This window comes from Alligator mississippiensis, chromosome 4 (genome assembly GCF_030867095.1).
Source record: "Alligator mississippiensis isolate rAllMis1 chromosome 4, rAllMis1, whole genome shotgun sequence".
NCBI classification, from domain to species: Eukaryota; Metazoa; Chordata; order Crocodylia; family Alligatoridae; genus Alligator; species Alligator mississippiensis.
Window position 1 is genome coordinate 99,980,621 of NC_081827.1, and position 138,964 is coordinate 100,119,584.

The 138,964-nt window shown below is 50.1% G+C and overlaps 9 protein-coding genes across 12 annotated transcripts; 3 read left to right on the forward strand and 6 right to left on the reverse strand.

Moving 5' to 3' along the window:
- Nucleotides 1-7,046: 7,046 nt before the first annotated feature.
- Nucleotides 7,047-20,398, reverse strand: GALR3 (galanin receptor 3). 2 transcript variants are annotated; one of them, XM_006258968.3, is made up of 3 exons: nucleotides 20,100-20,398; nucleotides 16,928-17,302; nucleotides 7,047-16,070 (listed from the first exon to the last, which is right to left on the reverse strand). In XM_006258968.3, exons 2-3 carry the CDS (start codon nucleotides 17,296-17,298, stop codon nucleotides 15,179-15,181), a joined length of 1,263 nt encoding a protein of 420 aa, XP_006259030.3. In that variant the 5' UTR covers nucleotides 17,299-17,302; nucleotides 20,100-20,398; the 3' UTR covers nucleotides 7,047-15,178. The 2 variants fall into 2 exon arrangements, with proteins under 2 accessions (XP_006259030.3, XP_019344764.2); XM_019489219.2 differs by lacking the exon at nucleotides 20,100-20,398 and adding an exon at nucleotides 19,688-20,073.
- A 1,001-nt stretch (nucleotides 20,399-21,399) lies between these two features.
- On the forward strand, nucleotides 21,400-23,740 carry LOC102573079 (noggin). Its single transcript, XM_019489220.2, has one exon. It carries the CDS (start codon nucleotides 22,386-22,388, stop codon nucleotides 23,190-23,192), a length of 807 nt encoding a protein of 268 aa, XP_019344765.1. The 5' UTR covers nucleotides 21,400-22,385; the 3' UTR covers nucleotides 23,193-23,740.
- Nucleotides 23,741-29,603: 5,863 nt separating this feature from the next.
- Nucleotides 29,604-40,586, reverse strand: GCAT (glycine C-acetyltransferase). Its single transcript, XM_006258961.4, has 9 exons — nucleotides 40,372-40,586; nucleotides 35,488-35,618; nucleotides 34,031-34,132; nucleotides 32,812-32,958; nucleotides 32,297-32,451; nucleotides 31,447-31,529; nucleotides 31,046-31,217; nucleotides 30,392-30,513; nucleotides 29,604-29,987 (listed from the first exon to the last, which is right to left on the reverse strand). The coding sequence occupies exons 1-9, from the start codon at nucleotides 40,568-40,570 to the stop codon at nucleotides 29,836-29,838; spliced, it is 1,263 nt and encodes a 420-aa protein (XP_006259023.1). The 5' UTR covers nucleotides 40,571-40,586; the 3' UTR covers nucleotides 29,604-29,835.
- Nucleotides 40,587-43,731: 3,145 nt separating this feature from the next.
- LOC102573544 (histone H1.0) lies at nucleotides 43,732-45,165 on the reverse strand. The gene has a single exon (XM_006258962.4). The coding sequence runs from the start codon at nucleotides 44,616-44,618 to the stop codon at nucleotides 44,055-44,057; it is 564 nt and encodes a 187-aa protein (XP_006259024.1). The 5' UTR covers nucleotides 44,619-45,165; the 3' UTR covers nucleotides 43,732-44,054.
- A 6,758-nt stretch (nucleotides 45,166-51,923) lies between these two features.
- TRIOBP (TRIO and F-actin binding protein) lies at nucleotides 51,924-92,525 on the reverse strand. Of its 3 annotated transcripts, none has more exons than XM_019489528.2 (23): nucleotides 92,446-92,525; nucleotides 91,384-91,540; nucleotides 91,104-91,271; nucleotides 88,677-88,819; nucleotides 88,083-88,206; nucleotides 87,179-87,377; nucleotides 86,114-86,510; nucleotides 84,689-84,821; nucleotides 82,868-84,046; nucleotides 82,368-82,466; nucleotides 71,071-71,127; nucleotides 70,632-70,700; nucleotides 70,189-70,278; nucleotides 69,242-69,351; nucleotides 67,104-67,659; nucleotides 66,211-66,321; nucleotides 62,437-62,584; nucleotides 61,007-61,118; nucleotides 60,135-60,294; nucleotides 59,756-59,869; nucleotides 59,277-59,363; nucleotides 58,174-58,337; nucleotides 51,924-57,440 (listed from the first exon to the last, which is right to left on the reverse strand). In XM_019489528.2, the coding sequence occupies exons 3-22, from the start codon at nucleotides 91,215-91,217 to the stop codon at nucleotides 58,176-58,178; spliced, it is 4,164 nt and encodes a 1,387-aa protein (XP_019345073.1). In that variant the 5' UTR covers nucleotides 91,218-91,271; nucleotides 91,384-91,540; nucleotides 92,446-92,525; the 3' UTR covers nucleotides 51,924-57,440; nucleotides 58,174-58,175. The 3 variants fall into 3 exon arrangements, with proteins under 3 accessions (XP_019345073.1, XP_059582396.1, XP_059582397.1); XM_059726413.1 differs by having other exon boundaries at nucleotides 60,114-60,294; nucleotides 92,446-92,521; XM_059726414.1 differs by lacking the exon at nucleotides 66,211-66,321 and having other exon boundaries at nucleotides 60,114-60,294; nucleotides 92,446-92,524.
- Nucleotides 92,526-97,193: 4,668 nt separating this feature from the next.
- NOL12 (nucleolar protein 12) lies at nucleotides 97,194-103,666 on the reverse strand. Its single transcript, XM_006258969.4, has 6 exons — nucleotides 103,557-103,666; nucleotides 102,023-102,128; nucleotides 101,463-101,511; nucleotides 100,692-100,834; nucleotides 99,132-99,220; nucleotides 97,194-98,021 (listed from the first exon to the last, which is right to left on the reverse strand). The coding sequence occupies exons 1-6, from the start codon at nucleotides 103,625-103,627 to the stop codon at nucleotides 97,850-97,852; spliced, it is 630 nt and encodes a 209-aa protein (XP_006259031.1). The 5' UTR covers nucleotides 103,628-103,666; the 3' UTR covers nucleotides 97,194-97,849.
- Nucleotides 103,667-108,588: 4,922 nt separating this feature from the next.
- LOC106736775 (arf-GAP with dual PH domain-containing protein 1) lies at nucleotides 108,589-118,595 on the forward strand. Its single transcript, XM_006270234.4, has 11 exons — nucleotides 108,589-108,905; nucleotides 110,358-110,488; nucleotides 111,556-111,647; nucleotides 111,736-111,818; nucleotides 113,053-113,165; nucleotides 113,451-113,597; nucleotides 114,037-114,120; nucleotides 114,536-114,598; nucleotides 116,440-116,511; nucleotides 116,944-117,175; nucleotides 117,300-118,595. The coding sequence occupies exons 1-11, from the start codon at nucleotides 108,815-108,817 to the stop codon at nucleotides 117,326-117,328; spliced, it is 1,137 nt and encodes a 378-aa protein (XP_006270296.1). The 5' UTR covers nucleotides 108,589-108,814; the 3' UTR covers nucleotides 117,329-118,595.
- Nucleotides 118,596-121,175: 2,580 nt separating this feature from the next.
- LOC102570803 (urotensin-2 receptor) lies at nucleotides 121,176-124,636 on the forward strand. Its single transcript, XM_019489241.2, has one exon. It carries the CDS (start codon nucleotides 123,440-123,442, stop codon nucleotides 124,538-124,540), a length of 1,101 nt encoding a protein of 366 aa, XP_019344786.1. The 5' UTR covers nucleotides 121,176-123,439; the 3' UTR covers nucleotides 124,541-124,636.
- A 2,468-nt stretch (nucleotides 124,637-127,104) lies between these two features.
- On the reverse strand, nucleotides 127,105-130,776 carry LGALS1 (galectin 1). The gene is made up of 4 exons (XM_006270235.4): nucleotides 130,642-130,776; nucleotides 129,061-129,140; nucleotides 127,664-127,835; nucleotides 127,105-127,330 (listed from the first exon to the last, which is right to left on the reverse strand). Exons 1-4 carry the CDS (start codon nucleotides 130,648-130,650, stop codon nucleotides 127,187-127,189), a joined length of 405 nt encoding a protein of 134 aa, XP_006270297.1. The 5' UTR covers nucleotides 130,651-130,776; the 3' UTR covers nucleotides 127,105-127,186.
- Nucleotides 130,777-138,964: the final 8,188 nt, after the last annotated feature.

Sequence of the window (138,964 nt, forward strand, 5' to 3'; positions counted from 1 at the left end):
TGGATTTGTATGCCGCCACAAGGTCCCCTCTCAGCCTTCTCTTGGAGAGGCTGAAGAGGTTAAGGTCCCTTAGCCTTTCCTCATAGGGCCTTCCCTGCAGGCCTCCAATCAGATGAGTGGCTCTTCTTTGCACCCTCTCCAGGTTGTCCGCATCCCGCTTGAACTGCGGCATCCAGAACTGGACACAGTATTCCAGCTGCAGCCTGACCAGTGCCGCGTAGAGAGGGAGAATCACCTCCCTGGACCTATTTGTGAAGCACCTATGGATGCACGACAAGGTGCGATTGGCTCTGCTGACTACATCATCACATTGATGACTCATGTTCATCCTGGAGTCAACAGTGACTCCAAGATCTCTTTCAGCCTCAGTGGTGCTGAGAAGGTCATCCCCCCAGCCTGTAGGTCTGATGGCAGTTTTTTCTCCCTAGATGCAGCACTTTGCACTTGTCCTTATTGAATTGCATCCTGTTGCTCTGCCCACTTCTCCAACCTGTTGAGGTCAGCCTGGATCTGGTTCCTCCTCTCCAGGATGTTAATCCACCTCATATTTTTTTGTCATCCGCAAATTTGGACAGGGTGCTTCCCACACCCTCGTCCAGATCACTGATGAAGATGTTGAACAGCACCGGCCCCAGAACTGAGCCCTGACGGACTCCACTGCACACATCTTTCCAGGTTGACACTGACCCATCCACCACCGCCCTCTGAGTGTGACCCCCTGAGCCAGTTTGCTACCCATTCTACTGTAAAATCATCCAAGGCAAATCCCCTCAGTTTATTAATAAGGGTGGTATGGGATACCGTGTCAAAGGCCTTTTTGAAGTCCAGATAGATAACATCCACCTTGACTCCTGCATCTAAACACTTGGTGGCCTTGTTGTAAAAAGAAACTAGGTTAGACAGGCAGGATCTGCCTGCTATAAACCCATGTTGGTTACCCCTCCACATCACATTAGCCAGCGGGCTCCCACAGATGTGTTCCTTGATAATTTTTTCAAGGATTTTCCCTGGGATAGAGGTGAGGCTGATCAGTCTATAGTTCCCCAGATCCTCCTTCCTCCCCTTCTTAAAGATTGGGATGGCATTGGCCCTCTTCCAATCCTCTGGGACCTGACCCGAGCACCATGAGTGCTCATATATCCTTGCTAGTAGTTCAGCTATGGCACTCACAAATTCCTTCAATACCCATAGGTGGAGTCCCTCTGGTCCCAGTTATTTGACTGGCATCACAAAGAATGTTGGAAAACCCAACCTTGCCCTCCAGGCAACAGCTAGGGTCTCCCAGGCCAACAAGATCATCATATGACAGGCTCATTAAATCAGAAACATGACTCATATGCAAATCTGGCCTTATGCACACAGACAAGAACAAACAGTGTTATACCATAAGAGAGGTGGTGGGTTATACCCTCCTCTGTTCACATAGGTCATTTGGCCTGTGACATTAGTCCTTAGCTCCAGAATTCATTCAGGTTACCTTAAAGGCAAGAATGGTCATTTAGGGTGCTTGTACACATGATGGGGGTTAATCCCCAAGGTTTTATTCTATGCCCCCTAAATTGAAATGGCAGGGCATAGAATAAAACCCTGAGGACTAATCTTTCAATTTTTCCATCACGTTATGGTGAGCAGCCCGATCCTTTTTTTTTTTCTCCTTTTTTTTTGTCAAAGCCAGAGCCGCCAGCAGAGCAAACAGCCCCTGAGCTGCGGAGGGGCCTTGGTCCTTCCCTTTGTGGTGGCAGTGCCCCACTGGGCCACCCAGGTGAGCTGTTAGCAGGCTAGGTGCTGCCCCAGCTCAGAAGCAGCACCTTGCCCAATCCAACACTTCCCCAACCCCGAGCTGGGGCAGCATCTGGCTCGCTAGCAGCCTTTTTTTTTTTTAACATTTTATTAGAAAAACAGACAAAAGCAGACAGTCTAAAATGACCCCAACAGAGGCCTCAGAGGCAAATACAACATAAAATTTCGAAGGATTACATAATACCAACGTGATAACTGACATCATATTCATTTTCACTCAGACTGTAGCCAGTATTGGCCAACTTGACACAGCGATATCTATCAAAAACAAATTACACATTGCTCCTTACATGCATACAGGTTCAGTCACCCGGTACATAAACCAGAAAAACAAAGAGTGCATTGCAAACCGCCTCTCCCCTCCTTATCCCTTACATAAACCCTCACCCACCCATTCTGGCACAAAGTGCCTGACCTTAAACTTAACCTATACCTATGCGAGGCTGGAACAACCCCCTGAAGTCCAGCCCTTGCCACAACTTTTCATCCCCTCCTTCTGTCTTATCCCTTTCCCTACCTCTATAAAACTCCAGCTCGTGCATCCCTAACTGTAAACACTCTACAGTGGAAAAACATGACCCCTTTAGCGCCAACAGTGAGCATACTTTCCATAGTGCTACTTTGGTGCATGTGATCAAAACTGTCACCCCCCATGTCCCATCCGTCCCCTCTGATAACCCATATAAAACATTTTTGAGGGTGATCCCCGTTCCCCTTTCCATATCCTTCAAGTAGCTGGCTACCCGTCCTCACACCCGTTGCGCATAGAAACAGTCCCACAACATGTGTGGCACCGACTCGGGCTCATCACAGAGCTCCCTTGGGCACTTGGGGGACTGCGACAGCCCCCAGCAATAGAGCACCTGTCGCATTTTGCATGGGCCTCAACACCAGCTCCTCATGCTCCCCTTTCCATTCCTTCCCCACCAGCCCTTTCCACACCCTACTGACTTGCTCCAACCTCAGCTCCCCCACATCTGTCATCCTGTGCCTCCCCCTCATGAAATTAAAGACTCTTTTGGCATCCCCCAACCCTTCGAGCCCTAACCCCTCCAAGCCTGCCCTCGTAACAAAAATTCCAAGTCGCGCATAAGGGAGCAACATCTGCCAAGCCCATGCCCCTCTCCACCCGCTCCCAAACAGCCTCAACCTTCGTAGTAGTCTTCCCCCCACAGAACCTGCAGAAGTTGGAAACCATCCCCGGTGCTCCCCTCGCTTCCCTCACCACCATCTTCAACAAGTGCACATAAACAAAAACCTCTGCCTGGGTGGCTCTGGGGGGTGCCGCTGCCATGGAGGGAAGGACCAGGGCCCCCCTATAGCTCAGAGGGCCACTTGGCCCACTTGCCCCCTGGTTGTGGAAGAGGCAGGCAGGCTGTGCTGAAAAAAAAGGATTGGGCCCCTCACCACTTCTGTCTTCAGCAGGCGCCTGCTGAAGGGAGAAGTGGTGAGGGGCCCTATCCTTTTTTTCTACAAAGCCTGTCTGCCTCTCTCGGGGTGGGGGGAGCTGACAGCTGCATCGTTGCAATTTGCAAACTAAGCTACATCTAGATGTAATGATGCAAAATCAATGATGATTTTGCATCATTGATTTTGCAATGATGCAAAATCATTTAAACCCCCCAAAAGTCTTGCACATGTACACTGTGATACTATTAAGCCACACAAAGTGACATTTTTGCCATGTGTACATGTTAATGGTGTCACGTGTACAAGTGTCCATGGAGTGAGTATCAACTAAGAAGCCATAAAGAAAAGACCATGGGAAACAACTAGAGATATTCAGGTGGCTGAGATGAGGTTCTATGTTCAATTTTGATCTGAAGAAAAGGAAGGTACAAGAAGCAGATGGTTAACCATAGGCAGATCTAGGATTTGGAAAAGGGGGATGCAGATAGCATGGTGCCTCATCATATATTAAACTACAATCTTTTTTACAGTTAAAAAGCAACTAGAAGCATTACAAATAGACTAGGGGCCTAGAGCTGTATTATTCAATTTAAGATGGGAGCAAAAACAAATGTATATTTATTGGAATATGCATTAATTTACTATATCATATATAAAAACCACAATACACTAGGCAAAAAAATAATCAAAATATGTTGTTTCATTAATCCTGCAGTTATTAGAATTCAAAGGACATCTCTTTTTCAGATTCATAAAACAAAATCAAGCCTTCTTGAGCATCTTGTCAGTGCAACAAATGCTTAACTGAAAGCTATTTTCACACCTGAATTAATGTTTTTAGCTAGAGTTAAAAACAGAATGCAGGGCTGTGAAAGAGGAGCTACATTACCAGGAACAGCTATCAGACAGTAGAATTGCAGAAGGAAGGATGGTCTGATTAGCTGAACATCAAGACCATTAAAAAGGAGAGGGGGCCATTAAAACCCGTGGACTGAAAAGTTTAGAAGGAATCAAGTAGATTATAATGAGCTATGAAGTCAAGTGACTCTCTCCTTGTTGCCTGGATAGAAATGCTACTGCCACTGCCAGGAAGTTGGTTTTAAGCTTTGGGTAGAGAAGGAATCAAAGGAGGGTGCACCACTGCACCCCTAGATCTGCCCCTGCGTATGACATTTATGGAAGGTACTAAGACAGGATAAGATACAGAAAACAGAAATAATGCAAAGGGACCTAGTGGGAACAGAAGGTAGGCAGGAGGTAAGGCAAGCTCAGCTCAGGAAAGAGCATCATAAAACACCTGAGAGAAGCAGGAAAGAAATCCCAGGCAGTGATTTGACTGGCTGAACACATGGCAGAGAGTTTCTCCAGTACTGGGCTATTGAAGGCCTTGGAACAGTCTCACCAGAGCTTGCAGATGCCCTGCAGTTTGGGAGCTCCAAGATCAAGTGTAATGAAGCATTAGTAAATGTACAATAGGAACAACACTGTCCAAGTCAGGAACAAGAGATGGCCTTTATGACCTAGAGTTCCTTCTCTATCAGCAGGAAGAGAGATTGAGCCTCAGATCTTCTCCCTATCAGCACCCACAGAGCAACAGACCATATATTCCCAGCACGCTCTTCAGTACTTTACACTTAAGCCTCAGGGATGAAGGACAGCTGTGGCAGGTCATCAGTTCTCCTTCCTTCTATTGGAAGGACAGCAGCACATTTTAATCACTTGGGATAATTTCCCCAGCAACTCCTTCCTCACTCCCTCCTTTCCAGAATGTAATGGGCAGTCTAGCTAACAAACTCTCAGCTTGAGAAGTGGGAGCTGGTACCATAGGTCCACTGGCCACTTCCCCCCTTTCAACTCCACTTGGGAGGGACTGGAAAGGGCTCCCTCCCCACTGCCAGCTGCTGCTATCTTCCTCCCAGTCTGCTAAGCTGTTTCTCCACAGAGAGGACAGAGGCATTGATGGGATGTTTCTAAGATAGGCGAGGGCCATTTTGGGAGCAGCGTATGAGCTATCACATCCTAAACAATTCCTAGTGACAAAGGGAAACCAGAGCTATCAGTGGTCTTTCCTATCCTAGCTTCACAACCACCTGCTGTCTTCATCAGGACCCTGCTGCTTCTCTTGAAATGATGTGGGGATTCAAGATGTTTCTTTTGGGTGTAGCTCCAGCAAGAAGGGCCCAAATCCCACTTGGTTGTTCTCCTGGACCAAACCACAGAAGTCCTCCCCGCCACAGAGGAGGCAGTAGCATGGCTTAATGGACAGGCTATGGTGTTCAGCACCAGAAAAACTAGATTTTCACTTCATCTCTAATCTTCTCTCAGTGTGTGGCCTAAGGGAAAGCAAAGCACAGCGTGTTCTCTCTGTTAGAGGGGGATATTAGTCCTTACAGCAGCCCAGAGGCACGCAGAGCAGAGCACTTTGCAGAGTTGAGAGAAGGACCCAGGTCCCTGTATTCTCTTGAGAAAAGCTGGATACAGCCTCTAGGCCAAGTCTCAGCTGTTCTCAGCAGTGGCAGATGACAGAACAAGGAGCAGCGGTCTCAAGTTGCAGCAAGGGAAATTTAGGTTAGATAGTAGGAAAAACTCTCTCACTGGGAGGGTAGTAAAACACTGGAACAGGTTACCCAGAGAAGTTGTGGACCCTCAGAGGTTTTTAAGACCTGGCTAGACAAAGCCTTGGTTAGGATGATCTAGTTGGGGCTGATCCTGCTGTGAGCAGGGGGTTGGACTAGACGATCTCCTGAGGTCCGTGCCAACCCTCATTTTCTATGATTTTATGACCCTGAAGGGCTGACAAGGGGGTGTTGTTGCTCTACCCTGAAGGGAAAAAAGATTGCCAGGCCCTCAGGGGAGGCTTTTGAGCCAGGGAAAAAGCTAGACCAAGGATTTTCCTTCTGTTTGGACCCCTTTTGTTTGTGCTTTCATTTGTCCCACATGAGGGTGAGGGAAACTGAGGAAACGGTCATCTCACAGCACAAGGTAAGCAAGCTCCTGCAGCTGGCAAAACACTGGGCTGTGGCATTTTAACTGAGAGCTGTTGCTGCACATTAACACTTCCAAGACTGGTGTTCTCCAAGGAGCATCTGGCTGCTTTGGAGAAAGCAAAGTCCTAGAGTGAAAAAAAAAGGAAAATTCAGGTGACCCTGTGAAATCTGGTACCATTCTATCGACTTTGATGAAGCCGTGACTTCTTATGCCACACTTAATTTGGCCCAGAGGGAGCCAAAGGCTACTATCAAGAAGGCAGAGGGAGGTGTCTGTCTGAGGGTAAGTGCTGAACTCCAACTCTGAACTTGTCTGGTTTTGTATTTGGCTTAAATTCTCAGGTCTGCCTTAGAGTCCCAGTGTGGACTTGACTAAGATCTACCCTTAGGGATCTGCTGTGCTCTGCAGTTCACCATATGTTAACAAAGAGTGACAGTATGTCCTTTTCTCTAGCTTCTGTCTTGTCTGTTCAGACTCTGAGCCTGGGAGCTCTTACGCACATTGCTAACTTCCCTTTTTTCACTGAAGCCAATGGTACTCTTCTATTCCTGTAAACACATGCAGGGCTGGGGGCTTACTGTGTAAGCTCTTTGGAAATCTAACGGTCTGATTAAACAGGGCTTAGTACACTGAAGGCTGATGTCACTTGGGGCCTCTGAGCATTATAGCAGATGGCCACTGGCCTAAATGACATTTGAGTTACAGTGACTCTCAAGTCAAAGGGTCTGGTGTCCAATACAACTTGTTTTTCAGCAGCACCAGAGAGAACTTTTTGGTCACATCTCTGCCATAACAAATCCCCCTTCCTCTGACTCCCCCCTTGTTGGCTACAAATGTCCAACTCAGGATCCTTAAAATTCTAGTTTATTAGGCAGATTGAAACACTGTAATCATAAACCTTGGGGCTGGTCCCCACATACACACACATGCACACACATACACACACACAGTAGCAGACTACAGAGTCAGGTATACCTATCCTACAAGCGCTGGAGTCTGTCGTTGAGGCTTCTTTCAGTGTGGTGTTATCTTCCAGAAGGGGGTCGCCGGCTGGTCCTTCTGGCTGGACAGGTCTGGTCGAGTTGGAGATCAAGAGGGCACCGCTGAGGGTCACTTTTCACTGCCTTTTATCTGTCCCTGGCAGACTTTGGTAACTCCCCAGTTTTCAGGTTTGCCCAATCCAGGGGTCATTGACCCTCGTGGGACTTCCCCCCCCTCGGTGGCTACTGGATGGCATCTGTCAGACCCAGGGGTCGTCCGCATGTACGTGCAGGTTTGGGAGTCCGTTGATGAATTTTGAATAGGGCTCTGGGAGCAGTTGATCTGGAGATATTCAGCCCAAAAGTTGGTCTCTGGCGTTGATTAACTCAGGCCAGGGCTTCTAGCCCTTGATTAGTGACGTTTAGAGATTTCCGGTTGTTACATTGTCTTCTATTGAGTTCTTCCCTTGGTTGATCTGCAGCTTCCCAGGTGTTAATTGCTGTGTGCTACCTTGTTACACATTCAATCACTGATTCACTCACTCTTTCAGGGGCCAGCCTGATACAGAGAAGGACAGTTTGATTCCTGCCCTTGTTAACATTGTTACAATGTATAACTTACTAAAACACATTTAGTTGAAAGTTGAAAGGTGAGGAGTATAAAATATAAGCTACAAATGCCATGGCACACAAATAGATAAAAATACCAAACTACAAGGGGAGATACAAAATGCACACATACAAATTTTAAAACACAATTCCTTATCTTAAAGTGAAAGAGAGAGGAAGGAAGAAAAGGTAGAAAAAGAGAAACATATCCAAAGAGGGGAGAGCAAATGCAGGCAAGAGGAAAAGGGGGCTTTCTGCTACACCCTGACTCTCACAAATCCCAGGGCCTATGTGGTCCATAATAAGTGTGTCCTAAAGGCTGTAGCCAAGCCCCTGGATTCTGCAGCAGTTCAGCTGCAGCAAATTGGAGGTTCTGCTTCAATTCCAGACACATGCTTGAATTATTTTTAATATGGACATGATTATTGCACTCAGCACTATATTCTCCTAGTACTTACTTTGATATTAAACTTCATTAGCTTACCATGTCCTCAAATGTTTGGTCTTAAGCATGCCAAAGTTTTTGATATTGACAGTGCATCAATGAAGTCCAGTTGTCAGGCAGGCCTATTTGATGCATATAGAGACATGGGCAGGGGCCCACAAAGGAACTGTTAGCCCCCTCTTTTATTAAAGAGGGGGCTAACCACAGGGTGGTTGTGTGCAGCCACAGAGGTCTTGGGACAACTAATGCAAACAACAGGGACAGGAGTGAGGGTCAGAAGTTAATGACGAGTGCTGTAAGAGGGACACTGAGCAGAGCACACCGTCCAGTGCCCACTGGCTCTCAAATAAATCCAAGGAGCAAGTGAACACTGCCAAGTGAAACTCTGCCTGGATGTGTGAACAGATGAGGGATTGTCAGGCAGGAAATAGGGGCTTTGGAAATGACATAGAGAGCAATTAGGACTTCTGGTTCCTGGTAGTCACAGGAAGTGGTCCAGTGTTGTGAGAGGTACAAGGATGTCTAGCTGATCAGCAGGGAATTAGTGAATGTAAACCTTGCTGTGGTCATCCTTAGCATTCAGAGTTAACACCCCATTAGCAATGAGTAAGGCAATACACGGCACCTTTAGGGAGATTTTGGGAGCTGACTGCAGCAATGATTGTGCTATTTTGCAGTTTGTCTGCATTTCAAAGGTATTCTTTCCTTCCTAAAAACTAGAGATTGCATTTGTTTGCAATGAGCATTTAGATTATGGAACACGAGTTGAATTCTCCAGGGCTCACTGTCTCACCCAGATCTAAGGGACAGCTGTGTTCTCCTTGGTGGAGAGAAGCATCAGTCTCTTGTATTGGGAGGGGTACAACAGACTAGGCAAAACAGACCTCAGGCTGAGACCTAGAAAATACAGCCTGTGCTCCAAGCTCTGCATGGAGTCACTCAGCTGGACCTTTTTTATGCCTCTGTTTTCCCCATCCAGAAAACAGGGTTGCTGATACCTCCCCATTTTCCACAGGTCTTTTAAGCCCTTTGGAAAAGAAGTACTTTGCAAGTGATAAATGTTGCTGGTCTTGTCAGTTCTGGGGAGTGATCAGGAGGACGAGAGATCCCAGGGCTGTCAAAAAGAGAAAAACTGTCAAAACAAATGGCTCAGGGATAATTCCAGCTTACGTTATCATGTGTCAGAGTGAACCAGGAAAAAGAGGAAGTGGAAAGAGAGGGACAAAGAAGATTCATATAGATATATAGATTCATATAGATGTTAGGGTCGGAAGGGACCTCAATAGATCATCGAGTCCAACCCCCAGGAGGAAGTTGGAAGATGCCAGGAGGAAGTTGGAAGGGGCAGGGCAGAAGGCTTTCTGTGAAGAGAGGGAAGAGGGAATTGGTCATCTCGGTCCATAAAGGAAATAAATGGGCCTGGGGTGAAGTCTGGGTGTCATAGCAGGGCCATAACTCCTCAGCTGGCCCAGGCAGTGGGCCTTAGGGTCCTGCTGAAACTCTAGTGATGGCTGGGGCAGATGCAGCTGTTCAAGCCATCCAGGATATAAGTGAGGGGGGCATGGCTCACCAGCTGCTGCTCTGTTTGGGCTTGTGCTGGCTTTGAGTTGCCAAGATGAAGTCAAATTCCAGAGAGGGGGTGTTTAGATGCTAGTTCTGGTAGGGGTGGGGTAGAATGGAGTCCATTCCCTTTATCAGAGTAGTTGAAGGCTGCTATTAAATCCCGCCTCAGTCTTCTCTTCTCCAGACTAAATAAACCCAGTTTCCTCAGCCTCTCCTCACAAGTCACATGCCTCAGCTGCCTAACCATTTTCATTGCCCTCCACTGAACTCTCTCCAATTTGTCCACATCCTTTCTGTACATAGGGGAGCTCACTAGCTGTCAGCATAGCTGAGGTGTCAGAGTAGCTGAGACTCTTCCTGACTTTATCAGATGAAGAAGTGAGCTTAGGCTCCTAAAAGCTTATACATTTAATAGCTTTCATAGACATTAGGGCTGGAAGGGACCTCGTAAGATCATCAGGTCCAGGCCCTGCCCAAAGGACAGGAAGTCAGCTGGGGTCAAAGAATCCCAGCAAGATAAACGTCCAAATGTTTCTTAAAAGTGTCCAAAGTAGGTGCTTGCACCACCTCTGTGAGGAGTCTATTCCAGGCCTTGGGGATTCAGACAGTAAAGCAGTTTTTCCTTATGTCCAGCCTAAAACGATCTTGCAGGAGTTTGTAACTGTTGGACCTTGTCTTCCCTTGGGGTGCTCTGGTGAACAGACATTCCCCCAGATCCTGATGTCATTTCCTCTTGGGTCTGGTGTTCCTCATTTCCTGGCTGAGTGCATAGTGTTCTTGTGTGCTTGCAAATGCTCTTTTCCCCAGAAATCATGAATGACTGGTGCCTCCTGTAACTGTGGGGGGCACCATGGTGGTGATTGGGGACTGCCTGCAGCCGCCTCCTGCCCACGGTGTCAGCGGTGGTGAGTGGCAAGTGCGGACTGCCAGATATGCTACCGGCCTCATCAGTGATGAGGGGGTGGTGGATGCAAGTGGTGACCATCTGCAGAAGCCAGTGGTGACTTTGGCAGCGGCCAATCTTGGGGGGGGGGCACATGCCCCCCGGTGACCCCCCATGCATTGCCTATGACAGAAATGGCTGCATTTTGAGACTCTGCAAAGTGTTTCCTGAACATTTTGGTTGTGCAAAGCCGGCAGAGAGTGCTGGGATCCTTGGCCAGCAGGCGCTGCAGCTATGTGAGAAAGTGTGTGTTCCCTTCTGCTGCTGTCCGCCCTCCCACCATGAAGTTTTCTCTGCAGGAAGAGACCCCCCCTGCTGCTAGAGGAGCAGGCTGACTGATCTCATCTCCAACCCCTTGATCAAAGACACCGCCTTTGGAAAGTTTCTGGCTTCAGAGCTCTCTGCTGATCTAGAATGCCAATTAGGCTGGCCCAGAGCCTGGAACATCAAAGAAAGCTGGCATGGGGCAAGGTGGCCCTGGGGACTTAGCAATTAGAAATACCAGCCTCAGCAGGGCCCCTCCAATCTCTCTGCCCTTCTCCTCCTCCCAGTTGCCCTCTCTGCCCTCTCAGTTCACCCTCTCGCCCCTCTCCACTGTTCCTGGCTCTCTGAGCTAGACTCCCCCATCCTCTATTCTCTTTGTTGCTTTGTCCACAAACTACATCAATGATTTATTTCTCCCTCTCTCCTTCCCCTCTATCCATTCTCCTCCTCCTCTTTTTGCATCTTGCATCTTTCTTCCTCCTGCCTCCCTATTGAATTGCAGTAATGCTCTGGCTTTCTCCTGAAATACTCGCACCTGCCCTCTCCCCATAGTTCTGTGGCACATGTGGGGTCTGTTTCTTCATATACACTCCTTGGTTGCCTGCAAGCCCACCAGGGAGATCCCTGCTGTGTGCAGTGAGTATGCCTGGAACACAGCACACAGGCAAAAGCACAAACCAGGCAGAGAAACCCAGCAGCATTTATTCATATTGCACAAGGGAGAAATCCCAGCCTCACTTCCTGAGCCATAGCCTTGTGCCCCAAGCCCTGGAGATCACATCTGACCCTCCACAGGCACAGCACTGTGGGATGCCCAGCCCCTCACATGTCAGCTGGGACAGAAACTGCCTTTTAACTGGGAGTGGAGTCGGGAGCATAAGTGTATAGCTGTCATGATGATGAGATTGTGCCACTTTGACTGCATGGGGGAGGGAGCAGCAGCCAGAACAATGGTGATTCTGTGGAGGAGAGGGACCTTAGGCTGAGGGTACAGAGATACTGGGGCAGAGATTATCAAACTAGGAGTATCATGTTTTGAGCCTGGTTTTCCCAATGGTTCCATCCCACCCACCAACCCCATTCCAATGCTCTCCTTCCAGGCACTTGCAAACCCCATCATGCAAAAGAAGTCTGATGACAGCATTGAGGAAACAAGATTAAAGTAACCACACTTGGATATGGCAGGCTCATCTGCATGGTTGGATTTGCCTTTTCCTTGGGGTGCATGTCAGGACCAACTTGTGCCTTGATTCTTATAGACTTGCCTCTCTCTCTCACTGGCTGCTGGGTTCTGCTGGCCGGTCTGCCATCCCTTCTATTTTAGTGTCATCCACAACTTGGATCAGGACTGTAGTCAGACCAGGGAAGCCTCTGACAAGGCCATTAGGCAGCACACAAAGGCAGGGTGGCTTGGAGAAGGTCACCTGGACAGCACTAAAACTAGCCAATATCATCGCTAGAAGATGCTTCACCTGTGGGACAGAAGCAGTCAGGAACCCCTTCGGCCTCTGCCTTGACAGGGGCGGAAAAGAGATGGAGCCTCCCCACAAAGATTCTTCTAGTTCTTTGTGGAGCCGTTACTTCATTGGGCGGGGAGTGATCAACCTTCTCTCATGGGACACCACCAACACTGACCCAGCCATGCTGGCACTGAGTACTAGGAACTGCTGAGCCAAGGAGATACTACTGGACACAGTTCAGAGAAGGGCCAGAGGGAGTGATTTACGAGAGGAGATAAATGACACTGAGCTTGGTTAAATGTTGATTGAAGGAATAGAAATACAGTGGTTCCAGAGACATTTTAATAGTGCAAACAAGCAGGGAGAGGGATTATTTAGGGTGGAAAAAGGTGGGGCAGCTGGAAGCTCCATGGTTTGGGACATTTACTGCTGAGCTGTATAAAGCACTAGAATGTGCCCTCTGGGTGACCAGGGTGGAGGGAAGAGACTTGATGATCTTAATAGATTTTTCCATTTCAAGTTCCCATTATTCTATCCACAAGCAGGGGGGAGGAGAGACGGAAATGTAATAAAATCAAGCTTTGCATTTTTGATGTGCTGTCTAAGAAATCATTTTAATAACAGGGTCTGTGATAAAATTAATCTAAACAGCTCTTGGTGTGAGTTGTGCGTTTCCTTGCAGTTGGGGTTTTGGAGTGAAGAGGCAAACAAGGCTCTGTCTGGTAAAGAGCAGAGAATCTGTGGAAGGAAGATTTAACTTCAGAGCATGAGCTAAACTTCCTTTGAAACACTGGGAAAGACAGACCCCCAGACAGAAACCAGAATTCCTGGCAGGGATAGTAGAGACACACTGCTTCAGTTCTGCCAGTGAAGGAAGCTTTGAATTGCTTTATTTTCTCTCTCTGTCTCTCTAGGTGTGTCTACACATGATGTTAATGCTATAAAGGCTTACTGCACAGTAAAATATTGCGCAGTAAGCCTTCCTTGGGAGCACATCTACTTGTGCTCCCTTTTGGGAGCAAATGTGCTCACAACAGGAGCAGCCTGGTACAGGATGGCTCCTACCCTGCTCCCCCCTCCCCCCCCCCCCATAAGCCAGAGGGAGCTCCAGGCTCCCCCGGGATGCTAGCCTGGGGGCTAGAAGGCAGGGAAGTGCAATGCACACAGGGTGAGAAGAGTTCTGCTGGCTGCAGCAGTAGCTGTCTCCTGGCCCTGTGCACCTCTGGAAGGGTCCTGATGTTCAGGGGGCCAGGGAACAGCTGCCACTGCAGAGCTCTCCCGGCTCCATGCACATGGGGACAAGCCTTCTGCCCACTGGGGCTTCCTCCCACAGCCAGGGGCTGGCCAGGAGCTGTCCTGCTTCTGGGGCAGCTCCCAGCTAGCCCCTAGCTGCTCAAGGATTTCCCTGCCTAGCTGGGGCTGGTTGGGAGCTGCCCCAGAAGTGGGACAGCTCCTGGCTAGCCCCCAGCTGGGCAGGGAAGCAGAGAGCTCCTCATTCCTGGTGGTGCTTGGCTCCAGCTCCTGTGGGGAGCTGGGTAGCACTGGGGCAGGGGTGAGGCAGAGAGCTACCCAGTCCTGGTGCTTCTTGGCTCCTGGAGGGAGCTGGGAGATGAGCAACGCCAGGACTGGGGGAATTACCCGTTCCCTGTAGCCCCCTGGTGTTGGGGCTGACCAGGAGCAAATTTGTCAATCTTAAACAAGATCAGCATCTTCACATGTGCTACTGTGCAGTTAGTTTACTAGTTGGTATCTACTGCACAGTTAGTTTACTACTAAACTACATGTAGACAGTGATGCTTTACTGCACAGTAGAATAATCTACTGCGCAGTAAAGTGTCTTGTGTAGGCATGCCCTCTGTGTCTCTCTCTCTCTCATGCACACACACACACACACACACACACACACACACACACACACACACACACGTATCCCATCCCCCTCCCTATCCCAAACAAAAGCACTAACCTTCTTTGCACATACAACCAGTGCTCCTCGTCAGAGCACTCACACTAGTGCTCTGATGTATGCACAAGAGGCTATATTTTCTAGCAGCATGTGCTAATTTTGATCACCTCAGTTTGGGGATTCCTAAGGCACCAGGGTCACACTCGACATGAGTGGGCAAGTTTGAAAATGTAGACCTAAATGTGTACAGCAAGAATAACACCTAGGTACCTGTGAGTACTGAAAACATGCACATGAGGATTATAGAGGGGTTGTTGAGGATCCAGTTAATCTGAGCTGGGAAACTCAGATCCATTGAGGTCCAGTATGCATGCAGGGATTTGCACTATATCATATCATATATCATATCTCAAATATATACTAGAGTGTCTTACATGGTGGCAAACTTCTTGCTTTCTGTTCTCCCTGCCTCATATGGTCAATGCAGTATCCATGGGTAGCACCAGTCATCCAGGTGGGCCTTGTTCTATCATATCCTTTATTATTCTATCTGTAGGCACTGATGCTTTGAGTTTTCATTGGCAGATTCCACTTCTCCCACAGAAATGGTGTGGGTAGACAGATGGGAGTGCAACATTCATAAGGGAGCCACAACAGACCTTGGTAAGATTGACAGACACTCTTGGCAGTTTGGTTGTATTCAGGATCACAGATAGGAGTTCAGTTCCCACTGACATATGTCATCTCATCTTTTCAAGACCAAAGTGGGGGTTCATTCACTGGACAAAGAGCTTCTCTCTTTCATTCATATCATCTGCAGTGGACAGTCAGAAGATCCTGAGTTCCCTCTGGCGGAGTTGTGGGCAACGGGTTGCTAGTTGTTGTAGAGCTTTTTTCATCCAGCAGTCTTCTCTGCACAGTGTTTGGTAAATGATGCGTCCAGGCCTCAGGGAGTTGGGTGCCTTCAGCATCTCTCTGCAGCAGGCCTTGGCAGTATCTAGCATTCTCCTCCTGGATCTGGGTGACCTCTGTGTTCCTTCCAGAGAAACCTGCAACGTGGTTGGGTAAACCACTGGCCACACTGGCCACATGGACTTTGTTGCTGGCTCTCTTCTTCTTCCTGTTCTTCTTCTGAAAGAGAAGGCAGGTGAAGACTTGCTTGAACCTCTTTCGGAAATGCTTGGAGATGAGGGCATAGACGATGGGGTTGAGGCAGGAGTTGGCATATGACAGGCAGTGGGAGGCCAGGCGGCAGGCATAGGTAGCTCGGTTGAAGGGGAAGTGGCCAAACCAAAAGCACAGGATGACTAGATGGTGAGGCATCCAGCAGAGGCAGAAGAGGATGGCCACTGCCACAATCATCTTTGTGACTTTGCGCTTGGCTTTACGAGACTCTGAGATCCTCTCAATGGGATCTACAGAGGTCCACAGGAACTTGATAGTCCTGGCATAGGCCAGGCTCACAACCACCACAGGCAGGAGGTACCCAAACACAAAGGTGAGGATGTCCAAGATCTTACGGCGCTGGTCCTCCCAGATGGGGACACAGAGAGGCAGGCCCTGGTAATGGACTATCTGGTAGTAGCTGAGGTAGGGCCCCGCAAAAAATACCGATAGGGTCCAGATCACCACAATGGCAACTCCTGCATTCCTGGAGGTGCGGAGGTCCCGGGATTTCAGTGGGTAGCGGATGGCTAAGTACCTGTGGGGCAGGGGTGACATTTACATGAAACTAAGAGAAAGCAAATGAGCAAGCTGCTACTTCCATGCTGTTCTGTGCATCCCCCTTCTGAGAATGCCAACTCCATCAGGGCCTCCTGCTGTCTCCCCTCCTCTGCCTTAGAAAAGGAGGATTACGACTAATTTACCCAATACTCAGGACCACCTAAACCATCTGATCGTCCTTCCTTCCTAAGCACTCTTCATCCCTGTACTTCCATCCCCCATTGGACACCTGGATCTTCCTCTATCCAGCCCCTGGAGGGTTTCTTGTTTCCTGACTGTTGCCCTGTGACATCAGGCCCTGACTGAGTATTGCATGCCCCTTGAAGAGCACAAAATCCAATCTCAGATCATTTCTGTTTGGAAGGACAAACCACCCTGTCCCCAGGGAGGTAGGAAAAGGCTTGGGTTACCAGACAGAGGGAAAGCTTGTTGGGATGTATGTATATGGGGTGGAGGTGAGACAAGGAATAGCAGAGAATGGAGGAGGAAAGAAAAGAAAATTGGGGGGGGGGAGGAAGATAAAGACAGATATCCATTTGGAACTAAGGAAGGGAGGGGATATCTGCCACTTGGCAGAGAAGTGAATGAGTGGAGGGAGATGGAGGCCTGTGGAACTGATCATGGTGGATCTGCTGAGGTAGGTGTGGAGGGTAAGGGAAGATGTATGGTGCTGCACAGTCCCTGTCATTAGATCAGGAAAGGACAGGAATGATAGATAGACCCAGTGGATGAACACAAGGTGGGTGTCCTAGGTGGCTTGTGTTAAGAAAGTCCCTCAAATTCAATGAAGAAGCTTCCAGGCAGGGTGAGTGGGGACACAGTGAGGACACTTGCCTGTCGACAGAGACAGCAGCTAAGGTGAAGCTGCTAGCATACATGGTGAAGTAGATGAGGAAGTGCACAGCTTTGCAGGCAAAAGGGCCAAAGAGCCACCCGTCCAGTGTGTAGATGGTGGCTTGGAAGGGGACGCAGCAGATGATGAAACACAGGTCTGCCATGGCCAAGTTGAGGATGAAGAGATTGGTGGTGTTGTACTTCACCTGGCCATTGCGCAGCAGTACAGCTAGCACTAGCCCATTCCCCACGGTGCCCAGGATGAAGATGAGGGAAAAGACCACAGGCACGATGATGCCTGCAGCACGCACCTCCAGGCTGTCAGAGGAGGAGGTGTTCCAGCTGCCAGGCATCTCCTCGTCAGAGAGCATGAGCCTGGCAAGACATTGAAAAGAGACAAATGGCAGGTTCCCTGTATCCATGGTACATCTCAGGCATGCCCATCAAAGGTACGAGATACAAGAACTCCTCTCAAAGAAAGCCAGTGGGCCTAGGGTCAGCTTGGTTCCTACTGGGGGGTGGCTCTTTTAATGCCTCACTGAGTAGGGTACTGTCTATAGGCCTCTGGGTGTGAGAGAACCCAGTGTGAGTCTTACCTATGTTACACTATGGGCAGTAATGACTTTAGACCTATGCAGCTGCAAAATCCCTTCTGTTCCAAGAGTCCAACATCCTACTTCCATTGAGCCATCCTCCAGAGCCCTGTTTCTGATTCCCTCTGCATGGTCCTGTTTGACTCCAGTGACCATGGCCTATGGCAGGGTTGAATTTCATAGCAGTTTGTCTGCTCCCCACTTGGAAAGCTGTGCTTTGGCTCCATCTCCTGGCTCCTGCTCCATATAAAGGAGTGTCCTGAGAAGCAAGGGATTTACCACTGCCTGACAGAAGGTGGAGGGACATTTGGGGGTATTGTAGATACTGGGTGGTGGTGAGACCTGGATCAGAAGTGGAGAGGAAGCTGGGTGAGGTGCTCTTCTACATGGTTTCACATTGATACTACAACAGCTGGGATCAGCACAATGACACCCTAAGGGAGGTGCCTGAGGTGGAGTGGTATTTGGGCATCTAGACTTTGGGTCGGGGGGAGACCACAAAAGGTTGGACACTATCCCACTGGAGCCCAGCAATGGGTGCTAAGCTGCTATACCAAAAATGAGAGGTCACATAAGGTCTCTGACTGATGCCCTTCCCTCTCCCTGGTCCAATTTTCCCTTGGATATCAGTAATGACGGCATCTAGAGGTGCAGAACTCCTCCATCCACTGTGACGTAGTTGGCAGGAGAGGTGCTAGGATCAGCCAGTCAGGATTTGCTTGGCTCTTGGTCCCTGGCAGCCCCTGAATGTGCAGAGTCCCTCTTTCCCCACCAGTTAAAGCTGCAGGGTGTCAGTACCGGCTCTGGCGCCAGCCCCCAGAGGGAGCCTCTGCCAGGCACCACTTGACCCTCTTTGTTTCACTGCATTCCCAAAGCCATTAACCCTCTTGGGATTTCTTGTTTGGGTGAGTTTTAATCTCTGCTTTTGCTTGCCTGAGCACAGTGGAGACTGGAGGGAAGGTTGGGGTGGGGGGAGAGGAGTCCAACTCCTAATCAAGGCCAATGGCTGGGAGGTCTGTTGGCCTAGGGGCTATACTACCCCAGAGGGGAAGGCTTTTACACTGATAATCTAGCACAGCGTTTCTCAGCCTGTGGGTCACAGCCCAGAAGTGGGTCCCAAGAATATATGAAATGGTCGCGAACAAACTTTAAAAATGGATTCTCCATTAAAGGAAAAAAAGTGGGAAGCTGTGGCTGTTCCCTTGCAGGCTGGCGAAGTTCCAGCCTGGGGGGGGGGGGGAGGGGGGGGGCTGCTTGGGCCCCCCCCCCCCGGCCACACACCCATGCCTTGCTCCACACACTAGGGCCTGGGGCAGCGGGTCAGGAGTGAGGGGCACTGGGCCGGGACTGGCCATTGATGTTTACAAATGGGTCCTGGTACAAAAAAGACTGAGAACCACTGATCTAGTACACACGGCTACCAACGTCAGAAGTAACACCCGGCAGTCCTGGCTCCCTCCGCCCTGTCCCACCCTGAGACAGTCCTCCCCATTTCCTCAGCCCCAAACCCTAGCTATTTTTTTCCAGGCAGAAGCCACATCCTTGAGGTCATTCTGTCCCATGCCAGGGAGCGGCTGCCTCTGGCTGGGTTTGAAGTAATAATCACATGACCCCATAGAGATGAACCAGAGAAAAAGAGCCCAGTTCTTGTGCCCATGGGGAAGGCAGCGGGAATGCTTTTCGTGCCTTGGGTTCTACCTTGTGTGAGTCACTTCATTGCTCTGTGCCTCTGTTTCCCTTCCCTCCCCTCTCCCCCTCTCCCCTCTTCTAGTTCACTTGTGAGATCTCTGGGGCAAGGCCTGCCTTTCACTACGTGTATACATGAAGTGCCCAGACCTCTGAGCAGTACAGGAATGCAAAGCATTAACCATTAAGAAACTTAATTAAGCTGCACGAGCAGTGAGTATGCTGTAGTATTCTGATGGCTTCCAGAGCCTCACCTAGACCCCTGTCTCAAACAGGACATTGAGTGACAGAGCACTTAGCCACTGATGCATGGGCATCATCTCTTGTAACAGCAGTTCTCATTATTATTATATCCTTGGAGCAAAGTGCCAGTGAAATAATCCTGAGAGAAGGATGCTGTTACCTAGCAACAGCTGAGACCCGATTAACTCCCTTACGGGTATCACAAGCCCCTCAGTCCCAAGTCCTCTCCTGACCTTACCTTGAAGGGAACATGTCTTTCATCCTCCTTCCCAGAATCCTCATTGGGACATGCCAGGAGACTGTCTCTGTGCTGCTGGCTCTGATGTCCCTCTTGCCCCAGAGCGAGAGGGGGCTGTTGCTGCACCTCTTACCCACAGGGTCCCCTCTGCCCCATGTGGGATGGGTCTAGCTCTCCTGCCTAACACCCCCAGAGGCCATCTCTGCACTGCTGACTCTGGGTGCCCCATCCCACACCAAGGGGACGTCCGTGGAGGTCTCACCCACCGAGTCTCCTTTGCATGACAGTGAGAGAGGGCTGGCTGTCTCTCCTGGGCAGGGGAAAGGGAGGCTTCTGCCCTTCTTCAGCCACTGCCTCCCCACCCTGCCAGTAGAGCCTGGCCCTCCCCTCCCTTCAGAAAGGCTGGACTCACCTTAGCGAGGAAGATTGCTCAGGGCTGTGTGCCTCACTCCAGAGAAACCCTCAGCCCAACCTGGGCAGCACCAGCGAGAAGACAAGAGCATGGAAGAAATCCTAGATTGCTGCTGTGCTGTGCCCCTCTCCCTCCCTGCCTGTCCCTCAGTCAGGGATGCAGAAAACTCTGAGAGTTTGAAGGAGTAGTGTTTCTCCCGCTGCCTCTCTGGCTCTTGCCTCTTCTCAGCACATTGCTCTACTCTGGTCTCTGCTTTCCTTTCTTCTCTCTCTCTCCGCTCTTGCTTTCTGAGCCCATTGATCTTTTTTTTTTTTTCCTTGAGGTTGGATTTGGAGTTAACCCCTCTCTACCCAGTCTCTCTCCCTGGGTCCATCAGCTCCCCTTCCTTGTAGAAGATGCCTGACAGGATGGGGAGTGGGAGCTGCAGAGAAGAATGGCTTTGATAGCTTGGTAAGAGCACAAGGAAGGAATGGGACACAAATTCCTATAGACCCTGCTGAGCTCCATGAAGACCTGTTTCCAACATAGCACTGATAGGAAATACAAGTGCACCAGCAACCCTAATCAGCCTTCTGACCCATTCCCACTCATGACCACTGTGAAGCAGAGACTGAGCTCCCCAGACAACAGAGTTGTAAGCTGTTTTCATTCCTGCCATGTGTAGAAGCCCAGGTCACAGACCAGCTTTCTGTCCCTCACATGATGGCAGCTGACACTTGGGAAAGATGGAGATGCAGAAAATTTTCAACTAGAGGAGGTGTTCCCCACCCCTGGCTGTTCAGCTTTGCTGTCCCCAGAAGAAGGAGCTGTGGCACCATGATAGGGGGATCCTGGGAGGCAGGGGCTCCTCCATGTAGGAGATCACACTGCCTGGGGACAACCAGACACACAGGCTGGGCTCTAGAGTTGGTCATTGGGTGACCATGAGGTTGGAAGAGCCAAAGGGAGGCCGCGACTGTGCCTTCCCCAGCAAGAGTTGCTGTGCCCTTTGGGAGGGGAGATGTACGGGGCTTGAGAGGGTGGTGGGGTGGGTGTGAAAACACAGGCCAGCGTGCCATGAACAATATGATCCCAGACACACTACAGCTCTATGCAGGTAGGGAGGGCAATGGCTGTGTAGAGGCCAGTTAAACGCATATAGTTAAACTCTACTGCAGCAAGAGAGAGAGATAAAGGGACCCACAGGCTGGCTCCTTTGTCTCTGTGAACCCAGTACTCATGTTGCCATGGGAATGGGATTGCTTGCAGGCTGGTGGCCTTGTCAAGGAACAGCTCAGGTGAGGTGTACCTGGCGGCTGGCTCTCCAGCAGGGCTTCAGAGGAAAGGGAACCCATGTCTCTTTCAGGCACGGCTTCTCCCACCCCACAGCCTGAAACACTGGGCTGACAGACTGAAGTTTGGAGAAGGAGAAAAAGCACATGCAAGTATCTCCCCCACCTCCACTCACCACCCCTGTCCCTTCCCCACAGGCTGTAATCTGGGTTGTGTTGCCAAGCTGATGCACCCCATAAAGATTCAGAAGGGAAGGAGCTACCCCAGATGGCAGGATCAGTGCTGCATGGAGGCAACAGCCAGCTATTCAAACACATGACATGTGGCTCCTGGCTTTGAAGTCTCTCCCTCACATACCCCTCACTGCTTTCTGTTCTGCCAGCTCCAAGAGCAATGGTACCCCGACCCTCAGCAACAGTGGCTACATCCTGCATCATGCCTAACACTGGACATTACACTCCAGTAGCAGCCCCTGCATCTCCTGTTGGATCTAGCAACACCTCCCTTCCTTGCCTAATGGCAACCACTGCTCCCTACAATCTCCACAGCCCCTGCAGTCCTTTGTGCACCAAATGGGAATCATTGTACCTCAGTGTTCATTACTTCCCCAATGGCACCTTCCCTTGCAGGGCCTACCAGCACCCACAACGCCAAGAAACCCCAGCAGCACCAGCTACACCTCTACAGCCAGCAAAAAATATCTTTACTCCTGACACCCAGCAAACACTGCCCTTGCACCCCCAGCTACAATTGCTGCAGTCAGCAGCTCCTGCTGCCCACACAATACTGAGCTATGCCCCCCCACCCCGGGGGATGGGGGTTTCCCTCTGAATAGTTGGTTGATGGTTGTGTCTCTGTGGGCTGCAGCAGCATCTAGTATCAGTCTGTAACTAGGGTAAAGGGGAAGGATTTCTCTCGGCCAAAGGGATCCAGTGATAACCAGAGGGAGGGGACTACAAATGTGAGCCTGCAGCACAAGACACTCAAGAGGAGACCTGCGGAGCTGCGCCTAACATGGAGGTCAGAGCATGGCTCCTCTGCCTCCTGCTGCCAGGGACAGTGGCCCAAGGGTCTCTGTCCTCTGGAGCATCCTTCCTTTCCCAGGAGGGAGAGCTCTTCCTTAGCGAGAACCCCGTGCCACCAGAGAAGACCAGTGAGACATCCTCCCACAACCCTGATGTCTACCTCATCCGAAGCAAGCCGTCTGCCCATGTGAGGCCATATAGCCTGTCCCTCACCCCTGATGACTACCACTACACCCCCAAGCCCAAGCATCTCAGGGCCCCCCGCCTGCTGAAGCTACTGGGCTCCTCCTACGACCCCTTCTGGATGTCCCTGGAAGACCCACAAGGCCGCAACACCAGCCTGGAGGAGCTGGGCACCCTTAGCCAGGACCTGGCCGATGGTACCAGCCGCTACCGGAGAAAGTTGCTGCGGGCAGCAGAGGATTTGGAGTTCCCCCTTCTGCCAGTCTCAGAGGAGGGGCTGCCAGGCAACCTGAGCCAAACCATCACCCACCACCTCCGCCAGTGGCTGGTGGACAGTGCCACTTGTCACCTGACCTCATCCTGGGTGGACCTGGGGCCTGTCTTCTGGCCACGGTGGGTGCGTCGCACAGAGTGCGATGCCTCCCATACTCACTGCTCCTGGCCGCCAGGCATGACCTGCCACCCTGCCCAGTTCACCCACATCAAGCTTCTGGTCTGGCATTGCTGGGCGAGCAGGGACCCAGGCATGAGCACATCCAGAGTTACCCAGCAGTGCACCTGGAGACAGATCCCTTACCCAGTGGTAGCTGCATGCAAGTGCTCCTGTCGATAGCCGACGCAGGAGGAAGAGGAGGAGGGCACTCCTTCCTCCTTGGAAGCTCGGCTCATGGGTGCGTTGCTGCCTCTGGGCTCCTTGAAGGGCTTGCTGCCATGTATCACTCACTGGAAATGGCCTGTGCAGCTGGCTGGAGAGGCTGATTCCACCATGCAGAAACAACAGACAGAAGTTTTCATGGACCAGCAAGATGCTGAGAGCGATACCCCTGAGACCCCGCTGACCACAGCCCTTGAAAGCCAGCACCCTCTGCGAGGAGGTTGAGAAGGTGGAATGTGGGTGGATCATCAGGACTTGATTGTTGGGGGAGCTGGGACTTGGAAAGCCCTGCCGCGGCCAAGGGAACGAAGCCGAGACCGGAAGGAGGTGGAAGTCAGAGGCGCCACCCTTTCTCCTGTGTTTCCACCCATTACGGCTAAGTAGGATCTAGAGGTGAAGTAGATAGGTGCGCTGGGCTTTGCAGGATCTAGGGAAATGGCAGGGATCACTGTCATTGTCCTTGAGCCCTGCTGCTAGCATGGGGAAATAAAACTACAACAGGTGAATGTGGGGGTGTCTGTGGTGATCATTAGTTACCTGGAGCCCAAATGCTGTATCTGCTGTGAGAAACCAGCTGGGTTATTAGTCTGTGTGGCATAGGGGGCCGTGCCTTTGCCCATTGACTGGCATATCATGGGTACAAGCCCCCACTTCTGCCTACTGGCTTGTCCCCAGTACACACATGGCAAGGCCAGTGCAGTGGGGAGTGGGTGCTGTGCTGTCCTATCCAGCCAAGCTCCCTGGTTCTGTTGGCTACTCCTGTGGACAGGGCAGGGCAGCAGCCTGGTGAGAGGAGATGGTTTCTTTTTACCCAGCAGGGCTGATCCGTAGCTCACTGAAATCACAGGATCTTTTCCATTGATTTTGGTGGGCACTGGGCTGGGGTCTCTTTCAGGTGATACCCCACATGGTGAGATGCCAGGGAGGTAACTTTTCCTTTGTTTCCAGAACAGTTTCCACTGTTTTCCATAGCGGTGCCAAGGAGAGAGGGGAAGGCCCCAGTCTTGGAGGCCACAATGCATTGTTTACCCAGGGAGTCCTTGTGTGAGCCTGTTGTTCCCACTGGTTTATCTGCTGTGAAGGACTTGGGATAGGGGTCGGCTCAGTATCCCGACACAGCCCAAACAAACCAATTCAGTGCAGCCCTGTGCCTGGGCCTGCCGCAGCATCAAACCCTTCGGTTCCTCCTGCCTCTCTTGTGTGAACCCTCGAGTGCAGGGTTGGTCTGCTCTCCATGGGCAGAGTGGGATCAGTGGGATGTGAGAGAGCCAGGCACAGCTCTTGTCGTGGCGAAGATAGTGCCCTGAGCTCAAGAGGCAGGAGCTTGATCAAACCCATGCTGAATGAGGTACAGGTGTCTGTCTGTCTGTCTCTGCTCTCAGGAACCCCAGCACTGGAAGAGCAGAGGGTGCTGAGAGAGACTGGCAGAGCTGCGCATGCTGGAAATAGAGGCAGAGCTGTAGGTTAGGACTGACATGCACTGGTGCAGCAATGGGCTTGAGAGGAACTGATTGGGCTGTATCAGCAGAGGGAGAATTTAGGTGCTTTGGAGAGGCCATGGGGGAACCAGGACTGGAGCAGCGTGCTGCATGCATGTGTGCATGATGTTGGGACTTGTGCAGGTTCTGCTTCAGGGCTGAGGTGCACAGGGGATTTATGGCATGAGGTAGGACTGGAGTGGTGGAGTGGGCTGCAGTGCAGGACAGAAGTGTATAGGCTGAGCTGTGGGGAAGTCTTGGAGCACAGCACGGGAGGGGTATGTCATGCCACACAGAAGTGCCTCAGTAGAGCCAGGACTAGACTAACAGGGTACATTGGCCTAGGCCCAGGTATTCTCCTGAGCTGTCCAATTTCTACAGTCCTGCAGGGTGGAGGCTGCAGGAAAACTGCATTGCCTGCAGCCATGTGATACATCCCCAGCAAACTGGGGGGTTGCTGCAAATGCAACATAAACATGAATCCTGCAATCAGTAGCGACTGCATTATTCATGGGCCTTATTTCAAGCTGAACTCAATGTGCCCAGACCTCCCCATTGGCTGTAGGCCTGGGTCTCAAACTGTCAGCTGCAATCAGGGAGGCAGTGGAGGGAGACACAGAGGCTAGCAGACAGAAGGCAAGGCAGAGCAAGGCCTTAGCAGCAGGGGTGGGGAGTGTTGGTGTGGGCAGCCAGGAGAGAGGTCAGAACCCTCCTCCCTGGCAGCTGGGCAGCGGGGAGTTTTGAGGTGAAGCATATGGGATTGGTTGGGAAGGGGTTTGGCAGCTGGAGAAGAGGCACAGGGGTCTTGTTACTAAGGGAGTTTGCCCAATGGCACTGTTGGCAGCCAGCAGGCACTGCCTCTGTCCTTCCCAGGAGTCCCACCTCAGGGCTTTCTTCCTCTTTTCACCTTCTGTTCCTCATCTCCCATGCAGCCAGCAGCACTGGCCTCAACCCCTGCCTCTGCCTGGGCAGCACTGCAAAGGGGCTGAATCAGCACAGCAGAGCTGTGTGCCTGGTTGAGGGTTGTCCTGGGCTGGAATAGCTAGGGAGGAGAAATGCAAATCAAGGACAAAGCTGTAGAGAAGCCCAACTGGGAAAGAACCAGTGACTAAAGGTGAAGAGGAGTGCATCAAAGGCAAAGGCTAGGAGACTTTCTCACCCAAGGCTCTGAGACCTGATCGTTTTCTCCTAGCTCTTCTAGCAGAGACAAACTGGGCCAGTGCTGCCTATCTATCCCTGGCACTTGTATACCAGTGAGGCACTTTGGCAAATTCATAAAGAGGCGGTAGTCATGGGGGACCTAAACTACCCGGACATCTGCTGGGAGACGCAGACAGCAAAGTCCCACCGCTCACGCAGGTTTCTAACCTGTGTACAGGACCTCCACCTGACACAGGAGGTGCATGGTCCCACTAGGAGGAATGCCATACTGGATCTGGTATTGGCAACAGGGGATGACATGATAGGGGACCTCCAGATCGGTAGCCATTTGGGAGACAGTGATCACCTAATAATAGAATTCAACATAAGACGTCGAGTGGGTAAGGTAACTAGTAGGGTGAAAGTGCTAGACTTTAGGAAAGCTGATCTCAATGCACTCAGGTGATTAGTCAAGGACGCACTGCAGAGTAGGAGCTTTGAAGGGATGGGAGCCCAAGAAGGGTGGCTGTGCCTTAAGGAAACAATCCTTCAGGCACAAAGCAAGACGATCCCCGGGCGAGGCAAAAAAGGGAAAGGGGCCAGGAGGCTTCCATGGCTGACCAGAGAAATCCAGGGCAGCCTAAGGGCCAAAAGGGGAGCACATAAAAAGTGGAAACAGGGTGAGATCACTAAAGATGAATATACCTCCTCTGCTCGTGCTTGTAGGAAGGCAGTTAGGCGGGCCAAAGCTACCATGGAGCTGAGGATGGCAACCCAAGTAAAAGACAACAAGAAACTGTTTTTTAGATATATTGGGAGTAAAAGGAAGGCCCAGGGAGGAATAGGACCCCTGCTAAATGGGCAGAAACAATTGGTGATGGACAGGGGGGACAAGGCTGAACTCCTCAACGAGTTCTTTGCCTCAGTGTTCCTAAGTGAGGGGCATGACAAGTCTCTCACTGGGGTTGTAGAGAGGCAGCAGCAAGGCGCCAGACTTCCATACGTAGATCCTGAGGTGGTGCAGAGTCACTTGGAAGAACTGGATGCCTTTAAGTCGGCAGGCCCGGATGAGCTCCATCCGAGGGTGCTGAAGGCACTGGCCGACATCATTGCAGAGCCACTGGCGGGAATATTCGAACGCTCGTGGCGCACGGGACAAGTCCCGGAGGACTGGAAAAGGGCTCGTGGTCCCCATTTTCAAGAAGGGGAGGAAGGAGGACCCGGGCAACTATAGGCCAGTCAGTCTCACCTCCATCCTTGGTAAAGTCTTTGAAAAAATTATCAAGGCTCACATTTGTGAGAGCCCGGCAGGGCAAATTATGCTGAGGGGAAACCAGCATGGGTTTGTGGCGGGCAGATCGTGCCTGACCACTCTAGTCTCTTTCTATGACCAGGTTACGAAACGCCTGGACACAGGAGGAGGGGTGGATGTTGTATACTTAGACTTCAGGAAGGCCTTCGATACGGTATCCCACCCCATACTGGCGAACAAGTTAAGAGGCTGTGATGTGGATGACTACACAGTCCGGTGGGTGGCGAATTGGCTAGAGGGTCGCACATAAAGAGTCGTGGTGGATGGGTCGGTCTCGACCTGGAAGGGTGTGGGCAGTGGGGTCCCGCAGGGCTCGGTCCTTGGACCGATACTCTTTAATGTCTTCATCAGTGACTTGGACGAGGGAGTCAAATGTACTCTGTCCAAGTTTGCAGATGACACAAAGCTATGGGGAGAAGTGGACACACCGGAGGGCAGGGAACAGCTGCAGGCAGACCTGGATAGGTTGGACAAGTGGGCAGAAAACAACAGGATGCAGTTCAACAAGGAGAAATGCAAAGTGCTGCACCTAGGGAGGAAAAATGTCCAGCATACCTACTGCCTAGGAAATGACCTGCTGGGTGGCACAGAGGTGGAAAGGGATCTTGGAGTCCTGGTGGACTCCAAGATGAACATGAGCCGGCAGTGTGACGAAGCCATCAGAAAAGCCAATGGCACTTTATCGTGCATCAGCAGATGCAAGACGAATAGATCCAAGGAGGTGATACTTCCCCTCTATAGGGCGCTGGTCAGACCGCAGTTGGAGTACTGCGTGCAATTCTGGGCACCGCAATTCAAGAGGGATGCGGATAACCTGGAGAGGGTCCAGAGAAGCGCAACTCGTATGGTCAAGGGCCTGCAGACCAAGCCCTACAAGGAGAGACTAGAGAAACTGGACCTTTTCAGCCTCCGCAAGAGAAGGTTGAGAGGCGACCTTGTGGCTGCCTTTAAGTTCATCACGGGGGCACAGAAGGGAATTGGTGAGTATTTATTCACCAAGGCGCCCCCGGGGGTTACAAGAAACAATGGCCACAAGCTAGCAGAGAGCAGATTTAGATTGGACATTAGGAAGAACTTCTTCACAGTTCAAGTGGCCAAGGTCTGGAACGGGCTCCCAAGGGAGGTGGTGCTCTCCCCTACGCTGGGGGTCTTCAAGAGGAGGTTAGATGAGTATCTAGCTGGGGTCATCTAGACCCAGCACTCTTTCCTGCTTATGCAGGGGGTCGGACTCGATGATTTATTGAGGTCCCTTCCGACCCTAACATCTATGAATCTATGAATCCTAGCTTGGACACTCCTTCTCGCTGCTCAGCCATCCTCTATGGATATGAACACACATGTATAGAACTGGTGCCCTCTACTGGCTGGCCGTCCCAACCTGAAAGCTCTCTCCTTAGTCCTGTGGTTCTCAACCTTTTTCTACTCAAGGCACCCCTTGGGAAATACTAGCTCTTAACTTTCACTCATTTTTTGGCCACAGAAAAATCCTAGAGCAATCTTTCTGTTGCAAAGAACTCAAAAAGCCCACAGCAGGGCAGAATGTGTTGGACACTGTAGATCCTCTTTGAAAGCTCTGGGTTTGTCTTAGGAATCACGTTTATACTCTTAACAGTGCTAATAATGCAAGGCAGCCTGCAACACCCTTAAAAGGATCTCAAGGCTCCTTCAGGGTGCCATGTCATCCCAGCTGAGAATCACAGCCTTAGTCCAACTTATTTTACTGAGACCTTGCTTTGACTTGTTGAAGGCACAAGGTACAAGGCTGTTTTAATTCCTGAGCATTTGGTCTCCCTCCTAGAGCAGGTGAATGGGAAACATTGCTGCAAGACAGGCAGGCTGCAGAAGGTTGTACAATGTGGCACAGGCATTCATGTGGAAGGTTTTGGCATATACCACACAGGTCTGACACCAATAACACTGGCGTAGAATAACACGGCTCCCTCCCTGTGTTGGCTCCACAATCAGTCTGAGAGAGAGGGGCCTTCAAGGAGCCTGGAGAGCAATGACGCTCCAGCCAGATGCCTATCTTCCTTCCCAAGCCAACACAGAGAAGGGCTGGGGACTCTGGTGTTGAGCAGTCACTCCAGCTCCACATGACACAGGAAACCCTCCACACTTTGGGGAGTAGGGGGTGGAAATTATTGACCAGCCAGACCTGCTGGTGTAAGAGCCCTTTTGTGCTGCTGGAGGCACTTAACAGGGGGCCACAAAAGCGAGAACCAAGTCCTTTACAAATATGGTGATTGCCACCTGCAAGCTCTACCTTTCCTGTGGCAGGGAGCTGCAAGATGCTAAGGGCATTTTGTCTCCTGTTCCAGACTGTCTCCAGGGGGAGTTCCAGCAACTATTGCCTTTACGCTCCGCAGTAGGGAGGTGGGAAAGGAGAACCCGCAGGCACTGCACTGAAGGGCAAGAAGGAGAGGTCTGTCCTGGGCCTGATGCAATTTGGCCAAACCTTTAATGTGCATTAGAACTTGAAGAACCTAAAGAAAGGAAACTCCATTAAGCCATCGCTTGTATACTCTGTGGTGGCAAAGGCCTCCCAGAGGCCAGGGTCTCTTTCTTGTCATTATTTTGATCTCTTCCAGTGGTGATGGATCCTTTCCCAATGCAGGCACTGCCTTGGCCATGGGCCAGAAGGGCAGGGTGGTGGTAGGCGGGAGCTGGCAGTTCAGGGCAGTGCTCTGTGTTTGTGCCCCACCTCAGTAAAGGCATCCACACAACGGTCGATGTCGTCTTCACTGTGGACAGCTGAGATCTGCACTCGAATGCGTGCCTTCCCTTTGGGGACCACGGGGAAGCTGAAGCCAATGACATAAATGCCTGGGGATAGGAAACATGTGAAGAGCCAGGCTGAAAATTGCTTGGGATGAACAGGGTAGGAGTGTGGGGGGTAGGGGAGTCAGAGAGATTTTAGCTCCATCTTCCTCCCTCCTCACAACCTACACATTGCAGACTCATCCCACAGCAGCAAAGACATCTGTGTGAGATTGCTCCCCTCACAGTCCCAGAGCAGTGCAATGGTAGGGGGAACGTGGTAGGGGGCATCTTTGGCAACACTCCATAGCAAGGCAGAGTGCAGTTAGGTTAGAGAGGGGCAGAGAAACGACTGGGACTGGGGATGGAAGCTGCCCATTGCTGAAGTCACTGAGGAAATACTGAGGACTGCCCATGGTTAGCAGATATGGAGGGAAGAAAGGATCAGTCGCCAGCCCCACTGGGCTCACCTCTCTCTAACATGTCATCGGCCATCACCGAAGCGAGCCGCGCATCTCCCAGCATGATGGGGCAGATGGGGTGATCTTGCCCTGAGATGGTGAATCCAGCTGCAGTCATCATGCTACGGAATCTGTTGCGGGGGGGGGGGGGGGGAAGGGAGAACACATCATCCCTGCTCTTGGGGCCCCTTTCCCACCACTTATTGCACCCCATCACTGCAGCAACCAGGTGGTGCAGGCTGGACCTGGTTCTTCAACGTCCAAGATCAAAGCCCATCCCTCACCCTTCACTCCAGTGTGTGTGTGGAAGGGAGGGTTCCCAAGGGATCGCATCCCATCCTCTGCCCACCTCAAGCACTCTGGCCAGGGTCTCCCTGCCACTTGAGCAATTATGGCACCTGGAACATCCAGACCAAGCTGTAGCATTTGTATAGACATGGCTACTCTGGAGTGCTAAGCAACATTGCCCATTTGTGACATCTGAGCCATCTCCAGGGACCCCAGCTGTGATGTGATAGGCAAAGGCAGGGCAACAGCCAGGGGCTTCCCTATTTAAAACAGGCGTCCTGGGCAAGGGGGCGAGATGGGGAGGCTAGGAAGACGTACAGAAAAGGAGCTTGGCTGGGTCTTCTGTGAGAAAAGAGTCTTAACCCCATCCCTCACCGTTTGGTCTTGGCTGCCATAGACTGTGCAATAGCATTGCTCTCCATAAGCAGGTCCAGAGCCTTGGAGGCACAACCCACAACAGCAGGAGGCAGGCTGTTGGAGAAAAGGTATGGGCGGGAACGCTGGCGGAGCAGGTCGATAAGGGCTTTGGGGCCAGTGGTGTACCCACCTGAGGAGGGAAGAGAGAGGAAAACAGATGGTCACTGGGAGCATGGGAGGGAATTCTCATGCAGGACCCATGGGGAAGGCCATCCCATTAACACAGAGGGATTGGAAAACACCAAGATCCAGCAGTTATCTTGGTTTAGAGGGAGGGGGCAAACTGGTAGGGATTATGGTAGCTCTTGGCTACAGAGCCATGTCTAAGCAGAAGACTCTGGAAAGGGGAACATCTGCACCTGCTGCTCCTCCAAGCGCCTTGCCCAGTGTTGAGTTGACGATGGTGACTTGGTCCATCACGCCCAGGAGCTCGTCAGTACCCCTGCAATGAGAGACCGCCACCCTGTCAGAGCTTGCTCAGTGCTAGATGTTTCTGTAAAGGCAGCTGTAGCTCAGTACCAACATGGTGCACCTTCTTCTTCCCAACAAGCTGCAGGTGCTACTCCCCAGATCCAGTGAAGAAGGAATGCACCCAGTGCCAGTTTCACCTCTTGGACACGGCCATCCAGTCACATCTGCATGGAAAGCTTCATGCTGGATACAATGGTACTTCAAAAAGTGATGCTGGCAGTGAGTGCAGGTCATGGCAGTCTGATGCACAAGACCACAGGAGCAGAGGATAGTGCCCAGGCCAGGGTCAGTCTAAAGCAGCAGGGAACATGCCAGCAGAGGGCAACCAGCTAGCCTTAAAGGTCTGAAAACAAACCTCCCCTCTTCAAGTGGAGGAAGGCCAACAAAAAGCTGCTCTGGAGAAAGGAATTACTAAAACCCTCCACCCACAGGAAGGTGCTTCCACTTGATAAACCAGAGCAGAGTCATGGGACCTTCTACAACACTGCTAACAAGAGTCTCCGCTCAACTACCCTGGGCCAACACATGCCTCAGAGGAAGCATGTATGTGCACAGCCACTTGGAAGAAGAGGGGGCCACCACCACTGCATAGAAAGTGAGTGTCAGATATGAGGTGGGGCTCCTTTCAAAGACTGGTGACTCCAAGCACCCTCCCTCAAAAGAGAGCATTGTTCAAATCTGTACATGATGTGGATTTGGAAGTTGAGATGTGGGGCTGAGGAAGGAGTAATTTCTTACCGTCCATTGGGCCCCAGGAAGCCAGTAGCATGGCATTCATCAATGAAGACAAGGGCCTGATATTTCTGGGCCAGCTGGCAGATCTCTTTCAAGGGGGCAATGTCACCATCCATAGAAAAGGCACCATCAGTGGCTATGAGTCGCAGGCGATGTTTCTAGGGAAGAGTGTGGCAGGTTGCAAGAGACTGTGGATAAAGACACACCCTGAGCAGTTGGGTTTGGTGAGAGGAGGAGGATGGTAGTACCAACAAGGGATAATCCTCAGTCTGCTTCTCACTGAAAATAGGTATTTCTCCTTCACCTCCAACTATTTTCTCTCCATCGTGCCTTTGAACTCATATTCTGACCAGCCACCCTCCAGCCATGCACAGGATTCTCCCCAGAGGCTGGCAGTGCTGCTTCAAGTGCTGGCCAGGAGGTAAAGGCCAGGTCATCTTCAGGGAGAGGTGTCTATTGCTCCTAACCTGTCCCAAGCCACAGCCTGACTGCACTCTTAGCACAGCACATCTCCGTACCTGCGCATCCTGCAGCTTGGCCTCCAGGTCCTGCATGTCCATGTGTTTGTAGCGGTATTTATTGGCTTTACACAGTCGGATCCCATCAATGATGGAAGCATGATTCAGCTCATCTGAGAGCACAGAATCTTCTGGGGTCAGCAGTGCCTGTGGATGCCAGAACAAAGGGGTTGGGGTGGACAACACTGGAAACACTAACAGCCATGCGGGTAGGTGTCACCACACCAGATGATTCTGCCTCTCACCACCCAATCAAAAGAACTCTCTGCATCCTGGACTGCATCCAGTCTCTGCTGATAGCCACAAGTCAGGGCACTGGGCCTCTCCTTATCTCACTTCCACACTGAGGTTTCTATTTCCTCTCCCTGGCCTCCCTCTCACCCTGTATTTGTGGTGTTGTCATTCCTATCAGTGGCCCTGCTGTCCATTCATTCCACAAACTATGTCTCTACCCCACCAGGATGTGCTGACCTCTTCTATCAGGGCCAGACTCAAGCTGAACCCCATTTCCCCGACCCCATCCTCTTGAGGGTTCTCACTGTCATCGTGCTCCCATGACAGGCTGCCTAGCCCCACCTACAGGCCTTGGCAAGCCCCCCACACACTATGCATGAGCCTTCTCCTTTCCTTTGCAGGCCTTGCCTGTGTTACAAAGTTCTACCAACAAGAGTTTCTGCCATGTGGGGAGCTGACCTGGCCCTGAGACAGAAAAAACTCCTTCTGCCAGCAGAATTGCTTCCACAGCAGAGGGCTCAGCCGCTATAGTTAGACCTGTAGTCCTGAGGAACCATATCCATTCTGAATTCTCACAAAACAAGGGGATCACTAGAGCTTCAGGTAGGGGCTGGCAGAAAGTGGCTGAGGATGGTTGGTCCCACTGGAGGTACAGCTCAGCAGGTTCCACCGAAGAGGCCCACACAAAAGCAAGGGCTAGTTGTGAGGACAACCCCATTTGGAAGGGGGATATGAAAGCTGACCAGACAGCTCCATGGCAGCTACTTGCCTTCTGCATCTGAGAGTGCCACCTGTGACGCACTCAGCCTCAACCTTCACTGGCACACAGAGCCCTGGGCCCCCTATCTTTTACCTCATCCCTCTCCTCACTTTCAATCAGGCTTGAGGTGAAGCAGCTGCTTTGGAAGGGTGACTTTTCAATTACATGGCCCTTCCCCCCCCCCTCATTCCCCAATACACAAAGCACAATTCAAGGACTATGAACCTCAAAGATACCAGCGTTGGCATCGAAGCAGCTGGCATAAAGGATGGCATCCTCTCTCTGGTGGAAATGGGAGATCTTCTCCTCCAGGCTCTTGTGTATACTCTAGAGAAGACAGACCAGAGAGCCGGAGGCTCGTAATATCATTCATGGTACAGTGACAGTTTCTGCTTTCCAGCATTTACAGTCTGTATGGATTGGGTATTCTTTTCCCCAGAAGTAAAAGAAAGAAATATCTTCCCTTTCCCTTTCCCCATTCCCCTAAACCCCCAAATCACCCATGTTAACAATTCTTTCACTAATGGGACTTAAACACACTTAACATTTTTGTTCCCCCAAACTCATGACTGTAGCAATGAGACACAAACAAGTAACTTGCTTGGAGTGGCTTTCTGTTTGCCAAGAAGTGCTACACAAAGCAGCCAGAGCCCCAGCCCACACACACTGGAATAGCTTCAATAAAGCTACCTCCCATTATGGTGGTTCTGTCCCTTGAAAAGTTTATTTTCTGGGAAAATGTTGGCTTTTTTTTGTCAATTCAGACTTTCTTTCTAAGTCATTTGGGGGTTTAGTGGCTTTACTCAAAATGGAAAAGCTTGTTTTCAAACCTTTAAATAGCCAATGCATATAGGAGACATTTCTGCGTGGCCATGTGTGGCAATAAACATATATGGGGTGTCCATGTAGACACATGATAGAGACAGGGGAGCACAAAGAACCTCAGAGAAGGTAGATCACATACAGAGATGTGTGGCCAGGAAGAAGTAGTCCATGCTGGGGATGCCTGTAGATTACTACAGGGGACAACAGAGGCAAAGCTGAAGGCTTCTTTTCTGTGGCAGCTCTGGGATTGGCGAGCAGTGTGTGTGTGTGGATTAAGGCCCTGGGGAGAGGCAGCTTAGTCATTTATGAGAAAATGGGAACAAGGGCAGTGTAGAGGTAACTATGATGAACTATATGCACATGACTTCATCTGATTTTGGAAGCTAAGCTGTCCTGGGCCTTCCTGCCACTTGGATGGAAGACTACCTCGGAATCCCAAACATCATAAGCAACAGCCAAGAAGTCTTGGTTGAATGCATGGAGAATGCTAGATCAAAAAAGCCGGATGAGTAGCAAGACTGAATTGGGTCCCACTGTTAGTGCTAAACTGATAAACAGGAAAGAAAAAAAGGTGGGTTCAGTTTCAGCAAGAAGAGGGCTAGGGGAGATGGATCAGAGGGGAGGAGAAATGGAAAAGAGAAGTAAGAGGAGAGAAAGAGGGACTCCCAGGACAGAAAAGCCAGCCAGGCAGGATTGGTTCCTGGGAAGACCAGCCTAACTATGGAAATGAGCAACAGGTCTTTGCTTTCACCTGGGAGCAGCATTGCTCTGTGGCAGGCATACAAAGGCTGACTATGTTTCAGCCTGAGGGTAAGGCAATGACCATACCTGGCCCAGGTCCCAGGCCTTGTCCATACCTGAGTGCCACAGATGAAACGGACAGAGCTGAGGCCAGCTCCAAACTTCTCTAGGGCCTCATGTCCAGAACGGATCACCTCAGGATGGCTGGATAGGCCCAGGTAGTTATTGGCACAAAAATTCAAGATTCCTGCAAGGAAGAGGTGGACAGGCAGGAGTGAGCAACACATCCCCAGAGACAGCCTGACAATAAAGCAAATCTCAGACAACTCCTCTGCTACATTTACAGTAAGCCCCCAGGGGTTTATTGCAAGGCAGAAGTACATGAGTCCCATTGCTTCAAACAAAACCATCACCGTAATAGCTTAGGCACATCCCTCAGCTTCTCCCCTCAATGGAGTATAAACACAGTAACTCCAGATCAGACTACTGGTCCAGTTATTGTATCTTGCCCCCAGCAGCAGCCACTGTTTGATAAAGCACAAGAAGTCAACTGAAATACCCTAACAGCAAGCCATGCAGGTATTGTTTTTAACTGAAAGATGTGATAATTGTGCTAAAACAGTGGGTTTGTTTTCTGATGAAAATTTGAAACCTGGTTTCTCCCCTACTGTGTTGGCATAAGGAACCAATCTCAGAAGATAACATGAACAGTTATCACCCCCTCCAGGCCTCAAAAGAAAGTGGGGTCCCATCCACAATGGGTTAGGAATGGATAATCAACATTAATAATTGCCATTCATTAAAGTGCATATTACAGTAATTCTAAGCCGGATTTTCAACCAGGGGTACGCATACCCCTGGGGGTACTTCTGATGGCCTCAGGGGGTACTCAGCACTTCCCCCCCAGTTGGCTGCTGAGGTGACCCCCCCCAGCTGCTGGGGGACCCCCCCCCCCACTTGTCTGGCTGCCGGGGGACTCCTGGTTTGTCGACCAGCTGCCAGGGGTACAATGCCCAAAAGGGTTGAAAACCCCTGTTATAAGCCAACCAGGAACAGGTCCTATTATACCAGGTACTGTGTGTTCACACACAGTGTTAAAACTATTTTTGCCTTGAAGAACTTAGGCAACCCATAATTATAGCTGGTCATTGTTGTTAAGGTAAAACCATTTCTTTCTAAACCATCTTCTGTGCTTAGCACGCTAGAGCAAAGGTTTACTGAACTAGAGAACTACCAAACATTGATCTTGATCACACTGACTTGCTGAACTGAGTCCCTTGATGCTGAAAACACTTATGCACATGCTCAGTCTTACTCGAGTAGTCCTTTTGGACTCAATGACACCACCAATATGCTTAGATTAAAGCAAAGCTGCCCAACGGGCAGTCTATGGGCTGCATGCAACCTCTAAGGGGTTCTCACCTGGCTGCAACTCCCTCTGTCACTGGCTGAAAGGGTAGCCAGAGTCCCAGGGCTTCCCCTTCCTCTGGCTTCTGTATTCTGCACTGGCTCCAGGGGATGGTGTAGTGCAGCACAGGACAGAGTGGGATGCTCAGAACAAGGGAGAGGGGGTGTCCATGCAGGCATGTACTGTAGCAAATGGAGGCAGAGGGAAGCATCCCCATGGGGATGTTACACTGGTCAGGGGAGATCTACACAGGCGCATGCTGCAGTGGGGTGTGAGCATGTGGTGCAACAGGAGGGTGGGCATCCATGTGGCATGCAGTGCAGGGACCCGTGACCCCCACTGGTGTAGCCCCCAGCCATTTATAGCTTCAACAGCCATCTATTAAAGTATCAGCATTTGCAAGATCAGGAAACATGATAAAAAAACAGAATAGCAAGACCCACATTTTCAGCATGACTTCCTTAGTTTTCTTTGAAGATCAGTGCTGGCAGGGCCTAGCATAGATTTGGCTGCCTGCACTCCAAAAGCCACTGTATTGGTGGAAAATGAGCTGCAATCCATCAGTGGTTTGAACCATGTCAGGGAGCAAATGGAAATCAGATTCTCAGTCAGTTTGTTTATTTTTCTTTTGCACGGTAGTATCACGGCCTACCTATACTACTGCAGATAGATGTTTCTCTGGGAAGGCAAGGTCTGAATATGAAGTCAAAAGCTATCACTAGAAAGGTGTGGGTTAAGTGTTGTTTCTTTTAATATGAATGTAGATAGGCACAGAGTGATATGGTTAAGCAACTCGAGCGAGAAAGTAGCTGGCACACAAGGACATAAAATTTATATTCAAGGGATTAGACATTCTGCGTTTGCTCATTGGATTTGATCCAAAAATACGGTTACTACTCATACTGTACATAAGGTTGGTCTGGTACACTTTTACTGTTCTTTGTTATGTGTAAATACAGCAAACAACTAGTGGACCCAGAAGTGACTGAGGCTTCATTGTGTTGAACCCTGGAATAAAAATATAGCAAGAGAAAAGGTGGGGGGAAAATAAAGTACAGTACTGTTCTGATAAGCCTATCTTCTTCACAGCCATTCCAAAATGCACCTAAAACCCCCCACCTGACTCCACTTATATGCTGGGTCTACCCATAATCAGCCCCTGCCAGCCTGGACTTTTATACCTATATTATTGTGCATGCAACACAGATCCGTATCTTTTTGGTGCAGTTTTTATTTGACTATTTTAGTACATTTAGCTATTGGAGTGCTTCCCTTGGATATTATACTCTCCAGCAAGATTCTGTATGAGTAAGAGCAGTTTAAAGTTTAACTGTAGTTATTGGCATGAATTCAGGGAGAAAAGCTATTTTACCTAAAATTGAACCTGAAAATTCACTTGTATATAGGATCAATTTATAATTTGAACAATATGGTATTATTATTCCCATTTTACAGATGAGATGGTAAGGCATGGTGAAAGTAAGTGACTTGCAGAGGCTTGCACAAGATCCAGGAACTCATCTTAGTTCCACTCCAGTGCTCAGAAATAATCCTACTGCTTTACACTGTCAGCAAAAATAAACCTCAAAATGAAGGAGCAAATTCCTTTCTAACCTTTACAGTGACTACTTGTTTAAGCATGAGTTGTTTGCCAGATTTTAGATTTTTATCCAATATGACTACAAATGTAGTAGTCTCATAGCAGCCTTGTATTTCCTAAACCATAACTATGATAGTTCAAGAAATATGCAAAAAACAAGATTTGTTTGACAATACCTTTTACTGGAGCAGGTATTTAGCTGCATCTGCTTCCTTCCCAGAGCTGCGGAAGGACATTTGATGCCCTACAACTTGTCCAACACATCTTTCTACTATATAGTTGGTTCAAAATATTATCACACAAATTTTGTTTCTTGGTAACTACAAACGTTGTATTGGGCAGAAAATTATTCATCTTTTATAAGGCACCTACAGTACTGGATTTTGTAATTGCATAACAGGGATTCCATGAGCTCTGCTCTGTATGGTAGGAAGTAGTATTTTGAACTAGTTTAAGTTAACTTTGCATTAACATCATCAAGTCCCAACATGCTCCCCTGTTATGGGGCTGTTAAAGGGACAGAAGAATATACATTTTGGCCCAGAATTAGATGTCTTTCTTTCTTAAGCAAACAAAGAACAAATGAGACTGGAGTGGTTTTTGTTTTCCTTCAGTAGTAGAAACTTTAAAAAAAATAGAGTACTGGCAACTTTAACCTGGCTGCACTATACTTGTACAGACCCTGAAAGAGAAACGAGATAGAAACAAAACATGAAGTAAACTAGTCTTAATTGAATTGCTTAGACCAGTTGTTCTCAACCTTTTCAGACTCAACCAACCCCTTGGAAAATGCCAGCTCTTAGTTTTCACTTGGCTTTTTTTTACTATAGAAAAATAAGAGCAATTCTTTTGTTGCAAAGAACTCAAAGACCACAACAGGTCAGAATGTTTTTTAACACTGTGGATTCCTGTTTGAAATCTCTGGGTTTATCTTGTGAATCACATGTATGCATCTTACAGTGCTAACATTGTGTGGCACCCCAAGGCATCCTTGATTTCAAGCCACCCCAGGTTTTCAAGGTTGCAAACCACTGGCTTAGACAAAACACTAACCAAAGTGCAAAGAGTGTCAGTTAAATTAGACCCCCTGGCCTTCTTTGGTTTAGAGTTCTTGAGGTATTGTTTTAACTACTGCAGCAGTTTGAAGTCTTCCTTAACTCTCCCCCCCCATCAAAGGTTAAATGAACTGTGGTTCAGTAATTTCTTCACGTGTGTAAACATTGGTACTGAAACTTATGGGTCATGGGGAAATCTCAAATTCCCTCTTACTGTGAAAACATGGTGGTTTAGAAAGAGGAAGCCTGTTTCCTGAAGAAGCATTGTGAGCTCTGTATTTTCTTCTGAGTTTTTTTTTCAGTATACACAACAACAGCTGTTAGAATCGTAGAACATGAGGGCTGGAAGGGACCTCAGGAGGTCGTCTAGTCCAACCTCCTACTCACAGCAGGACCAGCCCCAACTATCTCAGTCCATCCAAGGCTTTATTGAGCCAGGCCTTAAAAACCTCCAAGGATGGACATTGCACTACCTCTAGGTAACCTGTTCCAGTGCTTCACCACCTTCCTAGTGAGAATGTTTTTTCCTAATATCTAACCTAAACTTCCCTTGGTAAAACCATAGAAGCAGGGCTGGAAGGAGCCTCCAGAGCCCATCTAGTCCAGCCCTCTGCTTGTGGCAGGATCATCGCCAGGATCAACTGCACATCCATGTGGGCAGCTCACTCTTCAGATCTGGCATGCCCAGGGGTGTTTCCCTCTCTCACAGATGTCTGCCGGGTCCAGAGACTGGGAGCAAGACTCTTTTGAGCCACGTACATAACTTGGCTCTTATGCGAGATGGATTTCATCCACTACAGGGCTTCAATCCCCCCCCAACCTGCCTGGACCGTAGCCTCACACTGATCTGGTTTTGCTGCCCGCCCTGGGCATCTTGCCACTGTGGGAAACTCCCCGAGCAAAGCCATCTCTGATGCAACAGCCTGCCAGCACGCACCTCCTCGGCTGCCTTCCACGTGGATGTGGGGCCCCTGCGGGGACGTGATGATCCTCTCGCTCTTCCAGGTGCCTGCCCCGCGGATGCTCTCCAGTTCCCCCTCCAGGATGCGAGTCATGCGGGCCAGGGCGCTGTGCGGCCGGACGGGGCCGCATGGCGCCGGGGCCGGGCAGGCTCTCAGCAGCCGCCAGCACCACATTGCACCAAGTAGATGCAGCACGCCGCTGCGGGGCGGACACGGGGGCCGGAGGTGTGGCCCGCGCCAGCCAATCACAGTCGCAAGCCTGCTTGCGGATGTGCCAATTGGAAGCGGCTTTCATTTAAAGGGGCAGAAACAACGCGGTTTAAACCACCCCAGGTTAGGAGAGGGGGCGGTCGGGTGCAGCGGGGCGCAGGCTGCTTGCTGGGCCTGCAGGAGGGGACCGATGCGGCTTGGCAGCCCCGGGGGAGGCCCGGGCAGCGAGCCTGCTGCAGGGCAGGGGCAGGCACAGCAGAGCTGAGCCCTCAGACACATCTATGGGACCCCCGGGCTAGGGGACACCCCAGGGTGCCACAAGATGCTTTTGAAGGGTGCCTCGCACTATTAGCACCTTTAGGGGCCAGAAAGGCCTGCACGTGACTGGCAAGAGCCAGGTGGACGTGCGCCTTGCTGGGCATTTTGCAGCAGACGAGGCTGAAGTTGGTTGCTTAGTCTCAGTTCTTTATTTCAAAGCGAATCTAGACCAGGGGCGGGCAATTATTTCGGGCGGAGGGCCGCTTACCCAGTTTTGGCAGGCTGTCTAGGGCCGCATGGGTAGCCCCGCCCCGCCCCGCCCCTTGCCAGGTGCCCGCCTCCTGGTCACCACCTTGGAACCAATGTCCCAATGTCTTGGGACCAGTGTCCCAGGGCCAGCACCAGTGGGCCCAAAGCAGGGCGAGGCTGGCAGGGGTCTGTGGAGCCGGGCTGGGCTGCACCAGCAGGGAGGGGAGAGCTGGACCGGCTCCATAGAGCCCCTGCCAGCCGGGACCCCATGCTCCTGCCACCCTGCTCTGGGCCCCACCGACACTGACCCCGGGGCACCGGTGCGGGCCCCGTGCTCCCGCTGGCTCCCCGCCCACTTACTCCCAGTGCCCCCTGCCCCGCGGGCCAGGCAGGGGGCAGCGCACAGCCCGACCCCCTGCTTGCCGGCAGGGAAGAAGCTGGTGCTGAGCGCCGGGAAGAGCGGCCCCTCGCCTGCCCCATGGCCGACGCTCCCTGCTGCAGGCGCTCGCAGCCCGCGCGGGGCTGTCCGGAGCGGAGCAGGCACAGGCAGTCCCAGGCGGGCTGCGAGCGGCTGCAGCGCGGGGCACCGGCCACACGGCGAGCGAGGGGCCGCTCTTCCCGGCGCTCAGCACCAGCTTGTAACCCGGCCCCGCTGCCACCCCTGCTCTAGACCCAATATAAGCTGAATTGCACATCCTAGAGAGAGAGAATTTCATTCGTTCGGCATATAATAAGGACCTGGGAACAAGCAACCAACTTCACCCTCATTGGCAGCAGGAGGGCTCCCGCAGGTTCCCAGGGGCAGCTCCGACCTGGCGTTTGGGGAGTGCCTTGAGCCTGAAGCAAGACGGGTGCAGAAGCACCGCTCGGCCGGGCCCACAGCCCTAGTGTGTGGGAGCCACTCGATCGCTTCGTCCCCCGCCCCCGGGCCGTAAGGGGCGATGGGCCCCGGGCTCTGCGCTCGCTGCTGGAGCGGACCCCGCCCGCGGCTCCCAGCCAAGCCGAGCGGCTCCTCGGGTTGCAGGCAGCCGCAGCAGCATGACTCGGTGTCAGCTTTCCCCTCTGCCATCCACCTCCCTACCCGGGCAGCACGCACACACGCGCTTCCAGCAGCGCCCACCCCAGCCTCGCTCTGCCACCCGGTGCCACATCAGCTCCCCGTTATCAGGCTCCCCCAGCCCAGCAGCCACCCGCGTTTTAACAGGGAAGAATAGAAACCCTCGCCCCCCCCCCCCGGCAATACCCCAGCTCCTTATCATGCCCATCCAACTGCTCGTGCCTGGGCACCTACGCATGCGTATCCCTTTCCTCCAGTCACTTCCACCTCCTCCCCTCCCCTCCCCTCCCCCCCAACCTCTAGTCCCCCCACTAGTATTAAAAAAAACAAAAAACATGGAGGATCCGAAAGGGGACAGGGTGGGACCCGGGAAACTCCAGCTTTTGGGGGCTGCCTGGCTCGGAAGTTTTATTTTTAAACTTTTAAAATTACAAAGACAAGCAAATTCCTCCCTGGACATATGACACTTGGAAATGAAATGGACAAGCAGGTGACAATCCTAGGCAATCTCCCTTTCCACCCCCCCACCCCACTTAGCTTTAAAACAGCAAACCCACCCTAGCTAGGGATCTCTCTCATATATTATATAAATAAAATAATCTTATAATAACATATATATATATATATATATATATATATATATATAATTATAAAATAGCCTTATAATAAATATTATATATACATTAGTTTTGGTTAATTTTATTGGTGTAATCGACACTGCTCCCAGCATAACCTCCCCCCCCCAATTTCCCCTTGGCAGCTCCCACCCTCCAACTCTCCCCCCACAGAAAAAAAAAGAAAACCCAAAGCACAAGCCTCAAGCCACAGCAGGTCAAAGCTCCAGCTCCACAAAGCAATTATAAGAGGTTCAGTCCATAGGGGCTGTGGATAGAGGGGTCCCTGCCCAAGCTGTGGTTCCCAAGCGGGTGCTGCAGGGCACTTGGGAGAGCATGGGGGCTTGCTGGAAAGGCTTTCCTAATCACTTCTCTGGAGCCCAAGAGGTCTTATTGAATTTGAAATCAGGTAGAACAGGACAGCAGCTCTCAGACTTGTGGAAGCACTTGCAGGGCCTCTTTTGAAGGGAGGGAAAATCAGTCTTCCCTTTTAACCCCCACTCCACTGCCATCAACCGCACCTGACTGCAAAATGCACTTAAAAAAAATTATAAGACATCCATCCATGTGGTGCACCCTGCAGCCCATCCCTATTTCAAGCCTAACCCCCTGCCTCCCACAGAGCCAAGTAGGTGGCTTGGATGCCAACTCAAGCCCACACCTCTCCCCACTGCCAGCTTGTCTCTCTCTTCTCATTAGCAGGCCACTACATCAGCGAGGGGGGGACACCGACCCACTGCAGCCAGGTGAAGGGAAACTTAGTTGATGCTACATCTATTCATCCTCTGGGGGCCAACAAGCTGGTTCCTCAGGCCCTTTCATAAAGGGGTCTTTGCCCTGACCTTCTGGCCCAGGCCAGTTCCTTGCACAGCCAAATATCCCTATGGGCAGAAGGAAAGTTAGTAAGTCCATCCTCTTTCTTTTCCACCCAACACGGACTCCCCCTGCTTAAAAAAAACCAAACCCACAACTATTCCATACATTCAGATTAAAAACAAAAAGGAGAGACATGAGGAGAGCTCCAAGATTACAACAGAATAAAAACAAACCAATAAACACTTAAAAGGGGACTCTCACTGTGGAGAGTTTTTTTCCTCTGGGTTGGTTTTTTTCTTGCTTTTTTAAAGCAATTGAATCATTGTAACTATTTCAGGGAAATACGTGTTCAGTCCCTATAAAGTTGCAATAAAAAGGAAGAAGAGGATAAAAGGAGAAGACTATTTACAAAAGCAGACATGAAGGAGAGCATTCAAGAAAAAGGACACAAGCTTCACTTCTTCTTGGCAGATTTCTTTGCACTGGACTTTGCTTTGGGTTTGGATGGCTTTGCCTTCTTCGGCTTTGATGCCTTCACCGGTTTGGCCTTAACAGTCTTTGGCTTCTTGGCTTTCTTTGGCGTGGCCGCTGGCTTCTTTCTGGCTTTCTTGGGGGCTGCTTTGGGCTTCCTGGTTGGGGCCTTGGCAGCAGCTTTCTTGGGTTTAGTGACTTTCCTGGGCACCGCAGCCTTCCTGACTTCCTTCTTGGCTGGCGGCTTCTTGGGTTCATCACCCTTGGCCAGGCGGAAAGACCCGGACGCGCCGACCCCTTTGGTCTGCTTGAGGACACCGGTGGTGACCAGCCGCTTGATGGACAACTTGATCTGGGAGTCGGCATTCTCCCCCACCTTGTAGTGGTTCTTGATGTACTTCTGGATGGACTGGCGAGAGGAGCCAGCACGGCTCTTTTCGGCCTGGATGGCCGCCACGATCATGTCGGAGTACTTGGGGTGCTCGGTCCGCTTCTTGCCCGCCTTGGCCCGCTTGGGCTTGGCGACCGGGGCCGAGTCCTCCGTCATCCTCCCTTTGGCTTCTCCCTCCTGCAAAGTGCCTGGCGCCGAGGGCCTGGCACCTCTGCTCCCCAACACGCCCCTGCTTCGGGGTGTCCCAGCTGCCCCTCTGCTGGCGGGCCTGGCAGAGGAGGCGCGGTTCCTGCCCTGACACCGGGCTCTCTGTGTCGGCGGGTCCCCGGGGAGGGCCCCTCAGGGAGGGGCGAGTGGGAGAGCAGATGCCCTGCCGCTCCGCCTCCTCCCGCCGGCGCCGGCTCCTGCTCTGGCTGTCCCGGCGGCCGTATCCGGGTATTTAGCGGCGCGGGGCGGACCGCGGCGGGGACCGCGCTGCTGCTCCGGCTGTCCCGGGACCCTGCGCGGCCCCCGGCGCGGCGGGCAGCGGCGCTAGCGCGGAGACCTGGTCCGCTGGGGCGGGGGTCCCCTGCCGCCGCCATGTTGCAGCCCCGGCTTGCGGGGGGCTTCAGTTGGTGCGAGGCGGGGGTCGCGGCCGCAGCCCGGGCGGGTCCGGCTCCCTTTGTGCTGGGTGGGGAGGAGCCCTTCCCCCCGCCCGGGGCGCCCAGCACCACTAAAGGGTTAATCCGCCCCTGCATGGCTGCGCGCATGCGTGTGTATCCGTGGGGGTATATGTGTGCGCCTGCGTTTACGTGTCTGTGTGCATATGCATGTACACGTGTATGCATAGATGTGGGGGTGTGCATGCGTGTATGGTTGTGTACGTATACGTGTGTGCATATGTGCGTTTGTGTGTGTGTGTACATGTGTGTGTATATACATGGGTGTGGGCATGTGTACGTACTGAGATGCAAGATTTAAACAAGGAAACCCGGGTCCTTGAGGCTTCCAGAGCTGCCCCTCCCATTGCATACCCCCAGTATTATTATTCCCACCCCCACTTCCACCCTCATAAATGCAGCGGGCTGTTTATTAGTGGGGGGGTGGAAGGGGTTGGGTTTAAGACTGGATGGATGATGTGGTGGGGGTCACTTCCTTGCCTGCTGATTGGGGGCCTGCAGCCCCTGGCCTTGAGAGAGGAGAGGAAGAACAGTGCTTTAGCCAGCTGCAGGCAGAAGTGAGTGTGTTAGGGGCAGGAAGGGAACATTGGGGGTCTATTGCTGTGCTAAGCACGCAGGGACTGAAGTAAGGACACTTCATGCAGCATGTCCATGGGCAGCAGGCGCCTCATGCACCTCAGCAGTAGCTAGAAGCAGGCATGTGATAGTAAAAAGAAAGAAACTCCCCTCCTGTTGAATCAAGAGGTGGGGACAGGGCAACACAAGTGTCTTGGGGAGAAGAGGGGGATAAACATGCTTTTATTTGAGAAGCGATTGATCTGCAGTCATGCAACTGAGTCTTCCTTGGCAAGCTGGAAACCAGAAGGGGATGGCAGATCAAACAAAACCACCCCAATTGGAGCAGAAGGGGCTGGAAAAGGAGCAGGTTAAAATGTAAAGTGCCCTGAACTTGGGTTAAAAGCATTTTTTTAAGGTGGGGAGAAACTGTGGGTTGAAACAAGGCATGCAAAAGAAACAAATGGGCATGACATGCATTACCAAGCCATGTCAAGCCCAAAGGAATTTGTTGAACGTTTTAGGCAGGCCAACTCCTGAGAAGGGAGATCACTTTACAGTCATGCCCTCTCTCCTCCTGGATGAACACTATATCCATATATATAACTGTATACACAGCTATAGGGGCTGACTGGCTAGGAGGGAGGATTCCAGTGCAAATACGTTAAAATGCAATCGGGGTTTTGAAGATACAAGGACACATGGTTTTGTATGGTTCTGGGTCCTTACTCTGCTGCTGTAGAGGGTTATACACAAATACAAGCCACCTGCACCAACCCACTGACAATCCCATCCAGAAGGTGGCTACAGCAGTTGATAATTTTTAAAGAACTAAATAGTTGAAGGAGACCTGTGTTTAACAGCAGCTGGGTACTATAGGATGCCTGAGCACTGCACTGTGGAAAAAGTAGTATTCACACCCATCTCTTCTTATCTTAAGCAGCCAGGCCTGGGGCAGGGTGCTGGTACGGGTGACCTTGCAAGGAAATAGTTTTCCTGAGTCACCTTCCTATCAGACCAGTTGTTTTTGATACACACTGCTCCATTTTACTGTATTAGGAAACCAGTACTAGAACGGGTGCAAGATGTACTGTCAGCACATGGTGCTTTGAAGCATTATTGCTTTGCTCAAGTATGTTGCAGTAGCAGTAAGTCATGGGGATGGGGCTCATAACACAGAATGAATTATATTAAGATGCTACCTCCACACTTCATTAGTTTAGCTATGTACAGATGCCTGGTTAAGCAACTGTGCTTATGACTGAGGTATGTTTTCCACTTCTACCTGCAGTTACAAATGGGAAGGTGCCAACTTACCCAGGAATGGGTTGAAAATCTAATACAGCATTATTATCTATGGATGCTCTGTATGTTATGCACCTAGCCAGGATATTGCCACCCTTTCTTTCAGTGGCTAAGCACGTTAAAGTGACTTATGCATCTCTGACCGTAGGTCAGTGATGCTCAAGCAGGCTGCTGCAAGATTCTTCTAAGGGTGCCATGGGATGCTGCATAACCTCAGCACTGTTAAGTGTGCAAACGCCAACACAGGATTCACAAGAAAAACCCAGAGATTTAAAAAATGAATCCATAGTGTCAAAACCATTCTGCCCTATCTTTCTGAAGCTCTTTGAAACAGAAGAATTGCTCTAGTATTTTTCTATGGTCAAGAAACAAGTGAAAGCTCAGTGCTGGCATTTTCTGAGGGTTGCCTCACATCTAAAAAAGGTTGAGAACCACTGCCTTGGGTCAATATGGAATGTAATATATGGCAACAGCATTTAACACTATGATGTCTACCTGAGAGCCTGTTGGTTTTCAGACTGAATTTAAGGTACTGGATTTTATTCATAAAGGCCTACTATAGAGGTGGCAAAGCATTTATTGATAGATTGCCTTTCCTTCTGCCACACTGCCCAAATTATAATCGGCAACAGCTCTTAAGTTAGATTCTCCTTGATTTGAAGGAGGAGGGCTGTGCCTTGCAAATGTTACTGGCAAGGAATCTGAACTCTGAAACAGGTTTCCTCCCTGCTTTGACGCAGACCCAGGTTACTGACCTTGAGTGCAAGCTGCCAAGACACAACTGTACATGTGGGGAGGATGACCTGTGAGAACAATCAGCTGCATGGAGGGAAGAAGGAAGATGGGCAGTTGGCTGACCATCTAATTTTGCTTATGGCAGGCGTGCTTAGGGTGTTGGATAAGAGTTCCCTTCTTTGGTTGTTTAAACCCAGTACTATTTCTCTTCTTTTTACTGCATCCAGAGCTGTTCATAGTCTGCTCACAGCTACTTCTTCCTAGAATTGCAACAATGTAATTCAAGACCAAATAGACTGGTAGTGCTCAACCTCTGGTGTGTGGAACTGTGTCATTCAACCAGATATTTGGTGGTGGGGAAGCGACGGCAGCATTAATTGCTACTCCTCTGATACCAAAAGGCCAAATACCAACATGGCCCTGCCTGCTAAATTGTGCTAGCATGCAGGGTAGGGCTGGCATATGGCTGGATCCCAATAAGCAGGGTTGGGCCCCTGCATGGGGTCAGGCTGGTGCCTAGCTATATCTCGGCCATGTATGGTGCATGGGGTCCATCTGTGGAATGACCCTCATTCACCAACCTCTTGCCATTCGTCCAGCTAAGGAGGGCCGGGGAGGAGCTTTCTACCCTGTTATTGTAATGGAAACCAGTAGGTGGCACCCTCATAGATTTTTTTTTTGTACCTTGGGTTGTATCTGACTGCAGTATTTTAGAAGCATGTTTGGTTTTCAAACCTTGAATAAACAAGAATGCTTGTTTAAGCACAGGCTGCCTGCCTCCCCTGTGTGGTTCATGTATAAACTGCTCTTTAAAAAGAAACAAACAAACTCTAGCTCTCAGGGTTGCAAACAAAACCTTTAAACTGGGGTCTGAATGGGACCCATACAGATGGCAAACACCTGGAAATAACTAAGTGTGAACACTCCTGTCTTGTACTGATTTCACTGGAGAAACAAGGCAAACTTGAAGGTGACCTTGTACAGCACTCATGTCAAGGATGTCAGTGCCAGCCAGTACACTTTACAGACTGGTAAAGGAAGAGAGTAGTGTCCCAGAAGAAAGTACAACAGAAAGACAGGGAGAGCTGAAGAACTAACAGGAGGGCTCAGAATTCCAGCCAATGACAATGACTAAATTTAATTAGGAACTGAAGTGCAAGCATAATCTTTGACCTGTGGGAAATGCTCTCATTGCCTTCACTGCCAGTTGTGGTACAACTAGAGAGTATAACATTCTTCAACTGGCCCCCGCTGACTGTAATCAAGACTCACATTTTGCTGTCTTCATGGAATAGGGGGACACTTTAGGGTTGGATGGAACATGACTGCAGGTGAAGTGCAGGTCTATGGCATCCACTAGGCCTGAGCATACCCCCAAATGGAGGACATAGAGAAGGGACTCACCCAACATTACAACCCAGCTGGCAGCTGGAAACAGTGAACAAGATCTCACTGCCAGATGTTACTTTGCAGCTCCTTTATGAATTTGCAGTCAGTTCTGCCAGTGTTTTGGCCCGTGTTTTCTTCCTTCACTCAACCCTCTATTGAGCATCTACTGGCTCATGGAGTGGCTTTTGGCCTCATGACAGTGGGCATCTCTAGTGATGTGAAGAAATTACCCCATGGGACTAGCAGGAGGTTGCTAATAGAGAAGCACATTCATTGCTTTCTCTGCCCTAAGGGCTAGAGCCATATTCTCAAGGAATGCGCCACAGCCTGAGGTCTTAAGGAACTGCACAGATAAAGGCAGTACTGAGAAGCTCCCTACCCATCTGTTACAGGACAGATAACAGCACTGTCTCCTAGTGGTGTTTATTATTAGGTTCAGGGTTGAACTAAGCCAACCCAAAAGATGGTTTTAGATGGTTGCTGTGTCCAGCGTGTGGTCATCCAAGGCCAGCTCAGTTGGTGGGGTTGTTCCATCTTGAAATTATAAAGAAATAGAGGTGCAAGTTTCATGACATCTTTACACTGTACCACCAAAGTAATCTCATTAACTTCTGTGCCTGGACCTTCCCTGATGGCAAGGGCCTGGTGGTATCAGGGGTTCTAGATATCAAAGACCTTGGCATTTTTGGCTACAACAGAATATAAGGGAACTGTCAAAGAGCCTGGGAACAAGAGAGCTAGGTGTTCAGTGCTTTGGTTTTAGGTCCTTCACTGGCAGAAGCTTCTGTACCACCAGCAGTTCTTTTTCCTGGATATTAGATTTGGTCCATGGCATCAGCTCTTCTGGGATTGCCTGTTCCTTTTATTTCCAAGTCCCATCAAGTTTCTGCAGTGCCAGCTCTGTTTGTAAAGCCCATTTGACTGATTCTTGCATTTGACATGGACCTTCCACTTGCATTCTGTTTTCACCTCATAATAGTGTCATGTTCCAGACACGCCGAGCCCAGGGCCCATGAGAGCTCACAGCCACTTAGATTGTCGATGTTCATGCCACCATCCATTGCCTTCAGGGGATGGTCTGCTCCCAACTTTGCCAATGCCAGACCGCAGCCAGCAAGGCGTCATACCTTGTCATGCATCCAAAAGGTGCATCTCAAGCCGGTCCGGAGAGGTGATACTCCCCCTCTATGCGACTTTGGTCAGGCTGCAGTTGGAGTACCGCATCCAGTTCTGGGCGCCGCACTTCAAAAGGGATGTGGCCAGGCTGGAGAGAGGGCAGCAGGACAGGCCCTATAAGGAGAGACTGAGGGACCCGAACCTGGTCAGCCTCAGCAAGAGGAGGCTGAGGGGGGACCTGGTGGCTGCCTACAAACTCATCAGGGGAGATCAACAGCAAATAGGAAGAGCCCTATTCTCCCCAGCACCACCTGGGGTGATGAGGAACAATGGTAATAAGCTGATGGAGAACAGGTTTAGGTTAGAGATCAGAAGGCAATATTTTCAGTTAGGGTGGCCAAAATCTGGAACCAACTTCCCAGGGAAGTGGTCCTCACCCCTACCTTGGGCAAATTCCAGAGGACGTTGGATGATCACTTGTCTGGGGTCTTGTGAGCCCAGCATTCATTCCTGCCTGTGGCAGGGGGTCAGGCCAGATGATCTGTTCAGGTCGCTCCCGACCCTAGCTACTATGAAACTCTGAATGCCATGAGCAATTGCTACATGTTGAAACCTGCTAGTTTCAATTCCTCAGGAAACCATCTGCCTTTGGTTCAACAAGTCAGGTTTTAGAAGCCAGAGGCTGTTTCTTTAGAAGGGCTGAGCTAGAGACAGGTCATTTTCTTCTAGATTAAAATCTCTTTAAGCCCAATGCTGGCATCCTTCCTACAGGAATCTGCTCTGTAGCTTCAGAAGGTTAGGAAGATAAGAATGCTGCAGAGAGCCATAATTTCTAGAAAGGAGGAAGAATCAGATCTAGACAAGCATCTCCACACCTATTTCCAGTTATTTAAATATTCATCAGCAGTTTTGGAGAAGTCTGATTTCATTCACATTCTTCAGATGAAATGCCTAGTAGAAATGCCCTCTAAAATAAATTCCCAAGGCCTGATTTATATTCCTCCCCTTCTCTGCAGCTATTTTGATAGCACTTGAGGTCAAAACCTTATTTCTTATGCTGTCAGATCATGTACTCCAACTGGGCTATAAAATTTTTGCAGTGCCTATTAGCTGGTAACTTTCAAGAGCAAAAGCAGCAGCAGGTCAGTTATACTGAATGATTTAGGGAGAAGAGAAAGATAGTATAGTTATGAGCATCAGAGTTTCCTTGGGCAGTGGGACAATTGTTCTGCAAGGGTTCTAAATATAAAGGAACTACTTTCCTTGAAGTCCCAAGACCTCTGACTTAAAGTCAGTGGTACATTATTTCTCCGACAAAACAAGCTCAAGAGTTTAATGTTGCTTTAAAAATAAGAATAGGAGATAGTTTGTTTTCACATTGCATATTTAAAAGTGATGAGTTGATACTACTGTGAACACCAAGAAAACCAAAGCCTTAGCAACAGAGGAATGAAACTGGCCTCTGACATGTATGAGCTTGCAGCAGCTGGACCTGTTTGACTGATAACTCCATAGGTTTTTAAGGTTGTAAATATGCCTTGAGTGGGTAGTCCCATCTTTTAAGAGGTTTAAAAATGTTTGAGTAGAGTTCAGTGGCATTGATGGGAGTGATGTACTAGAACAGGAAGGAGGCACGCATGGAAATAGCATTTCATTTGGTTTCTGTGTAGGCACCTTTTCAGAAGACTGGATAACAAGCAGCAAAAGAACCATCCATTTAATAAACAGCACTGAGATGACTGACCAGGTAAGATGTGGAGTCCTTTAAACACTTTAAAAAACTGCAGAATTCCTCAGATTGGCATGGAGTTTAACTTCGAAAAGAACAGGTTGCCAAGGGTACCATGGACTTTCCATTGCTCAGGGGGCTTGATACTGAGAGAGGATTGCTGCCTAGAAAAAAATATGAAGTAGTTAAACACAAATTGCTAGGCTCCCTGCAGAACTCCAGGGGTAGCTCTATGGCCTAGGCAACACCAGATGATCAGAACTGCCCTTTTCTGGTCTTCAGTTTCTCTCACGTTGCTGGAACTGGACCAGAATCTTTGCTACCTCTACCACTCCCCGACTCCCAGTTTCTCCAGACCAAGCTGACAACACCAGAGATGATAATCTTTGATTCTCTGAATTTGTGTGGATGCTGATAACCAGGTTCAAAATAGGGCTGGACAGATTCATGCAGGATAGACCCATTTGCAGGTATTAAACATGATAGGAATGCAACCTCCAAATTAAGACCTCCTAGGCCTCTGAATGCTGAAGGGAAAAGGGGCAGTAGGAGACAGATCTGGATAGGCCCTGGTTAAATACTTCTTCCCTACACATCTATTCCCTGCCACTGTGAGAGACTAACGGGCTAGATACACCCATGAGATCTGACCCAGCATGGAGTTCCTCCGTTCTTAAATCAGCTGAAATAACCTTTCCTCCCATTACGTCACACACACTCTTCCCTCATTTAATACTCTGCCATTGTTCAGGATGGGCCACACTACAGTTCAGAATAGTGCCATTGCAGTCTGACATTTGTACTTGTTTTAAAGGCTTTCTGATCTACAGCACTAAGGACTTTGGGGCGAGGATCAGGCCAGACCTTCTGCCAGCCAATTATTTTGTTTTGACTTCAGTTAGTAGGGTCAGTAACCTCCCGTCAGGGAGATGTCACATGTTCAAAGTACAAAAACTCCTTGAATCAGCTCATTACATCCTCTGCCTCCAAACAACTCTCACACGCTGATCAGTATCCTGAATTTACCCATTAGATTTGAACGGCATGAAAAAAGGGTATCACATGAGTACAAGAAAGAGTCCAGAGACTTGGCTGTAGCAAGAAAGTTTGGACAGGACAAGGGTGTTTCTGGGAACAGAAAAAAAACAGTCATTCTACCATCTCCCTTCTCATTAAGGAGCCTGAAGTTAGTACTAGCTAAATGAACAGGGAGACTGCTGTAGATGTGAGAGCAATAAGTCAGCCACAGGAGACCACCCTGCAGCAGGAGAGGTGCCTTAGATATTTGCTTCCAAAACCACAATTGTTTCCTGAGAGGTAGCAGAGCAAGACCAAATGTCAACAAGACCTATTCTTATCTAAACAAGGGTATAAGAATAGGCAGAATCCAGACTTATCTGTAAAGCCCTCCAAGGGAGGAAGAGGGTTGAACTCAGCAGCCTTCCTTTTGCATCACTTGCTATTGGCCAATCAGGCATCTTCTGACTCTAAAGAAAGTCTTTTACTTAGTTGCACTGAACTACAGTCTACTCCAAGCTTAACCTAAGGTACCAGTCAATCTCATAATGGTCCAGGAATCACAGGGGTTCCAGACGTTATTTGTAACTAGTTCAACTGATTGTGTGCGCAAACTTCCCTCTTTGCGCACACACCCAAAATCAGCTGCCTTTCTCTCTCCAAGTTGCTCTGCATTATGGTTCTCTGTGCATGCATGAGTGCATGTACATATTATCTTAGCAATGGTAGAATACTCTGGAAATGTAATTGTAGGTGTCTTCACCCTAAAAGGGCATCTGGTGTTAATAAGCTCTGCACATGTGCTATGGCTACACTAAAATGGTCACCAGGTTTCATTGCTTTCAGCTCCACCAGGTTCCCACATCGCAGTAGCTTGTCACCGTAGTTTGGCACTGCACATGAGCCAATCCTAGTACTGCATTACCCAGCTTGAGGCCACCATCGTTTCAGTAGCCTTATTTTATTTTTTTCAGAACAAACACTCAAGTATCTGTAGGCTGGTTGATGCAGGATTGGAACAAGACAGAGTAGCAAGAACAGTGTGTCTTATCCATCCCAAGTCAGATCTACCAGTCAGCTTTCCAGACACAAATCAGAATGATCTGGGATCATCAAGCAGGGAGAGTTCTGCATTGCATAGTTCTGGTTTGTTCTGTTGACTGCCTCCCCAGTCCTATAACCCAACTACTCTCTCCTTCTTCTGACCACTAATGTTTCAGCAGGTCATGAGTGATTGTGCTCCAACTGTCAGAGTAGCAGCCCTGAAACAGCTGAGCTGAAGGTATCACCCCAGGGCTCAACTCCCAGGCAAGCACTAGGAATATCCTTCCCATGCCAGGAGACAGCTACAGTTGTAAGACAGTCCTGACAGCAAATGAAACACCCACCTATGTTCTGGAAGTGATGACAGTGCTCACCTGCCTACAGATCCCTCTCAAAGCATCCACTAGGTACATGGTTCTGGGACAAAGGCACCTCCAGCAACAGCTCAGGAAAGGGAGAGGAATTTCTTGCTGGAATCTGGAGAAGTGCTACTTTTTCCAGCGTTTCCTGAAGGCAGGGCATAGACAGTTGTTTTCCAAGGCCCACTCTTGAAGGTTTTGTCCTTGCAGCTGCCTCCAGGGGCTGCGTCCAACTCTATTAACACTTAGGGATGACATCAAGTGCACAGTACTTCTTATCTGTCTGATACTTCAAAAGCAAAAATTAGGGTGAGGGTAGGGGAGAAAGCAGGTGAAGAGAAGCAGACTTGGACAGGGAAGTGAGCCAACACACACACACACACACACACACACATTTCCCCAGCACTTGCAGAAGGCTTGCAATCAAGTCACCACATGCCAGATTGAGATATACTAGAAAGGGAAAAAGGAGTAAACGGTGACGTTTGGAGATGATATCAAATGATTTCGGGTAATCAAATCCGAAGCTGGTGGTGGCGACGTTACAGGGATATCTCATAGAACTGACACAGAGGCAGGAACAACAGAGGAAAATCAACACTGAGAAGTCTGAAGTAAAGTATGTTGGAAAAAGTTCACACACTCAATGATGGCTCCAAATTAACCATTATCATTCAGGAGAGATCCTGGAATCATTGTGGACTGTTTTCAGATCAAATGTAGAGTAATGGTTAAAAAGGCAAATAAAATGTTAGGAATCAAAGGAGGAAACAAAGCATCTGGGGGAACATCTGTTCATTAGAGCGCCCCCCCCCCAGGATGGCAAGGTTGAATGGTCACAAACTCCTCCATGACCAATTCAGGCTGGACATAAGGAAGAACTTCTTTACTGTCCGAGCCCCCAAGGTTTGGAATAGACTGCTGCCAGAGGCAGTTCAAACACCCACTTTGAATGCCTTCAAGACACATTTGGATGCTTATCTTGCTGGGATCCTATGATCCCTGCTGACTTCCTGCCCCTGGGGTAGGGGGCTGGACTCAATGATCCTCCAGCCTTCTAGCCCGAATGTCTATGAAATCTATGAAAATATAATTCCATGAAGCACCCCATCTTTAATGCTGTGTGCAGTTCTGGTCACCCCATTTCAACAAGGATGCAACATAACTAGAACAGGTACAGAGAATGGCAACAAACTGATCAGGGCTATGGAACAGCTGCTATATAAAGAGAGACAGAAAAGACTAGGAGTCTTCAGCTTTGAAAAAATTTGAGTGGGATATGACAGAGCTATAAAAATCATGGTCTGGAAAAAGTGAATAGGGCAGTATTATTCATTACATCTACTATAATAAAAGAACTACGGGGAGGAGTGACATTATCAGACAGCAGGTTTAAAACAAACCAAAAAGAAGTCCTTTTTTTTCCTTTTAAAGCACAGTGCATCATGAATATGCAGAGCTTCACTGCCACAGGATGTTGTGGAGGCCAAAAGTCTAACAAGGTTCAAAAGGGGATTAAATAACTGGGTACAGACTAGATCCATCAGGGGCTATTAACCATAAAAGTCAGGAATGTAACCCTTTGCTGGAGACTGGGGGAGTCCGACAGGTGATGGAACACTTTAGGCAAGCTGTTCATGATGCTCTCTCTGAAGCAGGGGTGTCTAACCAAAGGGTCATTGGGCCCTTCAAACCGGACAACACATGAATGGTGGTGGCATAAGTCCCCACTGCTGCCAGAGCCCCTGTTTTGGCACATCTCCAGAACCCAGGGAGTGAATGATGTTGCTGCTGCCGCTTGTCCCCCAAACCTCCCTGCCAGGGGTACCTACAAACCCCAAGAGGGAAAGGCAAGTGGAATTAACTCCCTGGTTTCTGAAGCCACACTAAAGTAGCAGTGATTAATACTGAAGCTATGGCAACAAACCCTGTAGGCCAAATCCATGGAACAAAGTGGTTCAGCCACTGAGAAGCCTTACAAGCTAGATGACACCTCCAGGGGCCAGAGCTGGCCCACAAGCATTATGTTGATGCCACTACTCTAGAAAGCATCTGCTACTGGCCACTATTAGAGACAAGATATACAGGGTTGGACAGACCTTTGGTCTGACCCAGAATCTCAGTTCTTATATCGAAGTCTCTAGGCACAATTGGCAGCCCTTGCTGGACACTGCTGATTCGATAAAGCAAGGAGCCATCCTCCAACGTGAAGGTTCAAAGATGCTGTGTAAAGGACAAGCCTGACTTGACACCATCAGTGACTCTGAGGCCAACGCAACAGTCATACAAGATCCCCTGCAATATCGGAATATTTTTATTAAGTTAAACTATGAGCTGTGCAGCGGAGCAGCAGCTGCCTTTGTTGTTTGGCTCTGGCAGAGGCAGCAGCGGCTCATGGAAAGTCTCCACTACTCCCCAGGGGTGTGCTGGCAGAAGGCAGGCTTGTCCCACACTGCGGTAGGCACTAGCCTCACAGCGAGACAGACAGCTGGCCTACTCCTGCAGGAACCTGCCTTTAGTGCAGTACTCTGAGTTGGAGGATAGTCACCGATAGACTTGATCACATGGTCTCTCACCACCATCTCCCCATGGATGTGCCCAGGGCAGATGGAGCCATTGCTTGCCCTGCTATGGTTAGTTTGTCTCTTGCACAGGCTGCTGTGGGCCACAGTCAGTCATTCTAGCACATCCAAGTGGGCTCACACAAACATTTGAAGAAGAAGGAGAGTGCTACAAGACAGCCACTCTAGAGCCTGTGTGCACTCGTGGCCAGAAGGGGCAGCAGGGAATACAAAGTCTGTCTTCAGCTGCTGGCTAAAAGATATAGTAGCTTAAAATGTTCCCCTCCCCTTCCAAAAACCCCCCAAAAAACTCTATAAAATATCTTTTCACATATAAAATCCTGAAGAAGGTGCATGTTGGAGCCAGTCCAAATGGCGTGCTCAGTTACGCAGGCACATGGGACAGGGATTCATTGGAAGGCACGAGGAGATGGGTTCTGGGAAGGTTGTGTGAATGGATGGGATGCAGCCACCACTTCCCAACAAGTGAGGAGCAGAATAAAACAGACCTGAAGAGGGGAAAAAAAAGAAAAACAAGACAAATGACTTAAAAACACTATTTCTACCAGGCAGAAGGCTGACACTTCACTAAGCTGAGAAGAGAGGGCCACTATGTGCCCAACTGCCAGCTAATGTCACAGCTTGTACTGCAACCCCAGACTGCCTATGAATAAGCATCAACAGCACCTGGGGTTGTGTGGCTCTGAGCCCTTCCAGTGGTGCCGTGAGCAGGAAGAGGAACCATGAGGATGGAAAACTCCCACTGGACCAGATCCAGTCAGAATAAGACACCCAACAGAGTTTGCTCTTGCCTCGAAGACAGCATGACCCAGCAAGCAAGAAAAGAGGGCACTCTTGATCACTCCCTTAGGCCACCTTACACCTCACTCCTTGTAAATGCCAATAGTAGGAGAGGCCCAGGATCAACAGAGACAGAGAGTTTTGCTTAATTCAAGCTACTTCCGCAGAGATTTAAACACACAGATAGGAATAAAGTTTCTCCCTATTCAGGTAGTAGTGTGTGGAGTCCAGCACGATGCTGCCTAGCACTGGGGGTGAGTCAGGGATGGCCAATGCCTCCCTTGCATCTGCCTTTCAAGCCCACCCATCACAACCCTGCAGCCTAGGGACCATGAGTGGAGTACTGCCCTGCAGCAACCCCTGGGTGCTCGTGACCCATAACCTATGTTCCTCCCCAGTGCAAGCTGGCAAGTCCTGACCCCTCCATGTCCAGTCTTTCACCTCTATTCAGCAATGCTGTTACACAGCGTCTCCTTCTCCTGCAAAGCCGCCATGGCCAGGCGCAGATGCTCCTTCAGCTGCTCGATTTCCCGCTCTGAGCGCACTTTGATGTGATTCAGCTCCATGTAGACATCCTGGTATTTCCCCGAGGCAAACCTCTTATCCTGCAGCAGAAGGCAAGGAGTCACAATCCAGACACTGGTATTCATGGGGGAGGGGGAAGGAGAGGGGAGCAGCACAGATGCCTCTGGGAGGAAAGCCAGGGAGAGGGAGACCTCAATCTGAACCCAAGCCCTGGTCTGCTCTGCCTCACTATGCAGGCAGAGGGAGTCTGGGAGCTGAGCAGAGGCCTCAGACTGCCAAGAAGAGACATCACTGCTCTGGTACAGCAACGGCACCCCCAGAGATCCAGTTAAAGGGGCAGCTGGGAGGAGGAATTCACAACAGATCTACTCAAGGCTGAACAGGTTGGGTCAGTGAGACCGTTCTCTAGAAGCACCTGAAGGGCCTCCCCTTGAGGGAGAAGAGCGTGTACAAGAGGACAGAAGTAGGAGCCATGGGAAACGTAGGCATTGGTGTCACGAAGGTTTCCCTGAGGACGAGGGCCATTCAACTGTAGAACAGTCAAAGGGCAGAAGGGATGGAAGCCAGAGGGTTCAAGCCATGGAGAAATAAAAACAGAAAGGGATGCCCATAACCATGTTGCACTGGGAAAGGGGAAAGGTTACACAGTGGAGCTAACCCTCCCTTCATGGTGAGTTACTGAAGGTACAGGAGAGAAAGCAGGTGACATGGCCTGGCTGAAGGATGGATGGCAAATGGAGGGAGGGGAAATAAAGCAGCTGAACTGGAGCTCCACCCAGAGCTGGCCAGGTCTTCCCCACATGCAAAGGCTCCCTTCCTGCAGGTATATGGCATATGCACATACAGAACTGGGCTCCAGAGGGTTAATCTAGGAGGACTGGGCAACCCTGCGCAATTCTCCCCCAGCAAGAAATGCTTTTCCCAAATCCAAAACGCCCTGCCTCACACTTCAGCAAGGTCTTGGCATCCCTCCTGCCTTGAACTCTACTAGAAGGAAAACACTTCCAGGGGCACCGTACCTTCTGCATCATCTGCAGCTCCTCCCGAAGACACTGAATCTCTTTCTTCAGATACTGGAGCTCATTTTCTCTCACTCGAAGCAGCACCTGCAAGGAGTGAGTGAGACAGAATGAAGGGCCTGAGCTGATACAGCCTGGCTCAGAAACTGCCTCCTTGCTGCAGGGTTTTGGCAGAAGCATGTGCTGCAGAGGGTGGGGGTAGGAAGGAAGGGTCCAGAGCACCAGGGCAGGAAGTACTGCAGATCAAGAGCAGGGAGTGCTGGCAGAGTGCTAGAGGGGAAGCTTGCGTAGCTCCTTCCTGCATCAGCTGGTGTCATCAGCCTTAGGCATTACAGGAATCCAGGGCCCCTAATACCAGCAGGACACCACCGCTGATGGCCCTGGCTGCTCCTCCCTTCAGGTGTCCAAAGTCCCCAGTGGCTGGCCATGCACGCTTTCAAAGTGGGCCAGCACCACGTGACCCCAGCAGGTCTCCTTACCTCTAGCTCGCAGGAGCTCCTCTCATTATTGTGCAAGGCCCCATCCCCAGAACCATGAGAAGCGATGGAGGTCCGTAGCCTCCCAATCTCCTCCGACAGGCGTGCTTGCAGATCCTGGGGACCAAGAGTGGAGCCCATTAGGACAGTGAACACAAGTGTGTAACAGCTTCCAGATCCTGGTGTGGCTCTGACTGACAGCCAGGACCATAACCCCAAGGACCATAACCCCAACCCCCTCCCCATCACACACACATATCCCAGGCTCAGGATAGAGGTGGTTCACGTAGTTCTGGACAGCATAGCTCAGTGATTAAAGGGGTTTCTGATTATCCAGGAAACACGCCCCTGGGAGCTTTACCTCCAGGGAAAAATCTCTTGCCTGGTTCTGCCGGAGGAGTTCCTTCCCCTCCTGCTGACAGCACTGCAGCATCTGCTCCCGCTCTTCTGCCTTTTCTGTGAGGTTCCCTATTTCCAGGCACTTCTGGGAGTATTGCTCAGAAAGAACCTGCAGCTCCCGCTTCAGAGAAGCCAGGTCCAACCTGCCACAGATGCCCAATGTTACCAAAGAAAAACTAGGCACCTGCTGTGCCCCCTTCCATATCTCTATCTGTGCACTGGCACTGCCTTTGCCCACTGAAAGCCTTAACCCTGCACTCCTGTCACTCCCCTGAACAGCTGGTAATCAGAAGACAAAGGTTAGTTGTCAGCACTGAGGGGAGGACAGAGGGCTGGAGGAAAAAAAAAAATGTATTCCACACAGATCAAGGCTTCAGCCCTCCTCACCCCACCACACACACAGTGGCTGCTTTCAGGCACCTCATGTGACAGGAGATGAAATGGAGGAGCCTTTTGAAAAGCTGGGAGAATCTGAGCATGGCTGCCTCTGCTGGTGTTTTAGGGACAGGGGAGCTGTTGGTTCCTCCCACAGCACCCTGCTATTTTATTGACAGCAGGGAGGGGAATGTCACCTGAAGAGTCAGCACCTCAGTCCATCCTCCCTTGTCTGTGCCTGGGAAGAGGGAAGGGAAGCAGCTTAAAGCTAGAAGCTAAAGCCACATTATCAGGGAGGAAGACAAGAGGGATGGGACATAAGGAATACCCCCAATATCAATGTGGCCGGAATCCTCCAACCCTTCCCTGCTGGCCTGCTCTGCTCCCTAGATGAGGGGATATCTGAAAGGGACCCCCCGCCACACCCAAGAAACTTGGCCTGGGCACCCTGGGAAGGAAACATGTGAAGAGACTCCTTACTGGTGTTGCCTCTGAAGGGCGTCAGAGCTGGACCCACCATCCTGGAAGCTGCGCGTCCTGCCCAGCTCTTTATTCAGCTCCTCCTGGTGGGCCTTCTTCAATGCTTCAATGGCTAGAAATAAATGGAGACCCAAAGACATGGAATCAAAGTGGCCCAGTCCCAGCTTGGTAATGTTTGGCAGTGGCAAACTGGCTCTGTGTGGTCATCAGGTGCACATTCCCAACTGCTGCTAAAGGTCCTACAAATCCAGGGAGGACTCAGTATTTCCATCCTCTGGTCTGCAGTGGGCACATTCATGCTAATACCCATAACCCCAGCCAGTACTGGGTGAGCCACAGATGTAACTGCTGGAAGCTTCCTGCCATGACAAAGTGGTGGTAATGGGGTTACATGAGAGTCTCTGCGCATAATCAGATCTAAGGATCAGATTTTTCAAATGGACCCACATCATTATACCCAAGAAAAAGAGCCTGAAGACATGGGGGTGGGAAAGAGAGAGAGTAATCTGGCCTCAGTCCAATCTGGCACAGTGCACCCAGCTGTCATTGAAGAGCCATAGGCCCGCATGTGACCAGACCATGCATGGTATCAATAACCATCTGCCACCTTCAGCTAGCTGAGTTGCTCACTCCTTACTTCCCTGATTAAAGGGTGGATCTTTGTGGGAATGGAATTCCAAATTTCAGTTTGGATCCCAGCATGCAGAAGCCCATGATGCAGAGGGGTATATTCACAGGGAATGCACGGTCCTCTTAACTACAGGGTATTAGAGGACACAGAAAACAAGGCAGACCAACTACCATACTCCTACCTATCGCAAGATCTTTTCAGAAAGGTCTCATTAGCTCTGCCTTGGATCTCAGCAAGTGACCAGCCCATTGCAAAGCTGAAAGGGTAATTGCTGATCCATGGAGGAACATCTGCTTACTCCAGAGGCCCCAATTAACATTGGGATGCCTAGTGCTGCTCATACCCAGAGAGCAAGGATTGCCGTCTAAACATACCAGAATGTGGGGGCAGACCGAGGTGAAGTGCCCAGGCCAAGGACCTGCAGGTGGCCACTAGCATAACTGGAGACAGAGCCAAGAATATTGACTCCCAGAGCAATGCTTGGCTAACTTGCATCCCTGCAATGTTGTAGAGATTAAACTGTTTTCTATGGTCAGGGCCCAATCCCAGACATGCTGGCACTAACTGAGGACAGCAGGAATCAATGGTGCTCAACACCGCATTGAATCAAGCCTGTAGCTAGGTTTGTTCCTCACCCTGTGGAGTTTCCAGAAGTTCAAGGCATCCTAGGAAAGAAAGTGCTGGTAAAGGAAGTGAGGGGGGTTTCAGAGAGAACTGGCAGGAGGGGACTTATGGTGAAGATCTCTCCTCAATGTGAGGGACAACTCTTCACGTAGAGGACCTCAGCTCCAGGCCCTACCTGCAGCTGTAGCTGCCGCCTCCTCAGCCAGGAGCCTCTCCTTCTCCTGTTGCAGCCGCTCCAGCTCCCGCTGGTGATGCCGCTGCAGCTCTGCCATGACCTGCTGGTGGGAAGACTCCATCTCTGCCAAGCTGCGCTCACAGGCCTCCTGCCGCGCAGAAGAGGGGAGAAAGGAAAGGAATGCTGTTAGAGGACAATGAGCCCAGGGAGCGGATGGGCTGGGCAATGACTGGACTGACAGAGACAGAAAGACTATGGCGCCTCCTCTGACCCTCTCCACTCAATCACATGCTGTTAAAGGTCTTTCTCAAATTGCACGGGGCCACTCGAGCAGTCAGCAGCAGCACTGCAGTGGCTGGGCACCCTGTGGCAGATGCAAGTATGCTGCTGCCGAGGTGGCACACCAGCTCGGCGAAAGGCAGAAGCTGTGTCCAGCCTGGGGGTTCCACTAGCAAAGCCACAACTGTTGGGACAGGTGTAAGCTCATCACAGCTCTGACAGCAGCACTTTGTAACAGGCAAGGCCACAGGGCCACATCCCACAATCCTCCTCTCTTCATACACCTCGGATGTGCAAGAGACTGCTAACAATGCAGACCTTCCAGCATCGTAGCTTCTAAGCTATTGTTCCAGGCTCTCAGTAACCTCAGGAAGACTCTTTTGCCTTCGTAACATCCAGGACATTTGGGAACATTTGCAGCTAGAGTTCTTTCTTTCATAAAAGCCCCATGAGCATTGGCTGATAGTTGAGAGCCAATTCCCTTTGGTAGTCCTGAGGCTGCTGCCCCCTCACCTCCACAGACCCCAGTGGGACACGCATTGCACCCTGGAAAATGACTATACAGAAACTATTGCTGGGTTGGGCAAAGTTCTGGGACCTGTGGTCGCCATCTGCTGTACCACCAGCATTAGAGGAGGGTGGCTGCTATCTGCTCTAGTTGGACAGTAAAAAAAAAAAAAAAAAAAAAAAAAAAATCACCCTGAAGACTCCAGAGGAGTGGTTAACATAATCCACATTTTGCTCTGCTGACTCGTCATTTATCTTGAAACTGGCTAAGAAACCCTGGAGAGTGAAGAGGGAGGATGACAGAAAAGCCCTCTTTTAATGGAAGGGCAGTTTGGGCCTGATTTAAAAAACTGACTCTTCCAATCTGTTTGATAATGGAAGCTGATTAAACAGCATGGGGCCTGCAGAGAGTAATATTCATCAGGCCCCCAGCGCCGCTGCTCACTGGCTGCATTAGATACCACGTGATACGGAGGCTTTATCTGTGACGGATCAATTGCAACAGGACAGTTACCTGACTGGGTTACTTCAAGACAGCCTCTCTTGAGAGTTTACATGTGTAACAGGAATCACATGAGCATGGTGACGCTAAGGCCAGAGCCCAAGAGGCTCATCCTTTCACTCCCAGGACAGAGAAAGTGCACAGGACCTTGCAAAGTAGGACCCTTATTGCCCCTTTTTTCCAGCTGAATGAGCTCACTTCAAGGCCACAGAGAGATTAAGAGGTCGAGGGTTACCACCTTAGCTCCCCAGGCACTCAGCACTCCTCCTCCCTCTCCCTGTTGGGAAGCATTTTGCCAGAGACTTGACTGCGCAAATGAAGCATGCCCAGTGTCAAGGGAGTTGCCCTCAATCATGAGCACATGTTCTGTGATGGCTGCACAGAGAAAGCTATGCTCACTGATGACTGGCACACAGGGCATTAGTCCTGAACATAAGAAACACTTTGCTGGGTCTGACCAAAGGTTAAGCCTACAATACCCTGTTTTGCACAGCAGCATAGTGCAGATGCTAAATGGGAAAAGTATTTAAGCACAGCCTATCCAGGCTTATTTGTCCCCTCCCCTACAGCTTCATTCAGAGACCTAGAAAATCCTAATTTTGAGGCAGCATCCCCTAACTCTCGTGTTTGATACCCACTAAGAGAAGACCAATTTATCCAATCCCCATTTGAACTCAGTTAAATTTTCAGCCCACAACATCCTGTGGCAATGAGTTCTTTGACTTAACAACACGCTGTGTGACAAAGAGCCTCCTTTCATTCATTTTAAACCTGATAACTAATAATTTTATTCTATATCCCTTAGTCCTAGTGTTGAGGCAGATATCAGAGAACAAGTCCTTGTTTACTTTCTCCTCAGGATCCATGGTTTTAGACTTTTATCATATGCCTGCCACAGCTGTCTTTTTGCTAGCCCTGGCCATATCCTTATGTTATGTCCAAAACTCATACTCCCCCCCGCCCCAACCTCACAACGAAACCTCCCCCTCCCCAACAAAATAAAAGGCATCAGTTATTCCTGGCAATGGGGAGAACAGCTCATGAGAGTGCAGACGCACAGAACAATTAAACCATTCCCACATGCCACAGATTGGGAACTGTTTCATATTTGTATGTGAAGTGCTGGGGCTCTGACACTAGGTGGAAGGAGTGAGAACCCAGTTTACATGCCTCTCAGTGGACAAGTTGGAGGGGGAGTGCTTGTACCCGTGCTTTGAGGGTCCCAGGGGGTGGGCAACATGTAGCTGGGGGAGTTTTCACTTCTCTCCTAAACACACAAATTCAATAAACTTCAATAGCCTGGAGCTGACTGAAGTCTGAGGTCTGCTTGCCTGACTAGGGGTGGGGGCGGGCATGGGGGACGTGCTTAGATCCTTGCTTTTGGGTTCCCAGGGGCTGCAGCGAGGACATGATGAGCGGCTACAGTCAAGTAGGGAGTGAGGACACAGCTGGTTGTTAGAAAGATCGCTTTTATTGAACAAACAGTGTAACGGAGCTTTGTGATAAACTGTGCCAACAAAAGGAAAAAGAAAGAGACAGCACAATTCTGTCTGGGTATCAGAGCAGGGAGTTGCAGCAGTTGGGAGTGGCAGTGAGGAGTGATGCAATGTGGGCTACCTAGAGGACTGACCAGACCCCTGCCATGGAATGCTTGATGTCCACACATAACACTGAAACTGGTTCATAGTGAACTGGTACAAAATAGTACTTGATTTTCCAGGTACATTTTTTAACCATTCCAGTCAGCTTTTAAGTCGGTGTAACAGGCTCATATGTCTGTTTGCATTAGGTTTAAACTGTATTTCATCCAGTCTAAGCATTGTGTGTGTCTGTCCCTGGAAACTGAACCAGCTATCCTCTATTTGCCAAGACTTGAGTGCTGCCAACCAGCAACATCAACAAGATCCAGCTACATCCTGGCTACTCTTGGCACAGCAGAGGCTCAGGTCAGTCCCATACCTTTGGACCAAGCTACCTTTGACCAGAGGCTTTCAGACAACCACACCTAAGTTGCAGGGTCTGTAAATCTGTGGAAGGTCTTGGTCAGTTCCTTCATCTGAGAGTCTTAATACATACTAAACTCACACATGACCTTGTCCTGAAATTCACTCCTGAGGAGGGAGATGGCTTCCCAGGCCAGGCCAGTGCCACCAAGGTGTTGTGGTGTAGTAGTCCCATCCCTCAGCATGACTCCACTCCAGCAACACAGGACAGAACCTCTTCAAATTACACCCTTATCTTTGCATGGGTCTTTGGGCACCAGATTCTTTAAGGGCTGGCATAACTCATCAACCGCCGTGTCATTAACGTGATAACTGGGCTCCCTTTTGGTTGCCATGGCAATGCTAATTAACGTAATGTGTGCACCCTGCAAGGTAATCGAGATAGGTGGAAATCTCTTGTCTCTCTCAAATCTCTACCCTGCCTGGAATCTGAGCAGACTAACAGCTGAGAGGGGCTTCTGACCTGCTGCTGACCCTCCTCACCTGGGAGATGTAGCCTTGAGGCACACTGCCATCTCCATGAGGCTTTGCAGTGTCACGAAGGCTCTCACCACCAACACGACAGGATTCCAGCTGTGCCCTCAGGGACTGAACCTGTGCCAGGAAGCCAGGATATGAAATCAACTCAGCTATGGGAGAAAAGGCCCCGATTCAGAATTTACATGCTATATTCCAGCCAGACCAGACCAGCCTGGGCAATGAGGAAAAAAAAAAAAAAAAAATGAAGGAAATGTGTTTCTATGGGAACCCTAATTGACCTCCTGTATTGAGGGGAAGGGGATATCACAGTGAGGTAGGACCCAGCTGGTCAGCCTGGGAAGGTGAAGGGACAAGGCCCTCCATCAAGACACGTGTAGCATGAACCACACTCTCCCTGACGGACAGAAATGCACCTATAAGGGTTTGGAATGAGAGGCTCGCAACCTCCATATGGGAGGAGAGACATACTCTTTGCTCAATGGGAAAGTAGTGAGGAGCACTCCTGTCACAAAGGACAGCATGGCGGTTTGGGATTGCTTGGACACGACAGCATAAAAGTTTAATCACCAGTCTCAACTCAAGACAAGCCAGTGGCATTTCACCAAATGACACTAGGCCTGAGCTTGGCCAAGCTGTCTATATGTGAGCAAGCTGTTTCTCCAAACACAGGCCTTAAGCTGGTGGGGAAACTGGGCTATGAGTGCAATGTGAGCTAAAGCTCTCATACTCCAGATAGGAAGCAAAGGACATTGCTTTCCCAGCATCACAACCCTACCCAACAAGAGATGTAACCTCCATCAGCTAAGCCCAACCTGGAAGAGCATGGAAGTGCTGGGGCTCCCTCTGCCAAACTGAGAAGAAACAAACGTGGTGCCAGAGAGCAAGTCAGCTCCTACCTCCTTCTCCAATGCTTCACTGGTGTCCCCGTGGCCCTCTCTGCTCTGGTTCAGCAGTGCTGTCAGGGGGACTCTCTTCGACTCCCTCAGGGGCAAGCATTCCAGCTCCAGCCACTTCTTCTCAATCTCTTCCTTCAGCCTACTGCGCTGCTCCTCGGACAGGGACTGGCCCATAAGCTCCTTCTCACACCCCTTGTGGAAGAGATCCCGAGCTGGGCCATCAGTCTGCAGGACTCCACTGTCAGGAGCCTCGAACCACTTCCGCCTCTCCTCCGAGCGGACGGCCAGGTCTCGTTCCAGCTCCTCATGCTTGAATGTTCTGTCAAAGACCCTCAAACTCCCTCTCGTCCGCTGTGGGGACCCTTGGTTCAAGGGGCCCTGCTGCAGGGGGGACAGCTCCACATAGTCGAAAGCCTGGCGCTGCCCGTCTGCTTTCCGGTAACTGCCCTTGGAGATAACCTCTGACCCCGTGCCTGAACGCTGTTCCTCCGAACGGAGGGAGCTCTTTTGGGGTACATAACTACGGAAGGAGTTTTCCTTGTTGCAGTCAGACAGCCTGAAATGGGAGCATGAGCCCATGAGGGAGACGCAGTGCTGGGAGTAATGCAAGCAGGTGTTGTGCAAACTGCCCACACACGCTTCTGCCAATGCACCCCAGGCCTACCTGGCTGCCACACCCTTGGGTAGCCCAGCCCTGGGAACCTCCTGACCACATGCGTGCACACGTGCGCGCACCCCCCCCCCCCCCCCCCCCCCCGTTCAGCAGCTCTGTGGTAAGAACAGTTTCCACATGACATGAAGAACCAGAACTGGCTCTAAGATGCTAGCTGCCACTTGCAATCATTGAGTCTGAGCTGTGGGCTTATGCTCACCAACCCAGCTATGACTAAGGAGACTCCTTCCTTCTCCCCTTTCCCATGTAGAAAGGATGAAAAACTTGACATTACCTCTTCCTTTCAGGCACTCTTATACTAACATTTGTTTGGGTAGGGGAAGAGATAGTGGCGAAACTGGGGGAAGACAAGAATGGGACACTGCACGGAGGGGTGAGCAGATAACAAGTAAAAGTCACCCCCACATGCACAGGAATCATAGGAAAGTAGGGCTGAAAGGGACTTAAAAAGTCATTTAGTTCAGCTTTATGCTCAAGGCAGGATCATCCCCAAATAAACCATCCCCGACAAGTGTCTGTCTAACCTGCTCTTGAATACTTCCCAGGATGGAAATTCCACCGTGTCTTGTAGGTGCCTGTTACAATGCTTGCCCACTGCCATAGTCAGAAAGTTCCTTCCAATATCCAACCCAATTACCTCTGCTGCAGGTTGAGGCCGTTGCTCCTAGTTTCGTCCCTGTCACAGAGAAAAGCCTGGCTCCATCCTCTCTAGTCACCCTTCAGGTAGTTGAAGACTGTTATCAAGTCCCCCCACTCAGTCTTCTCTTCACCAGACTAAATAACCCTAGCTCTTCCAGCCTCTGCTGATAAGCCTCAACTTCATACTTCAAAGGATCCTATACAGGAGATTCAGGGAGAGCTCTTCTGCTGTTAGGTCACCTGACAGTACCTTAAATACAAGGCCTCAGGAGTTCCTCCTGCACTCCCCAACTGATCCTGTAAGGATGATGGAATATTTATACCAGCATAAAAGTAGTGGACAAATGATGCAAACTCCTAAACTGTGGTAACTTTACCCAACGTGGAGAACTGCCCTAGAAAGATGTCACTAGAGTTTCACCCCTGATTAAGTTTAGGTTCCGTCTGTCCACCTTCAACATGGGGTGACAGTCTGCTAAAGGCAAAAAGGCATCCCCCACACTGTCTAGTAACTGTTCCTAGCCATGGGACAGCTGCACATCTGCCCTGTCCTATTCCTGGTGAAGTTTATACTAGTGTACCAAACTGGTGTCATTTATGCTGGGGCGTGTGTTCATCTCTCCCTGGCCTATGCCTGTGATGTGGGCCTTTAAAGGTTTATCACTGGTGCCTACCAATGCAAATGGCAAGGCACCTCCTCCCACTCCCGGATGAGTTGAAGAGACGTCCACTATTCCCTGTCCAATGTACCAACCCAGATAGCCATCTCAGTAGTGATGAGCAGCATGGGTGCTACGGCAGAGGGAACATTCCCAGAGATACATACTTGGTGACATCTGGAGCACTGGCAGGACGCACGTTCTTCCTCAATGCCTCAATCCAATTCCTCCGGATTCCCGAGGTCATTGCTGATAGAGTGAAGACAGCATCTTTCATCTGAAAGGGGGAACCAAAACACCGCTCTCCAGTCAATGTCCTGCCCACTGCCACGGAAGACAGTGGGAGAAAACAGTAGGTCTGAGATGGGGAGGAGGTAATATCCCATTCACCCTCCCATGACAAGGTACCTGCCAGCCCTGCCTGATGGTATCTGCCTTTGGTACCTTACAGAGTCAGAGAAAAGCCATCACCAAGAACGTAACCATACAGGCCCCTCTCTACTCTCCTCAGTCACACCAACAAGAGGCAGGACACTTAAAGGCTCAGAATGAGGTCAGCTCACCACCCAGACATGGCCAACAAGGGGCTAACTGGTCAGGCACGTGGAACAAAGTTACAATGAGATTTGCTGGCCAGCTCCCAAGGAACCCTCACTCTTAAAGATGTCTCAATTTCTATTCCATTAGGAGCACACATAGGCAGAAACAATCCCTAGTAGCTGGGGAGATTGTTTTTTTCACTGCAGCATCCCACTGCTGGGGAAAACTTCGTATAATAAGTGTTTTAGTGACAGCAAAGGTATCTTTGGTGGTGCTGACACACTAACCCTGAATGAGTTGTATTGAAATCGCTTCACCTGTGGCCTCCTGTACCACCCTTTCCCTACAGTGCCTTGGAGCCGATTCAGTCAGCAGGCTAAACAAACCCAGAGACAGTCTCTGCTCTAATGAGCTCACATTCCCAGTCTGTGAGCAGACAACTAGCAGATACTATTTGCAGGCAGTGTGAGGAGGCAGAGGGAACAGAACAATCCCCATTACCTAGTGACCAGCATTCCTGCACACCAACCTAACCCCTAACCTAACCACTGTCAGGTACTTCGTAAGTACTCACATGTATCTGGAAGCCATAGTTGCGTTGCACTGCATATTCTGTCACATCTGTGCAGGAGCGCAAGTCAATCTCACCATCCAGCTCATCAGCCTGAAATGCCCCTCAGACGGTCAGTGAAAGTTATATCTGAGATAGCCTCCATTGTCTCTCCAGTGCTTCCAGCATCATGGCTGGAATCATGAAACCCCCCACCTTCCACTCAGTCTGCTTCTTTTCCCCCCCATCTTTGTTGGAGCCAGATGTTCTAGGGTCTCTGTTTCAACTGTTATTCTTCTTGAGGCATCTGCAGACTTAGCTACTAGGGAAGTTGCAACTAAGCCACGTAATAAGCCCTGCCAGCGTTGCAGTCAGCTTCCACTGGGAGCTGAGCACAGCCCTTTCACCAGGACTCTCTCTCTACATACAGGCAGTGAGGGAAGAATAAGGTGCATTCCCATTCTTACCTCTTCAGCACTGGAGTCCCTGTAATATCTCAGGCTTGAGTCCGTCAGCACAAACCAGTGCTTCTTCCACTGCAGACAGAAGAGTTAAGGGGAGGAGACAAGAAGAAGACAGACCGAGGGAAGAGATGAAAATACTAAGGAAATACTTTGGAAGAGGGAGGTTTCTGCTTACAACCGTCTTGTGCATAGGTCTGGCTACTGCCCCTTTCCCCTCTAAACATACCTCCTCCACCTTCATCTTTTTAAGAGTCAACTGGGAAAGGGACAGTGGGAAGGGTTTGATGGGACTCTGTAGGGGACATCTAACAAATCAAGCATCCAAGCAGAAATTCAACAGCTGCTTCTCTCCACCCTCTCCACCAAGAGCCAGCATAACTATGGGGAAGGAAAGGCTCTGGATACACGGGAGTCTCCAGTGGGGACTGGATATCCATCTTACCTCTCCTGGCCCATCCAGTATGGACATCCATCCTTTCTTGAAATTGAGGAGATCCGGCTGGAAAAAGGAGGACAGAGCAGGGGTTAATAAAGGTTGCAAGAAAAGTCAGGGTTAGGAGGTCAGGACTGACACCAAGTTCAAAACATCAGACCTTCCACCAGGGAGTGGAGAAAGAGCCCAGAGGTTTAGAGAGGACAGAGGGGTGATGGGGACAACAAACCAGCCCCATTCCCACCAAACCCAAATGGACCAGGGACCAAGCAGCAGAGGGCATGGATCTGAAAAACACCAAGCAATCACAGCTCCAAGAAGCAGTCCAGGAGATAAAAATGAAAGAAAAACATGCACCGCAGAAGTTCCCTATGTGACTGGAGATATTTAGTCACAGGTTTTCTACTTGGTGGTGGAGGAAAAGCCAGAAGTAACTACATCTGGAAAGGAGTTTGATTCCCGGGAACTACCCAAACCTCCTCCAGATCTGGCATCACTCCAAAGTCCAGCGAGATGCTTCCTCCATTATCATCAACACCAGTTACTTATTAATAGCTTGGCTGTGTGGGAGTTGAACAGTGCCATCTCCAGGGAGCAGATAGGGAAATACATGATGTTAAGTGACTTGCCCAGGGCCATCAGGTGAGTCTGAGCCAGGGCTGGAGCTTGGAAATAGACTCTTTTCTGAAATGCAAGAGTTCTGCTCTGCTAAACAGGCCCCCCCTTTACTCTCCCTGACTCCCCCCTGTCAGACATGTGCACAGCTTGTGGCCTATCCTAGCCCTCCCAAGTGAATATAAAGGGGAGAGTGGGGCAGGGCCTAAATTGTATCATACTTCATGGCAGAGATATCACTCTCCCCACCTCATCCCAACCAGTTCTGCCTCCTTTCAGGGCTGAAGCTGCAGAGAGCTAACTCAGGGAACAGTCTCTCCTTTGCTTTACTAACCCAAAGAGGCCAGATCCATCCCTTCACTGCCTTCCACAGAGTTGCATCAAGAATGAATCTGGCTCAATGGCCATATTTTCAAAGAGATCTGAGTCTCATTCCCTTCCCCCCCTCCCACCCCCAATTTAGTCAAGCACCAGTGATATAACCTGGGGTGGACAGCAGTGGAGAGGGGCTGGGGACAGAGGAGAGGAAATGTCAGAGCTGTACCTGGAAGTTGTCTGCATCTGGTCTGCCAATTTCAGGGAGGCTGCCGGGTGTGCCCAACTGCCACATGCTCCACCCAGGGGGCTGGTGTGTGTGTCAATGTGTTTGTGAGGGAGCAGTTCAGCAACTGGATGGGTGCTCTATGCACCAAGGGCTTCCGATCAAACCAGGAAATGTCCACCTGGTGCCAACTGACCCCCGCAAGCCCAGACCGCCAGCAGCCCAACTGGGCAAAACTTTCTCTGCTTTCATTTCCCAGCTCTGAGCTCTTGGGTTACACCCAAGGTTACAGCAGACAGCAGCAGTGGAGTGAGCATAGGACCGCCCCAAACTCAACCAGCCTATTGGTTAGAGTGCAGAGTGAGGAGGACATGGAAGGGGCGGGCCACCTGTTGCTACAGTTGCAAACCCAACCTATCAGGGTCCCACTGGGCTGGACTTGTCAGATTGCCCGCAGGAGCAGATACGTGTAGAAACCAGAGCCAGGTGGCCTGGGGTTCCACTGCTCACCTCGGACCGGGGACAACCACTACAGACTGAAACACACATACACATGGAGACACAGGAATGTTTCTCTTCCCCTCAGCCTTTCACGCTTTTGTTAATATCTCCGCTTGGTTACTGCTTCTGGAGTCCCATCAGGCCCTCCTCACCTCACCCCCCTCCCACCCCCCACAAAAAACCCTTTCCTCTTGTGGCTGCAACTCCACCTTCATGCTGTCACCCCTTGGGACGAGGCATGAAGGGAAACAAGGCATAAAATCCATCATGCTGTGATGCACGTGTGGAATGCATGCACGTGTGTGCGCGCACGCACACACACACACACACACAGGCTCTCAGGGCCCACTGAACAGTGCCAGTGCTGCATTTGCCTTCCAGTCCCACCCCTCCATCCCTAGACACAGCGCTGGATCATTCTGCATTACACCAGATGTCCACACTGTTGCTTCCCGGAAACTGCACAATGAGTAATAGATACCCCTGGATGTCAGAAAAAAAACAGAACCGTGAGCAACAAAACAGCAGGGAGTTATAAAGAATAGTTTGACTGTCCGGGTAACTTTCCTTAAAACATTAAAGGCTGAACCAGCAGAGGGAATGCAATGCATGTAAGGTAGCAGGGCTTTGAGGAAAGCATTCGATTAAGTGTCTTTGCAAAACCTGAACCAAGGATCTGTCCCCCATGAGCTTGGGTAGGATCACAGGCATGCAGATTAAAACCAGGCTGAGATCGTACACAAAGGAGAATGATAGAGAAAGAAACAGGAAGGAAAGATGCCTAGCTGGCATTATTGTTGGGACTGGTGTTAGGTCTCATCTCCTTTGAAGCCTCCTGTGCGGTGGTATTAATCACCCAGTTAATTGACAATAGCAAAGCAGATTAAACTGGGAGGAGCTATAATTGACAGTGAAAACTGAGAAACATTAAAGACCTAGAGGTAGTAGAAAGAAGGCAAGGACAGAAGTAGTAGAGTTATCCAACCAAATTCTGACCCTTACCCCAGCCCAGTGTTGTGACCATAAAGGCCCCAAAATTAATTTGCCCAGTACATGGCTAGTATCTGTGCTGCCTCCCTAACCGTGCACCTGGGTTAGAAAGGGCCATGGCTGTGACCTTTTGCAAATATTTCAGGCTGCATAGGAGTCCATAGGCAGCTGGGTGTGGTTGTCATAAATGAGAACAGCCCCAGTGTACTTACGTTGGGGCCAGAACTAGAAGAGATGCTCAAGTAATATAAAGCTACCTTTGCACCCTTGCCCTCCAGGTGGGCAGTCTATAATAGGATTCTCAAGGAGGATGGTATGGAAGCCAGCCTGTGGACAGAATATCAAACAAGAACACACTTGGGACAGTGTGAGATACTGCGTCTGTGGTAAATTGTTCTGAAATGCAGATTTGATGGGACAGGGACACCTGGAAAACCAGATGACAGACAAGCATGAAATAGGATGCAGGAGCACAGCAGAAACATGCGCACCCCCCAAAATACAGTTGTAGGCTGCAGCTGCAGAGGCCTGAGGTTTCACAGAAAGGGGCCTGGGCTTTAGTGTGACCACACCTAAAATGCTGCATTTGCTTCTTGTGAGCTACAATGCTAGAAAGGTAGATGAGCTGGAAAGACGCCAGGGAAGAACCGACATGAGCAGGGGACTGGAATGGCTGGCTTAGGCTAAGAGATTAAACAGGGTTGACTATGCCTAGGCAGCTATTGAGGCCATGATAACAGTCTGCAAGTATCTGAAGAATGTAAACACCAAAGAAGGAATGGAATTACTGAGGGTGGCACAAGGGGTTGTAGCTGGGAATAAGAAAATTAAAAGAAGAAAAGGAACAGGCTTCCTGGCCTACTAGGCTATGCAATAGGATGAAGGTCCCGTTGCTTTGGGACTTTTAGCACCAGACTGAAGAGAATCTCAGGGAAGTACCCCTAAAATAACAACCCTGCCTGACTGATCTGGTAGATCCTTTCCATTTCCAGCGCCCCTCATCAGGTGAAGCAGCTCCACCACATTCATCCCAGAAGCAGCCCCACAATCTCTGTCATACAGTGATTCTTACGTTGTTTTTTTTCAGCTCCAAATACACCCAGTTACCACTTGCCTAATTATTTGTACTAGGGAATTTATGAGAGAGATGAACAGTTCGGAACTGGAGACAGAAGTGTTCTTGGCTCTGTTTGGTGGAAGTGAATTCACTCCTATCTCTGGCTCAGAGGCCAACAAAGCTCCTGAGTCCGCTCAGGCCATCAAAACAAGTAGAGGACTGTGCTCTCCCCACCCCGTGAGAAATGCCTTCAGGCACAGGGATTCTCAGGCCAGCCTGTCGCCTCCATTATTCAACTGTGCTCCCAGACCTGCTCTCCAGCGCCTGGGTGCGTCTGTGCCAGTAAAGACCGCCAGTCACCATCCCTCACTAGCTTCAGCAGACAGCAGTGCCCTCTGCCTTGCTCTCTTAACCACATCCTCTTTTACATCCCAGAAGGTTCAATGCAGTGACCCTTTGCCTCTAAAATAAAGCCCAAGGCCAAACCCTGACCGAGGGCATTCATTACATGAGTTTGGCAGGTCTCACCCTAGTTCCTCGTTACAGATTTGCCATCTCTGCCCATGGTTGAACAATCTGGGACAGTGTTACATGCTGTGGCTGAGGAATCAGGGGCATAGTGTGAGGGAGACCCAAGGGTGGCATCCTGCACATCAAGTCTGAGGGGCTGGGAGAAGAGGCAGAGGCTATAACAAGAAAACCCCAGGTTTAAATACCTAAACTAAATCTACAGCTTGAGCCTATCTGATTAGAGATAACAGCCACCGTGCCCCAATCACAGGCAACACTTGGCACTTTCTCAAGGCAGAGGCACTCTCCTCAAAGCAGAGAGAGTACAAACAAGCACAGAAAAGGGGGGGGGGGGGGAAGAGGAGGAAAAGTTCCCAAGATACAAGGCAGCTTCTCAGCAGGGAGGCACCACTCCCATCTCCAGCCTGAGCAGAGTTCCTGCACCACCAGCCCCAGCATCCCAGGCTTGAGAGAGGAGGAAGAGGAGGGGTGTCATCAGGAAGGACAGGAAAGGCTACAGGATGCTGCGGTGCTGTAAGGAAATGCTGGCTGATGGCTCGGGATGGAGCTCAGGGTCAGATGGCGTCACTGGGTGCCCCCAGCTAGTTCCAGCAAGACTCCATCCAGCCCTGGCCACTGGCCCACCCCCTCACATGTCACGGCGCCTCCGCTAGGGTGCAGCCCACGAGCCAGCCGGACTCAAGAGCGCCCATGCACTTCTCCGCCTCCCCATCCAACATGTGTCCAAGCCTGCCTCTGGCCAGCTGGAGAGAAGGAAAGAACCCCATTGCCCTTTTTCACGCTTGTCTCTCTCTTCCACGTGCACAGCAAACCCTCACCTCGCAGAAGACCCTCCTGCCTTTGCAAGGGCACATGGGATCAGCGCCCCCAGTCCACCACCTCAGCACCGAGCTACCACTGCCTGTTGCCACCAGCCCTGTTAAGTGGCACCAGGCCTATACTCCTTCCAGGGGGCCACTCCTGGCCTGGTCTCCTACCCCCAAAACTGTCTGGTTGGTCCCTCCATGATGCTGCCCGGCTGCCCCAGGACACTGCCACACCCCGTTTCTCTCCCAGCAGCCACTGCTTGCTTTTGCTATGGCATTTGATGGAGGCACTGGCCCAGGGACCAGCACCTGAGGGGTCATGGCAAAAGGCTTTAGAGGAGCCCCTCAGGCAGGATGTGGTAGCCAGGCTGGACAGACAGACACAAACGTCCCCCTTAACCAGGACTTGCACACACTCACCCCCCCTCCAAACCAGGCCACTCACACACAGACTACCACCCACACTTGCGTCCCCCTGAACCAGGAGTGTCACACAACCACACCCCCCCCAAACCAGGAGTGTCACCCCACCACACACACACACCCACACGTGAACCAGGAGTGTTACACTCCCCCACCAAACCAGGAGCATCTCACACCCCCCCTCCCCTGAACCACGTGTGTCACTCACACCCCAGCTCCCCCCCCCCCCCCGAACCAGGAGTGTCATCCCCCAACCAGAAGTGTCACACCCCGAACCAGGAGTGTCACGCGCGCGCACACTGCACCAGGAGTGCCCCCACCAGGCGCTCTCGGCTCGGCTGGGGCACACCCAGTCCCGGCTGGGAGGCGGCGCGGCTCATCTCCGCCTGCAGCTGCAGCGCTGGCCCCGGCCCCGCCTGCGCTCAGGCTCTCGCTCCCGCTCCGGCCCCGGCTCGCCCCGTCCGTGCGGTCCCGGCGCGGCCAAGTGGGAGCCCCGCGCCCGGCAGGGGGGACCGGGACGGGGGCGGAGGAGCCGCGCTCCCGCCAGGGGCTGGGACGCGCCGCCGGGGCTCACTCACCGTCATGCTGCCGGCGCGCGCGGCGGTCGGGGTCGGGCTGGGCGCCGGCCGGGGCCAACTTTCTTTTTCTTTCCTTTTTTTCTTTTTTTTTTTTTTCAAACTTCCTGGGCGGCCCCACGGCCAATACGGGCGGCGGGGCCCGGGCCGGGACCAATGGGCGGGCGCGGGCCGCGCCGCGGGGCGGTGCGGACAGCCCGCTCCGCCCCGCGTCCCTCGGCCGGGGGCAGCAGCCCAGGGGGCGCGGGTCATAGCCCGCCCGCGTGTGCTGAGCGGGCAGACGCCCCTTGTAGGGCCCTGCCCCACGTTACATACATCGCGCAGCAGAGCGAGGATTCGCGCCATAAATGCAGACCTGCCCTAGTGCCAAGTGATTCTCACAGTGGTCCAGGTGGATCACACCATAAATGTAGACCAGCCACATGTGCCACATTACTCTCACACTGGTCGGGGCAAATTGCGCCATAAATGTAGGCCGTCCGCATGTGCCAAATAATTTTCATGCCGGTCTGGGCAAATTGCGCCATAAATGTAGCCTGGCAAAGTGAGGCCCCTCTGCACCTCACACTGAAAATGTCATTCAGTTGCACCTTAAATCAAGTGATGGTGCGATAAAATAAGCTATAAGTTACAAAGTTATTCCACAAAACATGGAATAACTTTGTGGCTTGTTCCACTGGCGCCATTAACTGAAGGTGCAGCCTGGTGCTTCATCAACGGAGGGGTTCCTAACCACAGGGTTGTCAACCCGCAGAGGTGGCAGCATTGTCAGCTGACGATGTTCACAACAGGGGCAGCATTCTCCCTGGTGCAAGCTCAGCAGCTGACAGCACTGTAGGGCTCACAGGGGATGGCGGGGAGAACGCTGTCCCCTCGTGAGGTGTGGGGTAGGGCTCCCTCACGCTGCCCCCACTGGAAGCTCTGCCAAGTCCCATCAGCTGTGGAGCTTGCAGTTGCAGGAGCCAGTGCAGGGGGCGCCCAGGATTGTGATCCCAGGCTTCCCTTGCACTGGCAATAAGGCATGATGAGATCTAATGTGCGATCCCACAATTGCACCTCCTGCCACGCATGTGTGGCTTTGTGCAGATTGCACATTAGATCCCATTGTGCCTTTACCTGAACGTGTAGAGGGGTCCTTATTCTCTCCATTCACAGGCGAATTGTGCAATAAATGTAGAGGAGATGCACATTTAAAGTAATTATCACACAATTAACTGGTGAATTATGAAAAATGTAGAATGGCCACATGTGTAAAGTCATTCTTATGCCACAAAAATGACTGTCCAGCTATAAAAAGAGCTAACCTGCTAGAAAAACATGTTTAGGCAATCATCGACCCTTCTGGATCATGATGTATGCATGAGAGGTCACCCAGACCTTTGATGCATATGCCTAAGCAAGAGTATGGAGGAATGGAGGCTGCCAGTGCCCAGACCTTCCATTGAGGAAGGCCATTGAGACAATCAAAATGCCAGACCAAGTCCAGATGTTTGGTGCCTCCATGACTGTAATTGTATAAGCTTCTGGGAATTGAACCTGGGTCTCCTATGTGGCAGGCAACAAGTCTTTCACTGCATCACAGGGGACTCAGCTAGAAAGCTGGCCCTTCAAAATGTGTAACACAACTATAGTTGTTTTCTACCCTGCTTTCATTTGAACATGTAGCAGGGCCTTTGTCAGGCAGGGGTGGTCAACAGCTGGACTGCTGCAGTGTTGGTGACTGCAGGAAGGCAAGGGAGAGATGCCCCTTCTAGGCCCCTGCCACACATTCCATATATCATGCAATTGAGTGGTGAATTGTGCAATAAATTTAAACCAGCCACATGTGCAAAGTAATTCTCACACCATAAAAATGACCATCCAGCTATAAAAAGAGCCAACCAGCTACAAAGTTAGTGCTTGAAAATGTATAACAGCTCTATAGGTGGTTTCTATCCAGCTTCCATTTGAACATGTGGCAGGGCCCACAACAGACTGACTAAATGAGACAGTATAGATGAACTGTAGCCATGAAGGTATAGAAATTATGTGAAAGGGAGGATTTCTTAGGGCCATCCCAACAACACTGTTGATCCAGTAAAATATACCACCCTAAGCAATCCTGGCCTCTTGCATAAAGAACCCAAGCGATCCTGAGGTGGAGTTCACTTCATCAGATGGCAGCAGAGGAGCAGCAGTCAGCACTACCACTGCTTTCCTACTGCCAAATTTCCAGACTCAGGAAAGCTGAGTACTGCAGGAGGTTGAGTACTGCATCCAGCTGGCAAAGGGGGTCAAGCCATGGTCTTGCCCTGTAATAGCTGGGGATATGCAGAAGCAGAGAAAGAAAGAAGGATCTGGGAACAAGAGTTGAGCCAGGAGAGGGAGAAATGCAAGTGGCAGTGCAAGAAGGCAGAAGTGTGCAGCCATCTGATGAAGTGAACTTGAGTTCATGGAAGCTCATGCTCTGTAATTATCTTATTTAGCTAGGCTATAAAGTCCATATCTACCCTGACTTCACACTCACACAGCTGACTACAGGAAGCCTGATGAAGACCTTGCTACAAAAGATATGATCTCTCCCAGCTCCCTGACCACTCACTGGGAAACCATGTTTTGCAAAGATCCACAGGCGCCACAGAAGCCGCAGTCCGAGAATCACTGTCCTAAGTGATACTAGGAAACGATGGGGAAACAGGAACAGGATTACAAGCACAATGAAGAGAAGTGGTACTCAACCCCTGACTGGCAGAGGTATGTCATCCAGCCCACAGGGCTCCCCATGGGTCTGGAAATTCAGTAGTGGGAGAGCAGTGGCAGCATTAATTGCCACTCCCCTGATACCAAATTTCTGGACCCAGGGGCAGGGATAACATGGCCCTCCACACTAGATTGTACTAGGGCATGGTTGGCCAGCACACAGGGATGCTCTGTGGCTGGATCCAGACATGCAGGATGGGGCTGACATGCTGGATTGTACCCATAGGCTGACTCAATGCAGAATCCAGCCCATGAACCAACCCCATACCACTTATCTGTCCCATGGGGTCAGAAGGCTGTGCACCACTGGTGTAGAGGATGCCTGCTCTGATTCTGGCCTCTGTAGATCCCACCTGTAAGCAGCTCTTCATATCCTGGCCACTTCAGAGGGCCAAGCAGTTGCCCAGCTGTCTACTGGCTATCAGGGTGGAAAAAGAAGCCTGGTTCTAGCCTAAATCCTAACCCTATCACAGGCTTCTTGTGAGACCCTGGGCAGCTCATGATCATAGCCTTCCCCTAGCTCACAGAGGCATGGCATGGTTAAATACATGTGAGACACCTAGAAACTTCTGTGAGAGGGGCTATGAAAGTAGATGGGCAGAGTAAACAGTATACTGAATTAGTCTGATACAAGATGATGGGCACTACATCAGATCTTTGAAAAAACCATAACCTTTGTGGTCCTACTCTTTCCCCCATTTTTGTGCACCCAGCAAGAGGACAGGAGAGGGGAGTGGCATCAAAGAAAAATAAACGCCAAGAAGGGAAAAGTACAAAATCCTCCCCTTGGGCCCCAGTCTCCTTCCAGCTGCAGGAATGAAGACAGTGGGCTACAGGGAAAAGGGGGCCTGGCTTCCAGCCAAGAAAAAGCTTGATGCTCAAGTATTAGCATTTCCATGGCTCCAGCTGGGGAGATGAATGGGTGCTTGATGGGAGAAGGTTCCCACACCTTTGCTGCTGTTTAGATAACAGCATGTTTCCCATATGGCCAGGGCCGCCAGGCACCACAGCCTTGATAACACCAAGAAAATGCCTCCCCTGACAAGGGGGAAAAAAACTCAGAAGCACATACAGCCTTGTGAAATAAACTAACAGCTTTGGAGGGAGGAATCAAGCAAACACCCTGTGCAGGGTGGCTGGACCCAGGCATGGGGACATCACAGCCTCCCTCCTCTAGGTCATCAGTTTCAAGTCTCAGGAGACTGGGAATGGAGTCTGGGTTACATCAAGCCTGGAGGGTCACTGACTGCAGGGCATCCCTGTCTGGCAGCTGTCTGAGGCTCAGTATGAAATGAGTTGATAAGTCTCAAGCACCAGGACCAAGCAAACAGATGTCCAGAGCACACCAAAAAGCTCGCCTCAAGACCATCCGGCACTGGGCCCCTGACATTCCCCCCTGCCCTTGATATTCTCAGTGCCTGGGCCCTGGAGACAGCTCTCTTAAGAGTCTTCCCTTGACGTCACCCTCTCAGCCGGCCTGAGGCACACTGGGGAAGAAAGTCATTGCTTCTACTTACATGGGCTGGGAATAAACAGAAGATTCAGGCATCAGGATTATCTCACAGGCCAGCACCTTTCAATAGCCCCACATTCGCTGATGTGACATTTTTAAAATCCCAGCACTCCCAAACTTTTGTGAAGCAAGGCACTTAGCCATATATAACATCCAGCTGTCCCTCATCAGAGAGAGCACGCAACTGGCCTGAGCTCAGCATTGGCAGTCAGGAATTCTTGCATTTCAGTCCTACTGTTGCTTTTGACTCCCCTCCGTGATGTTGGCGAGTCACTGTCTCTCCCCCTGCCTCATTGCCCACATCTGTGAAATGGGGGCGGAGGGGATAAAATTTCCCTGCTTCACAGGCAAAACTGCTCAGAGCAGGGGAATAACAAGGAATTGTATCCAGAGCCCGGACACACTGGGTGGACCCGGACTGGTGGATTTTTTGAATAGGTCACAGATGGTTGTTACATAAAACTTACATGAATACCATGATAGCGCTACATGACTTCTGATTTAAATATTGAAATGTAATTAAAACCAGCTATTCAATTCAGTAGTTGGAAAGAGGTCTGTGGGTGTCAGGGTTGAGACATAAGAACTTGTCCCACGCTTGACAACTTCTGTGGATGGCACTGTTCACAGAGGTTTTGGGAGCACTGATGTGTGTAACATGCAAAGGGCAAAGGGAACAGGCTGGGGAGAGAGAGAGCCAGCACATTTGTTCTTGCTGTGCTGTGGACATCAGGCTGTTCCCTTGCAGCTGAATTCCAAGCAGTGGCTTGCTCCAACATGCTGCATCAGAGGCAGAGGTGCTGCACAATGCAGCTTGCTGACACAGCACCTGCACAAAAGGCCAGCTGGCCTTTGTCATCGAAAATGGCCCTGTCAACTCCCTGTCATCCCAGTAAGTCTGGGTGCTTCTGAACAGTTCCCCCTCCCTCCCGCCATGCACTCTGTCTACCCTCCACCCCCTACCCTTCTCTGTCCCCCATCCCTCCCCCCCCCCCACCTTAAGTATATGAAATACCTTGTATTTCTCACTGGCATCCAGATAAAGGTCTTGGCTCCCTGGGGAAGGTGGCCTGGCACTGCTGAGGAGTTGCATTGTGCCTCTACCCAGCTGGGACTATGAGAAGAGAAATCAGGATTTAAGTACTAAGTATTTGCCTTTTCACGTGATTCTCCATAACTAACTTCCAGCATGCAGTTGAAGAGCTTTGGGTTCCCAGTCCTGAAGACCAGGTGCTCTTCATTCAGTAAGGGATACCTGGGGAGAGAGGCAATATGCAGGGGGATAGAGCTATTCATGTTCCAGCCAGCAGGGGCACCACCAGGACTAAGGCTGATCCAAGCAGTAGTAAAATAGCCAAACTCAGGGCTATTCATTGGGTGGAGCTGCCAAGACAGGGATTCTCCAAGCTCTGTGGAGACTGGAGATGGATTCCCAGGGTTTAGGCCTCTTGGGGAAGGGGTTCCTGTTAGTCCTGGCTGCCCTCAGGCCTTTCACTTCTCCTAAGAGCTACTTACTTGATGCAAGAAGTTGCCTTTGGCTTCCCACTCATTCCCCCATTGCTTCTCTGGGTTCCTGGAGGGTGGGGACCACTCAGGACTCTTCCATTCATTCCCTGACCGCTGCACTGGACTCACTGGTCTTTGACTCCTGGAAGATGGGGATCCCACAGGACTCCTCCAGTCATTCTCTGACCGTTGCACTGGACTCACAGGTCTTTGGCTCCTGGGAGGCGGTGACCCCCCAGGATTCCTCCAGTTATTCTCTGACTGTTGTACTGGACTTGCTGGTCTTTGACTCTTGGAAGGTGGGGATGCCACAGGACTCTTCCAGGCATTCTCAGACTGCTGCACAGGACCCACAGGGCTTTTCCAGTTACTCTTTGGTTGCTTCCCTGCGTGCAGGTGCTCACCTGGGCTTCTCCAGTCCCTTTGCATCACATTCACATGGCACAAGGGCTTCTCAGGACTCTGCCAGTCGTTTGCTGGCCTTCGAGCTTGGCTCACATGGGGCGGGGTCTCTCCTCTGCTCTTCCAGCTTTTCTGTGGTAGGTGAGTTGGACTCATGGGGCGCAGGGGCTTGCCCCGGCCTTTCCGGTCATTGTCTGTGCCTGTCTCTGGGCTTGCAGGGGGTGTTTTCTCCAGCAAGCTTCGGCAGTTGCTCTCTCTTTGCTTCCCAGTGCTTAGAGGGTTCAGGGAAGCTCCTGGGCTTGTTCCCTTTCTCTCTGGGCTCAGCGCTGGATTTGCAGTGTGGACTGGCTTTTGGCTTTTCCAGGTGCTCTCCATGTGCCTCCCAGGACTCTGAGAACGTGGGTGCCCCCCTTGGCCAGTCCAGCTGGCATCCAAGGTCTTAATGGGTTTTGTGGGGTGCAGGGAGCCCCCTCGACTTTTTCCATGGCTGTCCATGTGCTTCCCTGGGTTCAATACTTGGAAGAGCACTCGTTCTCTGTCCATGTTCATGGGGCATACAGGTTTTGCTCGACTCCTCCAGTCTCTGTCTGGTTGAATGACTGAACCCCCAGGGTCTCCCTGCTTCCCCCAGTTCCTGTCCCGTCCCTGAGCTGGACTCAGTGAGCGCAAAGAGTCCTGTCGGCTCCTGTTGTCTCTGCCCGATCCTTGAGCTGGGTTCGCTGAGTGCAAGGATTCCCGTTGGCCTCGGCCCTGCTGTTCCAGCTGCCCTGGGAGTCTCTTGCTCCCCTAGGGATGTCAGAGTCAGAGAAAGGATAAATGAGCAGGTTCTCTGAACTTGTTGTCTACACCAAGTGGGCAGAGAATTAAGAAGGAGAAGTGGCCTTTAGACCCTGGAGACAGCTGACAGCCACAAAGAAAAGGACATCTACTTCATGACAGCAGGCCCACTGTGTTCCAGTAGGGCAGTACTGCCCTCACCACCAGTCTGGTCCTACCCCAGCCCACCAAGAGAAGACACTTAACTTAATCTTGTTAACTACATTTTGTTATGCTCTAGTGAGGGGCAGTGGAGCACAGTTGCATATTCATACTCACACCTGCCCATCCCACACCTATAATGGCAGCCTCTCATACCCAGTGGGTGAAGGGGATTGAGCCATGGGCTTGTCCTGTAATAAAAGTCAGACACACACAAAAGCAGAGGAAGAGGACAAAGAAGGATCCTGAAAAAGGATTGAGCACAAAGAGGGAGAAATGGAAGCGACCGTGAAAAAAAGAAAGGAAGAGGTACGTGGCACAGAGAAAGAGAGAACAGAAAAAATAGTAATGGGAACAAGAGTTTGACAAAGTTCTGTTGAGAGGAAGTCAGGGGTGGGTGGTATCCACTACCATGTGGCTAAAGCAGGGTCCATAGGTCCAGTAACTCACTTCTCTGGCCAAGGTGGGGCTGGACTGCCTTCTGATTAATCGGCCTCCCTTGGCCAGCTGTGGGGGCTTGCCATCCAGATGGTCCACACGGCCTTCTTCCAAGGCCTGGAATGCCTCCAGGGTCTCAGTCTTCCTAAGAGCCGCACACAAGGACAATCAGGGGCTCTGTTCCACCTGGGAGTCGAGGAGCCCTCATCCCAGAATCCTCCCTGGCCCTAGTACACCCAGACCACAGCAGGACAGATGTCTAGATATCAGGCTTCTGAGCTGGGGTTCCACCTCCATCCAAATCTGATATCAACAGCTCCATGCCCATGACTCCTCCCTTTCCAGGCTTCTCTCCACTAACCTCCTCCCCAGTGTCTAGACTCTCCAACTATCTCATTTTCCCCCGAAACCTGCCTCCACCTCCCTAAAAATCCCTCTCATGCTCTTTACTCTCCACCTACTGCTATCATGTCCCCTAAGCCAATTTATCCTAACAGGAATTCCCACTCCTATGTATCCCCTTTCTACCTCACCCTGCCCACTCCATTAATGGTCTCTTCTGCTATTCATTCCCTATTTACTTCCATTTGCGCTATTGACTCTTATCAGAGTCCCAATGGGGCTCAACCTTTGGCCCCATGGGCCAGATGACTAGTGTGGGGCTGGCCCCCGGGCTAGATCAGACCCCATGTGCCAGGATCAGACCTACACACCGAGATTGGACCCCGTGTGTCAGGATTGGGCCCCAGAGCCCCATGCTACCTCCACCTAGCCCTGCATGCAGGGATCAGAGCCTTGGGGCCCCATGATGCCTCTGGCTGCCCCCACACACTAGCATTGGGCCCCTTGATGCCCTCCATGCCCAATCAAGAGCACAAGGTCACAGCCACACACGCATGGGAAGCCCCATGGGCTGGATGACATCTCACTGGGAGCGGCCCACAGACTGGGGGTTGAACATCCCTGCTTTAACCTATTGGATTCGCTATTGCCTCTACTCTATCTCCCCACTTTTCTATTGTCTCAACTTTTCTGTACCTTCCTAGTAGCCTCAGCTTACCATCAGGATGCATGGGCTGAAACAGTCAGATTTGGAAACTCTACAGAACCTCTTGCCTGAGGAATGCAGGCTGGTCTCTGACCCATCCATGTTAGACTTCAAAGCAAATCTCAATGTGCTCCTTTGACTCAGTCCTAGTGCTGATGAGAGCTAGGCTTCAATCTTTGGCAATTGATCTCCTGGCTTCAGCTCCCCTCAGTGGTTCAGAAAGAAAAATGATTGAAAGGATTTGACTTTCACAGACACTCAGTGGAGCTGAGGGCAAATACATGCCTGTGAAAAATCTGACCTTCAGTGATGCTAGTTCAGGAGACTGCTCATTTGTCTGACCTGAAAGTGATGTAATACTGCTAGCACCTCCTGACCCGACACCTCACCTGCGCTCAGATCCGAAGAGCCATTCCACCTCATCCCGACCTGGGCTTCGAGTGCGGGAGCTTCTGCGTCCCCGGTCAAATGCCTCCTTGTGGCTGATCCGCTTGGGCTTCGGCAGGTCAGCCAGCACAGTGTACTCCTGCCTCTCTAGCCCATGTCGCCCCTCACCACCGCCACTCGTGCGCCAGCTCGTCTCAGAGTTCAGGGAGCTGGCAGAGGAAGTGCGACGCCTGCCAGCCCCAAATGAGTCGCTGCGTGAGGGAAAGGGGCTGTGGCTGGCACAGGGAGGGGAGGCAGGCTGACTGGGTTCAGATTTTCGGCGCTCCAGGGAGAAATAACCATTCTCTATCCGGTGCTTTGGCCAACTACTCCCAGAAGTCTGGCTCATGGGATGAGACTCTGTGAAAAGGAGAAAGGGTTGTTAGTATGACTGCCAGTGGCAGATATGGTCCCTTCCCTTACAGGAAGAGTGTTGCCAGAGTCAGAATCCTCCAAGAGGAGTAGATCTGATTCAAAGCTTGTTTGGATGAGAACCAGATGCACTCCAGAACAGCATGCACAATCCCAGTGCCATGCAATCAGTCACCAGCCAGGGCTGAGCAGTACTGGACACTGGTCCTTTCATCACATGGAGATGGGTTGTGAACCAGTGGGACTCCCAAAACCAGAGCTGCACAGACATTGAGACTAGAACTTGCACAGGGACACACTATCCTTAAATGTATAGTAATTGAACCCCAAGAGCCCCAAGCTGGAGTTGCAGGGACACTAGCTCTAGGCTTCCAGAGATACCAGGGTGGGCTAAGGTACTCAGGACATATTGGAGGGAAGCTGTATGGACCATGAACCTTACTACTCTTCTTTATCATATTTATTACAGCACAGACCACAGGCCAAAAGACCAGGGTCCCAACGTGCTAGGCCCTGTCCACATCTGTGGCAAGAGACAGTCCCTGACTCAAAGGGATCACAGCCTAAACAGGACCTTGAAGCACAGAGGCCCCAAATGGAGATCAAGCCTCCTGCATCCAGAACTACAGTCTACAGCAGGAGTTAATCACATGTACCTGCTTTCAAAGGGTCGACTCCTTTCACAGAGCTCTGGGAGTCTACTCGCACCCAGGGGCCAGATGGAGAGGTCTGTCCCCACCTGGGTCTCTCTGCCTGCAGGGCTGCTTCCCGTATTGCTTTCAGGTGGCCTGTGAAGATCATGTCTGGTTTGTCTGATTCCAAAATGCCATCCAGCAGCCTAGTCATCTCCCAGTCCTGAGAGACAAAAGCAGATCCAATCTCTACAGAAGAGGCAGAAAGCGACCACTGCAGCCTTCACTTGCAGCAGGGGCTATGAGAAAGGATGAAGAGACAGTTGCTGTGCCAAACTCACAGCCGCTCCAGCCCCAGACTTTCTAAGCAGGAATCTCTGAAGAAATTAGGGCAGAAGTGCTGGCTGTGGGCAGCACACAGCCATTCTAGGCCTTCACTAAGCTTGGCAGGGAATAGCCAAGAAAGCCAGTTTGGGAAAGCTGTTGGCTAGGGGGCAGGGGGCAGGGCAGCAAATGGTATAGAGCAATGGTGTTGGAGATAATGAGATACTGCAGGCTTGGTCTCAGCCAATGGGTATGGGGATGGAGGAGGTAAGGGAGGAACAATGGCATGAGAGTGGAGAAGGAAGAGTGGGATGCCCAGCATTAGTTAGCTGATGTACTATTTGGAGGACTTTACTTATGGGTATTAAAGGTCCTGTGGGCTTTGCCCTTTGGCAAGCATCTGTCTGTGTCCCCTTCCCCTCCACCATGTAATCAGCACCCTGCCAATTCCCCATAGGAGCATACTGGCCCTGCCTCCCTGGGGTTCTTCATGCCTCTGAAGGAGTCTGGGAAAGGTGGTGTAGGGACGCGGGTTTAAGTCACAGGGGAAAACCAACTGCTCAGACCAAAAGAGGAGAGGAAACTCCTTCTCCTTCAGCCTCACCCTGGAGAGTGTGGTGTCAGGTCCAGTACTGGTGTTGGCATCAGTGTTGATACTGGTGCTGGTCTCTCTGGGGCCATCTTCAGTCTTGGTGCTGAACTGGGTATATGCCAGGCTCTCCCGCCAGCTGGGGGACAGGCAAATCAATACATGCAGCTTGGGGTGAGGGGGCTGGATTGCTGAGTGCATAGGATAGTATCCTTGTGGATACAAAATACTTCCCACGTGGCTGAATGAAGCCAGATTTACAATGCTGGAGACCCAAGTCCTGCATCTTGGGAGCAGGTCCAGCCTGGGTCTGTCAGTGGGCCTTGCTCCTACTCTGACACAGTGGAGGAAGAAGGCCCTTTAATCTCCATGGACCACACAGTCCTTAACCTCCACTGGGACTGCCAGCGAGGAGCCCAGGTAGTTGGGGATGGTGAGTTCTCTCTCATTCCATCTACTCCTTGCCCAGGGTGCAGGGATCCATAGGAAAACATCTACCTCCCCTCTGCTATCATGCTACAAACTCTGCTCCCCCTTTGTTATTCATACAGCAGGGATCTGCATCAAGCAACACTTCCAAGAGTTCTCCTCCCCAGGTGTAATACCTACCTCTTGGTCCTGCTCTCAGACCTTGCACATACGTAGAGCTCACAGCGGGGTGCTAAGATGCACAAAGGATCCCAGGGTCCACCGGGGTCTGGCCCACTTTCCGCATCACAGTGAGGAGCCTCCACTGCATGTTCCTCTGGTGCCTGGGGGGTGGGGAAAGGGATGGGTAATCATGTCCCCTCTATTGCAAGGGTTAGTGGGAACGTTGCTTTTCTCATCATTATCCTCCTCCTCCAAAAGAAGGATTTATTCCTACATCATCCAGCTCCCCAGCTCTTGGGGGGCCTTTCAAATATCAGACCATCTCCAGGGGCCTTGCAACTTCTCTCTGACAGGTAGTCTCTCACATTTAGGCTGCTTTCTCCCTCTTTGGCACTCCAGAGACAGGCTATTTGACTTTGGCCATCTCTCTCAGCCATAGCCACCTCATGCCAGAGATCACAGTGGAAGTAAGAGAGAAGGGAGTTGGGAGCACTGAATCCAACCAAGCCCTGGCAGGGCAGGGCAGGGCAGGGCAGGGCAGGGCAGAGAAATGGAAGAGCTGAGGTGCTGGGCCTCAAAGGAAAAGGAGAGGACCTTTGCTGGGGAAAACCTTGGAATTAAGATGATCAGATTAATGCCCTGTGAAAAGGTGTTTTCTCTCAGGCTTACCAGGCAAGCAGGAAATATCAGAGTTTGGTTCTGCGCAGTAGGCCAGTGTCTGATCACCTCCCCTGCCCCCCAGCACAGTGCATGAGAACTGATGCCCAGGCTGGTGGGGGCTGTTTGTCACCTGCTCCTTCCCCACCCTGGTGGATTTTTGACAAGGCGCCATGTGCAGCAGAGCAGGGTGGGAAGCGTACTCAGAATGGAGGCCTGGAGACAAAGCCCCTCTCGGACTGGCCCTGTGAGAGCTCTGGCATTTCCCCAGGGTGCTGGCCTCTCCTCCCCAGCCCAGTTACCTTCACAGCTTACAAGCAGCAAGAGGGAAGGTTCCTAGCAGCCTAGCTGTCAGCGCCGCTTTCCCTCCATTGTCTTGCCCACGCCAGGATTCGCTCAGAGGAGACGGCTCTGAGCAGATCGCAGGCAGGGCAGAGGTAACTCTAGAGGCTCAGGGCCAGAGAGAGAGAGGGAGCCTCATTATTATTTCATAATCCTGGGCCAATCGCTCCCAGAGAACAATGAACAACACGAAACCCTGTGCTAACATGAAACCACCTAGCACCCCCCAGCATGGGATGGAGCATCACACTCCCCTAGCGAGCAGCAGGCCCAGCAGCTGACCGATGACACACCTGGCTGTCAGTGCTTCTGTACACTGAGCACTGTAGAAATGCACTGGATTGACAGCCATGGGGATCAAAGTTAAGTTCTTCATCCCCCCAGACAGGTACAGTGGAGGTTGCTGTAATGTGAGCTTCACCAGCACTCAGCGCTGCTAACCCCCCACCCTGGCTCTAGGGGCAAGAGACAAGCTGAGTCTCCTTGATTCAGTTCTAGGTGCAGACACTGCCAGCAAGGGGGCTGATCAGAGTCAGTGGCAGTGGTGTATTCCAGCGATTCTCAACCAGGTGCCGTGGCACCCCGGGGTGTCTTGAGTTCCTTTCAAGGGTGCCACATGGTGTGACACATGGTCAGCACTGTTAGGTGTGCAAACATGATTCACAAGTTAAACCCAGAGATTTCAAATAGGAATTCATAATGTTAAAACCATTTTGCACTGTTGAGGTCTTTCTGAGTTCTTTGCAACAGGAGAATTGCTCTATTATTTTCCTGCAGTCAAAAAATTAGAGAAAACTGGGAGTTGGCTGGGGAGCTTCTGGTCTAATGAGGGGTGCCTTCAGTCTAAACGGATTGAGAACCACTGATATATTCAGTGACATAGGCATCAAAAGCCATCAGACTTTCAGTGACCACTAACTTGGGCTGACACACACAATCAGGATGTGAAAGGCTTGGAGTCCTTTCCATGTTCGGCACCAATGCCTTTCATCTTCCCACTGGCAAAGGGAAGATTTTAAACATGGAACACACTCTTACTGCACAGGTTTCAGACTACAACTCAGTCACAACCTGCATCAGGTCCTGCCATTTTGGTCCTGCCCCCTTCCACCCCTGCCTCCCAATCTGGGTCATGATCATCAATACCTCCTGCTATTCTAGTCTTGAGATTCTGCATTCTGCTCCAGTCCATCCCTCCTTCCCCACCAATACTGGACCTCCATCAAGGATTATCAGGGCACTGGGACATGTTTACATAATGGATCTGGTGCACTTCTGAAATCTCTCCCCTTACATCCTCTTCAGTGAAATCCAAAAAAAACAAAAAGTCCCTCTGGGCCCCTGTGCTGGGAATTTCCATCTAAGAAAACTCAGGCAGCCAAAGCCCAAAACAATAGGTCCTCTCATGAAAGATTCATAGCCCTCTGGGGCAGGTGATAAGCTCACCTGGTTATTGTGCTGGTGAACACCAGCAGCTTGATAACAGTTCTGGCAGCGGTGTTTAGCGAATGCATTGGCCTCAAACTTCTCACAAAGAGCATTATCTACTGACTCTGCCATATCCCACGACAGGGGCAGGAAGCTTCCTTAGGTGTGCTGTACTCCGGAGGTTGACTGGAAAAGAAAAGCAAAGATAAGAAGAGCAGAAGGCAGGACATTTCAAGACTCTGGTGTTCTGCCATGAGCCTTCTTTAGGAGGGGAAACTTTCTTTTCAGAGATGCTCACTGTCTCCAAAGGAGAATGCCTGAATCTTGGATTTTCTGAAGAATTCATCTGTATGTCAGCATTGACATGCAAGGAGGGCTCCAATCTGGGGTTCTTTCAGAAAAGGAAACTGCATCACCTCAGTTGTCACTAGCAGAACGCTTATCATTAGTGTGTTCTGTAGGAGGAAGGGAATATATTAATATCCTATTATTATACTACCAGCATTTCTTATCCAGAGTTCCTTTAAGAGGACAAGCAGGAGGATTGTCCTGAATGATTACGTGCTCATACAAAATACCTACAAGCAATTAGGTACGTTTCTAAAATTCTTAAGGCTTTCCTAAACTAATCTGTCAATGAAAATAATTTAGAACTGTGGGACAGCTAGTGCCACAAAAGAGCAATGAACACCCTTAGGATGGGAGTCAAGCTCTACTTCCCAGAGACTTACCCATCCCAGCATGAGCTGATACTCAAAGTTGCCATGTCCAATACCCTTCCTGTGAAGCATCTTACCCCATGCTACTCTGCCAAGCTCCGTCTGTCAACAGTGGGCTACAATATCACTGGCACTGACATGCAGCTTCTCTTTTCATAAAAAGGGAATCTGAATCAACATATCTGACTGATTAGAGGAAATATTTTCTTCCCATAGCACCCTCCCAAAGGCAATTGTGAAAACAAGATTATGATGTTGTTTTGTTAGAACAATTATTGTAACAACTCACAAAGAGGCAAACAATATGCAACACACACTCCTTAGTCCCACAGACTGGTTTTTAATTTGCCATGAATCCTGGTTAAGCACGAGAATATATTTAGCCATTTGCTTGGGAGTGTGAGGAGAACCTTACAGCCACTCTTTATCTGTGTCTCAGAATTTTAAAAAAGGCTTTCATTAAATTGAGCACAGCATTTTTGCCTCAGCTTACTCCTCTGTAAAATGGGAATAAGGGTACTCTCTCTTTGTAAAATGCTTTAAGATCTATGCAGAAGGGCCATTATTAACAGATTCAATCAATTTCTAACACTGTAACACAATGGCTAACATTAGAAGGAAGGCCGATATGGCAGACCCACCTCTCTCCTTCCTTGGGTAGCTGTTACCTTGCACCAGTAGCTCAAGCTCCAGCTTCAACTCATACACCGCTACCTTTTTTTTTTCCTTTCAAACAACCAACACAAACTTTCCCTGGTAAGTAGGAGAGGCCACACCCCCAGTCTATTTTTGATAGGTTAGCTGGAGGTAGCTTATTTGAATATTTATTACACCCTGAATGGCCCCCTTCATAAGAGGGTGGGGGTAGGAACTAAGCCCCCAGAGCTATGCTGGGTGTTGTAATTTGGGGATTTTTTTTTAGTTTAATTTCCTTTTCTTGAAAGCTTTATAACCCATGATGCAGTGACACCAAGCATACTATTGTGGGCTTTATTGGGGAGAGCTTTGCTTCCTCCCTTCTATTTGCATCACTGGTCTAGCTGTCGTAGGGTTAATTTTTTCTTCCGGTAGGAAAAAAGATGCTTTTGATGACAAGATGCAAAAGTATTTCCGCCCCCCCCCCCCTAGCTTCTTCCACTTGTAGTTCACCATCTCCTTTCTTCATATGCAGACAGCCCTGTCCTCCTCTTCCGTTGATTTAGCTGCTTCTCCCCACCCCTCCTTCTTTCTTGATCTGGACTTAATACAAGCCCATGAGACTTAAGACATGAGATATGCTGGGGGTAAGATCACCACACAGCAGGGGTCTAACAGGTTTCTGCACATCCTCTCAGCAGAATCACCCAGCTCTTTCTAACAGCTGCTTCTCCATGTAAATGAATAAATATCACCTGGAACTTGTGTCTAATCACAGACGTACAGAAACCTGAATAAATCTGAAAAGGATTCAAAAGTCCACTCTGCCTATTCATGAATGTATAAGCTCAAGCACCCATAAACCAGGGTGGAAGTATGTCATCCTTCTATGCAAAGCTACAGGGCATGCATATGCACAAGTAACCCTGCAGGCATAGGTTTGCATGTATATGCCTAGGCAGGAAACTGATTACAGCATTTCCTCTTTAGCTGAGGAACTGTACTGTCATGTTAATTTCTGCTAGTATGATCACATTTCAAAGACATTCACTCCAAAATGGCTGAAGTGTGTCTAAGCAACTGGAAGAAAACTAGTGCTGCTTGAAGGAGGCTCTCTAAGCAACATTTGGGAATATCTAGGCCACAGCCCCACAAACAGAACTGCCTCCAAACAGAGAATATTGAGGCGAAAGTCTGTTCACAAGCAATCAGCTGTCCTGAGAAGAAACTACCCAGGGTCCTAGGGAGAGGAAATTACCCTGGACTGGAACCAGGGTAAGATTTCCTGGGTTAGAGCAGATTTACTATAGTTCAAGGGGTCATGTTTTTCTTCAGACAGTTGTTTTTGGTTTTTTTAGGATACCCCATTCACATGTCCCTAGTGCTAGTTGCAGAAAATCAATGCCTAGCTTGCTTGGACTGTGATACATTTGGCAAGTACTTATCTACTTAGCTTCCCTTACCTGTTCATGACCATGTCTTAACGGCCCCTGGGGCAATCTGATTCCAAATCAGCTATACAGGTGGGTTGTGAGAGACTGTGGTACAGCAGACTGCAGACCATACAGTAATTTCATCTTCATTACAGAACATGGACTTTGAATCAATTAAACACAAAAAGGAACACAGTAGAGTTATGCTGGCAATTCTGAGAGTAAACTATGTTTTTATAGTGCCCATATTTTCAGTTTTCCATATAACATTGGTTTTATACTGATAATACACATCCATAGAAGTTCTCAGATAGGAGCTGGTGGTTTTGAAGGCTGGAAAAGAGATACTGGAGGTTTGGAACAATTGTGAAAGCAGGTGTGTTTTATGTCTGTTCCATATCCCTATTAGCTGGATATTTCTTCTAAAGTGACTGACAGCACATTAGAAAGCACTGACCTATTAAGCTCATCGGGGTAGCTCACATGTCAAGGCAACACTGCCTCAGGTTTACACCTCCTATTTTTTAACACATTGCTCACCACCATAAGATCTGGCAATATAATTTTATTGAAAAGAAAGCTCAGATTCAGATGAAAAGTTCTGAGGCAAATGGTAGATTCTGGCAAGGTCTGATCAGGGTGGAGCATTGCTTTATGACCAAACACAACTGCTCTGCTCTCCTCCCCTAGGATGGGCCCTTCATAAATCAGCATTCCAAGCCTCAGTATTTAAACCCCTTTTGAATTTTTCAAGCATGTTTGCCTCTGCACATTTTCCAATGCTTTCCATAAGATTTACTAGATGCAGGACTCTCTCTCTCTTCTACAATCCCTCTTTAATACATACTGGTACTTGACCAACAAAACATGTGTCAGCTACTCACTACAGAAGTGAAATTATTTTCTCCACAACCACTAAAACAAAACAAAAAATCATCTTGGATGAATTTTCTGATCATCTAATCTTTGGTATCTCTGCACTGGCACAGTGTCATATGGCTTGCAGACCATGCTGCATGCAGGGCCTGATCCTGGTACACTGGGACAGACAGAGGCAGCACAGGGCCCCTGGAGCCGAATCCCCCCATGTAGGACTGGGTAAAGGCAGTGCATGGTCCAATCCTGATGCACTGGTTTAGACCCCCAGCTCTTTTCCTGGTCATCTGCTCAGAGTCTTACCAAATACCACATTTGGTGTCAGGAGGGATTTCAGATTGACATGATTTGTGAGGGTAGTTCCTTACTGTCACACAGGGCATAGTCCTTATTTAATCACCAGAGCATAAGTCAGATTTCCCTGTTGTTGCAGTGACAGGACATTAGCAGTGACCTCATCACCTTTGCCTTTACCTACAGCATGTTATATGGCATGGGTGGTGTTTTGGGTAATGTACTTCATAATTAGTGGCATGTGAGGGTTCAAATCAGGGATTTTGGGGATTCCTCAGGTACATGAGTGCCTGTGAATACAGTAGACTGAAGCTGGCAGACTAGGAAGTCCCTTCTGAGCCTGCGTTCTTACAGTAGCATCCAGAAGCCCCAACCAACACCAAGCCTGCTAGGGTAGCAAAAACAGTTCCTATGCCTAAAGAGCTTTCAGTCACACTGACCATGGGTGAGAGGATTATCACCCTCATTCCACAGGTGGGGAAAAGGGACAGTACTTAAGAGACTTGCGCAAGGTCATCGAGGAATCCCCAGCAAAGGAGAGCTTCAGAGTCTTGGCCTGGTCTATTAACAATGAAGCCATCTGTCCTCTCTTCCCTGCTTTACCTATGCTGTACAGCGCACTGCAGAACCACAAGCCACCAGGAGAAGTTGACCCCTTATTTAAAGTTTACCTAGCCTAGTAACACAAGTCTGTTGTGAAGGAACGACAAATGACTCAGCTGATGGGAGGACTGTCAAATACCCCACACTGACTTTTATGCAAAAGAGAGCTCCTGAGGTTGAATACAGCCTACCACAAGGTGCATGCAGAGGACAGCAATGTGGCACTGAAAGAAATGGTAGCACTACTGGACTACTGCCTATTTCAGAAGTGGCTGACCTACAGCATGGGTGCCACAGGCAACCTGTGTGGCATGTAGCAGACTGGAGAGGAGACAGGCAGCACAGTGGCAGACAGAGCAGGAAGCAGAAAGCAGAGTAGCAGCTTGCTCAGGGAACAGAAAGAAGAGCAGGAGTTCAATTAAGGGAAAAGGATCAGAGTGGCACTTTGGGAGGGGGCAGAGGTAACTTGCGACATGCCTGCCAAAAAGGCTGGCCCCCATTGCCTTAATTCAAAACACAATTTGCTTTGGCTTTTTTTTTTTTTTTTGAAAGGTTGAGGTTAGGTGTGAAGGGAATTAGGGAACATCTGGGGTGCTCAAGTCACTGTACATAACTCATTTTAAGGAGTATCATTATTTACTTCTCCAGAAGCCTCAGAGTTAGCACTGTGGTACCGCAGGGATAGGTAAAGTGCACATAAGGACAGACATTTTATCACTTGCAGTTAGGCAGAAGCTTCTTCTCCTTTTAACCTTTTAGGATTCTCTCTAGGTTTCACCATTAGCATTCCCCTAACTCCTGCATAATGTTAGAGATAAGCTACAGAAACACTAAAGAGTTCCTTTCCAACTAAATGCTGCAACATAAAATGTACTCCACTGATATGCCTATTAGATAAGTGGATACATGTGCTTAACTGCCGAACATTACATCAGTCCTGATTTTCTACCCACTGCTTACGTTATAAACAAACACTGGCTATCAGCTAAAGTGTGTAAACCATTTCAGTGCCTAGGATGTCTACCTTGTAATTTAACTGGTGCTCTTTTAACAGCATAATGGGTGCAAACTGCTAGGAGAGGATTGTTTCAAGGCAGCCTTGGCCCAAGGACTTTGGGAAACAAAGTAACAAGCCTTAATGAAGTGTGAAAAACATAGAACAGGCAGTTCCTGGGCAATGTTTACTCTGAGTCTGGGTAAAGTGCAGGTACTCGACTATGTATTTGCAAATGGAGCATTATGCAAAGTCCACGTGAGGGGGCAGATGCTGACCACTGCAGTAAGGGAGGTCTCTGCCCCCTCCTACCAATATGGGCAGAATTGCACAACTGGGGGAAGCACATTAGGGAGTTCAATACTACCCCGGGGGCTGTTATGACATTGGGTCACTGACAGCAGCAAGTGACTCATTGTCATTTCACCACTGAAATAATCTCCCAAATGTTCCCTCTCTTGCAGTAATGAGCTGGAGACTCCAAGACCTTCCAAACACCTCACCTCTCCCCAGCTAGGTTACCCTTCCACTTCTAGTAAGTCACACACACACGTTTGCTTTCTTACAAATGGCTGTTTATAAAGATATGCACCCAGAGAAGTTATCAAAAAATCTGGTTATTTGCAGAAGGGGATGTGCCCTTGCACTCGGATGTAACTCTGCACAAGGAACACACAAAATGCTGAAGTTGGCGCACAGTCTTTTTGGGAGAGGAGGAATTATACAGCAGGTAATGTGAATGTGGGTGGAAGCAAAGCCCTCTCTTGCACTACAAACCATCCTAATATGGTTTGCCCTGTATCTGTCTCTTCCATTTTGTAAGGCAAGGAACAAGATTTCCCACTCTTTCCTTGGGAAAGGGAAGTCTAGGGAACAGATGGACTGATGCACAAAGGACAGAGTCCAAATTAATCCACAGCCTGCCAACAGGCGTAAGAGATAACACACTGCCCGGCACATAAGATAGTTCATTGTGGTAATTACTTTCCACAATAATGGAAATAATGGTGAATAATATTCACCTCATGGGCCTGGGTTCAGAGCCTGCACATGTACATTTCCCAGACCAAGAGGCCACAAGAGGGGCTTCCATTGCATTGCTTGTTGACCAAGAATCCCATCAAGGAAAGTCCTCTTCCACAACAGGCTAGAGACCAACTCCAAATGCAGAACCTATCCTGGCAGATCTTTTCCACTCCAGTTTGTCCTTCAGTCTTGGTTATGTCTCAGTCTGCCAGTCAGTTTCCGGCGCTGGGACTTGCTGGTCCGTCCAGTACTAGGTTTCTGGTTTTTCTTGTGCGAGTCTTGGCCATGTCTCAGCCGCTTTCCCTTAGCTTTTTTCTGGTTGCGTGTATGCAGCGAGGCAGTGAGCAAAGAGATCCTGTACAAGGTGGAGACAGAGAGAGAGTTTCTGGGACCACAGATGGAGGGACAAGGCAGCGCAAGAGGATTACTGCTACTACCATCAGAGCGGGTCACCCTTGAAAGTGGAGCAGGGGAATCATGCTATTGTGTGCATTACAGTAATGCAGAGCCTTAGCTATGGGCTCGAATCCCAATGGTCGAGACACCATATTAAGAGCACAAAGACAGTCCTTGCCCCAAAGAGCTTGCACTCAAAGTATGTAACAGAAAACATTACCCTCCCAAAATGGAGCAAAGTCCAGCCACTCTGGAGCTGAATACCTCCCTGTGATGTCAAATCAGCTTTAGACCCTGGGTACTGAGAAATGCAGAGAATGCCAGAGACTTAAGCTCCAAAATCCTGTGACCCACTTCAGTGAAACATTTTACTTTGCATTATTCTCTTATTTTGCAACATCTGTTGAAAAGGGGGCTGACTTTTCAATCGAGGACAAAGCTTCCAGGCACACTGCTTTGATCTCCTCTGGCTGCTGTCAGGAGGACCCATATGACCAGATAATTACCACCCTACAAGATGCACTGGAAGCATTAAAACTACCAGAGAGCTCCACAGCCTCACTATACTTGTGTTTTGCAGGTGCCCCCTACTGGTTGCTTATTCGCATAACAGCAGCTTAATAAAAAAGAAATGAAAGCAACTCCCAAGTGAAAATAAAACACCTTCCCGTCTACCCATTCATCTGGTCCAGATCTCCACACTGAAGAGTGGGTAGGTGAGATGCCACAGCAGTGGTTCTCATCCTTGTTAGAGTCAAGGTACTCCATACTAGAGTCAAAGCACCCTTTGGAAAATGCCAGCTCTGTTTTATTTCTTTTTTGACTACAGAAAAAATATTAGAGCAATTCTTCTGCTGCAAAGAATTCAGAGAGACCACAATAGGTCAGAATGGTTTTGACACTACAGATTCTTATTTGAAATCTTCGTGTTTATCTTGCAAATCACATGTATGCATTTGCACACTAAACAGTGTTGATATTGTACAATACCCTTAAAAGGATCCTGCAGCACCCTGGTTGATAATCCCTGGGCCAAGGTAGAAGTAGACACGTGATGTCCTATACCCACCTCTGGGAAAACAAAGGATCACCAGACTTCTTGGGCAATACTTTCGTGGGCCTGCTTGTTGTCTCCTCTTCCCTAGAGTCAGCATTTTCCTAAAAATCAGAAAACATAACAGATCAGACTACCCAGTGTTAGGTGGTTTCCGTGGTTGTACAGTGCTCATTCTCACAGCCACTTTGTAAAACATCCTTCCTGGACCAACTTGTTCTCAAATTATTCAAATCCCTCACTGTCTGGTTCTGAATGCCTCGCTTTGTAGCCTGTGCCCACAGACCAAAAGAAAAATCACACCAAGGAGAACCAAAATGCTCTTCCACTCCAAGGCACAATTTTTAAATGATTCTACTTCCCTTTAGATCCCAAGTTTTATTAGGACTTAAACCTAGTAGTTTTTAAAGAAGAAACCCAAGTGGATTTTGGGAAGAGAAGATGCACTTAAAAAGCTACAAGATTCACTCCACAGCTTGGGGACCTTTCCTCTCTTACCAGTTCAAATCCAGTCACAGGCACTGACTTTGGTTTTTGTACATGGGTGCTTGCAGATATAACCCCCCTCCCCGCCCAAAACAGAGCTTTATTTTAAACTCGGTGCTTTCCTGCACCAAGTCTAACGCATGCCCAGAAGAGACAGCACGTTACTTCAACCTGGCTCTGCAGTGCCTGTAAATATTGAGCACTTTAATGGGACTTTTTTGGCACTTTTATCTAATAGGTGACTGAATCAACTTTTAGCTAAAAGTGCCAAAAAGCCCTGCTGAAGTGCCCAATCTGTATTAACACTGCAGAGCCTGGCTGAAGTAACACACTACTTCTTCTGTAAAGCACGGTTTGTTCGTTTTGTTTTTTAAGGTCTGCAAGTAGCCATAGAGATCTAATATGTAAAACCAAAATGGCTGTGGCTCGTGGAGGCTGAGTACCAGCTAATTTTTTTGGGTGGGTGCTTGAGCTATGAATCCAGCCATGGCTTATAGGGATCACAAGGTGTTTCCAGCTAAATAATATTTGAAGGTCCCTACAAAATGAGTTTGAGAACTCAACTGAGCTCCCAGGTTTCCCCAGAATGGAAACCACTGTAACCAGAAATAATTGGGCTTTTTATTCACAGTCTCAACAGGGAGGCCAAGAACTGAATGGGTCAGGGAGACCAGAAACTCCTCCTTCCCTACTGTAAAGGTGATCTCCCCAGGACAGGAATCAGACGTTGTGGTGGGGCCATGCAGAGGAAGGCGAGAGTCTTGATAATTACGTTATATCTGTTGTGGGGCTACAGCTTTCTCAAGGGCTATCAACAACATTAAGTTTATAACAGAATAAATAACTTAAGTCTGGATGGGAGGGAGTCCTTAGGACAAAGGATTTGCTCCTACTCATGGACTAATAGCACAAGCTGGGGAAGAATGTAGAAGTTACTCATTCCTCCTCTTCTTGCCTCTGTTCCTGTAAGGTGCTGAGCAAGCTATCTACTGCCATATTTAGGGAACACTGGTCCCATAAAGCCAGCCTCAGGAATTATTAAGGCTAATGCAGCAAAGACTGGATGAGATCCACAGCAAATAATCCTACCTCATGAGTGGTAAGTCCTAGTTGGCGTGCTCCCGAGAGGTCCAGGTCACTGATGGTGGTCACTGTTACCGTGTGGTTTGGGTGATCAATATTCACAGACTCTGTCTGGGATGTCACCAAATGCTCCAGCTCATCAGCCTCATCTACAGAGAGGAGATACTCTATTGTCCATGCAGGAGAGGCATGTACAGTCTTACACAGACCAGCTGGGCATCTCAAGCTAAAACACTCTAACTCCGTTTACTAAGCTCTGAGGGGTGGAGACCCCAAATCTTGTAAGTTGGCCACTGAGAGTTGAAAGGCTGCAAGTCTGAAGTAATAGAGGCAGGTAACAGTTCACTACAAGCAAACATAGTCTCTCTTCACAAATGGAGTTACACGCCAACAGGACCTTAAGGATTTTCTCTAAGTTATTCCTTTACATACAATATGCCTGTCACTTCTACAATATGCAGCCACCCTCCTTCCAGCCAGTGAATGAGGGGTTGTTCTTCAAAGCACCTCACCACTGCTTCTCAGTGAGACACAGGAGTAATAAGATGCCATTACTGCTGAGTCTCTGCTGTACTCCCAACTCCCACCATTCCCAGGGACTAGAAGAATGGATACATATCCCCATGGCAAAACAGAAAATAAAACCCTAAAGCATCAGATTGAGCCTCAAATTACAACCTCTCCTTCTAGGTTCAGCACCCTAGCCAATTTCTTGCAAACCTCAGACTACCATTTCACGTCTAGCAAACAACATCAACCATGGGAGGAAACACTCACCAAGAGCCTCTTCTCTCTCTGTCAGCATTTTCAGGTACTCCTTGTGCCGCTAAAAAGGAAGCAAAAATCATTGCAGTACTTCTATTTTACTAGCTGCCATCTATGCCCCCTACTCTTAAAGCCCACAGCACATGGGTACACCCCACCCTCTACAAGAGGGCTAGAGGAAGCTGCAAAACAGTTTAAGGAGTTGAGAATTCTTATACTGACAGTATGGGCTACAGCTTCCAGAAAAGGTGCTGCCTAAACTCCTTCCATTAACACCCCTGTCTGTGTACCTCATGTCTGCCCTCCCAACACCCTCTGCCTGTCCTTGTGGTCCTGGAACCACCACGCAGCCCTGCTGAACCACACAACCCTTCTCCTGCAAAACCTCTGGCTAACTCCATTCCTGCCTTGTTCCTCTCTGGCATCCTTTTAACAAATACATTTTACCTGTGCCTGCATCCCCCTTGCAATTCCAGATGGGGTCCCCCAGACATACTATGCAACCCTGACCATAAAACCTTGAATCACCACTTCTAACCAGCTAGCCACACAAGCCCATGGAGAAACAATACCTCCTCTTTCATCTTCCTTTGCTCTTCTTTCAGTTTACGTTTGATTTCCTCCACAGCTGCTTTCCTTCGCTCTACTTTCCGCTTGTGGAATCCAGTCAGGTACTCTCTGCAACATAAAAACAACATAAGCACATAAGAATTGCCATATACTGGGTCAGACCACAAGTCCATTTCGCCCAGTATTCTCCATAGAGCCACTGCCATGGGTGCGTACCTGGCATGCTTCACAGACTCCCCCGACACCTGCCCCTTGTACAAGCAAAAGGAGACCCAGCTGCATGCCTACCTCGAGTGTGCCAGGCTGCAGCCCATCCACCACTTCCTCCGCAACCTCTTGCTGAGGTTTTGGCTCCACTACTACCCATACCTTTTTGTTTATGCACTCCCCATCCATAACCCCACTAAGTCCAGGGACCTCCTAGTCAACCTCCTCCTAGCTTAGCCAAGCTAGCTGTCTACCTAGCCAGGCAGGAGACTCTTGCTGGGAGGACCCAAGGGACTGCAGGGCCATTTTCTTGTCTCTGGTTCGCTCTCATCTCCAGGCAGAGTTTTACTGGGCAGTGTCCACTGGCTCCTTGGATGCATTTGGGGGCTAGTGAGCATCGTCTGGTGTACTCTGCACTTGTTTTAAAACTTTGACCTCACTCCTGTCCCTGTTTTCTCTTTAGCTATCCCTCAAAAATCAGCTGGTATGTCCCCAGTGGCCTCCCTACTAAGGGAGGCTTATAGTTGCTCCTTGATAGGCCCAAGCCCATGATCCACTAGGCATATCAAAAGGCTTGTCACCAGGCAGAGATCAGGTGCTGAACAGGAGAGTGAACTGGGTATGACCAGGGTTTACCACCCCCCACCCGCCGGTTCCTCTCTCACTTGCAACCTCAATGCTGGCATTTAAGGTGGAGGAAGTTCCAATTCAGAACCCATGCCCCTCACTCCCGCGCTCAACCACTCCTGATGCCCCTTCTCTCCAAGACTTGGGCCCACCCACTCCTTTCAGACTCTGGCTAAGCTGTCAGCTTCCCCAGCACCGTGAGGCTCCGTGCTGAGTGAAAAAAAAACAGGCACGGTGCAAGTTAGGCCAGCAGTTCCCCATCATCACAGATGCAGGGTACCCTCCAACAGACTCCAGATACCCGCAGAAAAAACACCAGCACTGAGCTTCTGCTCACTTCTCGACTAGGAGGAGAGAAGGGAGCAGTTTTCCGGCAGCAGAGAGCCGGGCTCGGAACACCACCGGCCTTGTGGGTTCCTCTTGGAAGCACCAGGGTTTTTCTCCCACACGGTGCAGAGGTGTGCTCGGAGAGCAGGGCTGCCTTACAGGGACCTGACGGGAACCCCGGCTGAGAATCACCGGGTGCCTTGCCCCTTCCAGCACCCGCAGGAGGCAGGGGCCCAGCTCAGCACGGCCCGAAGCTCTCCATGGGGTGGGGACCAGGCCGCCCCGCGCAGACCCCCTCTGCTCAAGCTCCTATGAAGTGTCCCCAGGGCGAGGCAGGGGACTGCCTGCCTCGTGGGTGCGGCAGAAGGTGCTCACCGCCGCTGCTCCTCATCGAAGACCACAGCCCGCCGCGGCTCCCCACGCCCAACAGGCCTCCTGCGCCCCATGCCGGCCCGCGCCCGCGCTGCGCCTGCGTCGTCCCGCCCCGAACCACGTGACCCCGCCTCACCCCTCCCCCCTGCTGCTGCTGCAGCAGCAGCAGCTAGAGGGCCCCGCCCCGCCCGGGTCCGAGGCGGGAGTAGGCGGAGTTTGTTCCAGCACGCGTGCCCGGGTTGGGTGGAGGGATGTTCGCTGCTGTGCTCTGGCTCTGCTTTCCTCGGGGGGCGCTGAGGGCATGGGGGGAGCATCCTCACAGCTAGCACGGCACCGCTTTTCTTCCGTTCAGAAACCAGAAGCTACTGGTATGCTCAGACAGGGGTTTTTTAATAACTGTCTGCTTTGATCTGCCAAGTGAACCACCACAGCTACTTGGTGGAGTGTTGGAGGTAGAGTTTACATATATATGAACCTTGTTTTGGTTTTTGTTTTTTTGTTTTGTATATATGTATATGTATTTGCAAAACAAACCCCCCCAAAAAACCCAAAACAAGGTTCTTTGGGTAAATGGGAGTCTCCCTTTGCCTGAAGAACTGGTGTATTTGGTAGCCGTGCCAGCCTGAGACTAAAGGAAATGCAAAACCCTAGACCTTTTGGTTCAGAGATGATGCCTTCTATTAGAGCAATCAAGAAACTGCAAAAAAAGAAAAAGAATTTTTTTTTTTTTTGGCAAGCTTTCAGGCTCAAATGCATTTTGTTAATCCATTTTGGTGATCCATTTCCTTCCTCAGGCTCTGGGAAAATTAAAGAGGGTCAAAAGTTCCCCTAGGTGGGAAATAAACTTTGTTTTAGCACTTTATGCCTGAGGAAGGGCGCTTGTGCCTGAAAGCTTGCAGAGCACTTTGTTCCAACTCCTTGGGTGTAATGAAAGAGATCGCATCGACCCAAGGAACCTAGCCTGCCTTCGGGAAAAGGTGGTTTATTTTATTAGACCAGCTGAATAGTGGAAAAAAAATTGTTCTTTGCAAGCTTTTGGAGACAAATGCCCTTGTTTACTGGGAAGGTTGAATCATGGAAAATGAGGGTTGGGTTGGAAGGGAGTTCAGGAGGGCACCTAGGCCAGTGTTTCTCAACCCGTGGGTTGCAACCTAAAAGTGGGTCACAGGAATATATGAAAGGGTGACAACAAGCTAAAAATGGATCAACAAAATGGGTTCTCCTTTAAAGGAGAAAAATGTGGCAAACCGTGGCTTTTTCCTTGCAGGCTGGCAGAGTTACAGCCTGCAAGGGGCTGCTTGGGGCCCTCCCTCCCTCCCTCCCACCCCCAGTGCCCCACACACTGGGGACTGGGGCTGGGGGGCAGTGGGTCAGGAGTGAGGGGCGCTGGAGTGGGACTGGCCATCTATGTTTAGAAATGGGTCCTGGTACACAAAAGGTTGAAAACCACTGATCTGGGCCAACCCCCTGCTCAAAGCAGGACCATCCCCAACTAGATCATCCCAGCCAGGGCTTTGTCAAGCCAGGCCTTAAAAACCTCCAAGGATGGGGAATCCACCACCTCTCTAGGTAGGGGGCTAGCACTGTAACTTTAAGTTTAAGGTCAAAGCAAAAACAAAGGTAGTTGCACACTCCTCTGCAGACCTCCTCTTCCACACCTAATTCTCCCCATGCAGTAGGTGTATAGGCAGCCTTGCTACTTACCTGCACCAGGTGGCTCACAAAGACTTCTCTAACCCTGTCACTAGTAGTGAGGTACTATGGGCCCTGCTTCTTCTTGCACTTACAATCCTATTGTCTCCTCTGTGCGGTGACTCCCAATTTATACTACCATAAGAAGAAAATCAGGGCCTGCATATTTATTTTTTTTCTCCTGGATAAGGAAGAAAAACTAAAATATACCTCATGGTACTGTCAGAGATGGCAAACTGTCAGGGGCCAATCTTTGTTCTATTTACAGTGGCTGGGATTTTCACTGAGATCTATATGTTTCGTTAACGAGATACATAGGCAGTAGGAGAAAATATTATTTGCGGGGGTGACCCCGTCCCTCCCTCCCTCAGGGCCATTGCGGGGCCGGTGCTTGCTGGTGCTGTACGCGGTGGCAGAGAAGTGTGAAGCTCTGGGTGCTGCAGGATGGTGGCACCGTGGTGCTGCTGCTGTTGCCAACTGCTGCAAAATTAGTTGGGGGGAGAGGAGGGGGCTAAGCCCTGTAAGCCCCAGCCTTCTGCCACCTATGATGATATATATATATTTAAAGCTTTATATATCAAGGGTGGCCAGAGTTACTCACCCTGGGAGCCACAACCGATTCTCCACCAGCGCTGGAGAGTGGGGTGGGGGAGGGTGTGCTGAGCAACCTGGGGTGGAGGTGACCACCCCTTGCCCCTGCACCGCTGAGCCACTTTGGCTTTCCCTGCAGGGAGTGTACCCTGGGGTAAGCGGTGCGACTGCAGCCCCTGCCCAGGTAGCCCAGTGTCTCCCAGAGCCGCCTCGGGGAGAACTGGGCAGGGCTTTGGTGGAGAAGCCCCAGAGAGCTGCAGGTACTGTGCCGGCAAGCTGTGTGCGGCTCATGAGCTGTGGTTTGGCCACTGCGGTTATATATATACCCCAGTGACTGGAATTTTCATTAGCGAGATGTATATATTAACGAAAATCCCAGTATATATAAAGTTTAGAAACCACAACCAACGAGGCATCTAAAGTCATACATATAAAGTTTTAAAAATATATATCTCATTAATTACATATAATGAAAATCCCAGTCACTGTTATATATATAGTTATATATAACTTATAATAAGTTATGCATACATAATTTTATATCTCTCTATCTCTCTCTGTATATATACCTCTATAGATCTATATCTAAAGTTTAAAAACACAGAACCAACTAGGCAAACGAGTCAGAGGATATTGTATCATTAGTCCTGTAGTCATTGTAGTTCAACATACATCTCTTTTTCAGATTCATAAAACACAATCTAGCCTACTTAAGTGTCTTGAGCGTATGAGCCTCCAATACTTCACTGTCAGTCAGTTCTATGCCTAAGTTAAAATGACCATACCTGAGTTATGGTTTTTAGCTAGAGCTCAAAACAATCTGGAGGGCTCTAAAATAGAAGAGAGACATTACCAAGAATGGCTGACTGGCAGCAAAATTACAGAAGAAAGGATAGTTTGAATAGTGAAACATCAAGACCATTAAAAAGGAGAGTGGATTGTTAACACCTGCAGAGTGGCAAAAGATTAGCAAGAATCACAGAAAAGGTAATGAGCCATGAAGTCTGGGCTGCTTGAATAGAAATGCCACTGCCCCTCCCAGGCAGTTGGTTTTAAAGTTTGGGTGGAACAGGAATCAAAAGGGATTGCTACTGTGCTTGTACACCCACCCTGGATCCACCCCTGGCTGAGGGCAATGTTGCACTCTGCTCTCCTTGTCAACCTCGTTGCCCAGTGGCTGGGATGATTTAGTGAGGGATAATCCTCTGCCTTGGGCATAGGGCTGGACTAGAAAATCTCATGAGGTCCCCTCCCTACTGTCTTATGATCTTATGATATCACACTGGCCAGGGAAGTATCCTCTTCCAAAACAGTAAGTGAATCTCATGTGGTCATCTGCAATGGACCTGAAACTACCAAATGGAAGGCATGGGCTTCAAGCCAAGTGTCTTGGCCATGACAAGAGCACGTGCCAGGCCAGTAGGGCTGTGTGAAGCTTCAGGTGCTGATTTGATTCGGAGGAGATTTGGCCCGATTCGGTGGTCGAATCTCCGAATCCTGATTGAATCAGGGGACCAATTAAAAGGTCCAAATTGATTTGAAGCTCTCCAAATTGATTTGGAAAAGATTCGTAGAGCTTTGGCGATTTGGGCAGTCCCTGCTGGCTGCAGCAGGGAGCTGGACCATGGGGGGTCTCCTGCCAGGCACCATCCCCTGCCTGCTTCTCCAGTTCCCTCGACCCCCAGCCCTCACCCCCATAGCTGCCCCCCCGCCCCCAGCTCCCAGTTATTTAAAAAGAAAGCCCCAGTGTTCACTGGGTGCTGCTGGGGGGGGCACTGCCCCACGCTGCATGGGGGCCTCTGCCGTGAGCCCCCAACCCCCACCTGCTCTCCCAGCCCCACTGCCCTGCCCGACACAGCTCCCGGCCCTTTAAAAAAAACAAAAAACCCCTGAACTCACTGGCTGCTGCAGCAGCCTCAGAGCTTCTGGGGGGCTCCTCGAAGACCCCCCCCCCCAGTGTAGGGCAGTGGGGGCAGCAGGGATTGCCCCTCACCAGGCAGGAGCCAGTGAGTTCGGGTTTTTGTTTTACAGTTTTTTAAAGGGCCGGGAGTTGGGGTGGGCAGGGCAGCCATGGGGGGGGGGGGGGGGGGGGCTGGGACAGCGGGCAGGGGTGGGGGGACTCGTGGCAGAGCCCCCCATGCAGCACAGGGCAGCAGGGATTGCCCCCTGCTGGGCAGGAGCTACTGAGTGCGGGTTTTTTCCCACAAAGAGCAGGGAGCTGGGGCGGCAGGGCAGCCATTGAGAGCAGGCGGGGGATGGGACCTGTGTGATTTGGAGATTTGGCTGATTCGGCTGCAGCCAGGTTTGGCTGAATCGATTCGGGACAGCGATTTGAATCACCAAATCAAATCACTGTCCCCCGAATCGGCCAAATCCGAAGCGAATACTCACCACTTCACACAGGCCTACAGGCCAGTAGGGATCTACGAGAGATATGAAGTGCCCAGTGAAGGAGGTTTCACACTTGCCCTGAACTTACCTACTGGATCTAAAATGAATAGCCATATCAATCAACTAAACAGAATAAACAAAAAACCCTTCCCTGACCACAGTAACAAGGGAACCCTGGTGCCCATGACGCTGAGTGCCGCTTCTGAACCGGGGCTGTGTTGCCTTTATCTGTACAACTGCTGCTTGTGCCCTTTCCCTGGCTGGGGCCTATCCTTTTACCAGGAGAAATGCGGAAAAACCAGTTCTGTGGTTAATTGCTGCACTTCCCTTCACGCCCACAGGGCTGGTCTCCTCCTCTTGATCAGCTTGGTTGTACTTTGGCCTCTGCCTGCTTGCTAGCGGCTGCACCCTTATCAGGCCAGGTGCTCAGTGCACCGTATTCCTAATAATGCTGTAGCTTCTACTCCCACCCCTAAAGCCCTCTGGCTCTCTCTTGACCTCTTCTCTCTTGGGCAAGCCAGTGGGCTCCATCAGAGGTGTAGAGGACACAGGCCCTGACCTGCCCAGAAGGGCAGCTTTTGGAAAAGATGGCTGGAGGGGAGGACAGGAGTGTGAAAGCCCTAAAGGATGTGTGGAAAAGACCTGAAAACACCTTGTGTGCAGACTGTGGGAAGCCAGGTGAGTCTTGTTGGGGATCGCAGCAGTGGAAGAGAAGACATCTGTGGCTGGCTAGGGGACAACCAATATTAGCCAATATTTAGGGCTATTTGGGGCCCATGTGGGGAGAAAGACTTTTGGAGGAGCAGCAACCAGCATCACTAGTTTTGGGTGGGGAAGGCTGAAGAATGTCTAGCATGAGTGGTTGGAGTGCTGTTGTAGCTGTGATGCTCCAGAAAATATGCAAGAAGCAAAGGGATTTTTTTGGGGGGGGATATCTTTTACTAGACCAGCTGTATAGCTGGGAGAGATGTTAGACAAGGTTTTGGGCACAAAGTGTGCTTCCTCTGTTTTGGGAGAGAAGCATCAGGAATGCAACAGTGTGTCAGGTGGAATTTGGTGTGAAGTGTCTGGGGTCCAGGGAGAAGGGGCCAAGGGGCTTTTTCTTGGGTAAAGAAGGATGGGAGAATTATTGTTCTATGCAGACATTAGGTGCAGGTTTATGTTACTGCTGTATGGAGCTGTTATGCAGTGTATGGCACAGGAAGGAGGAAGAATAGGGATGGTGCACTGCTTGAAGTACAGGAGAAGGACGAGGAGACTGCAGTTCCATCACTGGGGCTTCTGTCACATCAGATCTCAAGAAGTAATTAGGACCTGATTTGGTAATGGATTTTACAGAAAAACTTCAAAAGAAATCCCAGCTATTGCAGCAAGCAGAACAGTATGATTCACTAAGCCATCACCTCCTGTCTGAGTCAGCACTAGAAGAATGTCCTGCCACAGGGCTGGGCAATACTGTTCTTTTGAAAGGGATAGGGATGTCAAGTCAATGTTGGGGTATTAAAAGATCCTGAGACACTGCCATTAAAATGTACACGCTGATCCAATATGCTGGTCAGAAACACTTCTGGGGAATTAATTACATTTTACTGCCTTAAATTCCTCACTGAGTTTCACATGGATTCGGCACTGTTCTTCATTTCCTGTGCTAAACTGTGTTGTCTGTTGCCTTATGAAACAGCTGTCATAATCAACCCCCGAGGTGCCTGGGTTTTTGGATTGGGCAATTTCATTTTAGAGACAGAAATCCTGTAAATATGCCACAAAACCCTTCAGAACAAAAGGCACAATGTACATTTAAGAACAAGCAAGGGTAGGCAGGGAATAATGACAGTACATTTTATTAGCTGGTGTCTAAGATAACTGCAGGGTAGACTGACATTGTCTGGGCTGGTTTAGACCAAGCCATTCTTGTCTTAAGCAAGAGTTTGGAGTAGGTGATTTCTTGACATGCCTTCTATCCCTTTGATTTATACTCCAGAAGGTGAGTGAATCAGCCAGGGTAAAATGGCAGTTATACATCCATCCACATATTTTTCCTTGGTGTCTTGACAGCACATTTCTCAGTTCAAGAAATATCTCCCATGAGAATCTGCTGCTGACCCTGTTTCCATTTTTGTTTTGTCTCAGATCCTGACTGGGCATCCTATACTTTGGGTGTCTTCATCTGCCTCAGCTGCTCAGGGATCCACCGTAACATCCCTAGCATCAGCAAAGTCAAATCACTGAGGATGGACCACTGGGAGGTGGCCCAGGTGCAGGTGAGACCCTTCCTGCCCATATCTGTGCTGTGGTACATATCAAGCCTAGGTTTTTTATTTGTAGACTGTACTGTATTGGGTCCTGGGAAAACAAAACCACATGGGCAGCCTTCAAGGCTCACAGTAGTTAATATTCAATTTGATTTCACAAATGCTGATTCTTTCCCTAATTTTATGGGTGATGGACTTACCCTTTGGTAGGGAGTAAAAACTGGATATGTGATAACCCTCATCGTGTTACTTTATTATGACTATATGATGGAGGCCTGCTTGAAACACATTTTGTTCTGACTCAGGGTCCCCTTTTTGTCATGTAGCTGACTTCTCATCTGCCCAATCTTTAGAGACCATGCCTTGCACAGAACTCAGTAATCCAAGCAGAACACCCCTTCTTCCTCAGCCACTCCAGCAAAAGTTTTCAAATAATGCTTGGCCTAGCAGGGATAACAGGATGTGTGGAGTTTGTCTTCTCCCCCTACAGTTCTCTTGGGCACTAACAATGTTCTCTTTGGGGAAGAGCTGGGGCCTCTGGGGTACCTTTGCCAAAGGCAATGCAAATCCACTAAACATTGGTGCGTGGCCCTGATGTGAACTTTATTAAAGATAATTATGTTGGGTTAAGTGCATCCTGTAAAACTTGTGCTAACATAGACAAGGTCTAAGAGACTTGACTGAAAACTGCTCCTCCATTGTCACGCTCTCCAGGAACATGTCAATGGATGAGAGAAAGGGTTGGTTTAGAACAGGGGTTCCCAAACTGTAGTACGCATACCCTTGGGGGTCTGCAAAACATCTCTGGGGGGTACATGGGAGAAATTGTGTAATGGCAGATTTAATTTTCATTATAATAATAATAATTGTCATTTACGGGGCTAAAATATAAAATGTATGCTGGTAGGGGTATGCGGGCAGCTGGTAAATCTAGACATGGGTATACAATAAGAAAAAGTTTGGGAACCTCTGGTTTAAAGCTTATTAGCTGTTTTCTTTCTATGTGTCCATGATGAGGAAGGCCCATGACGAAATTTACGTAAAAGAAAGCACTAACTCTCTGTCTTATTTTGCAGTTCCTGGCACAGCATGGGAATGGAGTGGGTAAAGCCACATATGAGGCTCACATCCCCATTTACTATTACCAGCCAACCTATGCTGACTGCCAGTAAGAGTCACTGCTTAAAAGAGGGTGGGCCTTTGTGGGCCCTGCCAGCCCATCACTAAGCCCCTTCCCTTGTTGTGCCATTCCACAGAGTGCTGAGAGAGCAGTGGATACGGTCCAAATATGAATGGAAGGACTTCACTGAGCCAGGGAGATATGTACTGTATTCTGATGGTAAGAGCACAGCATGGATTTATACTTGCACAGTGCATTGGCCCTGCCCCAAGAGGGTGCCAACAGAGGCTGTCATGAGTAAGCTGATAGCACTAACCTCCCAGGTGGCCCTGTCAGTGCTGCTATGAGGGAGCTTGCAGTACTTACAGAAGAGATTACTAAGGGTGGATTTGACAGCAGGTTTTAACTAGGGTGGTTCCAAAGAGGATGGAGTTAGACTATTCTCAATGGAGGCAGATGACAGAACAAGGAGCAAGTATCTCAAGTAGCAGCAAGGGAAGTTTAGATTGGATATTAGGAAAAACTCTCTCACTAGGAGGGTGGTGAAGCACTGGATTGGTTACCTAGAGACCTGGTGGAATCTCCATCCTTGGAGTTTTTAAGGCCTGGGTCGACAAAGCCCTGGCTAGGATGATCTAGTTGGGGCTGGTCCTGCTTTCAGCAGGGGGTTGGACTAGATGACCTCCTGAAGTCCCTTCCAACCCTAATTTTCTATGATTCTACTGGGAATGTGACTGGTATGGGGCATTATTTCATAGAAGCACAAAGTGCTGGCATCTTATATAGGCATTACCACAAGAAGCTCATCACACTGGTGTTCCAGTGTGTACTGTTGAGCATGGTCTCATGGCTTTTTAAGTGCTGAGATTGTCCAGGCTGCACAGTGAGGAAGCGTTGTCCTTCTACCCTCCACTCCCCACCCCCAAAACCACAGCAAGCCGCCTTCAAAATTACACTGTCAGCACTGCAACGCACAAATCCTTTGCTTGAGGGCTTGTGAAACTGAGTGGTAAGAATTGTGGCCTGGTGCCAGTGTCTGCAGATAGCAGGGATGGTAAGCTGAGGCAGAGGAAAGGAGCTTTCTCAGTCCTCATCCCCAGCAGGCAGGCAGGTTGGTGGGGAGCAGCATGGAGAAATGGAGAATGGTTGAGTGAACATCTTCCCCCTGTGACTGCCAGGGAGCTGGGAACCTTGCTGAGAGAATATATCATGCCTGGATCTATATTCCAGTACATTCCCCTTTCCTCCTCACCCTCATCCTTCCTCTCTCCTAATCACAAGAGACAGCCACACAGGGCTTCAGTGCCTCTGACAGAGCTCTCAGTTGCAGAGGGGGCAGAGATACCCTGCATGGTGCTCCATCCTGGGGGTCTGGAAACGCTGGCAGGCTGCATCTCTTTGAGGCCTACTTTGCCCAGTGGATACACTTTCAAACTGGTCTCTCTATTCTTAGGGTTGAAAGAAGGGATCTTGTGGAAACGGGGCCGGGATAATGGGCAGTTTCTACCCCGCAAGTTCATCTTGTCTGAGAAAGATGGGTGTCTCAAGTATTTCATCAAACAGGATGTGAGTATGGCCTGTTTGAACGGCTGACCCTGCTCCTTTCCCTGCCCCTCAGTACATAGCACTTGCTGGTGTCATGGTCCTGTTCTCCACACACTGTGTCCTGAAGCCTCCTTTCTCACTGCAGTCTCAGTGCGTCCTTACTTTAGGTGTCAGGTTCATATTTCCATTCCATCCCTTTCAATGCTGGCTCATATTTCCACATCCCAGGTGGAATTCTTCTCTCCTTTCTTTTCCATCTATGTCTCTTCATACCCTATCAGACCAGTTTTATTTCCTTTTTTTCAGGCAAAGGAGCCCAAAATAAATATTAAGATTGATGTGATCAATGCCACATTCCAGCCAGCGAAGGTTGGGAATCCCAATGGCCTCCAGATCACCTACCTCAAGGACAACAAGACCCGTAATATATTTGTCTACCATGAAAATGGAAAGGTACAAGGGCCCATTCTAGCATTAGGCAGCACTCCCAGGTGCTGTATGGAATGGAGTGTGAAAAGCTAGCAAAGTCAGTGTATTAAATGTTGTAAAGACCTGTGAGTGGGGAGAGTTGTTGTAGGGAATGGGATGGGATTTCTGGGTGTGGAAGAAGTTGCTGTAGGTATAGAGTGGAAGGGGAGTCACGGTAAGGAATGGTGCTTCCTGTGGGTGGAGAAGTTGCATTAAGGGGCAGGCTGGGAATACCAGCTGTTGATTGTGTTGTGGGAATTTGTGAGCCACTGTAGGGATCAGGAGAAACTTCTGAAGGGAGCCGGGAGGACTATTATAAGAACATAGGCCCTGGGAGAAGCTCAAAGATATTCCTACAGAGCTGTCTGTAAAGAGGGGTTTGGTTGTACTGAAGCTTTCTCTCCTCTGCTCTCATGTTCCTCAGGAAATAGTGGACTGGTTCAATGCCATTCGCTCAGTGCAGTTTCATTATCTGAAGGTGGCTTTTCCCATGGCCAGTGATAATGAGGTAAGAAACAACTTGAGAATAGTAACCGGCCTTCCTGCTGGTATTGAGAACCACCTGTTCTATAGCAGACTTCTCCAAGTAAAGAGACAGAAGTTACGATATGTGCTGACTGTGCCTACACATCCTAATGGTGACGTGGCTAGAAAGGTCTGAGATAAGCAGAGAAAAACTGTCTTCCAGCCTTTTCCACAGCTCCAGAGCTGGGCCTGTCCTTTAAGGGCAGGGCAAGTGACCTTAGCAGGTGGAACATCAAATGGGTTTTAGTTCAGCAGCTGCGAGAGGGACAAGAGGCAGGGTGGAGAGGAGAAAGAGAGCAAAGCAGTCAGAAGGTTAGAGACAGGCTGAGAGGGAAGGAGGGAATGACAAGTGCTGGCTACATGAAAGGAATGCAGGGATATGCCATTCTTTTATGCAGATCAAAAGCCGACTAACGCGGAATTTCCTGAAGGAGGGATACATGGAGAAGACTGGTCCCAAGGTAAGGTGATGCAGCTCCAGGAGTCTGTTTGAAGGGCAGACATCAGAGAGATACCAGGGCTCCTCATCTGGCCTTTTTCATTTCAGTGCTCTCCTGTTTATCTCTATTTTCCCAGACTTCTCAAAACCCCATGGCAAGGCCTCTCCATACACCAGCCAAGGTAGAGCTGGGGACTCATCAGGGAGCCAGGATGTGTGGAGTGAGGAGATTTGGAATTAAATGAACATGGCAATTGAATTTCTTCTTCACTTCAGAAGAGCAGGGCTCTCTAGATGATCTAGAGTGCCTATGTGGCAGGACATATCCCTAGATGAACTCATAGATAGAATTTCCTTGACTTCTGATTTTGGGGGCCTTTCAAGGGAAACATTCAGGGAGAAACTCAGGATTGAAAGAAATTATAGATACTGAATCTCCCTGTCAACTCATCAGACGCTGGAAGGTTTCTCCAGGACTGACAGTATAAGCCCATTTTGGTAGGCTTGCATGTCTAGGTCAGGGGTGTCAAAGACATGGCTTGCTGCCCCTGGTGCTGGCTCTGAGCTGACCCACATGCTGCTTGCCCAGCCCTATTTGCCAGGCTTAGGATGCAGCCTCCAGGATCTGCACTACATGTGGCACCTGTTCCAGGACCTGTGCTATACCAGCTAATCCAGGTTCTGGGCTGCACACACTGCCTCTCCTCCCCTGCCCCTGCCTGGTCTGGAACTGTACCATGGGTGGTGTGGATCCTGGAATAGCCAGAGCAGGTACCACATGCAGTACAGATCCCAGACCAGCTGAAGCAGATTAGTGCAGCAGAGTCCTGGGCTTGGTTGGGGGTAATGTGCATGCCCCATGTGCTGGATCTGGCATGGGGGGGTAGGGAGGGAGTAGGGGAATTTTTGGGCCCATTCTGGCCTGTGGCCCGGCCTGGTACTGCTTATCTGGCCTACCCCTGGTCTATATTTCTCCTTGTTGCAGTTCAACAAGGAGAAATGCAAAGTGCTGCACCTAGGGAGGAAAAATGTCCAGCACACCTACAGCCTAGGGAATGACCTGCTGGGTGGCACAGAGGTGGAAAGGGATCTTGGAGTCCTAGTGGACTCCAAGATGAACATGAGCCGGCAGTGTGACGAAGCCATCAGAAAAGCCAATGGCACTTTATCGTGCATCAGCAGATGCATGACGAATAGGTCCAGGGAGGTGATACTTCCCCTCTATAGGGCGCTGGTCAGACCGCAGTTGGAGTACTGCATGCAATTCTGGGCACCACACTTCAAGAAGGATGCGGATAACCTGGAGAGGGTACAGAGAAGGGCAACTCGTATGGTCAAGGGCCTGCAGACCAAGCCCTACGAGGAGAGACTAGAGAAACTGGACCTTTTCAGCCTCCGCAAGAGAAGGTTGAGAGGCGACCTTGTGGCTGCCTTTAAGTTCATCACGGGGGCACAGAAGGGAATTGGTGTATTTATTCACCAAGGCGCCCCCGGGGGTTACAAGAAACAATGGCCACAAGCCAGTAGAGAGCAGATTTAGATTGGACATTAGGAAGAACTTCTTCACAGTTCGAGTGGCCAAGGTCTGGAACGGGCTCCCAAGGGAGGTGGTGCTCTCCCCTACCCTGGGGGTCTTCAAGAGGAGGTTAGATGAGTATCTAGCTGGGGTCATCTAGACCCAGCACTCTTTCCTGCTTATGCAGGGGGTCGGACTCGATGATCTATTGAGGTCCCTTCCGACCCTAACATCTATGAATCTATGAATATGAAGCCTAAAATTAATTTGGGGTATTCATTCCACACTTTCTCCAGCAGAGGGCACTTGCCTTCTATAAATATCCCCCCACCTCTTTACCTCCACAGCAGAAAGAAGCCTTTAAGAAGCGCTGGTTCACACTGGATCACCGAAGACTCATGTACTTCAAGGATCCATTGGTGAGTTATAAAAAGGACTAACTTCACCTCCACAGATGGTGCTGTAGCCTGGGGCAAGGAACAGCTGGAGTGTCCATTTCCCAGCTTTGCTCTGGAGGGAGGTAGATCCATCATCTGAACCCCACCCCACTTCCAAAGCATTGACTTCCATATCTACTTCTGTTGGCCTCTGGTTGCAGAGATCACTTTTAGTAGCTTCCTCTGAGCTTAATCTCCAAGGTGTTCTGAGCTACCAGGTCCCTTTCTCCCCTTCACTGACACTCCCTACACCTTGTCCACCTGCCTGCTATGATCATGCAAGTCATAGTCCCTATCTACTAAAGCCTAGAACCATAGCAAACTCTCCTAGCCCAGGTGTTGCTGGGATTACATCTGCTTCAGTGCTGCAAGTGCCTCCAAATGACAGATCTTTCTTTCCCTGCTGCTGTGTAGGATGCATTTGCTAAAGGTGAGGTGTTTGTGGGCAGTGGGGAAAATGGCTATAGCGTCAAGCCAGGGTTGCCAGCAGGTATGCAGGGCAGCTTCTCTTGGCCACATGGCCTCACCATCGTCACCCCTGATCGGGACTACCTATTCACCTGTGAGACAGAGAGTGAGCAGCAGGAATGGATTGCGGCCTTCAGGCGGGTCATTGAATTTCCCATGACACCCCAGGAATATGCAAGTAAGTGCCAGGCTGGTGTTCTCTTCCCCCTTCTCCTGCACGCGCCTGTCAGACTCTTCACAGAGAAAACTAGATCCTGTTCATCTCTCTCTTTTGATACACCCTCTATTTCCCTTTCCTACAGTTGAAGCCTACTTCAAGGTCAGATCCTAGGAACTTTCATGAGCACCTGACTGTGACTCTCCTCTGCCTGATCTCTTGGGGAAGAGGACAGGGGAAAGAGAGAAGAGGAGCTCTGCACATGAGAAGATAGATGCTTCCGATACCTCACAGTTTAGAGAAGTTTTGCTTAAATAGATGAACCAATTTCCCTCTGCAGTGGGGGTCAAATTAGGCTGCATTCTTTTAAATGGACAACTGTGTGGGATGGAGCATTCAAAACAGCCAGACACTGAGACCTATTGTTCCTAGGGAATATTGTGACCCAGTTGGACACTGTATGGTGTCAGCCAGTCAGGTTGAAGTTTTGCTCACTAGCAGTGGTGAACATGGCTGTTGTTATAAATGTCCATCATCACACCTACGGGGAAGGGAACATCACCAAGTAAATGGAGAGTGTCCAATGTTCAACTCAGTGGACACAATGCTGGGAGCTGCATAGTTCTAAAGGGAACATAAATTAGTCTGGAAGTGATTATAATGTCACAAGGAAACAGCTTCTCTGCTTATGGAGAATTGATCTTTTTCTGGAATTATAAAGCTATTTCATATTTTATAACCATAAACCAAGGAGGAACACTTAAAGAATTAGTTTTACAGGCAAGATTGGCATCTGTTTTTTTTTTCTATGAATCAAGCTAGCTGCACACAATAAATCAGTCTCAATAGCCATAACTTTATTAAGTCATATATTTATGGTAGACCTTTCCCCAAAATTTATTGAGAAGATTCAAGATCTGCTAATACACACACACAAGCGTATATATAAAAAGGGAAATCATTGGTATCAGCCTAGGGAAGACACTGGCACTACTGATGCTATGACAGAGGCTGTCTTCTTTCTAAGCTGTGCAACTTAAACTTGCTGAACAATAATGTACAGAATAAGCATATTTGATCATATCCTCCCACTGATGGCTGGTCCCAACAGCTATAACAGCCTGCCACCTACAGTCACAGAACATTTCTTTCAGTAATGGGTTCATGTTTTGGGTGCTAGAACCTTGGCTGATGACTGATGTCTGATGTGCCTGTGGTTTGCAGTGCAAGCAACATGTGAATACATATCTAGTCTATTAACAGGAACTATAAGGAGTTTATGATGCAACTGGTAATAAGCTTATAAAGAAATACATTAAAAAAATCTCATTATGGTTTATCATTTGTTAAGTGAACTCCTGCTCTCTTAAATTTTAAACCAGAAGACTGAAAGAAGGTAACATGCAATCAAAATAAATAGGAAAAAAGCTTATTCATTACATTTTGTTTTGAGTATGGCTTGTGACTGTTTCCACCAGTGTCAAATTATACCTTTCCATGGATGGATAAAGCAGAGGTGGGCAAAATCTGGCCCACCACGGGGTTTTATCTAGCCTGCAGTGAGTCCATCAACCCTGCCCAGCCCAAGCACGGCAGGTAGCCTGGGCCATGGTATGTGCAGCCAGTCCTGCTGCCCCTGGGCACACAGTGTGGCAGGGGCAGCACATTGACTTCCCAGGGGCTTCCCAGCAGCCCCTGCAGTGGCGGCTTCTTCCAGCTGCCACTACCAGTCTCCATCACCACTGCCAGACACAGCCTTGCTGCCTGGGCACCCTGGCCCATCTGCCTTGCATCCACTGCTGGGAATGCTACATGGAGCAGATGGGTGGGGTCTGCATGGAGACCAGCCCAGGACCCACACGGGCAGGGTGTGCTCAGCTGGGTGCATAGGATGGGGCCATGGGCGGGCAGGGAGCTGTATTCAGGAGTGGGATAGATGGACAGGGCTGGGGTTGGGATCAGGATTAGGATTGCAGGATGGTGATAGTGTAGGGCTGGGGTCCAGGGCAGAGCCACGATTCACTGCCCACAAGTCCCTGCAATGGGCGCTGGTTCTGTGGGCAGGGGTGCATGGGGAGCAGTTTGCGGCTCTGCTCCGGGTCTTGGCCCCGTGCTGTCACTGACCTGTGATCTTGATCCCAGCCCCAGCCCTGGCCACCCATCTGGCTCCTGGATGCTGCTCCCTGCCTGCCTGTGGCCCCATCCCATCCGCCAGGCTGAGCACACCTTGTTGCTATGGGTCCCGAGCCGGTCTCCATGGAGACCCTGAGATCACCGAGTGGTGACAGCACAGGGCCAGGCCCCAGCCCCGGGGAAGAGCCACTTAGGGAGTTTTGGTGAACTGTTGCAGGGAGTGGGGAGGGAGGGAGTACTGGTTCAGCCCACCAAAACTCCCTAAGTGGCCCTTCAAATAATTGCTCACCCCTAGGATAAAGTCATGTCTTCTTTTCCCCTTTGCCCCTCTCAGGATCCCTTTATGCCTGTGGGTTGGGAGCACCATGACCTATCATCTGCATGGATCTTTGGATTGAAAGCTATGGGCGACACTCCACTGCTCAGGCACAATGTGGGGTTGAGTTTGTCTGGGGAGGCCACAGAGCTTTCATGAGGGCTGGAGCCAGTCTGTGAAATGACTTGACCTAAGGGCCACTGCAGACCTCAGCATCTCCAGCTCCTGGGCATGGCATCCATCCTGTAACTTGTTTTCTCTATTGGTAAGTGCAGAGCAGTGCCTTCAACAATAAAAGAAAAAATAAACCCTACCAAAACACTGGTCCACATGCAGCTCTACCCCTTGGGTGAGGATGACCCGTACAGGGCAGGGAATAGTCACATCCCTTTGGAAGATGCCCAGGTAACTAGGGTAACGAGTAACATACAAAAACCTATGTAGAATGCTTTCCTCTCCTGCTCTTGTATACCTTTATTCCTGTGGTAGTATCAGTATCGGTAGAGAGAGATGATTAAGGGGCATTTAGCTTCACAGCAGCCAAGCTATATATTATTGATGGAGAGTGCATCATGATGGTATGGATCTGGATTTTCCGTTTGCCAAAGAAAAATGCAGATTTTCCTTTTTAAGGAGAAAAACATGGATTTTCTTCTGTAAAGGAGAATAAAGTGGGAAAAGGTGGGTTTCAGCTCGAAGGCTGCAAGGGGCTGTTTGGGGTTGGTGGAGCAGGAGAAGGGCAATTAGAGGCAGTGGGCACCATATGTGTGTGCACACTCATGTGCATGTGGCTGCCAGGCAGCGTGGAGAGCAGCGTGTGCAGCTCCCTCCAGGTAAATCTATGTGGGGGGGAGCAGATTGAGGCCCCCCATAGTGAGGGAGGGAGTAGGGCAGGGCTGGGGCTGGGGGGTGCATGGGGCTAGGGGCAGAGTGGGAATGCGCGACTGCAGGGCCCAGCCAGGGAGCGAGAGGGAACCATGGGCAGCTCATGGGGGGGCGGCTGGTTCCCTGCCGCTATGCACACTCCTGGGAAGGGAGGCATGGGGGGCACATGGGCCCCAGAGTTATGTGTGGGGTGGGGGTGGCAGCACAGAGTTGTGCCCCCTGCTACTGCTAGGCAGGCAGGGGCCACCTTACCATGAGAGCATGGCTGGCATGGGGCTTTTGGCAGCAGCACTGAGCCTCCCTGCCCCACTCTGCTGAGGAGGCCACCAGGGGAAGGGCAGCAGGCCAGGGAGCCCCAAGGCCACAGCGGGCAGCCCACATCCCCCTCACCCAGGCTCTGCTCCAGCCATGCTGCCCATGTGGGGAGGGGGACTTGGGCTCTGCCACCTTCTTCAGGCAGCAGCCAGGGCTCAGATGCTGCTGGGGGTGGGGAGCAGGGGGCTGCTGGCCCTGGCCCTGGTCCTGTAGCCCTGGCAACTGAGGGGGCAGGGGGCTGCAGGTCACGAGTGAGGGGCACCAGCAGGGCTGGGGGGGTGGGTAGGGAGTGGGGGGCACTGGCAGGACCAGGGGGCTGTGGGTTGGGAGTGAAGGGCAAAGGCATGGGCAGGGAACCAGCATATTAATGCTGCTCAGTGCCCCCAAAGTAGGGTGGGAGAGAGGGCTGCTGCAGCTGGACCTACATCCTGGTGAGTGAAGTGGGTAGGGGGAGCTACGATTTTTTATGATAAAAAAGCCAAAATCAATCACCAAAATATATAGATATTTAGAATGTATTTTATTATAATGATTGAGGCACTGGTAGGCTTCCAAATTGCTTCAAAATTGTAAATATATCAACAAAACATTGTGTTCAATTGATACCTATATATTTAGTGGCATTTCATGTTAATCACAGAAAAACACGGATTTTGTTTTTTTTAAATCAGAGAATTTGGAGGGTTTTATCAGAAAATTTGCTATTCCTAAACAGAGAAAACCAGGATCCGTGTTGAGTCTTTCCAATGATGCATTTATTACACAGGGTTACACTTCTCCCTGAACTATGCAAATACAAGATTTGTCTGCAACTTCACAGCATGGCTGCCCCGCACTACTGAGCTAACAAGGCAAATGTCTGGACAAAGGAAATGGGTGCAGGAAGGCCAGTAATAGGTAATAGCAAGTGGGGACACACAGTCCCATTCACCTTGTGCCCAAAGTCTCAGTTTCTATAGCTCAGCTAGCAAAAGGAAGCTATCTCTGGTATCTAGACTAGTGGGTCCATCCCACACCACTAGGGGGTAGTGGTGCACATATATCCCATTGCCAGCTTTTGAGAAGACAGAATTGAAGGCTAAGGGAAATGTAATTTGCCTCTTTGTGGGTGCATCTACAACTGCAATTAATGCGAATGTGTGTCCAGGAGCAATAAACTCCGGGGCAATAGACTCTGGAGTTTGTTGCCATTTGCATGTCCACCCAGGATCTCATCATACTGAACTGGGTCAGAGCAACCTCAGCTGGCACGGGGGCACCAGTGGTAAGTCTGCCAGCCTGGAGCTGCTCCCCCCAGATCAATGTACTGCAGAGGGCCTGACTGGGGCATGAGGGTGCTTCAGCACAGGGTTAGCTGCGAGGCATGCCCTGCACTGAAGCACACTTGTGCCCCAGCCAGCCAGAGCAGCATCTATATGTGCTGCTGTGGAGTTTTTTACTTTGTAACAGGATAGTACTTGTATTTATAAGTACTATCTTGCTGTGGAATACATTAATTTACTCCAGCCTAATAGGGGTGCACGTGTAGACACCAAGATGTTTACTGTGCAGCTAATTAGTCTTCTGTGCAGTAAATGCCTTGTGTAGATGTGCCCAGTGAGTCTAAACTGACCAGCCTTTTTTTTTTTGTGACTGCTGATGGTGCAAATGTGGCAGCACTAGTTAGCAAAGCAGGTACTGCAATTACTAAAACCCATCTTCCATGCCTAGGATTGTCCAGTCCACTACGTCCCACTTGGAGAGGGGAGCAGCATACCTTTCTCTCTTCTTATGCCCTTCCCCACCCAGCTTGGGGCAGGAGAGCAGTATGTCAGCTCCCCTGATAATACATTTCCTGTGCTAACTCTCTCATTAAACCAAGGAAAGGAAGCATCAAAATCCTTCCTGCAAGGTTCTGAGGGGGAAATCAGAGGTAGATTTGAGAGAGAGGAAAGAAAGAAAGAAAAAAAAGAGAAAAGAGAAAGAAACGGAGAAAGACTGAAAGTGGGTGGACGAGGGGGAAGGAAGCCAATGCCATTCCTCAGACAGTGGCTGAGAGTCCAATACAAACGTGAAGTGCTTTGACACTTGTGTGTTAAGCTGTGAGTTAGACAAGTCCTCCCTTCAGAAGGGAAGAAGACTGGAGGATAGCTGAGAGGGAGCATAATTCTTCTGTGCCCCTGTCCAAGCTCTGAGGAAGGAGACACCTGGAAGAAAGAGAAACCTGCATGCCCATGGGAGAAACTTCTGTTGGTCTCTGTGGGTCACTGAGGAAGAAAGGACAGAGAGAGCAGGTGGTGAAGACAGGAGATATTGCCTCATCATCAGACAAGGTGGAGTGTTTGGCTGTCACAGATCTGAAGTGCCACTCCCTTTCTCAGCTCCTTGGTTCTCTGAGACCTGGTAAGGCGTGCTGCTGAGCAGGGCTTGTAAAGGACTAGGGAAGTCTGATAGGCTGTATTGTTCAATGTGGGAAGTGGGCTCTCCATGACTATTTTGGTGTTAGCCCAGGTCTTTCTGCATTACATCCTCCTTCCCTTGCTGCTGCCTGTGTTAAACTGACAAGAGGTCCAGGCAAGCCAAGGGAGAAATGCATTAGTGACTGTTCGGGCTGTAACTTCTTGCACAGCTGGAATGCATATTTTGACCCTGGCCTGATGGCATCAGAAAGTGGAGAGGAAGCCCAGTGTGGCAATTTCTCAGATGACAGCAGTGATGATGGTGGTCTTGGGGAGGACAGCCCAGTCACTGGCCTACTGGGCACAATCCTGACAGTCATGTGCCTCTTTGGGATGATGGGGAACATTTACACACTGGTGGTGGCATCCAGTGGCATCTCTGGCCGCTCAGCTGGCTCTCTGGGTGTCTATGTGATCAACCTGGCCCTAGCTGACCTCCTTTACCTGTCCACCATTCCCTTCGTGGTGTGCACGTATTTCGCCCATGACTGGTTCTTTGGGGATGTAGGTTGCAGGCTCTTGCTCAGCCTGGACCTCCTCACCATGCATGCCAGCATCTTCATGCTGACTGCCATGAGCCTGGAGAGATACTGGGCAGTAACCAGGCCACTGAGGGCCAGGTGGGCTGGAAACAGCTATCGCAGACTCATTAGCTTGGCCCTCTGGCTTCTGTCACTCTTGCTCACTGTACCCATGATGGTCATGATCCAACTGAGGGACAGCAGCAGCCACAAGAAGCGGATCTGCTTCCCCACCTGGACACCTGAAGCCTTCCGCATTTATCTCACGGTGCTCTTCACCACAAGCATCCTGGCTCCCGGCCTGATCCTGGGCTTTGTCTACTTCCACCTCGCGCGAGCCTACTGGACTTCAGTGGTAGAGACACAGCCACGGGCAACGGGCAGGGCCTCCAAGCAGAAGGTTTTCTCCAGGATCTTCAGCATCATTGCAGCCTACTGGTCCTGCTTTGTCCCTTTCTGGGCCTGGCAGCTAGCCAAGCTCTATGGGGCTGAGGGCCTGGGGATCAGCCCTACCGCTCAGGCATACCTTAACTTTGGTGTGACCTGCCTGACCTATGGTAACAGCTGCATCAACCCCTTCCTCTACACCCTGCTCACCAGGAACTACCGTGAATACCTGGCCCACAGAGGGGAGAGGCAGGCAGGTGAGAGAATCCATTTCCGGAGAGGGGAGCAAGGCAGGGTCCTAAGTGAAGGCATGCCTGGTGCCTCTGATGGACTGCCCAACATAGGCAGGGGGCTTGAGAAAGGAAAGCAGAGGGAAGCCCCTGGCAATTAAACTCTGCAAGCAGTTTCAATTGGGACTTAATGCAGCTTTGTATTGATGCTTATTAGTCTCATGTGGAATATGAAATAAATACAGCTCTGCCTTCTATAGTGCCTGCAGGGTCTTTTGCTTTCTTATTGAGCTATACTGATAGTCTTCACCTGAGCATTGGCTTATTCAAAGTCCACTGAAACTCCCTGTTCCCTCCCTTGGTTCCCCTCAAAGGATGTTTCCCTGTGGACAAACACATAGGTAGGAGGAAGGGTTGGGGGTAGGGCATGGAAATTGTTAAAATGGGTCCTGTCTTGGGACCTGTCCCTGTCTCTGGTAGCAAGAGAGAGAACTGGGTTCTTTCCACAGCCTCATACCTCTCTATGCACCTGGCTTCCCTCCTCCTATGAAGAAATGAGCCTGTACTGAGAGCAGAAAGCACTGGCACAGCTAAATTATGTGGTAATATTGCCCCTAGAAGGAAAGCCTCCTTTCTCTGCTCTGAGAACAGGCTGAGCCCTTGTGAACTCAGAACAGCAGTGAGTCACTCCAAACTCTCATTCTATTAGGCTCATTTCTAACAGCTGCCCAATTGAGCAACAGGGCTGGATTAAGGGCCCTGCCTAGGGCCCTGGCTGTTGGAGTCGCATGGGATCATTAGAGTCTTAGCTTTTATTTAAAAATAAATCCCACTTTTGTGCAGATCCCCTTGCAAACATGAGCAAAGTTGAGCAAGCACCCAAGAGAGCCTAAAATGACAGCTCAGAAGGAGTGGGAACGGCCTCATTTAGCTTCATGGGGGTGGAGGCCTGGCACTCTTGATGGCCACACCAGCCCAGCAAAGAAGTCTACAAGTAGACAGCCTCACTACCAACACCCATCAGAGGCAGGCTGAAAGCATCTTCCTCTGTCCCCCAGAGTCCTCTGCCCAGGTAGCTGAAATCCAAGTGCTCCCTCTTCTTGGATGCGGTCCAGCGTGTCAAAGAGTGGTGATAGTCTGGAAAGAGCGAGGTCCCCATCCCAGCTTTCATGTGAGCAGCCCTTGCCTCTGCAGCCCCTGTTAGGGGCACAGCTGTGATACTGGGCCATTCTGTGAGGGTGGGCTGTGGATGACTTCAGTCTGGCCCTGCTTAGCATGAATATGGTAAGGGAAACTCTGCCTTTTCCCCTTCAAGCCACTTGTGTTTCTCCTTCCTATGGGTATTAAGGATCCTGAACCTCTGCTCCCGATGCAGCACAGACCCAGCAGAAGCTAGCGGTAGGGTGGTATAGAGTGGCCTGCCTCAGCCCAGAGGGGTGGGTTACCCACAACAGGGAGAGGAATGTACTATGTGACTGTAATATGCCTCATCTCTGAACTACGCAGCAGGGGAGGACACAGTAGCAGGGAGAAGAGAGAGGAGTGGCAGAGTCACACCAACCTGTGACTGGATTGAGACAAAGGCACAGGCTCATTTGCATTTTGCATTATGTAGGGACACTGAGAACACAGCTTGCCTGCCACAGGCCTCACAATTGACACGATCCATAGAGCGCTAGGCTTTAAGCGGCCAAGAGCAGGCGTCCTGGCTCTCCCCCAGTGTAGTTTTGCTTTGAGGCAGGGCTGGGGCAGGAGCGGGCCGTGGTAGAAGTGTCATGCTGTAACACAGGTGACATGCGCTGCTCCCCGGCTATGGAGAGAAGCAAGCAGTTCAGACTCTGTTTGTGCCAGACGGGGAAATGAATTGGAGCCCAGTATTTGGACTCCCATTCCCCCACCTGGCATCAGGTTCTATATACAAAAGCCAGCAGGTCTCAGTCTGTGTTTTTGCCCCTACAGTTACTATGCTGCAAGCAAGGTGGCAGAGGGAGGCTCTACTGTAATCTGTTTCATGGTTTGGGTCCTCAGTAAGCAGGGACAGCATGTGAATTGCTTAATTAGCAAGTATGCTTGGCAGAGAGGCATTGCCCTGCTGGTCACCCTGCAGCAACATGAACAGAGCTCCTGGCTATCCTGGGAGATGGTAGGAGGCTGGGCAGTGTGTGATTGAGGTATGCCTTTACAGAAGGCCTGTTAGCAGAAGGGTAACTCAGTGCCCTCCCCTCTCATGTGCCTCCACCCAGCTCTGCATATGAATTCAGTGCTGTTCTTGTCCAAGGTGTGGGCCTCTTGACTGGGGATGATTAGTTCTGCAATGTGTTGTAAAGTACATTCAGAGCACAGCCAGATTTCTTGGGCCCTTTTCATTCACAGGAGATGAGAAGCTATGAGTTAAGAGCGGAGGGTCTTCTGTGAGAGACTGAATCCAACAGAGACCTGCCTTTGCAGTCAGTAGGTGCCATGCACACCCATGATGCTCCAGAAGAATGGTCTGGTTACTTTATCAGTGAATACCCTGTTCACACTATTTCTCCCACCTTGAGAAGCTCCGTGCTTTCTACTCCAGCCCTCCCAGGAGATGCCTAGCAGAGGAAGAGAAGTTATCTCCTCTCCCTTCTCCTGTCAGATACCAGGTCTGGCAAGTACCCCAGAAGTAACAGACCCAGAGAAGAAAATTAAGTGCTGTAGGTAGTACGTCATCCGTAAGAAAGAGCTAGCCATGAGGTTTGAGACATCAGACTCAGTGGCATTTATTTATTTCATTTTAAATATCCCTTTGGAGCCAAAGGTGTGGGATGAGAATGGAATTATTCCATTTGGAGGGATTTGAGTTTGAAGTCACCCTCTTCAGCCAGGTAGTCGATGACCTGGAGTCCCAGCCGGTTAGGGAACTTGAATTGGTGGCCTGGCAACTGAATAGTCAGGTCGTTTTTGTCATGAAGAAAGAAGATCTGCAAAGGGTGAACACAAAAGAGTCAGAGGACACATTGGCCAGGGCATGCTATATGTCTGTCTCTTCACCATCTTCTCCCACTGCCCTAGTCCAGGAGCAGGGTTCTTCAGAGAGAGACGGAAATGGGAAAGCTGTAAACTCCTTTGCCAGTCATCAACTCTGGCGGGGTATAGCCCTGACAAGTGAGAGGTGGCTGTGATCACCTTCTCAAACAGGCTGGGATTGGGTACCCTATGTATAATATACCTCCTCCCTTTCTTTAAGGGACAAAGCTGAGATGTGTCCCATGCACAAGAACACCATCCCACCCCTGGGTCATTCCCAACCTCACCTCTGCTGTGGAGCCCTCCTGGAAAGGGAATGTTGTCTCCCTCTGTTCTGTGCCCCATTCCCCATTGTTCTTGGAGTTGCACACAATGGTCTTCACATCCCCATGTATATCAAAGCGCGCGTTGAAGTGCAGCACAATATTGGCGGGGTCCTTCCCTATGTTCACTACAAAGCTGGCAGAGAACGGAGACAAGTGAGAGATAGGTAGCACTATGCACCCCAGACTGTAGCAGCACCATACCCTCTTACTGCCACAGTCTGTGGTTTTCCCTCGGGCTCAGGACCACTGATCAGTATTGGTAAAGGAGCCCTACAAGAAGGACCAGGGGATCCACAGAAAGAAGGTCTGGTGCGTTGGTAGGGGGAGCTGTTTGCTCTGAGTCACTAATCAACCACTGCCCCAGCACAGTGCTGTGTTTCAGACAGAAGTGTTGATTACCTGCACCCATGACACTTTTCGCAAGAGGAAAGGTCAGCAGTCAGCTCTGACTGGGTTGGGAAATCACATTCCACGCTCTGAAATCCCCCCGGTGTTTCAATTGCCTTCCATATTCTTCACTTCCTGTCCCAAACAGCTGGGAATTGCTGTGCTCTATGGCTGCTCTCCAGCCCACAGGCCATTGAAGCAATTGCCATCTCTTTAATGAAGCACCTTTCCTCCAAAGGGATTTTTGCCTGAAACAGAACAACGCTCCTTCCCTGCATGGGCTCCTCCTTCCCTTGAGGCCCCAACAGGCAGACATGATATTTTGGGAGGGAAAGCCCAGAAGGCTTTGTTCTGACACTGTTGTGAGAAGTCAGGGCATGTTGCTTCTTGGAATACCATCGGCTCCCAGGGTGGTAGCCAAGCTCCACTCCCATGGAGCCAACCGCACCCAAAGGAGATACCAACTGGCTCAGTTTGATGGCTCAGTTTTGACGGTGATACAAGGAGGCTGCTCCCGGGGTCCCTAGGCTGCAAGCTCATTAAGGTGCCTTCTGTATCTGGCCCCAAGCAGCGCTTTAGCTGGAGAAGTGCTCTGCCCTTTTAGTTGCTCCCTTCCAGCCAACGAACACACCTGCCTACTCAGCACATCTCCAGAGACCCTGCACCCCGCACAGGCTCTCCATCTGCCTGGCCCTGCACATTAGAGGATGTGGTTGCTGTTAGGGGAGGGCACTGGTAGATTGAACATCTGGTTCCATTCAGTCTCTTGGCAGGAGATGCACTGGGGGAGGGGAGAAGAGGCGGGGAGGGGGGGCCAAGTAGCCTGCAATGTATATTAGGAGCTATGTCAGTGCATATGACTCATTGGAAAGAGCTGTTTGCAGCATTAACCCTTTCAAGACTGCACCTCTCTCCCACCACTCTACAGCCTTCTTGTTTAGCCGCCTTCATGCCCATGGGACATGGCTTACCTCTTGGCGCCTGGTGTAACTTCACCCTTCACACCAAAACGCTGTCCAGGCTTGATGCCCAAATTGGTGCAGACTAAGCCCTGTAGAATTAAAAAACAGACGTGTTAGTCCCAAGCATTCTGGCTCCCTCCACTAGCCCACTCCATCACCCTCCCAGGATGACAGGAGGAAACATGGCAGAGGTATTGGACACAGCTGGGGACCACTGATCCTGGCTGAGGGTGAAAGGTGAGGTTGGCTCATTGCTTCAGGCAGAGAGGGAGACGGGGATCCCCAAGGAAGAGCAGAGCGCCCCTTGAAGAGTTGCCACACATGGCTGGGGCATGTGTTCCTCTCCTAGCAGTGCAGCTGCTCCCCTACTGGTGTCTTCCTATACTGTGGGGCGATCTTACCCCACTTGGCTCCTCTCCAAGCTCTTCACCAACATGAATAGATTTCTTAAGGCCCTGGAGAGATAAGAGCTTGTGTGCACTCCCCCACACTCATGAGACAGAGAAGCTCTGAGCAGCTCTGCCAGCAGGGACCACACCTTCATATGCCAGCCCAGCTGTACTGGGGTTTTGAGAGGAGTACCAAGCCCAGCTCACTGGTGGAGCAGCTTCCACTATTGCCAACGTGTGTGCTCCCCGTGCTGTGATTTGAACACCTCTATCTCTGGGACTGTCAATTCAGCACCATTTGCCTCTCTGGACTGGTTAGAAATTACTTATTCCCTTTTCCCCCGAGCATATCAAAAAGCTGAAGACTAGGGCCCCAAAAGGAGGGAACTTGCAGAACAGCAGCTCAGGCATTTTGCTTTCCTCTTCCCTAACCTCTGAGCTCAGGGCTCATTTTGCAACTTTTACATGCAGGGACTCTCTCTCTCTGACACACGCACCCACCCCCACACACACCTACACACACAACCTAGTCATTTTTCCAAGGCATTGATGATGGGGTAGGTGGGGGACATTGATGATGGGGTGGGTGGGGGAAGGATAGTGGGTGCTTCATCTCCTCTTAGCATTTCCCCACAGTCCCCCCCAGCTGCAGCAGTGCCCTCATCTTTGAGATGCCTCTTAAAAATCAGGAACTTTTTAAAAAACTTCTGCCTTTTGGCCTGATGTTGGTCACAGAGCTGGGTATTTTTGGCATGGGATGATCAAAAAGCACTGGGGATGCCTGCTGGGGTGGGGAGAGGGAAGGGGCTAGAAGTTATGTGGGTTTCAAAATAAATCTAAGCAGCCCACCAAAAGGATATGTAGAAAGAAAATAAAAGGTACATAACATGAAACAAAATGAAATGAAACAAAATCAAACAAGAGCTTTACTGTGGTAAGGGAGCAGAAGATAATCTCATATAAGAACAGAGAAAGCCCCCCACAACTAGGAGTTGGTATTAGCAGTCTCCCTGCCCCACCCAACTCCTGGTGTACAGGACCCTGAAGGGACAGTACAGCTCCCTTCCTCACAGGGGAAATGCCCTGTCATCCCTTCTCACCAGCACAGCCCTCCCTCCCCAGATTTGCTCTTTGCAATGCACCCAGATCCCCTATTCCTCTGGCAGCCACCGCCCTTAGTCAAAGTCTCCCCACTACTCACACAAGACATGGTGTTACCCTCTTCAGGCTCTCACTCTACAGCTGCTGAGCTCTGACACACAGATGTGGGCAGCTACTCTGCCACTCCCAGTGCTCTTAAATAGTTGGGCAGCTGATGCACTGTGCCCTTCTCCAGCCAATAAGAAATACCAGGCAGGAGAGGGAGCAGGCTAGTGGGATTTTGAAGGCTGTGTGGCCTATCAGGGCAGAGCTCTCTTTGTTCCTGGATGCTAAACACCGCCTACTCAAAAAAGCCTGCTGGGATCCTGAAGGGAAGTTCCAAATGTGCGTGGCCACAAAGCCAGTGGAAAATAGTTTTGTGATGACAGGGTTTCAGTATCCAAGATGTTTGACTCCCTCCGACCTAGAAAAATGGATAAATGGAATGAGAATTGGCGGGAAGGGGTGCCTAGGCCCTTTTGTGCAGGATAAACCTTGAGCGGTAGAAATACCAGAGCCCACGCTAGGCATAGAGAATTCCAGGTAGTCCATGCAAAGTAGAAGAGGAGTTTTTCTCCCCATCCATGGTCATGATGGATGGAGACAGGCTCCATGAGATTCAAGCCCTGCTCTCAGGTCCTAGCACCAGAGTTACCAGTGCCTGCTCAACTGCTGGTCATCCTTGTCATATGCTGCAGACACAGGAGCTCAGGAAGGGGTTTAGGCCCCAGTTCCCCTCAAGATGCTCCCAGGAACAATGGGATACAGCTGGGCAGTTGTAGGTGCACTGCACACCAACAGCCATCCCTGAGGAGGAGGGGTGAAGCTTTTCACCACTTCTCTGCATCTTGCCCGAACCTTGCTAGAGTGAGCAAAATGGAGTGCACTCGTCAGTCCTACGTGGCTTGTATACCTTCTGTATTGTGTCCATTAGAAGGGTGATTCATCCCGGAGTGAAAGGATTTTTTTCTGGAAAAATTTACTTCACTGTAAAACGGCTTGACTGTAATTACATCTAAACAGGAGAAAGAATTCAAGCAGCTGGCCAAGTCTGCTCTCGTGGTTTAGGGCTGTGCTTGTCTTTTTTTTTTTGTCTCTAATCACAAGACACACCGCTGTGGCTCAGCCAAGAGCACCAGAACTGCCCTGCGCTGCACGATCTGTTTCTTCCTTGGAGGCCCATTCGTTCCCCATTTACTGTGTATGTGATTATGGAAACACCCTATCCCCTCTAGGAAAATCATCAGAGTTTCTTTAACTCTTTGAAACTACGGGTCTCCCTGTGGGGAAGAATTCGGGACTGGGGTAAGAGTCGGGGGCTGTAGAGCAGAAGTGAAGTGCATTGGCAGAGCAAGGGGTGCTGTGGGGCAGGAGGACTGGACCATCAGAGGGTGCTGTAGCTGAGGAGTGCATACACTGACAGAACTGGGTAAGATTGAGGAGCAGAGCAGCTATTGCTGGAGGCAGAGATCTGGCTGCCTATATAGAGAGGAAGGGATCAGTAGCTTTTGAGACACTCTTACTCCAGAAGATGAGTTTCTCCCTGGTCAGCAGGGAGACAGTCATATCTTTTGCATGCTGTCTCGAGATCTCGAGATCCTCTTTGCTGCTCTCCTACCTGGCTATGCCTGAAATGGCAGCACCTACAGCAGCTGCGTGTGAACAGTCAGCACACAGCTGCAGCACCCCTGGGAGACTCATCTCTATATGACTGTCCAGAGAAAATTAACTGGCAAATGCCGGCTCTTCTTAAAGAGACTGGCTGACTCCACTCCACGACCATAATCAGACAGATGTAATAATAGGAGCAGCGTTACCAGGAGATGAGAGGAGCAGTATTCCCTTCCTATGGCCAGAAAGGGGATGAGCCTTATTCAGTGAGGCTTTTGCAGTATGAAATTTCATACATTTGGAGCAGAACAACAAATCTCTCTAGGCATCTGTGACAGTGGCAGGTTGGGGGTGGGGGGGTTCATCTTGGGGTGACCCTCATCAGTGCCAGGGTGTCAGCTCAGGGGTAAATTTGGATCAGTGTCCTTGTAGGGGCCGGCAGTCTGCATCTCACCTCCCACGCCAGCACAGAGCAGGGCTGCCTTCCCATCCCTGCAGCAAAGATGACAGCAAGCTTCTCTTGAGATTGAGAATGCACCCCTCCCTGGAGAACACACACACACACACACACACACACACACACACGCACACGCACACACACACACACTGGTGAGAGAACCGGTCTGTGTCTCATTTTTTCCACCTCTCTAAAACCTGCATTTACAGATGTAAATGTCAGGGGCCAGATGCTCCATAGCTGGATCCTCCCTGTTGCTTGCTGTTGGGGACGTGGCCAGGCAGATGGAGGGGAAGGTTGTAGCTGCCCAAGAAACAGATATACAAGGAGTGTGTGTGTGTGTGTGTGTGAAGGGGGTTACATTAAGTATAGGGTGGCCATCATAGAGGACATTCTGGTTTTCTGCTACTCTGACCTCTGTCCTCTATTGATATGAAACCTTGGAGTTGATATTAGCAGCCTCTCTTGAAGAGAAAAGTAGAGGACATAAAGGCATTGGGTTTCATATCAATAGAGGACAGAGGACAACCGGACTGTCCTCTATGATGGCCACCCTAATTAAGTATACCCCACTCCCCTAGTTACACAACTTTTCACCCTTATGGGCCTCCTTTCACTCTTGTGGGCCTGCTTTCTCTGGCTTCAGTTTCCATCTTGCCCACCTGCACTCAAATCTCCCCTGTGGCCAGAAAGGTTGGATGCGGCTCCTCCTCTGGCTAGTTGGAGGGACAATGCCCCTGGAAAGTGTTGCTAAGCACAGGAGGGTCCTTGCAGCTTTGCAAGCAGCTGAGGCATGGCCTAACCAGCTGTTGTCACAGCAACAACATTTGTTGTATAAAGCACCTCTCCTCTTTCTTGATGCCTGTGGTCAAAGTGTTCCTATTACTAATGACTGGTGGGAGAGAGAACTGGTAGAGACAGATAGGCAAAGAGCACTCCACCACAGCCCACACCAAGCTGTTTTCTCGTAGGCAGTTTTGCTTACAGAGAGGGTGGCCAAACTGCAGTACGTGTTCCAACAGTGGCATGGGCAGCCTTTGTGTGTGGTACACGGCAGATCAGGGAAGGGATAGGCAGTACAGTGGCAGATAGAACAGAGAGCAGATAGCAGAGCAGCAGATAGCGGAGCAGCAGATCAAGCAGGAAGTATAGGACAGGAAATAGACTGATGAGCAGTGGATCTGGCAGGGGAAAGGGATTGAAAGTAGCACTCAGGGAGGGTGCAGAGCTAACCTGTGACATGCCTGCCAAAAAGGTTGGCCCCCACCGCCTTACAGCCTGGCAGACCAACCCCAGATGATCAGGTTCTGAACTGAGCTCAACCCTTTCAAAAGCTGCTGGGAGAGGGTCAGCCCCTGTGCTGGGACTCTTTTGTGTATGCACCCAATAGGCAGGGATGTACAAGATTCCTACGCACACTGCCTTCCCGCCTGCCCATGCATCTCTGCCCTGCTTGGGAAGTCCCCCCCCTCCACAGAGCCCATCCTGCTGTTGGCTTTGGTGGCAGGGTGTTAGGATGGGATGGGTGATGTTGGAACGCAGCCGTGGACACAAACCTCACTGCCAGCTCTGTGTGCAGCCCCAGTGACTGGACTTCTTCATTGTGCCAGTTGATCTAGAAGATCACTTGCAGCTCATGGCTGTGCTGGTTACATGCAGACAGGCAACACCAAAGAGAATGAGACTGCAGGATCCATGGTGTGAGAGTGGTCACAAGGTCCTGCGTATTATGTCTCCCCTGCAGAGCCATGGCAAGGAAGTTTGGTGCCTGGGCCAAAGCCCACAGCAGCAGCCCGCCCTCGTCCCATGCACAGATCTGGGGCTGGGCAGTGCTTGTTAGCACCCCTTTGCTTTGGTTCCTGGGGCAGTCTCCCTGCTCACCCCACTTTGCTACAGCACTGCTCCCCTGTCCATTCCCCCTGATTCATGGTGACAGAGGCTGAATGTAGCTTTGCACGTGTTTTGGTTAAGTCTGGGGCAGGGCTTGGTGCATATCAGCATAAAGCATGGTGCAATGCAAACAAAACAGAAACTGGGTTCCCATCTTAGGTTCCTCCCTTGCTCCTGATCTCTAACAGCAAGGGCAACATAGCAACAGTATCTGATACATCATACAACCCATGGTTACCGAAGCAACCATGGTTGTGGGCAGCGAATCTTATTTCAGCAGTAGAGACTCCTCCCACGCACAATGGACAAGGGAATCCTTGTTCCATGCAACTGGATGCAGTGACTGCTCTGCCCCCCAGCCTTTATTCTCAGATCCTTAACTCGCTTACCCACAGCACCTTCTTCCTCTGGGCCCTACAGAGATCTGCCCTAGTAAGAGGTGCCCATTCGATCAGACCTGGAGCCTTGAGTTATCTCCTCATGCACAGAACAGGTGCAGCATGAACAGCAGGGCTGCAAGGGTCCCATACCCACCGCCATCTGGAGGGACCATATATAAGGGAAGTGGGGACCTCATTTGATCTCAGTCCATTCTTAAGATTTTTGCTGGGCTTGTCTGTGAAGGAGGCAACTGGACCAGGAACTTCAAAAGAGCCTCATGATCTCAGGTGCCTCATTTGTAGGGAGCCTAACTTGAGATAGTTTAAGGGAGCCTCATTCTCAGAAACTGCCAAGCATTCACCATCTGAAAGTCAGGCCCTATTGAAGCACCCAAATCACTCCTTACTTGTAGTTGGTCACTGAAGTTCGTGTGCGACAGGGTGGTCCTATGGGATGGGCATCAGGTGCAGGGGACAGACTGAAGTAAAAGTGTCCTGCGGTGTCGGTTACAGCAGCTTTTCTGAAGTTCGCACAACTATTTTAGTGAAAAGAGAAAAAGAGGGAAAGCTCCACTTTCTGATTCATTCTCCACATCAGAAATTGGCCCAAGGGGCAAGGACAGCTGAAAAATCCCCTCTATCCCTGCTCTGCCAACTCCACATCCAGAAAAAAATCCAGAAAAAACCTGGATTCCTCAGGAGGGCTTATCATGGGAAATCAAGGCTCTTTAGATGTAGGTCCCACCAAGGGGATGTTGAAAACAGCTGAACCATCATCTGAGTGGCAGTTGTCACCGTGACCTTATGTGTGGCGTAAAGAGCCCTGCCTCTCCTTCGGCAGTGGCAAGCCCTGGAGTGCCTGTGGCTGGGGTGTCCATTACTACAGAACAAAAGGGGAAAAGCTGAGCACGCAGCAGGTGATGCGCCCACCCCCTCTGGGGCTGTGTTCTCCAAGCCGCCCTTTACCCGCACAGCCCTTGAATTCTCAGGCCTCCATCTGAGATGATCTCAGCCCTTGTGAAACTTGGCAGAGCGTCAGCACTAGTGTCTGGACAGCTCTGACTACATCCAGGACAGGTTGGGACAATGAAAGCCTCCCGCACAGGTCCTCCGCCCTGACAAGGTGCCTCAGCCCTGCAGGGATGCGGGGAAGCCACATTTTAGGACCAGCAGGGAGTTCCCTCTCCATAGGCTGCTGTGTTCCTGGCTTTGTTGCTGAGGCAGTTGACAAGTATGTCAGTTAATAAATCCCAGTGGACACAATTCCCATAGAAAGCAAACAAAGATTACTTCATCGCAGCTCTAGGGACTGGAGATTAACTGGTCTAATGGGACCCAATGGGACAGTCAAATAAAGAAGGCCAGCTTCTTGCCTAAAGCTCACGCTCTGTTAAACACACACACATAAGGAGTGTCACCTGATGGCACTGCACAAGGTGAAACCCCTGACAATCCTCTGTTTCTGCGACCAGGAGCTGTGGCAGCTTGGGGAAGCAGCTGAGATTCATAGGATTCAATGTGCAACAGTGCTGCAACATGCTCCACATGCCCAGGCTTAATGCAAGGCAAGCTAAATTTTGCTCCTTGGGTGCTTCAGGTGTGTGTACGTGCATGTGTATGCACGCACACATGTGTGTACAGAGGGGAGGCATGCCTCCATTGCTGGAAAGTGAGGGGTATCCCCAAAGTCTCAGAGTAACCCCTACCATACCAGAAGAGCATAGAGAGGACCCTATCTTAGACTTCCGCTTTGCCCATGGAGAATGCTTTTTAGGTTGATGGCAGCTGCCAAGTCAAATGCCCTGTGGGAGGCAAAGCAGCTGCGTTAGTAGGGTAAAGCATTGTTTTTTGTTTCAGAGATGGGAAGTCCTCAGGGCTTGCAGGTAGGTTGTTACTACTGAATGGAAGAAAATGGCAAGGCAACGAGCTGGGGTCAGTGACTGTCTCTTCTCAGCTTGTATTCATGTCTATATGTATTCACATATATGCTCCTGGCCCCGACCCCAAATCCAAGTGTTCCATAACACATGCAGGTTAGAGTTACAGAAGTCTCCAGGCAACTTAGGCAGGTATGTGGGGACTTGATTTACAGATGGGCTGGAGCAGACTGAACATCTACATTCCCACTGATTTTCACCTTTGCAGATTTGGCTTTTTAGGGTCCATCTACACAGCTTCTCTCCCAGCTGCTGGACTCGCTCTGGCAAAATAAGCCCTGTTCACTTGCTCCTACTGGGTGCACCAGAGACAGGAAATTAGACTAAGCAGACAGCTCAGGAGCAGCCCCAAGTGACTTGAAGTGTACCCAAGACCTCTTCAATGCCCAGTTTTGGGCTCTCCTGAGACAGAGCCTGACCTTGGGGGGCATGCTCATGGCTACTCTAAAATGATTACTTGGCCTACTTCTGGCATGCCCAGCAGGAGTGAGTTGGTGGGGCTTATCCTGTCAGCAATGGCCCCAGGGTAAGGAGAGAAGCCATGTAGACATGTCTGTATCCTAGGGAGAAGTTCCCATTCCACACCCAGGGGACTGGAGTTCCCTGTTTACAGACACAGCAGGGAAAGCACAAACAGTAGGATTAGGAGGAACTTCCTGTCTGCCACCTCTAGGCTAAAGAAGACAATTCTTCCTCCTCTCTGAAGCCTTTCAGCTGAGACTGATATGAATGAGATGGTGGTGTGGGGGCTTGTGCATCCTCTGATGAGCTGGGTTGAAAACAGGTGATCACAAACCACACCTGATTTATTTGTCTGCCTGGAGAAGAAAAGCACAGGTTCCTAGGCCTGAATGTGGCCAGAGGACTAACCCTCTTAGGGCCCAAATATAGTAGTAGTAGAAGTAGTTTATTATTATTAGTATCCATTATATAAATATATAAAACATCAAAACAAAAGTTTTGATGTCATCACTTTCCTGCTTCTACCTCCAAGCAAATGGCCACCTGCTACCTCATCACAATCCATTGGGTCTGCAAAGGAGGATTTACCCCAACCTATATGCCTGGTGCTGCAGGTGGGCATCTCATAATCCTTTTCTGTACTGCTTTGCCCTAGGTATTGTGCAACAGTAGGAGACTGCACAGTGGGGTATGGACCATAAAGTAGCTAGAAGTCTCTGGATTCCAAATCCAGGTGGTCAGCAGCTAAAAACCTCATGATTCCTCATGATCTCCTTTTCTAAGAGCTTGTGGCTTCTTTGCCTTTCTTTCTCTGATTGAGTGCACTTCCTGCAGAGACCAGCCTCCACACTTCCCTCTGACTAAAACCCAAACCCGTGGAGATAAGAGTCATCATGGGGACACCAAGACCTTGATGCCCAAAGAGCGCTCTATTGACTGCTCAAGTAACACCAACACTGTGATCAGCTCCGCTCAAATGACAATACCACTTTTAGCTGTTAAGCTCATTAGCATGCTTCGCATTGCATTAATATTAATAGTAACTTCCTTCAGCTCGTTCACCAGCTGCAGCATCTGGTTTCACTTCTATGCCCCTAATCTGATTTTATCTTCATTTTGCCTCAGCGACTGTTACCCAACCCCCATACTGCTCATTCTCTGCCTCTGGTGCCCACCACTCCTCCTGTCACACTGAATCCTTTGCCTTTATCTCCAGACTGCCTACACAGCAGACAGGTGGTGCCATTTTCGAAGAATGGCACCAGCAACGTGGACAAGTCACATCTCTGCCTTGCTGCACTGACAATGGGGAACACACTGCAGAGCTTGCTGTTGTCTTTGGCATCCTGCCACCAGGCACACACCACTTCAGAAGTGCAATGAGGAGTTACAGCAGAACTTTGTGCTGTCAGCAGCAACAGTTTCAGATGCATGTGCTTCCCACTACACAGCAAGTTAAGCCCCCGAGCAGTCTGAAAACAAACCAAGATGCCGAGTGTGAGGAAGACAAAGTCAATGACATCCACACTCCACAGAGCATCTGTTCTGGGCCTAAGACGCTACAGAGGCAATGCACCAATATAAGACCTCCTTTGCCAGTGGAGAAATCTGCGGCCACAACTGTCTGGAAGCTCCATCTCTGATGGC

Coding starts and splice junctions, on each gene's coding strand:
- GALR3 (XM_019489219.2), bottom strand. CDS start 19,731: ATGAGGATTCTGGGAAGGAGGATGAAAGACATGTTCCCTTCAAG. Junction 17,303..19,687: donor AAAGACATGTTCCCTTCAAG/GTAAGGTCAGGA, acceptor ATGTCTTGCCAG/GCTCATGCTCTCTGACGAGG. Junction 16,071..16,927: donor GCTGCTGTCTCTGTCGACAG/GCAAGTGTCCTC, acceptor CCTGCCCCACAG/GTACTTAGCCATCCGCTACC.
- LOC102573079 (XM_019489220.2), top strand. CDS start 22,386: ATGGAGGTCAGAGCATGGCTCCTCTGCCTCCTGCTGCCAGGGACAGTG.
- GCAT (XM_006258961.4), bottom strand. CDS start 40,570: ATGTGGTGCTGGCGGCTGCTGAGAGCCTGCCCGGCCCCGGCGCCATGC. Junction 34,133..35,487: donor GTTTCATCTGTGGCACTCAG/GTATGGACAAGG, acceptor TGTCTTCTCTAG/AGTATACACAAGAGCCTGGA. Junction 32,452..32,811: donor CCAAGCTGCAGGATGCGCAG/GTACGGAGATGT, acceptor ACTCTTCCCTAG/AAACATCGCCTGCGACTCAT.
- LOC102573544 (XM_006258962.4), bottom strand. CDS start 44,618: ATGACGGAGGACTCGGCCCCGGTCGCCAAGCCCAAGCGGGCCAAGGCG.
- TRIOBP (XM_059726413.1), bottom strand. CDS start 91,217: ATGGCAGAGTCAGTAGATAATGCTCTTTGTGAGAAGTTTGAGGCCAAT. Junction 88,207..88,676: donor TCTGAGAGCAGGACCAAGAG/GTAGGTATTACA, acceptor CCTGTCCCCCAG/CTGGCGGGAGAGCCTGGCAT. Junction 70,701..71,070: donor TACTGGATGGGCCAGGAGAG/GTAAGATGGATA, acceptor TTCTGTCTGCAG/TGGAAGAAGCACTGGTTTGT.
- NOL12 (XM_006258969.4), bottom strand. CDS start 103,627: ATGGGGCGCAGGAGGCCTGTTGGGCGTGGGGAGCCGCGGCGGGCTGTG. Junction 100,835..101,462: donor AGAGAGAGAAGAGGCTCTTG/GTGAGTGTTTCC, acceptor TCCTCTCTGTAG/ATGAGGCTGATGAGCTGGAG. Junction 99,221..100,691: donor TAGGACTTACCACTCATGAG/GTAGGATTATTT, acceptor TCTGATTTTTAG/GAAAATGCTGACTCTAGGGA.
- LOC106736775 (XM_006270234.4), top strand. CDS start 108,815: ATGGCTGGAGGGGAGGACAGGAGTGTGAAAGCCCTAAAGGATGTGTGG. Junction 110,489..111,555: donor GGGAGGTGGCCCAGGTGCAG/GTGAGACCCTTC, acceptor CTTATTTTGCAG/TTCCTGGCACAGCATGGGAA. Junction 113,598..114,036: donor TCTACCATGAAAATGGAAAG/GTACAAGGGCCC, acceptor CATGTTCCTCAG/GAAATAGTGGACTGGTTCAA.
- LOC102570803 (XM_019489241.2), top strand. CDS start 123,440: ATGGCATCAGAAAGTGGAGAGGAAGCCCAGTGTGGCAATTTCTCAGAT.
- LGALS1 (XM_006270235.4), bottom strand. Junction 127,836..129,060: donor GTTACACCAGGCGCCAAGAG/GTAAGCCATGTC, acceptor GTTCTCTGCCAG/CTTTGTAGTGAACATAGGGA. Junction 127,331..127,663: donor AGGAGGGCTCCACAGCAGAG/GTGAGGTTGGGA, acceptor CACCCTTTGCAG/ATCTTCTTTCTTCATGACAA.